Below are 144,179 nucleotides of genomic sequence, written 5' to 3'. Positions count from 1 at the left end.
CTGGGATTGATTTGCACTTCTCGCACCAACGTACGTTCATCTCTAGGAGACAGAACGCATCTCCTTCCTGAGTGGTATGACGACTGCGTGGTCCCATGGTGTTTATACATGCGTACTATTGTTTGTACAGAAGAACGTGGTACCTTCAGGCGTTTGGAAATTGCTCCCAAGGATGAACCAGACATGTGGAGGTCTACAATTTTTTTTCTGAGGTCTTGGCTGATTTCTTTTGATTTTCCCATGATGTCAAGCAAAGAGGCACTGAGTTTGAAGGTAGGCCTTGAAATACATCCACAGGTACACCTCCAATTGACTCAAATTATGTCAATTAGCCTATCAGAAGCTTCTAAAGCCATGACATCATTTTCTGGAACTTTCCAAGCTGTTTAAAGGCACAGTCAACTTAGTGTATGTAAACTTCTGACCCACTGGAATTGTGATACAGTGAATTATAAGTGAAATAATCTGTCTGTAAACAATTCTTGGAAAAATTACTTGTGTCATGCACAAAGTAGATGTCCTAACCGACTTGCCAAAACTATAGTTTGTTAACAAGAAATGTGTGGAGTGGTTGAAAAACGAGTTTTAATGACTCCAACCTAAGTGTATGTAAACTTCCGACTTCAACTGTAAATGTAAAATATGGCAGGAAACTATTTCTGCCCCTTTCCCACAGTGAAATATGAAATGCTGTGCCATTTAGAGTCTGACTGATCAATCGGTTCACAGATATTATCTGATAAATATTTGTATCTGTCTTTGTTCCACAGATAAAGCGCCGATATTATATACATAGAATTAACAAATACGTCTGCTCATTTGCTGTAAAAAATAAAATAAAAATTGCAATGGTTGCCTGAAGACGGCGCTCTACGAGCTGCTCATTGAACATCATTCAGCCCTAAGGCACGACGTGAGAGAGTAGACATGTTGGTTTGACGGGAGAGAATATACGGACACGCCTGGTGCACAAATTGATGACGTATGTCGCGGCAGCTGAGAGTCGAGTGTGGAGACGAATGGATTCGGTTCAGTCAGTCATCCTGATGAGCCCTTCCCACCTAGCTAGTTTATGCTGGCAACAATAGAAGCATGGCGCAAGGGAGAAATAAATACATGTAATATTGGTAGTAACATTCGTATCATTCCATTAGGCCTACATCATTTGATTTTGTCTACTTTCATGTGTTTCCTCTGTAAACGCTGTCATGTCCTTGTGGTTGTTGCTGAGGGTCATATAATAGTGGATACTATTTAATGAAGGCCAAATACAAATTGTAGTAAAAATAAATTGTGACATTTAGGCTTATTAAATCATTATGGAGCGCAAACCGTTAGTTTGAACATGACACACACACACACATACCCACACACACCAGTGAATGCACACACTCTTGAACAGTGATGTGCACCAAAAAAAATTAGACACACAAAACACAAAAATACACACAGTTTCTCTCACACGTACACCAGACACTCCCACATATACACCACTAGCATATTGTTCGGGTGTGCTGTTGCCACTTGACGCCTACCTGAAGAGCATAAATAGCACAAAATCTCCTAAAAATGCCTGAGAGCCCCCTCTCCCTCTCTTTTCTCTCTCACACTAATGCATGCTTATAGGAGCCACAGAGACAGACAACTACTGCAGTCTGATATTGACAAGGAACACAGTCTGATAAAGCAGATAGAGGAACAGATTGCAGTCATTCTCTCCCTCTTTCTCTCTCTCTCTCTCGCCCTCTCTCTTCCTCTCTCTCTCTCACACACACACACTAAAGGCTGGACTTCAGTCAAAGAAACACACAGCTATGGAGGAACACATTTATCTCAGTCCATCTCTCTCTCTCTCTCTCCCTCTCTCCCTCTCTCCCTCTCTCCCTCTCTCTCTCTCTCTCTCCCTCTCTCCCTCTCTCCCTCCCTCCCTCCCTCCCTCCCTCCATCTGTCCCCATCTATAGATATCCCTATGAGGTGCTCCAGGCTACATCTGTCAATCACACGGTGACATGAGTGGGAAAAACTGGTGCATGAAGCAATTATTATTCAGATCGGATCCACTTTTAGTTAATGTGTAGATGGGGCAGATCGAGCAGGGAAGGAGGGAGGGAGGGAAAAGGGGATGGAGAGGGAAAGGGGCAGTGGAGATATTATTTGAGATGAGTATAGACAGGTTGAGGAATAGAGGGGCAGAGTGATCAAGGAAGGAGTGAAGGGGGAGATTATAGGGAAGATGAGTTGGGGAGAGGAAAGTGGGGGAAATCGGTTGGGGAGAGTGACAAGATGGTGGAAAATGAGAGGAGGATAGAGACAGTGGAAGGAAAGGAGGAGAGAAGGAGAGTAGGCCTCTCTGCAGTGATTTAGCTGTGCCTACACTACCTACTTGGAAATAATAATCAATAAAGTCAACTAGTCCATCATTTTATAAATCTGTGAAAAGGTGCATGGTTTTGACACAGTGTCATAAGGCAGATAGATACCTGAGGATATTTGAAGATGGGGTGACGTAATCTACAGTAGAGACCTGACCTGGCACACACCTTTCACGCTCCGCTCCAGAGCGCGCAGGCCTCAAAATAGCGCCCTAAACCGTGGATGGTCACGACCGAGTGCGTTATCGATAAACGAACGGCAGCCTTTAAATCCAATTAGCCACTATAACTGTTCCTTGAGATCAACATTTCACACTGGAATACAAACCATGAATCACTGTCACACGCGCACGCACGCACATACACACACACACACACACACAATGTCGGTGCCCGGCTTTTGAAATGGATGTTTGTCTTGAATCGATTTTCTCGCTGCCACATATTTTCACAGGCAGCGCAGCAGCCCAGTCACAGCAATTATGCGGAGAAAAAAGCAACACCAGACTCTCTGGGAATCTAATGTTCTTTGAATGACATTTAAAAAATCTGACAGTCACTTAAAAATCCAACAAGTCTACAGAAAAGGCACTGCTCATTGACTGTGTCTCGGGATTTCAAATGTATGGCGCATATCGCCACGTGATTTGCACTCATAACTTTTACATGAGCATGACGGGTTAGGGATTATCCCACTAAGAACTCACCAAAGTTTGCTGGTACTGGAGCGACCGATTCTCGGCCTTGTCCTTTGCCGGCATCGTCGCAATATCCTCATCCATATGACCTATCAAAGGTCCGCATTCATTTGTCACTCACCCGGTGAATTTCCTGGGCTTTAGACAGCTATAGCCATCTATCCATGTGTAGTGTAGCAAGTTATTATCATAGCCTAAACCCTCGCTGCTACTGAAGAACTAGTGCGATCTATTCCAGATGAGTAGCCACATATGCGGGTTTTTCAACGCAGCCTCCCTCCTCCACGCGTTGGTACAGTCGGTCCCAGCGGAGTTCGCAGAGAGCGGAGTTGATGTTTTGTGTTTTGCGGGGGTGGTGCAGGGTCCAAGCACAATGAGCTTACAATTATGTATTGTATTCGTTCCAATAGCTCTTATCTGTTTCTCCTTGAATCTATCCGTCGGCGCACCGGTGTTCTTTAGCCTGCAAGTGAGAACTGATGAGTCACCATTTGGTAATAGTAGTCTACCTACACGTGTTTAAAGTAAAATAAACTAAAGCAGCTTAGGCTACAGTTTATAAGGGCCAGTTTCACACAACTCATGAGTGCTCTGGGTGCAGAATTATCTATGGCACAGATCCAGGATAATCTTAACCAAAAACTATAACCATACATCATGTGCTGAAGAAAAACAGTAAACTGATCTTAAATCATAGTCAAAAAGCAATATCGTCCTACCTCAGGTCAAGAGAGTAGCTATGCCTAATTTTGGCTCAGTTAATTAAGATGTAATTGATTTCATGATCATCAATTAACCATGTATTAGGGACTCCTGGAATATATGTAACTGTGACTTTCTGGATAAAGATTAGTCCAATATCTTACAGCATTAGACATGTCCATTAAAACCAAATTATTATTAGCCATGATAGAGCAAATTAATCTAGAATAACCGTAATCATGCAGGGACAATCAAACTGGCTGATGGAACTACTAACTACAGTATTTGGGAAAAGCAGCAAAGACATCTAAACTGGCCTGCGGGAATACATTTTTGTGCCCTTCACTCTTAGAAAAAAGGTTCTGGATATAACCAAAAAGGGTTATATTGCTTGCTTCATATATGGCACCCCTACAGGTTTTGTAGGGTTATTTGATCAGAACCCCAGGGGTTCTTCTTCACTGAACCAAAATTGGTGCCATATAAGGTTCTATATGGAACCAATGTCGGTTATATACAGAACCTTAAGGGGCACCATATATGAAGCAAGCATTTAACCCTTTTTGATTCTATCCAGAACACATTTTTCTAAGAGTGTAATACAGCACAGACATTCAGCACCATGGACAGCACCGTGGTCAGTGCGTTACCGATTTCAGCACCACAGCCACTGAACAGCGCCCAGCACAAAGCTCACAGCTCATGATGAAGATTCAAGACAACTGAGGCAAGTTTTGTGGGGCTGTGTGGAAGGCTGACTGAATAGACATGTTATTGTTCCCATGCCCCTTTCCCTTGAACTTAGATAGGCAATAAAATGTAAGATAATTGCAATACTGCTCTCAAGACTATAACACCTACAGACAGTGCAGTGCCCCTGGAGCAGATTAAAGGTGAGTGCCTTGCTCAAGGGCACAATGGAAGAAGATAACACCAAAGATGCTGATGCCAGCAACCCTCTGGTTGCCAACACTCCCCACCACATTTTCCCCGTTGCTAGCCCGCCTCTCTAACCTCTAGGCTACCTCCAGTGGAAGAGCTCTCACAGCAGAAAACTTGAACCATTTATCTCTCTGGAGAACGGCAGAAAGAATGGAACATGCTCTCTCTTCTGGACAGTTGTCCTCGCTGAGAGCGGTTTCCACACATACAGTGCCTTCGGAAAGTATTCAGACACCTTGACTTCTTCCACATTATGTTATTTTACAGCCTTATTCTAAAATTGATTACATTGTTTTTTCCCCTCATCAATCTACACACAATGCCCCATAATGACAAAGCAAAAACAGGTTTTTAGACATTTTTGCAAATATATGAAAAGTAAAAAACTGAAATATGACATTTACATATGTATTCAGACCCTTTACTCAGTACTTTGTTGAAGCACCTTTGGCAGCGATTACAGCCTCTAGTCTTCTTGGGTATGACAAGCTTGGCACACCTGTATTTGGGGAGTTTATCCCATTCTTCTCTGCAGATCCTCCCAAGCTCTGTCAGGTTGGATGGGGAGCGTCGCTGCACAGCTATTTTCAGGTTTCTCCAGAGATGTTCGATCAAGTCCGGGCTCTGGCTGGGCCACTCAAGGACATTCAGAGACTGTCCCGAAGCCACTCCTGCGTTGTCTTGGCTGTGTGCTTACGGTCATTGTCCTGTTGGAGAGTGAACCTTCGCCCCAATCTGAGGTCCTGAGCGTTCTGGAGAAGGTTTTCATCAAGGATCTTCCTGTACTTTGCTCTGTTAATCTTTCCCTCGATCCTGACTAGTCTCCAAGTCCCTACCGCTGTAAAACATCCCCACAGCATGATCCCACCACCACCATGCTTCACTGTAGGGATGGTGCCAGGTTTCCGCCAGACATGACGCATGGAATTCAGGCCAAAGAGTTCAATCTTGGTTTCATCCGACCAGAGAAACTTTCTCCTGGTCTGAGAGTCCTTTAGGGGCCTTTTGGCAAACTCCAAGCGAGCTGTCATGTGCCTTTTACTGAGGAGTGGCTTCCGTTTGGCCACTCTACCATAAAGGCCTGATTGGTGGAGTGCTGCAGAGATGCTTGTCCTTCTGGAAGGTTCTCCCATCTCCACAGAGGAACTCTGGATCTCTGTCAGAGTGACCATTGGGTTCTTGGTCACCTCTCTGACCAAGGCCCTTTCCCCCGATTGCTCAGTTTGGCCGGGCAGCCAGCTCTAGGAAGAATCTTGGCAGTTCCAAACTTCTTCCATTTAAGAATGATGGAAGCCACTGTGTTCTTGGGGACGTTCAATGCTGCAGACATTTTTTGGTACCCTTCTCCAGATCTGTGCCTCGAGACAATCCTGTCTCGGAGCTCTACGGACATTTCCTTCGACCTCATGGCTTGGTTTTTGCTCTGACATGCACTGTCAACAGTGGGACCTTATATAGACAGGTGTGTGCCTTTCCAAATTATATCCAATCAATTAAATTTACCACAGGTGGACTCCAATCAAGTTGTAGAAACATCTCAAGGATGATCAATGGAAACAGGATGCACCTGAGCTCAATTTTGAGTCTCATATCAAAAGGTCTGAATACTTATGTAAATATGGTATTTCTGTTTTATTTATTTAATTTTTAACCTGTTTTCGCTTTGTCATTATGGGGTATTGTGTGTAGATTGATGAGTTAAAAAATAATTTAATCAATTTTAGAATAAGGCTGTAAAGTAACAAAATGTGGAAAAAGGTAAGGGATCTGAATACTTCCCGAATGCACTCATTACTCACTGTAAGCCTATGATATACACCGGAGGCTGCATAGCCGCATTCAATTGACATGCATAGCCCATGGCTTCCCCTGATATTTAAAGCTAGACTTTACCCGGTACACACTGCATGTGTGGTATACATTTTATCTCACCTCAGATGAGCGATGTTCGGGTCTCAGTGGACTGACTAACCATGGCCTATAAACAAGAGCATCTCTCAGATGTATAGCAGCCATACAGATCACACGGCTTTTAACACATTGAGTGATCAGCGAAAAGAAGACAGTGCAATCCTAATAACAGCATATAGAAGCAGTGTCTTTACACAGTGGATTACTGGGGTGTCACGACTTCCACCGAGGCTGCCTCCCCTCCTTGTTCGGGCAGGCTTCGGCGTTCGTCGTCACCGGCTTACTAGCCACTGCCGCTCCATATATCATCATTCCATTTGTCTTGTCTTGTCAATTACACACACCTGGTTCATATCCCCTCATTAGTCAGTGTATAAGTGTTCCTTCTGCCCCCTTGTCCTTGTGGGTGATTGTTTTATGTGAGTGGAGTGTAGCTCGGTGGAGCTACTCGTACCTTGTATTGCCGGGGTAGATTATTCCCCTGTGCCTGTATTTTGTTGGCGCTACCCGTACCTTGTATTGCCGGGGTAGATTGTTCCCCTGTGCCTGTATTTTGTGGTCGCTATCCAGCGCAACTGTGTACGACGGAATAAACTCTGTATTCGGTAATTTACCCTCCTGCACCTGACTCCTTCTAATCACACTCATCACATTGGGAATAGGGATAGATAAATTACCTGGCTACCCAGACTCCTTGCTACGCCACGCCCACGGACAATAGTTTCTTATCCTCAATGATTCTGTAACTGAGTACCTCCCTGACCCTTCAACGAATGTGAACACATTCAGGGCCGTCTGACTGGTCCAGAAACTGATAGGTTGGGCCGGAGCCAGAACACACGTGGGTAAAGCGACGGTTTTAAAATTCGTAATTGGCTTTGATACTCTGATTGGTTCGAGATGATCCAATTGCTGATGACATTGTTTTGTACAACACCCCTCTTTCCCTCGTCACCACAAACAACTTACATGATGGCAGTCTCAGACTAAAGTATGTAGTGAACAACAGAGCAGCGGAATAATTTAGTGTGAGTCGTCAGGCTAATAGATAACTGCTTGGGGGACCAGGGGTGGAACAAGAGCCCTCAGCTCTGTTACACTTAATAAAGGCACTGTAATTAAAATGGATTGTAGACTAGATCTGCAATGCTGGTTGCTATGCAGGGACATAAAGTACTAGCCCATTGAGTCCATACAGTGTTTTGAATCACTGAGTAAAGCTACAGCATCGATTTACAGTATGGCTTTGCCTAAGTCGTCATCAGATCAGAGGAAAAAGAGACTGCAAGACAGATCATCAAAAGGCACTTGATGACATGAGGACATTTTGAAGAGAAATTGATCATTTAGTGCCATGTTTCAAGACATTCAACAACGCTCATAGGAGTTTTCCTTATTCAATCATCTTCTGAGGCCAGCTCTGCCCCAAGGGCAGAAATGTAACGTGATTAGTTAAGTTTAAGCAAGACATGCAATTGGTTAAGGTTAGGGTTAGGGGTTGGGTTATGTTTAGGGAAGAAATGTGAGGAGGGGGCAGGGGTACTAAGCTAACATATGGAATTGTATCAAGATGGTCATACCATGGATCATTTAGCTATTTGATTTATAATTTTAGGACCCCTTTAGGTATAAGAATATATATTTAAAAAATATTTGATAAAATATTGAATTTGGCCTTTAGTACTAAAGCCCATATGTTTTCGTGAGAAAGCTGATTTTCGGATGTCTCATGTTCTGACAAACACCGCTGTAGCTCGACCACCTTCCACCGTAGATGCGGAAGGCCGACATAGGTGGATGCAGTGGATTGAGACGCAGCCCATGATATCTCTAGTTTAAACTGATTAATTTTGATGGGGATTATTTGTATTATGTTACTTAGATTGACGCACAGGTGTGTCAATAAGCTCTTAAGGATTTCAGACCTGGGATCCAATACATGTGTATTTGAGTATCTGATACACAGCCCAAAACAAATACTTTTATTTGAGTTTTTGAATGGTTAAATAGTCTACCTAATTGTATTTGAGAGTATTTTCTAATACTTATTTCAAATACTATTTTCAAATACCTGGGTTAAATGCATGGGAGTGTATTTGAGTCAGTGTATTTTAGTATTTCCAAATATATAAAAATATTCAACTACTTGTCTTTTCAAATAAAATATATCTGAATGCTTACTTTAAATGTACTGTATGTGAAAGTCATTGAGATATTTGAAATAATATTTGAACCCTGGTCTGTGCTAAAGTTTAAGCATGAAATGTGATTGGTTAAGTTTAGGCAAGTAATTCCAAATAGTTAAGTTTAGGGTAAGGGTAAGAGTTGGGGTGGAATTCGAATAAGCAACCTTGTGTATGGCAACCTACGTGTTATGCCCTGCACCACATCCACCACCAACATTCCACCTATGAGCTCTGCCCTCTGACTGTTGAGCTTTCAACCAAGCACATTCGTTTTGCCCTGGAGGCAGAACTGCCCTTAGAACAAGATAGAATAAAGAAAACTCCAATCTGCTTCACGCATACCCCATAATCAAAACCGACTTTGGAAACCTTTGAAGATACTCAACATTGACCTTTCCCTCACCCACTGTAGCCTACAAAACTGGGCAATCGATCACTGCATTTGTTTCCTTATGAATATTACATGTTGTGGTTTATGTGTTGTGCTGTGCTAATTTGCCATTTCGCTCCAGGCCTTAAGGGCCTTGGAGTATCAGTGGCTCTCATCATACACAGGATGAAAAGACTGAATTCCCCTGAGAGAAAGAGCCTCTGATTGGCTGACAGAAGAATTCCACTGCAGTGATGAGGCTGTTGATAGGCTGTTGGCATGGTAATGGAACAACAAAATCATAGGCCAACACACACACACACATTCACAAATATGCAGAAAGATGCACACATAATCCAAGCCATATTTATTTCGACATAGGCCCAAACCGTGGAGACACAAAGATATAATTTTCTTATCAGTGAGAAAGAAGAGTTATTACATGTGTTTTGTCTATCTCTGTAGTATCTATTGTTGTAGGTGTGTTTCTCCTTCGAATGTCCTGCAGGGTACTACTGTGGCTGTCTTTGAGCAGCTGTATTGTCTGCCCTACAGTGGTGAAACTAGGTGCTCCGCCACCCAAGCACCAACCCACTGACCCAGTTCAACCTTCAGTCTCAACAGGAACAATCCAGAATAAATACACACATGTGGAGTTTGTTTTGGCACCCCACTATGGGAACAAATTATTCATAAATGGTATGACCTACAGAGGTGAATCTGAGAGTAGAGAGAGAGAGAGAGAGAGAGTGTGTGTGTGCATCAGGTGTGTGTGTGTGTGTGTGTAAACACATGTACATGCACATGGAGGAGGAGGGCGGTCAAGTACCTATCAGGGAACTGAAGAGAGTCATTTTAGGATTTCCAAGTGGGTCAAACCATTTAAAGAAACCTAAATAAGATCTGCAGACTGGATCATACTCTGTCGATGACGTCATCCCAATTTTTTTCAGAGACTGCATGTCAATGAATGGATTCAATGTCAAAATATGACATACAGGTCTTAGAAGTAGTAACACTTTTATTCTTATTGAACGTTACAGGAACTACATAAAGGAAAGTCATCTGAGTGGATAAAATAGCCGTTCACGTGCGCGTAAATTTCAAGATGAACCGCAGCAACGAGGGACCTTATAAGGACCTTGAGCCCTGACGACGACTTGATGCGGAAAGTGGAATAGGATACATAACCACCTGTACCTCTTCTCCTAACAAGTTTCTGTGTCTAGATAAAGGATGCCAATAGATATATAGCCCAATCTCACTACATTGAAAATCATTTAATCTTTGTGATAAAAACATGTTTTAGCCTATAGCCTACAGACAATTCAATGTGACTGATTCAGTAACCGATTTATTTGCCCTTGAGCATGAACACATGACCGAAGTTAAATTGATACTCTATTGATAGGCTACCTGATGAAAACAAGAGGGGAATCATGACAAAATGATTTGACCCATTGTTGTCGTCTTCACCGGGGAAAGACAGGTTACCGGCGGCGGTTTGGGTGCATGATGAACTTGAGGTTGCCGAGGACTCATTCATACTCACATTTTCCTCCTCCAGCAGTTCAGTTCCTTCCGTGTGTTTATCCTCTTCGAGGCTACGGTCCCTAACCGTCAGCTGCGCCCCTCCATCCTTCGTGTAACAGAGTGAATAAAAATGAAGAATATCTCTGCGCGTTCCGTGCATAAACTCCAACTTCCAAGCTTACTTTACCCCTTGGTCAGTGGTCCATCCACAAGGAGAGGCGCTCCACTCCAGTCTCCAGTCTCATTCACTCTTCTGCAACTCCGGTAAATGTGATAACTGGTGGCCTGTTGCTGGTGCCTTGATTGGTTGTGCGCACACAGCACATCAAACTTCTGAACACCACTGCGTTTATCCGCGTCGATGCGCATACATTCAGACAGCAGCTGGCCCCGGAGCGACAGCAGAGCTACCGGATCGAGTGTGAGTGTGTGACTGTGACCGTCATTTTTTGCCAAAATGTTTATTATATAAATAAAGCTGCAATAGGCTTCCCCGTGGGGCTCAAGCTGTATCGACAGCGGCGTAGGCTACCGGTTGTTCGTGATGCAATGCGGGTTCTGTCAGTGCCACGTTTCCCCCTTATCTCCTTGTGAAGAAAGTCCAGACGTGGTTGTCATTACCCGGAGCTGGTGGCGCATTCGTCTTAATTAGCGAGCGCCGTTCGAGGTGTCTGCAGATAGATATAAGGCATGGAGGGAGTATCACTATCACTGTCTGTCTGTGGCCGTGTGCAACCTGCGACGGGTGTGCACTCAACACACTCTCAACACTTCACACAAAGCCGGCCCGCCGGCCAGCCTACACACACGCACGCGCACACACAGTGCACACTGGTTTTCTCTCTCTCTCTCTCTCTCTCTCTCTCTCTCTCTCTCTCTCTCTCGTTCTCTCTCTCTCTCTCTCTCTCTCTCTCTCTCTCTCTTTCTCTATCTTTCTCTATCTTTCTCTTTCTCGCAAACACACACATACACACACACTTGCTTTCAGTTAATATACACAACAACAAAAAATGTATGCACGCATGACTGTAAGGCGCTTTGGATAAAAGCGTCTGCTAAGTGGCATATTATTATTATATAATATGGGGTGCAATACATCTCGAAGTATCATTCTACTAGCTGGCTTGATTGTCCACAAATATGGGGATCAATGTCCACACTGAGATTTTGCTATTCCCTCCTATCGAATTATATCATCACTGCCTCTCACAGCTGCGACCCGTGGGCATTGGAGTAGCACCCGGTGGAAGATTGAATCCGAGGTGATGACTAACACTTGTTGTTCTCTTCTCTTCCTGAAATATAAATACACAGAGTAGGCCTAACGGTTGGCTACTGAGCTATACAAGGATCAGCAGGACGGCTGGTGTGCTTTGCAGTGACATCCAAATTCAAGTATTGATAATTCATGAAATCCTGCATTCACCTTGGCATGAAAAACACTGGAACAGTTAGGTTCGAGTATTCCTGGGAAAAGACTAACCATTATTCTAATGATAATCGAGATATTTAGCACTACACACTTTTCAAACATATATAACCTAGTGTGATTAATATTGATCACATTTTTATTAGTTGCTTATTATTTATGATAGCCCTTGCGGGTAAAAATTCTCATTTTACATAAGGGAATTGCACCAGTAGCCTATAAATGTAATCCTGTCAGTCCCGTTGATGACCCACCAGATGGCACGCTATCTAAACAGCTCCCACTGTGTGATACCTTTGCAGCTCAGCTCAGGACTATAAATGAAATACATTTTTAATTAGGCTACTCAAAGCAATTTCCTCTACTGGCGAATTGCACAGTAGCCGGGCCTCTGTGTCTATTCAGTTGGGCTAGGGCTGCAGTGATTATGATGACGGTGTAATCCAGAGGCTAACAATGGGAATCAATCGGTGTACATTTATGTTTCAATGTTTGTCTTCTGGGGCGGGCAGGACCGGAAGAGTTTGGCCTGACTGACTGATTGACTGACAGGGTGGTAAACAAACTTGAACTTGACCGCCTGAGGGGTATACTACAAAGCAAGATCAATGATTTAGCCAGCTAAATTGCCCAAATATTCTGTAATATTTTTTATTTTTAAAGATAAGCTTGAAATGGGATGGTTTAATTGACTCAGCAATCAAAAACACATAGCCTATCTAAGTTTAGATTTCTTAATGAACCAAAAAAGAAACAATAGTTATTTCTGTTTTTTTTAAATCAAAGTTAGAGAGAGTTAGAGAGAGAGAGAGAGCGAGAGAGAGAGAGAGAGAGAATATGAGCGTGGGAGGGAAATTATTTGAAAGTGAAAGTGCTTTACATGGTTCGCATACTTTAATGACTGTGTAAATTGTAGATTATAATATTATTTTGTCAGTGATAAAAAATATCTACATTTGGTACAATATAATAATTCAGCTTCAGGCCTACCATTGCCCCTATAGCCTATGCCTAAAGCCTATACGTGCTAACAGCTATGGAATAATTCCAATCGCTTGATCAGCTGTGCACACCAAATAAGTAGATGTAATTATTTCACAATAATAAACCCTTAACTGGTGGATGTAGGCTAGGTAGCCTATTAACATATTCTCCTCTGAATGTTGGATGATATTTCTGTTGATGAGTCATTGTCATTGAGAGAGAGAGGGAGCGAGAGAAATATAGAGATAGAGAGAAGGAGAGAGAAAGAGAGAGAGAGAGAGAAAGAACAGGGGACAGATGTAAGAACAGGAGTTCCGTGATATTCATTCTCTTGACCCTTTGGTGTATGGAAATGACGCGCAACAGGAAAGTTGAGCGCGCTCTGGGACTTGATAACGCGAGCCCTTCCCGCTATAAAAACGTTAGAAAGGCGCGAGGACGATAGAGGGGACACAACGCACTTCAGACTTGCAGAAGGTAATTCGGAGTGGCATGGATTTATTGCCGACTGAAGACAGTAAACCTGATCGTTTTTAAATGGACCACATGAATGGACATGAGACGCAACCGAGAGGGGTATGGCGTTAAGCAGTGAGTATTCAGAGAATGACCATTTACAGGGGTTTCATAATTAACTGAACTAATGGGTAAAATCGATTCATTTGGCGGTTAATTCAGTGGCTGACTGTATATAATAGCACCTTGGGGACAAGTACAAGTTGACTGAATTGAATTGCCCAGCCAGGGCCACTGACAGATATAGCAAAGATTTTCTTAAATGGGTTTAATATGTTATGTATGTGTCTAGGACTGCTGCTGCTGTGCATGGTAGCCTCTGAGGTGTGGGATGCTGAGACCAGGCCCATAGACTTTGTGTGTGACAGAGAGTCCAGGAGGGACATAAACACTGTGGTAGAGATGGAGGCTGCATTGGTGAGGCTAAACCTGTATGTTTTAAACAATCTGCCATTTACATTACCTTTAACACACAGAGTAGCTGTGTCGGTCTGTCCATCTGTCAGTCCGTCTTGCCTATCTCCTTTAATGTTTGTATGCTTCTCTCCTCTCTTCAGGCAGATTGTGATGCCTTGAAGACCCTGCCGTCCCCCATTCAGCTCCCCTGCATCAAGGTTCACAAGGCTTCCTGGGAGAGGAAATCGGTACGCTATCAGACACTTCAACTTCTGCTTCTCAAGGCAGATTATTTGTTTTCCTCGGTTCAGTAGCATCCAATTGTGGCAATAATTTGATGTTTGTATCTCTCTCTCTCTGTATGTGTGTGTGTCGGTGTGTGTGTTTATGTGTTACCTATGTGTGTGTGTTTTTACCACAGGCCCAGGAGAAGAGGGGGGACATAGCTGTGTCTCTGGGTGCTCTGACTGGGAGTGTGAGGGTGGTTAGGACTCTGAGCCAGCCTGGCTGTGCCTCAACTCTGCTGGAGAGACTGGAGCGCACTGTCAACAACTACCTACACATAGTCACACACCTGGACATCAGGGTAAGAGATAATAATAAATACACAATATACACTTATACACACACACATTATGAAATATTATTCATTATGCAAACAAACACATCCATTTCACCGCCCACACGTAGTTAGCTTGCTGGCGACTTGTTGATGTGCAGTGAGTGTAGGCCTATCAGTGTTGCTAAGTCACTATCGTTTCCATATGAAAAGGGGAGTATCCTGTCTTTTTCCAGTAATCTCTCATTGACTCCCTCTCATTTCATACATAGCTGTGACCCCGGTGACCCCTGCTCTTCCTTCCCCAGGAAGAAAAGCAGATAGCAGGGCATACCGTCCCCATGACAGAGACACAGCCACGTAGGCCAAGCATTAAGAGCTTATTCAAGGGACAGGCCACATTCATTAGCAACATTTGTCGTTATAAGACTCGCTAGAAATGAGCAAAACAGAACAGTGAAATTGCAGTAGTTTCTTTCCAATTGGCATTCCCAGTGTGTCTCCTGAGTGTCTCACTCTCATCACACAATATCAACAAAGGGCTTTTGTGTGTATGATCAAATTACCAGACTCCAGCTCTAAATCAACAAATGCTTAGGTAAAGTTAATAGTGTTTGTAATGGAAACCGTTGGGAATGTATAGGTGCCATATTTGGTCATGTGCCAGTATGAAAAATACAAAAATAATGTATGCACTCACTAACTGTAAGTCGCTCTGGATAAGAGCGTCTGCTAAATGACTAAAATGTAAATGTAAATGATATGGGTGATTCCTCACGAAACTAGAACATAAAAATACCATGATTTTTGGGATTTTCACGAAATGTAAATCCATAGAAGGGTCCTTTGGAGGAAGGATTGTTGAGGCTATATGTGACATTTGTATCTTGAAGCATAATTGAGAAATAATATACACTGAACAAAAATATAAACGCAACATGTAAAGTGTTGGTCCCATATTTTTCATATGCACAAAAAGCTTATTTCTCTCAAATTTTGTGCACAAATTTGTTTACATCCCTGTAAGTGAGCATTTTGCTCCTTTGCCAAGATAATCTATCCACCTGACAGCTGTGGCATATCAAGAAGCTGATTAAACAGCATGATCGTTACACAGGTGCACCTTGTGCTGGGGACAATAAAAGGCCAGGCTAAACTGTGCAGTTTTGTCACACAACACAATTCCACAGATGTCTCAAGTTTTGAGGAAGCATGCAATTGGCATGCTGACTGCAGGAATGGCCAACAAAGCTGTTGCCAGAGAATTGAATGTTAATTTCTCTACCATAAGCCGCCTCCAAAGTCGAGATCCTGAGGCCCATTGTCGTGCCATTCATCCGCCGACATCACCCCACAGGCCACAATCAACAGCCTGATCAACTCTATGCGAAGGAGATGTGTCGTGCTGCATGAGGCAAATGGTGGTCACACCAGATACTGACTGGTTTTCTGATCCTTACCTTTTTTAAGGTATACGTGACCAACAGATGCATATCTGTATTCCCAGTCATGTGAAATTCATAGATTAGGGCCTAATGAGTTTATTTCAATTGACTGATTTCCTTATATGAACTCTAACTCAGTAACATCTTTGGAATTGTTGCATGTTGCGTTTATATTTTTGTTCATTGTATATTTGTGACATTTTGGCTTTACCCAGGCCACCTTTAAGACTCCATAATGTTTAATGTGTAGGTGCTACAAAGTAAAGATTGATGTCGTATGAAGCTTTACCGCTTGCTCTGTAAAATAAGTAGTATTTTGATTTCAATAGCACATTTCTTACATACATTTATGAATATAGAAAATTTTGATTTGGCAATTTTATTTGATATATTGTTGAACATAATATACTTTATGTGCATATCAAAGTTCCAGAGTGGGATCTTTGCTATCTCTAAAGTTATGGCCCATTTTATGAAGAGAAATTGGCATAGTAGGCAATGTGACCAATCACAGCCCTCCTGTTACTTGTATCATTGCACATCCTGAAAATCACTAACAGAGGGTGACCATTTTGAATCCATTTTCACATTCACTCTGTTGGTAATGCTTACAGATTGGATCATAACTCTAAAAGTAGCAGAGATCCCAGTCTGGAACTTTGATATGGCCATAGAGTATATTATGTTCAACAATATACAAAAATGTATGTAAGAATTTATTATTGAAATCAAAATACAATTGTATGTCATTTAGCAGATGCTCTTAACCAGAGCGACTTACATGAGCAATTAGGGTTAAGTGCTTTGCTCAAGGGCACATCGACAGATTTTTCACCTAGTCGGCTCGTGGATTAGAACCAGCAACCATTTGGTTACTGGCACAACGCTCTTAACCACTAAGCTACCTGCCGCCCGACAATTCATTACAGTGCAAGTAGTAAAACTTCATATGACACCAACCTTTGCTTTGTAGCACCTACAGATGAAACATTGTCACAAATATTACAACTTCAATTAATAATTTCTCAATTATGCTTTAAAATACAAATGTCAAGTATATGTCAACAATCATTCCTCTGAAGAAGTGAAAGGACCCTTCTATGGATTACATTTCGTGAAAATGTAAAACATCATGGTATTTTTGGTTGTAGTTTCGTGAGGAATCACCCATGTGTGTTATATTTTTGTTATACTGACTATTTCTCTCTCTCTCCCTCCATCAACCCCCCCCCCCCCCCCCCGTCCGTCCCGTCCCCCGTCCCGTCTCTCTCACATGCTCTTTCCATCCTACCTATACCCCACCAGGGGTCTGTGGAGAGCCCAGTGTTGTCCTGTACCCCTCAGAGTACCCACAGCCTGAGCACTGTTCTGTGGACTTTCAGCAGACTGCTCACTGGCAAGCTGGAGTGGCTTATGGCTGATCTGACCCACGGGTGCCCCTGAAGATGATGGAGAGGAGATGAGGAGAGGAAGCTGCTTCAGGATAATGAGATGCAGCCACATAGAGAGAGCTACTTTAGAGTATTGAGACAGGCCCAGAGAGCAAAGTTGACGAAAAGAGGAAGCTGCTTTAGAGTATTGCGATGCACCCAGAGAGGATAGGAGACGAGGAGAGGGGAGCTGCTCACAGAGGAGAGTACAAATAAACAACCCCCTGCCTGCTGCCACACACCAAGCAGCCTTTTGTCTGGCTGATAATGAAAACATGTTTAATGAAACATGGAGATACGTTACCCTCTGCTGGTCATTATTTGGAACTACAGCTCACTGTTTCAGGCATTCTATGTTTCTGCAGTACTACTACTACTACTACAATGACAAAAGGAATATGAATAATGTACGTGTTATGAGAGACAGTTGACACAATGTCATTATGATTCATGAAATTAAGGACTATTTGATGTCTTGCAATTTATGGCACCTACCAACAGAGCATTTGGAACAAGTGTGAAGCAATTGGAGTCATTATTTGGTTGCGATCATATACTGGTCCACTTTTAGTATTTCTATTTATTGTTCACTGTACATTACATTCGTTTTATAACTGTATTTTCATTAATTAATTAACCAGGCTATATAAATATTTGTTTATATTTGTATGAAATTATTCAAATTAAACCCACAAAGGAAATTGTAGCCTGCCTACACTCAAAAAAGCCTGTCTCATAATATGTCAAATTTACACATCATGTTTTAATTAAACTTTAGTGAAAGTAATACAAATATTTGCTGAAACCAACCAGCTGTTGTACAATTTTGGGGTCACGAGGTCAAGGAGGGACCATCACTAAATGGCGCTCGGTCAATAAAATATTGACAGATAGGAAGAGGTTTTGCAGGGATAGCGGCGAGTAGTGTGGACGAAATGGAAGAAATGGAGGGAAGGTTGGAGAAGCAACAGCTGTGCTGGAGTGCCATCAATATGGGTGATCGTTCTGATGATATTGAGCGGAAGGATGAGGTTCAAGGATCTGAATGGTCTGTAGTTGAAAGACATAGGAAGAAGAGAGATCATGACACTAAAGCAGTAGAGCATCTAGTAAAGAAAGCATAAAGCAAGAGTAATAATGTGTAGAGTGGAAAGTTGTGATGGCGTTTGTTGAGACCATAAGCCTCATTTACACCCTATCCGACTAACTAATGCCGTAGAGAAAGAGAGGTGAAGTTAAACTATCCCGGTTAATTGGAAATGGTAGATTGCTAATATTTTGTGGTAGCCAGGCTCAGCAAGGGAAGATTCTGTAAATGGAAAACCTTAATGGGAAAAATATGAAAAGCCATGTACCTGGTGCTTATGCCATGTTGAGGGGAGTCATCACTATCAAGTTTTAGCGAAGACCCAGATGCAGACAGTGTCGAAGTAACAAAAGTTTATTACCAGAACATGGGGTAAGCAAAACGACAGGTCTAGGGCAGGCAGAGGTCAACAATCCAGTGGGTGGGAAAAGGTACAGGACGGCAGGCAGAATGGTCAAAACCAGGAATTTTAGAAAAGACAGACGCAAGGGGAAAACCGCTGGTAAGCTTGATGAACAAAATGAACTGGCAACAGCCAAACAGAGAACACAGGTATAAATACACTGGGGATAATGGGGAAGATGGGTGACACCTGGAGGGGGGTGGAGACAATCACAAAGACAGGTGAAACAGATCAGGGTGTGACAATCACTATGTCCACAGATTATATTAAAGAAAATGTGAAGAGAGACAGAGTGATTGAGGCCAAAAGGTTGATCAGTAGGAAAGAGTGTCAAAGAAGTGAAAGCTTATCAGTGATGCTAAGGTTTGAGAAAGTCTTGCCGGGAAAAGTACAGATAGGATTCCTTAGTTTCAATGTTAGAGAATTTTTCCCATATGCACTGACGTGTTTTAAATGCCAAAGAATGGGACATGTACTGTAGCTGTTCAGTGTAAAGGAAGAAAAGATGTGCCAAGTGTGGAGGGGAATATGATTGCGGTGAATGTGGAAGAAATGTGAAGGTTAAGTGCTGTAATTGTGGGGGAGAACACAATGCAGCATTTGGTGGATGCCAGATACAAAGAGAGGCTAGAGAGGCTCAGAGATATAGGATCAGTCATAATGTATAATATGCAGAGGCTGTAAAACAGATTGGTAGAACTACAGTGCGGACTGATGGAGCTTACATGGATGTACCTGTAGTAAGTGGACCTACTGTCAGGGCTGGTGCTTCTGATGGTCCTGGCATGGTTTTGAGGCCTGTTCAGAAATCTTGTGCTCATGAATGTGGAAAGGACACTTTAATAATGAATGAAGTTGACTTCATAGCTTTTATTGGTAAGGTTATCAACACGACTCGGGTTCTGGAAAGCAGAAATGCCAGATTGAAGGTTATTGTGGAGATGGCAAAAGAGATATTGGGGGTAACAGATGTTGAAATGATTGTTGACATGCTGAACAATCCTAAAGGTGGAGTGTTTCAGCATGATATAGATAACGTTTTTAATGGGGTTGGGGAGGGTTTTTGGGGGAGGGGGCAGGGTGTGGTAGAAGTTAGGGATTTATTTGGTTTTGAATTTTATTTTCATGATAGTACAGATTTGGGCAGATCATGATTGATCATACAATCTAGCACAGTAGGTGGCGGCATGCACTTTAAACGTTTGTTTGCGGACTGCCATGATGTCATAGAAGAAGAGCTTTTGCTGCAGTTGACAATCTAAGTGATTAATGTAAAAGACGTAAGGAAGAAAAGATAAGAATGCATGAAGATGTATACCGTCAGAAGTGTGATTCTGGAGAATCACTGGATGCTGAATTCACCATGTTTGAAATAACGAGGGCATTGGAGAGGTGTGGTTGCACTGCTCCAGGTGAGGATCGATTATGCTATATTATGTTTAAACATCTGCCTACAGAAGTTTTGGAAAATCGGAGTTTATTTAACAAAATATGGAGGACAGGAGTGCTACCATCACGATGGAAACGTGCTGTGGTTTTGCCTTTTGTGAAGCCTGGTAAAGATCCATCCAGTCCTACTAGTTATAGACCTATTGCACATACATCAAATCTCTGTACATTTATGGAAAAGTTTATTGTAGGCAGATTGATGTATTATCTTGAACATAGGGGTCTAATAAGTCCATACCATAGTGGATTCAGAAAAGGAAGGACTACCCTTGATGCATTAGTTAAAGTTAGTACTGAGGTGCCAAAGCTTTGGCAATGAAGGAAGTGATGTCAATAGTATATTTTGATATTGAAAAAGCATATGATGCAATGTGGCGGGAAGGGCTACTGATTAAATTGAATGGAATGGGTATTAGTGGGAGAATGTATAACTGGATTATGGATTTCTTGTTTGACCGAACCTTCCAGGTCAGGGTGGGATTGGAGTTATCAAGAGAATATGAGGTGGAAAATGGAACTCAACAGGTTAGTGCTATTTGTCCTATCTTATTGATGTTGATGAATGGGGATATTGGACAGGGTACAGGGGCGGCATTATATGCAGATGATTGTGTCATTTGGAAAAGGGGAAGGAATATTCCTTATGTATTCAAGAAAATGCAAGGTGCTGTTGTAGGAGTAGAGGAATGGTTCTTATCATGGGGTTTCAAGTTATCTTTATCAAAATCTTGCCATATGTTTTTAGCTAACAGAAAGATTGTCAGTATTCAATTATATGGAGAACGAATGGAAAGGGTAAGAGAATTTAAGTATTTGGTTTGATGAAAAGCTGGAGACATCATATTACATGTATTGAGACAAAATGTAAGAAAGTATTAGTATTACATCTTATGAGGACAATAGTTGGGCATGATTGGGGGGCAGATAGGCAATCTTTACTGAATATTTATCGTACTTTGATGAGATCGTCCATAGATTATGGGTGCTTTGTAGATGGTTCTGTGGCTTTTACATCACTGTTGTGCCATGATAGGATGCAAGCTAGGGCACTCAGGATGTGCGATGGTGCATTGAAAACTACACTGGTTGAGGTTTTACAAGTAGATACTGGGAAAATACCACTATCCCTTAGAAGAGTTAAGCAAGCCCTGGCATACTGGGCAAGACTGAAGGGTAGTACAGTAGATCATCCTACACTGACAGTATTGGAAGACTGCTGGGAATATGAATAATAATACTAATATGCCATTTAGCAGACGCTTTTATCCAAAACGACTTACAGTCATGCGTGCATAAATTTTTGTGTATGGGTGGTCCCGGGGATCGAACCCACTACCTTGGCATTACAAGCGCCGTGCTCTACCAGCTGAGCTACAGAGGACCACAATATCAAAAGAGGGGTTTTGGCCCAGAGATTGGAAAAAGGGTTGATGAATATGGATATTGTTATAGGGCCATCTGTGGCAATAGGAAATGTGCCATTGTGGTTTTATACAAGACCACATGTAGATCTTAGCCTGATAGAAGAAAAGAAACAGTGTTATGTAGAAGAAAATGTAGGAATAATGGATCAATATATTAGTAATCGGTTTTATTCTTATCTAGCAGTGTATACAGATGGTTCCAAGGATCCCATGAACTGGAAGACAGGAGCAGGTGGATTTATTCCTGAGTTCGATGTTAATCTGTGCAACAGACTAACAAATGATTTATCTGTATATTCAACAGAAATGGTTGCGATAATTGTTGGATTGCAATGGACAGAGGAGGTGCAACCAAGAAGAGTAGTAATGTTTCGGACTCTGCATCAGTTTTGTGTAGTTAAAGATCTGGAAAGTCAGAACGTGAGGATTTATGGTTGCAAATAATGACGCTGTTGTTGGGGTTACAAAGAAATGGTATTGAAATTCAGTTCTGTTGGATTCCGGCTCATCAAATTGGGGTCAATGCAAACAGTCCGGGTGGCCATTTTTTGTATTACATTTTTTTTGAAACTTTTTTTTTAGGGGGTAGATCAGCTTAATATTGCAGATAGATTGTAACTTCCATCAATGTAATTGTCTGCATCACGTCCAATCCCCCATGTTTATATATATACAGTGGGGGGGAAAAGTATTTAGTCAGCCACCAATTGTGCAAGTTCTCCCACTTAAAAAGATGAGAGAGGCCTGTAATTTCCATCATAGGTACACCGGTACAATTGAGGAAAAAAAATCCAGAAAATCACATTGTAGGACTTTTAATGAATTTATTTGCAAATTATGGTGGAAAATAAGTATTTGGTCAATAACAAAAGTTTCTCAATATTTTGTTATATACCCTTTGTTGGCAATGACACAGGTCAAACGTTTTCTGTAAGTCTTCACAAGGTTTTCACACACTGTTGCTGGTATTTTGGCCCATTCCTCCATGCAGATCTCCTCTAGAGCAGTGATGTTTTGGGGCTGTCACTGGGCAACACGGACTTTCAACTCCCTCCAAAGATTTTCTATGGGGTTGAGATCTGGAGACTGGCTAGGCCACTCCAGGACCTTGAAATACTTCTTACGAAGCCACTCCTTCGTTGCCCGGGCGGTGTGTTTGGGATCATTGTCATGCTGAAAGACCCAGCCACGTTTCATCTTCAATGCCCTTGCTGATGGAAGGAGGTTTTCACTCAAAATCTCACGATACATGACCCCATTCATTCTTTCCTTTACACGGATCAGTCGTCCTGGTCCCTTTGCAGAAAAACAGCCCCAAAGCATGATGTTTCCACCCCCATGCTTCACAGTAGGTATGGTGTTCTTTGGATGCAACTCAGCATTCTTTGTCCTCCAAACACGACGAGTTGAGTTTTTACCAAAAAGTGATATTTTGGTTTCATCTGACCATATGACATTCTCCCAATCCTCTTCTGGATCATCCAAATGCACTCTAGCAAACTTCAGACGGGCCTGGACATGTACTGGCTTAAGCAGGGGGACACGTCTGGCACTGCAGGATTTGAGTCCCTGGCGGCGTAGTGTGTTACTGATGGTAGGCTTTGTTACTTTGGTCCCAGCTCTCTGCAGGTCATTCACTAGGTCCCCCCGTGTGGTTCTGGGATTTTTGCTCACCGTTCTTGTGATCATTTTGACCCCACGGGGTGAGATCTTGCGTGGAGCCCCAGATCGAGGGAGATTATCAGTGGTCTTGTATGTCTTCCATTTCCTAATAATTGCTCCCACAGTTGATTTCTTCAAACCAAGCTGCTTACCTATTGCAGATTCAGTCTTCCCAGCCTGGTGCAGGTCTACAATTTTGTTTCTGGTGTCCTTTGACAGCTCTTTGGTCTTGGCCATAGTGGAGTTTGGAGTGTGACTGTTTGAGGTTGTGGACAGGTGTCTTTTATACTGATAACAAGTTCAAACAGGTGCCATTAATACAGGTAACGAGTGGAGGACAGAGGAGCCTCTTAAAGAAGAAGTTACAGGTCTGTGAGAGCCAGAAATCTTGCTTGTTTGTAAGTGACCAAATACTTATTTTCCACCATAATTTGCAAATAAATTCATTAAAAATCCTACAATGTGATTTTCTTGCACAATTGGTGGCTGACTAAATACTTTTTTCCATACACACTTGGCCCCAGTGATGTACTGGGCCGTACGCACTACCCTCTGTAGCGCCTTACGGTAGGATGCTGAGCAGTTGTCATAACAGGCGGTGATGCAACCGGTCAGGATGCTCTCGATGGTGCAGCTGTAGAACCTTTTGAGGATCTGGGGACCCATGCCAATCTTTTCAGTCTCCTGAGGGGGAATAGGCGTTGTCGTGCCTTCTTCACGACTGTCTTGGTGTATTTGGACCATGATAGTTTATTGGTGATGTGGACACCGAGGAACTTGAAGCTCTCGACCTGCTCCACTACAGCCCTGACTATGTGAATGGGGGCGTGTTCGGCCCTCCTTTTCCTGTAGTCCATGATCAGCTCTTTTGTCTTGCTCACGTTGAGGGAGAGGTTGTTGTCCTGGCACCACACTGCCAGGTCTCTGACCTCCTCCCTATAGGCTGTCTCGTCGTTGTCGGTGCTCAGGCCTACCACCGTTGTGTCGACAGCAAACTTAATGATGGTGTTGGAGTCGTGCTTGGCCACGCAGTCATGGATAAACAGGGAATACAGGAGGGGACTAAGCACACACCCCTGAGGGGCCCCCAAGTTGAGGATCATACAGGTGTTTATAGAAATGATATAGTAGATATAATAACATAAAGAGCAGTGAAAAATAATATTGTGGATATACAGGTGCAGTTGGGTAGAGGGGAAATTAAAACATTGATTTTGAAAAATTGGTTAGTTTGCTGGCAGAGACAATGGGATGAAAGTAGTACGGGCAGACATTTTTATAGGACATCTGTACGGGAGATAGTGTCATATAATGGGAACAGAAGGGAGGAGGTTATGTTGTGTAGGATGAGATTAGAGCATACAGGATTGAATTCATCTTTGAAATTGATAGGGAAACATGGTACTGGAATGTGTACTGGCTGTATGGTAGAGATAACGCTTGACCATGCATTATTATTTTGTGAAATGTATTATGTAGAAAGGGGGAGGTTGTTTGACAGGGTCAGAGAGGTTGGATGGGAATGGGGAGTGGGTGGTATTTTGGGTGGGGGTGATGGAAGTAGTGAGGTTTGTAGGGAATTATTTGATTTGATTAGAAATGCAGGGTTAGTTAAAAGAATATATAGTGGTATACAGTAGGTTGTGACTGGCCTCACACTCCAGTACAGTAGGTGGTGGTGTATGCACCTGTCAGTTGGTTGTGATTCGCCAATAAAACTTGGAGGAAAGATTGACGTATACAATGTAGTGACGCTCCAATTGACCTAAAATACAGGTAGAGGTTGAGTGGCGCAGTGGTCTAAGGCACTGCATCACAGTGCAAACTGTGCCACTAGAGATCCTGGTTCGAATCCAGGCTCTGTCGCAGCCGGCCGCGACCGGGAGACTCATGGGCGGCGCACAATTGGCCCAGCGTCGTCCAGGGTAGGGGAGGGAATGGCCGGCAGGGATGTAGCTCAGTTGATAGAGCATGGCGTTTGCAACGCCAGGGTTGTGGGTTCGATTCCCACGGTGGGCCAGTATAAAAAAAAAAATGTATTCACTAACTGTAAGTTGCTCTGGATAAGAGCGTCTGCTAAATGACTTAAATGTAAATGTTAACTACTCAGAAATAAATCTCAAACTTATGACTTGGTCTACACATTAAAAATAGCTCAAACTTGAGTTTAGTTTCTAGGGCTTTGATTTAAAAGCCAACTACTCGGCTTTCGGCGAGGGGTGATGAGATGAAAGAGTGGAGCTCATGAGTGAAAAAGCAACCTTTCTAACAAGGGGAGTTGTTATTACCCAACGATAGCCATGTCGTTGCACTACTGACTCTCCGCCAACGATGATTCGCAGAATGCCTCCAGCCTCTCCGGGGTCATGGTGGAGAATTTGCCAGTGGTATGTCGATGTAGGAAGGCCACACCGCACAAGAAGTTGTCGACTTTTTTTGGCGTGGTAATTCCAACATTACTGTCAATGTTTGGCGTTGTTGACTACCTCCAAATTGGTGAATATGGGGGACTTTACACGCAGGCATACACACACACACCTATTTGACTATTTTCTCCGGCCTGTTTGTGTAGCGTTCATGGTGGGCCAGTGTGGGCTGTACCAGTCCATAGCCATGTTCATAGTGGCATACCTCATCAGTATGACTGTTCTGTCTGTCAGTGCCATCACCAGCAGGGTTCTGGTGGGACACTTCCTAGGGATGCATAATACCCTATTTCCTATATAAGGTAATACATTTTGTTTGCAAACTATGCATGATGACATCTACATATACTGTCATTTCAGATTGGCGCCCACATCTATGCCAAGCCCACCTTCCTCATTTTCATCATCATCATGGTGGTCCTGGCCACCATCTTCCTCAGTTTCTTTGCTGTGGGCCTGCGGGACGTCACGCTGCCCAACGCTCCTGGTGCCAACTCTAACGCCACCACCGGCCTGGGCACTGCCAACTTCACTGGCCGTCGCCTGGCAACCCTGAGGGGCAACCTGTAGGGTGGGTATAATATGTTTTGTTGGTGTGTGGTGGCATGTCAGGGGTTGGGCTTTGTAGAGGTCTGGTGGACATCTTTTGATCATCCATCAAAACTCCTGAGTGGCGCAGTGGTCTAAGGCACTGCATCGCAGTGCTAACTGTGCCACTAGAGATCCTGGTTCGAATCCAGGCTCTGTCGCAGCCGGCCGCGACCGGGAGACTCATGGGCGGCGCACAATTGGCCCAGCGTCGTCCAGGGTAGGGGAGGGAATGGCCGGCAGGGATGTAGCTCAGTTGATAGAGCATGGCGTTTGGAACGCCAGGGTTGTGGGTTCAATTCCCACGGGGGGCCAGTATAAAAAAATAAAAAAATATGTATTCACTAACTGTAAGTCGCTCTGGATAAGAGCGTCTGCTAAATGACTAAAATGTAAATGTAAAATGTACCTAAATGCCATTTTCACTAGGGCTGAATCCCAAAACCACCCCTTCCCCTCGGCCCTCCGCCATAAGCACACGTTACCCAAATTATCGAGGGTGTAGGAGCTAATTAGACCCTCTGATAGCCACTTCGAACAAGCCAGCAAGGCTGCAGGCTCCAGAGCGAAGTGCTATCCCAACACGCATTGCAATATGTTTGGAGTTTGTGCAATTTCATACAAAATAATTGAGAGGTGTAGCTCAATTGGTAGAGCATGGCGCTTGTAACGCCAGGGTAGTGGGTTCGATCCCCGGGACCACCCATATGTAAAAATGTATGCACACATGACTGTAAGTCGCTTTGGATAAAAGCGTCTGCTAAATGGCATATTATATTATTTATATTTAACAAATTAAATACCTCCCAAATAATGTTTAACTGTTAATGAGGTTTATATCTTGTAAAATGACAGCGGGAAATTGTTAATTTGAATTAGAATTGTATTATTAAAATGTCGAACATGAATTGCATCATTCAAGTCACAAGTGTGTCCCGGGGTTTGTTGATCCCCTCGCCACTCGTGACAACACGTGACAACGGAGGGCCCTCCAAATGAGTTGGCAGGGGCTGGTTTGGTATTCACCGTAGTCCTGTAGTCCTATATTCTTCGTTTACACAGGCAGCCCTGTTCTGATCTTTTGCCCAATTATTGGCAAATGGGTTGATCTGATTGGTCAAGAGTTGATATGATTAGTCAAAAGACCAATTATTGGAAAACGATCAGGGCAATGTTCAGTTGCCAATCATTCTTGAACATTGCAGATAGAAATGGCATGAATAGAGCTGACGTGATTCCTTATTCTACATATGAGGCATGTTTGATCTACATAGCCTATTTCTATCTGAATGTTCCAAATTGTTCAACCCTGCTGAAAGTTCCCCCGAATTGGGCTGCCTGTGTAAACACAGCAATAATAGTTCAGAAATCCAAATCAGCAATATCTTTGCTTTGGAGGTTGTCTTGATAAATACTAATATATTCTATGATCTTATATCTTCTCCTCTCCCAGCTGACTACACCACAGGCACCATGATGACCTTTTCTACTGTGTTTGCTGTCATGTTCAATGGCTGTACAGGCATCATGGCTAGCCCCAACCTGTCAGGTGAGACTGAGAGGGCAGACATTGGCACAAGTTCAGCATACATGATGTGTGTGTTTGTGAGTGTTTTAGCAGACCTGAGTTCAAATACTATTTGGGGTATTTCAATTACTTTCAAAGACATTTGGAAGTAGGTATTTAGATATGTTTTTTATTTGAGAAGACAAGTAGTTGAGTATATGAATGTATTTGGAAATGCACTTGGAAAGTATTTGAAAATACTCAAATACACTGACTCAAATACTCATTTGCATTTAACCTAGGTATTTGAAAATAGTATTTGAAATAAGTATTTGAAATAAGTATTTGAAAATAGTTTAAAATAGTAGGCTATTTATAGGAAATTATTTTGTAGAAGTAGTTGATTCGGCTGGCCCGGGCCACATTATTTGAAAATACTCAAATACAGAGAAAATAAGTATTTAAATAACAAATACTCAAATACACTTAGACTGACCAGGAGAATCCAGGTGAAAGATATGATCCTTTATTGCTGTCACTTGTTAAATCCACTTCAATCAATGTAGATGAAGGGGAGGAGACAGGTTAAAGAAGGATTTTTAAGCCTTGAGACATGGAATGTGTATGTGTGCCATTCAGAGGGTGAATGGGCAAGACAAAATATTTAGTGTATGGTAGTAGGTGCCTGGCGCAACAGTTTGTGGCAAGAACTGCAACGCTGCTGGGTTTCTCACGCTCAACAGTTTCCCGTTTGTATCAAGAAGGGTCCACCACCCAAAGGACATCCAGTCAACTTGACACAACTGTGGGCCAGCATCCCTGTGGAACGCTTTCGAATCCTTGTAGAGTCCATGCCCAACGAATTGAGGCTGTTCTGAGGGCAAAAGGGGTGCAACTCAATATTAGAAAGGGGTTCCTAATGTTTTGTGCACTCAATGTGTGTGTATATACAGCTCTGGGAAAAATTAAGAGACCACTGCAAAAATATACGTTTCTCTGGTTTTACTATTTATAGGTATGTGTTTGGGTGAAATTAAATTTTTTGTTTTATTCTATAAACTACTGACAACATTTCTCCCAAATTCCAAATAAAAATATTGTCATTTAGAGCATTTATTTGCAGAAAATGACAACTGTTCAAAATAACAAAAAAGATGCAGTGTTGTTAGACCTCGAATAATGCAAAGAAAATAAGTTCATGTTCATTTTTAAACAACACAATACTAATGTTTTAACTAAGGAAGAGTTCAGAAATCAATATTTGGTGGAATAACCCTGATTTTCAATCACAGCTTTCATGCGTCTTGGCATGCTCTCCACCAGTCTTTCACATTGATGTTGGGTGACTTTATGCCACTCCTGGCGCAAAACTTCAAGCAGCTCGGCTTTGTTTGATGGCTTGTCTGGGGAATTCGTTTTGCATGGCCCGGTGTGCTGGGTGGGCGGAGTTTACTCATTTTCAGCCATTCCATTGGTCCTCCTAAGGAGAGGTCTCCACCTGCCTGGGGCACCAGACCATGCAAAGCGAACTCGCCCAGTCTTTTCCCAGAAAACACGGGACCACCACCACCAAGAAAGATCTGGGTGAGAAATAACTCTGTACAAGTCAAGAGAAACTTTGATCAACTTCAGTCCAGCTCCAAGATCTATTTGCAGCCTTTGAGCAGAGCTGCCATCCATCAAACACTTTGAGTCGTCACGGCTGGGGGAAAGTGAGTGGCCATAAGAACAGAACTGTGGACAAAGTGGAATAAAAAGGCCAAAGCTCTATGGGAACATAAAACAAGAAGGCCATTAACCTACTGTCATTTTCACACACTCGGTCCACTAAAGGAAACAGGGAGGAAATAAGAGTGGTGCCCTGACATTTTAAAACAGACACTTTACTGACCAGGATTCCATTTCAAAGGCTACTTGGCTTTGCAAAAAAGGAATGGTTTGTTGACTGAAATGATAGAGGTTTTCTAGAGAAGCCCTTGTGTTATTTGTGAAATCAGTGTTTAATTGAGCTAAGGACTGGCTTTGTTCCATTCTGCTTTATTTGTATCTTCTTTATCAATTTTGTCACAAGGACATGCTCAGGGTATTCTGCAGCCCCAATGTCATCCATTTATTCCTTTAAGTACTTGATTGGTTCAATGCTCTTATTTTTACGTGTGTCATTTAGAAGACACTCCTATTCAGAGCAACTTACAGGAGCAATTAAGGTTAAGTGCTTTGCTCAAGGGCACCGACAGATTTTTGACCACGTCGGCTCAGGAATTCAAATCAGCAACCTTTCGGTTACTAGCCCAACGCTCTTAACCACTAGGCTACCACTGCACAGCACAATAAGATGCGGAAAACTGCACCCGCTGATTTGGCCTCGTGTTTTGGCTTGCTTCTCAAGAAATGCTGGGGCCAAATGACAGAAGCCAAATGTGAGTTGGCTTGGGGGTGTGGTTTGATGTGGGTTTCTTGGGCGTGTCCTTGCAACCACCAAGACACACCCATCTGTCAGAACCTTCCCCGCAGCTGTTTCCCCCCACTCAATCACAACGAACAAACCTCCTGCAGGTTGAGTTCAATAACTACAGGCAGATAATGTGAATGTAGTGCTATGTATATTTAATTGTTATGGCGCAAGTCAAATTAATGCAGAGTGCCAGGTGTGTTTCCACCAAACTGACTTGTTGCAGATAAAAATCTGTGTGTGATGACGTAGTGCACACAAAGTACTTTTTTGCTTAAGTGTTCATGTACCGAGTAAAAAATGGTATGTTCAATGTGTTTCCATTGCATTTTCAACTCTACCGATAGTCACAAAAACTGTTGTATTAAATAGCAAATGTGCCTAGTCTGGTCTTGGCCCGTCCACTCTAGCCAACAACTCGCAGATACATTGTGGCAGTCAAACGGCAGTCAAGCATCGATCATTGTGCCATTAAACTCCTGATGTTGCCGGTAATACGGTCCACCAGCGGTCGGCAACCTTTTCCATTTGGAGTGCCAAGTTATTGTACCATTTCTACGGATCTGTATGCCAGTTATGATTTTCATATGCAAATTTTCTTGGAACAGATTAATTTAATTTATAATAGTCTTCATATCTCAAAATCAAATGTGGTTTATCAAAATTCTATCTAAATGAAAATTATCCATCTAAAAGTAACTTCCATTGCCAAAATATAAAAATAGCCTACATAAAGCCAACAAATAAAAACATTGCAGCCCGCAGGTAGAAAATATCCTGATAAATATGCGTGGCCGGTCTGCAAGGAACTTGAAACATTGTATCAACTAACTTGGGTCTGGCCTGAAGCTTGCACTAGCAAACTTGAAACATTGTATAAACATTGTATAAAATATTCTGGGCCCTCAGAGTTTCCCACCAGTGAGCTCCAGACAGACAGACACAGATGTAGGCTATTTGCGCAAGGGATAAGAAGTAATCAGGTAGGCCTTTTTTATGATCAGAGCATGACATTCTTTCTCCTTTCATGCTGAGTGGTTATGGAAAGGGAGAGCGCTGGAAATATTTTTTAAATAGGCTACGTGGAGATCTATTGTCATTCTCAATAGATGTAAAAACAGACTTCGTTTACTGGCTTTTTGAGGCAAATAAAAAATTACTTTGAGAAGCTCCACGGTGATATGGTGAGTTAAGACAATCAGAAATAGTATCAGATCCCAAAATGGGCACATTTATAAGCCTACATTTGCGCGCAGGCCAGGTAGCCTAGGTCTAGCTCCATGCATAATCCGGTGCGTGTCCTTACTCAAGATTGACAGGAGCGCTTCAAATAAAATACAATAAATTGACAACTCGTAAATGGAATGAAATTAACCAAAACTTTTCCCTCACAAGTGTAGCCTAGGTTGTGCGCTCTGCAAACAACGTGTCCTATCCTACAATGACAGCGGTAAGACTGTAATAATATATTGAATGCATTAACAGAAAGTACCGTAACCAAACAAACATTGTAGATTTTAAATGATGGTAATAATCAGTAAATGTACTAGTGGTGATACTGGTGTGCCTCCACAATGGATTAGTCCACTCAGACAGGCGTGAATCTGGTGTCTCGTGTGCCATACATTTTTAAAAATATATTTGCCACTACTCGACATCTCTGTCGACCAACAGCCTATCGACCAAACCAGTTGACTAAATGGGGTCAGCCCTAGACCTCACACCATGTCATCGCATGAATCCAAGTTTTACTTCGATATGATGGTTGTTATATCAATATTTGCGCATAAACGAGTTTCCACTGCCATTTCTCGCATAATTAATTTTACAGACACAAAAAGATCCCACCATGTCGAACGAACAAATTGTCGGCATTTTCCATCACAGCTGTCGTGATTTTTTTTTTTCTTCATACGGTATTACTTTACTCACAAACACATTTGTGCTGTGCTGTATTAAAGTAATCAACTCATTGTGGATGTGTTGAGTGCCAGGTCTCTGTATCTCATGCATCTGTGAACACATACAGTCACTGTTCTATTACCAATGTCAGTTAGGGATAGGTGATATGACACAAACATAAACACTATATATACAAAAGCATGTGGACACCCCTTCAAATTAGTGGATTTGGCTATTTCAGCCACACCTGTTGCTGACAGGTGTATAAAGTCGAGCACACAGCCATGCAATCTTCATAGACAAACATTGGCAGTAGAATGGCCTTACTGAAGAGCTCCATGACTTTCAATGTGACACCGTCATAGGATGCCACCTTCCCAACAGCTCAGTTCGTAAAATGTCTGCCCTGCTAGAGCTGCCCCGGTCAACTGTAAGTGCTGTTATTGTGAAGTGGAAACTTCTAGGAGCAACAACGGCTAAGCCGCGAAGTGGTGGGCCACATAAGCTCACAGAATGGAACCACCAAGTACTGAAGTGCGTAAAAATCGTCTGTCCTCGGATGCAACACTCACTACCGCGTTCCAAACTGCCTCTGGAAGCAACGTTAGCACATAAACTGTTCGTCAGGAGCTTAATGAAATTGGTTTTCATGGCCGAGCAGCCGCACACAAGCCTAAGATCACCAATGCGCGATGCCTTGCATTGGCTGGACTGGTGTAAAGCTCGCTGCCATTGGACTCTGGAGCAGTGGAAACACGTTCTCTGGAGTGATGAATATAATATGCCATTTAGCAGACGCTTTTATCCAAAGCGACTTAGTCATGCATGCATACATTTTTTTGTGTATGGGTGGTCCCGGGGATCGAACCCACTACCTTGGCGTTACAAGCGCCGTGCTCTACCAGCTGAGCTACAGAGGACCACATGAATATGAATCACGCTTCCGATGGACGAAACTCAGTTTGGCGGATGATAGGAGAACGCTACCTGTCCCAATGCATAGTGCAACTATAACGTTTGGTGGAGGAGGAATGATGGTCTGGGGCTGTTTTTCATGGTTCAGGCTCCTTAGTTCCAGTGAAGGGAAATCTTAATGCTACAGCATACAATGACATTCTAGACGATTCTGTGCTTCCAACTTTGTGGCAACAGTTTGGGGAAGGCCCTTTCCTGTTCCAGCAATACGATGCCCCCGTGCACAAAGCGAAGTCTGTACAGAAATGGTTTGTCGAGATCGGTGTGGAAGAACTTGACTGGCCTGCACAGAGCCCTGACCTCAACCCCATCGAACACCATTGGGATGAATTGGAACGCCGACTGCGACCAGGCCTAATCGCCCAACATCAGTGCCCAACCTTACTAATGCTCTTGTAGCTGAATGGAAGCAAGTCCCTGCAGCAATGTTCCAACATCTAGTGGAAAGCCTTCCCAGAAGAGTGGAGGCTGTTGTAGCAGCAAAGGGGAGGACTAACTCCATATTAATGCTCATGATTTTGGAAAGAGATTTTCGACGAGCAGGTCAGTTTAAACAGGTCAGACTAAACATACTGAATTCTGTTCTCCCCATCGACGACCGTTGGTAAGCAGGCAAAAGGTAAGGCTGGAGGTGACGTCTTTGCCAGTGCCCCATTTATGGGCATAGTATCAAAGATACTGGTCACACACAAACACACAGAGCATTGATTACATTATCTATGGTGGTTTTGATTTGCCCGGTGGAATCAACCTGATCGCTGCATTTTACCTTTTTTCTATTTCACTTCAGTGAAAAATGTGAAGTAGAATAGAATGGTGAACACAGCGATCAGGCTGGTTCCACCAGACTACAGTAGGTTATGCCCTGGACATTATATGCATCTAAGAAGTAGAAAATGAGGAACATGTGAGTTTACATAAATTATGTTTCACAATTGTCTTATCAAATGTATCAAAGTAATGAAGTGGGTTACCTTCTGTATTTGCACAAATGATGAGCCTGTGAAAGCTGTTGCCGCTGACAAGTTACGGTTGCTGGCCGGATACTTGTCAACATGTGGCAGTCTCACTGCGAGGGCATGTCTGCATGATGCTGATGAAGGCCCACTTGCTGGTTTTCTCTATGCTGCATGTTTGGCTGCAAACTGACATCTCTTCAACAACTGCAGCAGGCAATGTTACAAGGTGGTGTTGACTGGAAGGGCCTGTCACAGGGTAATATAATAGACAGACAAGTGGTCAATTGCATTTTGTTCTAAAGAAAGGACACAGCTTTTTGCTAATGCACTTCATAACCAAAATGACTATATCATCCAGAAGGCGAAGTCAGTACAGGTGCATCAAAGCTGAGACAGAGAGACTGAAAAACAGCTTCTATCTCAAGGCCATCAGTCTGTTAAATAGCCATCACTAGCCGGCCTCCACCCAGTACCCTGCCCTGAACTTAGTCATTGTAACTAGCCGGCTACCACCCGGTTACTCAACCCTGCACCTTAGAGGCTGCTGGCCTATGTACATAGACATGGAATCACTGCTCACTTTAATAATGTTTACATACTGTTTTACTCATTTCGTATGTATATACTGTATTCTATTGTATTCTAGTCAATGCCACTCTGACATTGCTCGTCCTAATATTTATATATTTCTTAAATCTTTTACTTTGAGATTTGTGTCTATTGTTGTGAATTGTTAGATACTACTGTGCTGTTGGAGCTAGGAACACAAGCATTTCACTACACCCGCAATAACATTTGCTAAATATGTGTATGTGACCAATAACATTTGATTTGATAGTTGTATCTGCTTGGCTGGGGAATTAGCCTACTAATGTATCGAGCCGGGTATTTTTTAATACAACCTTTCACATAACACACATTGTCTGTGTCATCAGAGAAGTAACTCGTGTCACGATCAGATGCCTCATGATGGCATTTCCTTTTCATAGGAGTCAAGGGAGACTGGCAACAACGGAGGAGGTTTCACGAGGGTACTTGTGTCGCATGACACACTTTTATTCTGAGGTCTTGCCTGACAAGCTGTGAAAATAGCAAGTGAACAGTTAATGAAATTATTTTTGGAGGTCGCTAAACCATTGCAATCACATTGCTGGACGTGTTATGATACCCACCTTTGCTCCTTCTGGTAGGTCCAGGCATCCGTTCATGACCAGGGAATCAGTCTAGCAATCAACTGTGCGCTTTGTCCAACAGAAAAACAGGGTCAACGATTGTTATCATCCCGCAATTATAAACATATCTCGAGAAATAACGTGATCTCGTTTGGAAGCTTCTTTACAGATGTAAACTGACTGGCTCCAGATTGGATTAGATTCAGGCTGGTAACGCCGTTACACTATGCAACCAACTGTGACATGTTTTGCTATGGCCCTGGGTTGGTTTGAGTTTGTTGCTGCTAGTTTTACAACGGGTGGTTTGGATTTCCCATTGTTAGAGCATACACATGGTCAGCACATTCATGAAGTGCTATCGTTACCAAGCAAAGCACTACTAATAATTTTACAAATCAACTCTCACCACCTTCCGGAGACACTTGAAACACCACCTCTTTAAGGAATACCTGGGATAGGATAAAATAATCCTTCTACCCCCCCTTACCCCACCCCCCAAAAATAAAAAAATAAATTATTGTAAAGTGGTTGTCCCACTGGCTATCATAAGGTGAATGCACCCATTTGTAAGTCGCTATGGATAAGAGCGTCTGCTAAATGACGTAAATGTAAATCTGCCCAGCAAACTTGATCTCCACTGTAAAAAGCATCTAGACGTTATCTCCGACATTTGCAACATTAATATTGAAATTCGATCTCCACTATGTCCCATACTAACGAACATGTTGGGACGGGACCAGACAGGCAGCTTTTCTCAGTCAGTCGAAATTATGAATCAACATAATTTTTATGGATCTGTATGTCCACAGAAATATAAACACAACATGTAAAGTGTTGGGCCCATGTTTCATGAGCTGAAATAAAAGAATACACAAAAAAGCTTTTTTTGCTCAAAGTTTGTGCAAAAATTAGTTTACATCCCTGTTAGTGAGCATTTCTCATTTGCAAAGATAATCCATCCACCTGATAGGTGTGGAATAGCAAGAAGCTGATTAAACAGCATGATCATTACACAGGTGCACCTTGTGCTGGGGACAATAAAAGGCCACTCTAAAATGTGTAGTTTTGTCATACAACACAATGCCACAGATGTCTCAAGTATTGAGGGAGCATGCAATTGTCATACTGACTTCAGGAATATCTACCAGAGCTACTGCCAGAGAATTGAATGTTCTGAAACAAAGCTGAAAATGTCCCAGTTCTTCCATGGCCTGCATACTCACCAGACATGGGATGCTCTGGATTGACATGTACGACAGCCTGTTCCAGTTCCCAACATTATCCAGCAACTTCGCACAGCCATTGAAGAGGAGTGGGACAACATTTCACAGGCAGCAATCAACAGCCTGATCAACTCTATGCGAAGGAGATGATTCATGCTGCATGAGGCAAATGGTGGTCACACCAGATACTGACTGGTTTTGTGATCTACACCTCTACCTTTTTTTAAGGTAACTGTGACCAACCGATGCATATCTATTCCCAGTCATGTGAAATCCATAGATTTGGGATTAATGAATTTATTTAAATTGACTGATTTCCTTTATATGAGCTGTAACTCAGTAAAATCATAGAAACTGTTGCATGTTGCGTTTTATATTTTTGTTTCCGTATATGTGTGTGTATATGTGTATGTATGTATGTATGTATGTATGTATGTATGTATGTATGTATGTATGTATGTATGTATGTATGTGTGTGTGTGTGTGTGTGTGTGTGTGTGTGTGTGTGTGTGTGTGTGTGTGTGTGTGTGTGTGTGTGTATGTATGTGTATGTATGTATGTGTATGTATGTATGTGTGTGTATATATATATATATATATATATATATATATATATATATATATATATATATATATATATATATATACAGTACCAGTCAAAAGTTTGGACACACCTACTCATTCCAGGGTTTTTCTTTATTTTTACAATTTTCTACATTGTAGAATAATAGTGAAGACATCAACATTTTGAAATAACACGTATGGAATCATGTAGTAACCAAAAAACTGTTAAACAAATCTAAATAAATTCTATATTTGAGATTCTTCAAAGTAGCCACCCTTTGCCTTGATGACAGGTTTGCACACTCTTGGCATTCTCTCAACCAGCTTCACCTGGAATGCTTTTCCAACAGTCTTGAAGGAGTTCCCACATATGCTGAGCACTTGTTGGCTGCTTTTCCTTCCCTCTGCCGTCCGACTCATCCCAAACCATCTCAATTGGGTTGAGGTCGGGGGATTGAGGAGGCCAGGTCATCGAATGCAGCATTCCATCTCTCTCCTTCTTGGTAAAATAGCCCTTACACAGCCTGGAGGTGTGTTGGGTCATTGTCCTGTTGAAAAACAAATGATAGTCCCACTAAGCCCAAACTAGATGGGATGGCGTATCGCTGCAGAATGCTGTGGTAGCTATGCTGGTTAAGTGTGCCTTGAATTCTAAATAAATCACAGACAGTGTCACCAGCAAAGCACCCCCACACCATAACACATCCTCCTCCATGCTTTACGGTGGGAACTACACATGCAGAGATAATCTGTTCACCCACAACGCGTCTCACAAAGACACAGCGGTTTGAACCAAAAATCTCCAATTTGGACTCCAGACCAAAGGACAAATTTCCACCAGTCTAATGTCCATTGCTCGTGTTTCTTGGCCCAAGCAAGTCTCTTCTTCTTATTGGTTTACTTTAGTAGTGGTTTCTTTGCAGCAACTTGACCATGAAGGCCTGATTCACACAGTCTCCTCTGAACAGTTGATGTTGAGATGTGTCTGTGACTTGAACTCTGTGAAGCATTTATTTGGGCTGCAATTTCTGAGGCTGGTAACTCTAATGAACTTATCCTCTGCAGCAGAGGTAACTCTGGGTCTTCAATTCCTGTGGTGGTCCTCATGAGAGCCAGTTTCATCATAGTGTTTGATGGTTTTTGCGACTGCACTTGAAGAAATGTTCAAAGTTCTTGAAATGTTCCGTATTGACTGACCTTCATGTTTTAAAGTAATGATGGACTGTCGTTTCTCTTTGCTTATTTGAGCTGTTCTTGCCATAATATGGACTTGGTCTTTTACCAAATAGGGCTATCTCTGTATATCCCCCCTACTTTGTTAAAACACAACTGATTGGCTCAAACACATTAAGAAGGAAATAAATTCAAAAATTAACTTTTAAGAAGGCACACCTGTTAATTGAAATGCATTCCAGGTGATTACCTCATGAAGCTGGTTGAGAGAATGCCAAGAGTGTACAAAGCTGTCATCAAGGCAAAGGGTGGCTATTTGAAGAATCTCAAATATAAAATATATTTTGATTTGTTTAACACATTTTTGGTTACTACATGAGTCCATATGTGTTATTTCATAGTTTTGATGTCTTCACTATTATTCTACAATGTAAAAATAAAGAAAAACCCTTGAATGAGTAGGTGTGTCCAAACCTTTGACTGGTAGTGTACATACAGTTGAAGTCGGAAGTTTACATACACTTAGGTTGGAGTCATTAAAACTTGTTTTTCAACCACTCCACAAATTTCTTGATTAACAAACTATCGTTTTGGCAAGTCGGTTAGGACATCTACTTTGTGCATGACACAAGTAATTTTTCCAACAATTGTTTACAGACAGATAATTTCACTTAGAATTCACTGTATCACAATTCCAGTGGGTCAGAAGTTTACATACACTAAGTTGACTGTGCCTTTAAACAGCTTGGAAAATTCCAGAAATGATGTCATGGCTTTAGAAGGTTCTGACATAATTTGCCTGTGGATGTATTTAAAGGTCTACCTTCAAACTCAGTGCCTCTTTGCTTGACATCATGGGAAAATCAAAAGAAATCAGCCAAGACCTCAGAAAAAAAATGTGTAGACCTCCACAAGTCTGGTTCATCCTTGGGAGCAATTTCCAAACTCCTGAAGGTACCACGTTCATCTGTACAAACAATAGTACGCAAGTATAAACACCATGGGACCACACAACTGTCATACCGCTTAGGAAGGAGACGCGTTCTGTCTCCTAGAGATGAACATACTTTGGTGCGGAAAGTGCCAATCAATCCCAGAACAACAGCAAAGGATCTTGTGAAGATGCTGGAGGAAACAGGTACAAAAGTATCTATATCCACACTAAAACGAGTCCTATATCGACATAACCTGAAAGGCCGCTCAGCAAGGAAGAAGCCACTGCTCCAAAGCCGCCATTAAAAAAGACAGACTATGGTTTGCAACTGCACATAGGGACAAAGATCGTACTTTTTGGAGAAATGTCCTCTGGTCTGATGAAACAAAAATAGAACTGTTTGGCCATAATGACCATCGTTATGTTTGGAGGAAAAAGGTGGACGCTTGCAAGCCGAAGAACACCATTCCAACCGTGAAGCACGGGGGTGGCAGCATCATGCTGTAGGGGTGCTTTGCTGCAGGAGGGACTGGTGCACTTAACAAAATAGATGGCATCATGAGGAAGGAAAATTATGTGGATATATTGAAGCAACATCTCAAGACATCAGTCAGGAAGTTGAAGCTTGGTCACAAATGGGTCTTCCAAATGGACAATGACCCCAAGCATACTTCCAAAGTTGTGGCAAAATGTCTTAAGGACAACAAAGTCAAGGTATTGGAGTGGCCATCACAACGCCCTGACCTCAATCCTATAGAACATTTGTGGGCAGAACTGAAAAGGCGTGTGCGAGCAAGGAGGCCTACAAACCTGACTCAGTTACACCAGCTCTGTCAGGAGGAATGGGCCAAAATTCACCGAACTTATTGTGGGAAGCTGGTGGAAGGCTACCAGAAACGTTTGACCCAAGTTAAACAATTTAATGGCAATGCTACCAAATACTAATATGTAAACTTGTATGTAAACTTCTGACCCAGTGTATGTAAACTTCTGACCCACTGGGAATGTGATGAAATAAATAAAAGCTGAAATAAATCATTCTCTCTACTATTATTCTGACATTTCACATTCTTAAAATGTAGTGGTGATCCTAACTGACCTAAGACAGGGAATCTTTACTAGGATTAAATGTCAGGAATTGTGAAAAACTGAGTTTAAATGTATTTGGCTAAGGTGTATGTAAACTTACGACTTCAACTGTACATACTTTTGGTAATGTAGTGTATGTGGACACTTGCTCGTCGAACATCTCGTTCCAAAATCATGGGCATTAATATGAAGTTGGTCCTCCCTTTGCCGCTATAACCACTCTTCTGGGAAGGCTTTCCACTAGATGTTGGAACATTGCTGCGGGGACTTCCATTCAGCCACGAGCATTAGTGAGGTTGGGCACTGATGTTGGGCGATTAGGCCTGGCTCGCAGTCGGCGTTCCAGTTCATCCCAAAGGTGTTTGAAGGGGTTGAGGTCAGGGCTCTATGTAGGTCAGTCAAGTTCTTCCACACTGATCTCGACAAACAATTTCTGTATGAACCTCGCTTTTTGCACGGGGGCATTGTCATGCTGAAACAGGAAAGGGCCTTCTCCAAACTGTTGCCACAAAGTTGGAAGCACAGAATCGTCTAAAATGTCATTGTATGCTGTAGCGTTAAGTTTTCCTTTCACTGGAACTAAGGGGCCTAGCCCGAACCATGAAAAACAGCCCCAGACCATTATTCCTCCTCCACCAAACCCATATTCGTCCGTCAGACTGCCAGATGGTGAAGCGTGATTCATCACTCTAGAGAACGCGTTTCCACTGCTCCAGAGTCCATTGGCAGCGAGCTTTACACAACTACAGCCGACGCTTGACATTGCACATGGTTATCTTAGGCTTGTGTTTGGCTGCTTGGTCGTGGAAACACATTTCATGAAGCTCCCGGTTGGAAGTACTGCCAAATTCTCTAAAACGACATTGGTAGAGAAATGAACATTCAATAGCTCTGGTAGACATTCCTGCAGTCAGCATGCCAGTTGCGCGCTCCCTCAATACTTGAGACATCTGTGGCATTGTGTTGTGTGACAAAACTGCACATTTTAGAGTGGCCTTTTATTGTCCCCAGCACAAGGTGCACCTGTGTAATGATCATGCTGTTTAATCAGCTTCTTGATATGCCACACCTGTCAGGTGGATGGATGGATTATCTTGGCAAAGGAAAAATGCTCACTAACAGGGATGTAAACAAATTTGTGCACAAAGTCTGAGAGAAATACGCTTTTTGTGCTTATGGAAAATGTTGGGGATTTTTTATTTCAGCTCATGAAACATGGGACCAACAATTTAAATGTTGTTGTTTATATTTTTCTTCAGTATAGATGAAAGTAAAAGTGATGAGCCATTCAGACCAGTCTTTCTGATTGAACTTTCGTAAACTACATAACTACATTTTTATAACAGACATACTCTCCATCTTCACAGCAACTTTGTTAATATGACTTGATCATGATAATTGACCATCCAATGTTATACCTAGGAGTTTAGCTTCCTCCACTTGCTCAATGGTCACACCCTTTATACACAACTCCAGTTGAGGTTTAGGTCTTAGACTGTTTTGAACCAAATACAATGCTTTTAGTTTATTATTAATCACCCATTCTGATACTGACTGTAACTCCTTATTTAGAATTTCACTGAGCTCACTGGCTTTGGGTGCTGATATATAGAGTGTGGAATCATCCTCATACATAGTGATTCTAGCTTTGTGTAAGACCAGCGGTAAATCATTTGTAAAAAGAAAGAATAGTAACTCCCCTGAGGGTCACATTACCTTACATATCTGATGTTAGAGTAGCTTCCATTGAAGAACACACTGGGTTCTATTGGATAAATAACTCTCCAACCATGTAATGGCAGGTGATTTAAAGCCATAGCAAGTGAGTTTCTTCAATATCATTCTATGATCAATAACATCAAAGGCTGCACTGAAATGTAACAATACAGCTCCAACTATCATCTTATTATCCATTTATTTTAACCGATCATCAGTCATCTGAGTCAGTGCAGTACAAGTTGAGTGCCCTTCTCTATATGCATGCTGAAAGTCAGTAGTTAACTTGTTCTCTGAAAAATAGCATTATATTTGGTCAAACACAATTATTTCCATCAGTTTACTAAGAGCAGGCAGCAAACTGATTGGGCGCCTGTTAGAGCCAGCAAAGGGTGCTTTACTATTTTTAGGCAGTGGAATTACTTTAGCTTCCTTCCACACCTGTGGACACACACTCCTTTAGGCTTTGGTTAAATATATAGCAAATAGGTGTGGCAATACAGTCTGCTAACATTCTCAGTAGTTTCCCATCAAGGTTAGGGGAATATGGGCCTTTCATCAGTAAAATTTGCTCACCTGCATCCTCTCTTTTCAGTTCTCAACAGCTGATTCAAAGGAGGTGTGGCAGATATCAAGACACTTCCGTGGTAGGATACACTTGTGCTTCCTCGCCAAAAGGAGGCAATCGAGGAAGTGAGGACCAACGAAGTACCACACTCCTTAACCACTTATTGTTTTCCCGGTCACGGAGGAGAGAGGATGGAGGACGTACTTTTGCCCAAAGGAGAAAACCCCATGGTTTGAGCCTGAGGATTAGATCTGAAAAAGTGGCCTCTGTCCTGGGTAGAACTGCGCGCGGAGGGAGGGGACTGGGGTTTAGTACTTGAATTTGTGTAGATAGGGTTTGGGGCCTAGGGCCTGAAGAGTGGGTTGTGTTCATCTGCACGTGTGTTAAACTTTTCTGTTTGTGCCTGTTCCCCTAGATGTGTTGCCCTCTGACCCCCTACAAAGTCTTTATGACTTGTGGCTGTCTTTGGTGGACCACCTGAACATCAAGGCATTCGTCAACCTCACCCTGGCAGACTCTGTACGACACGGAGCCCAGCACCTGCTCTTCATCTCATGCCTCGGTAAGTCCCATCTGCTAGTCAGTCTAATTCTACTCTTTTAAAATGACACCCTATTCCCTATATAGTGCACTACTTATGGCCAGAATAAAGAATTTGAACTGTATTTTTACTGCATCTCCCTTATTCCCCAATGCCCACCTTTTTCTTTTTTGGAATGAATACTCATGACATAGGAATAAGTTTAAGATTAGTCGATTCCCTCTTATTTTCTGTAATTGCGTCTTTTGTGATTAACACTTCTAATCATCCAGGTGGAATGAGACCAAACACTCTGGTTTCTATGACTACTGTACCCCTGAGGACAATTTCCTCCAATCTTCCATCCTCTTGACAGGCAGCAGCCTGGCCAACCCAAGCTCCTCCAAGGACCCCAGGGAACATCGCCAGGGCCCTCAGTTCCACTTCTCCTCACTACGAGGTGACAGCGAGCCCAGAGACTTCCGGCCGGAGGAATATGTCGTCGTCATCGCAGACACCGTCAAGATGCTGAAAAATTAGACTTTAGTTCGTAACTTCTGCCACTTCGACTGGGAGGGACCAGGGTTAAAGGTCACAGGGGCTGCTCGGGGGCCTTCTATACGGTGGCCCCTGAATCTCCTCCATCTGGACAGTTGCGGCTACGTGGACACCTGCTCGCTCTTCCTGCTGCAGCTGGTGTGCGTACTGCACGAGTCTCAAGCCTGGCGCTATACGAGGCTCCGCCTCTTCCTGTGCACAGAGCATGGGAGGTGGAGCCTGCGGCAGGAAGCGAAGCTGCTTCTGATGCTGACGGCGTTGAGGATCTCGGCGGAGGGGCAGATGGTGGCCTGGGACCATGTGGTGACGCTACACTGGCAGAGACGGAAGAATGGAGGGAACGAGAGGGGACAGGAGGAGAGAAGGAATGAAGATGAGGAACAGATGGAGAAGGAGCTGAAGCAGGGGGAGGAAGAGGAGGAATAAATTCAGAAGTTCCGCAGTAACGCTGCTCAGCTGACGGACGACTACCTCTGTGCTGCCCCTTGCCGTGCGTTTCCTGTATTTGCCCCGCGCACCGGCAGACATGCAGTGATACGCCTACCTGCATCAGCTGCTCAGTAGAGAACTTGGCCCCACCCTGCTCATTCATGGGGTAATGCCAGTTGTCACCACTGACCTCTAACCCCTAAGCCTTCACTTGTATCCCCGCTCACCTTATCCCTCACCTGGCTCTGACCCCATCACCAGCTGGACCTGCCCAGTAGAGACCTGGGCCCAACCCTACCCAGCCATGGGGGTACACCTGTTACAGAGAGGATGTGCGAAGTGTCTGCGTGAGATAAGCCTTTTTTTGTATTGAGGTCTATGAGAGTGTCGCATTATTATGTGAGGCTTATTTGATCTAATAGAAGTTTCGTAATGTTGAGGCTGTTACAAATGTACTCATAAGTGGATGCACGTGGCATTCCGGCAACTTTGAGAAAAACAACTTAATTGTGCCTATTGGTCACACACGTATCTGCCCTCTCATTGGCTAGAATGGTCGCAACTGATCTCCTCCTCCTGCCTGCCTTCCATAGTTGAAGACATGTATTTCCATTTAGAGCAGTCACTCAAATATCTTGTCAATATAATAGATCATCTTTGCATCTTTAACCCCTTACCCCTCACCTGTATCCCCTGACCCCTGACCCTTTCCCATATCTAGTGGGTTATGTTCCTATGAACATTCTTTGTGAATGACACCAGTCACTTTTATAGGGGCAAGAGGATGTGTGTATGTTTGTCTTATTTGTATTGATCTTGGTTGACTGAAGCACTCCTGCTGTTCTGTTGTGGATGTTCTAATCACTACACACTGGGTTTTATTAGAGGTGTGGGGCTGATTTTAACACAATAGTCCATGAGGTCACAGTTTATTCTCTTCACTTATTTATGAAATATTGGCACAATTCTAGTTTTTTGTATGTAGCAGTAAAGAAAAAATAAATGTATAAATGGTATTTTCAATCAAATGCATGCAGGTGTGAACTATTTCCAGACCAGAAGAGGGCGATATATGCTTAGCAACTTCACCAGAGCTACAGTAAGACAATTACACTGTAGTGATTGAATGGGAACAGCAGAGGCAGGGCTTGAACCAGTCCTTTACAGTTACAGCGCATGTGTACTACATCATGCCATATGTGTCCTGACCTAGCATCCACACTGAAGAAGGCTGTAAAGCAGAAACGTCTGTGTACGCTATCCCTGATGCAGTAAAACATTTAAAACATTAAATAATGAAGTAAGCTTTATGCTACATATTTTTTAGTGCGAACCCATAACACCTTTTGTTTGTCTGAATTTGCCGGTTTTACGCACCAGCCAAGCTTCTGGGAGAGCGCGCGATGGTTATCTTTTGATTAGCCACAAATGTCACAATATATTTTTTGTTCTCACCATCTATTGGGATATTTTCGACCATAAATAGCTTTGTCTCCAGTAGAGTGATTAACAGGAGAGTCTCTAGTCTACAAACTCATCATCCAGTGTGTTATGCCGTATGGGAGGTGTCATGACTTCCCTCATCGGTTGAGGATCAAACATTCCTGCTAGGCAAAGGTTTGAACACCCCCTGGAGGGCCTCGGGCGCACCTGCGCAATGCTCAAGCCTCATCATCCAGTGTGTTATGCCGTATGGGAGGTGTCATGACTTCCCTCATCGGTTGAGGATCAAACATTCCTGCTAGGCAAAGGTTTGAACACCCCCTGTCCTGGGGGCCAGTATTATGACTTAACAGCCGGTCATAAATAGTTTGCAGAAAAGGACTCCTTTTGGTCTCTAGTATGGGGGAGAAAGAATTTCCCTGTGAGACAAAGGAAGTCTTCCCGCCAAGACTCCAACATCCAAAAGTGGATAATGAAACAATATTCCTACTTAAAATAATGTGGGAAATGGTCAGTGGGGATCTGAAGAATAATCATGTCATATTGTTTATTATTTTGTGATGTCATTAAGGATGGTATCAAGTAATAACTGTAACTCGGAAAGTGTACATATTCTATCTATCAAGTTTACATCTAAATGTTGTATAAAATATATGATTAAGTATGAGAGTATTTTGGTGAAGATAGGAATGTGATTTTAGTCTTCTAATGAGATAATAGTTTTCCTATAAACTATGCACAGTGACTAGCCACGCCCCAAGTGACATCAGAGATTGTGTAAACATGATGGAACGCCCCTTTTACCCCAAGTGCATAAAAAGCCTTTTGACGAAATTCACCTCAGACCAGCAGACGTGAAGCATGAGCTAAACGTTGCAATTGGTTGAAACTCTACAGACCAAGAAATGTGAAGTGTGAGCTAAACGTTACAAAATGGTTTAAAACTACAACTCCATTACCAAAGGAAGACCAGCAGACGTGAAGCGTGAGCTAAACGTTGCAAATGGTTGAATTTCTACCCAGACCAGCAAGCCCACGGCTTAAAATGGTTGAAACTCTACAGACCAGCAGACGTGAAGCGTGAGCTAAACGTTGTAAAATAGTTGAATTTCTATAAGACCAGAAAGTCCAGAAAATGTGAGACGTTAGTCCACACGTATGAAATGGAGAAACTCTGAAACTCTCAACCTCTACACGAGGTGAAGAAGAAGACAATGCACTGGACCTTATCATCTCAGTCTGCAGCTGGCATATATAGTGAGGGAAAAAAGTATTTGATCCTCTGCTGATTTTGTACGTTTGCCCACTGACAAAGACATGATCAGTCTATAATTTTAATGGTAGGTTTATTTGAACAGTGAGAGACAGAATAACAACAACAAAAATCCAGAAAAACGCATGTCAAAAATGTTATAAATTGATTTGCATTTTAATAAGGGAAATAAGTATTTGACCCCTCTGCAAAACATGACTTAGTACTTGGTGGCAAAACCATTGTTGGCAATCACAGAGGTCAGACGTTTCTTGTAGTTGGCCACCAGGTTTGCAAACATCTCAGGAGGGATTTTGTTCCACTCCTCTTTGCAGATCTTCTCCAAGTCATTAAGGTTTCGAGGCTGACGTTTGGCAACTCAAACCTTCAGCTCCCTCCACAGATTTTCTATGGGATTAAGGTCTGGAGACTGGCTAGGCCACTCCAGGACCTTAATGTGCTTCTTCTTGAGCCACTCCTTTGTTGCTTTGGCCGTGTTGCCTTGCCTTGGGTCATTGTCATGCTGGAATACCCATCCACAACCCATTTTCAATGCCCTGGCTGAGGGAAGGAGGTTCTTACCCAAGATTTGACGGTACATGGCCCCGTCCATTGTCCCTTTGATGCAGTGAATTTGTCCTGTCCCCTTAGCAGAAAAAAACCCCCAAAGCATAATGTTTCCACCTCCATGTTTGACGGTGGGGATGGTGTTCTTGGGGTCATAGGCAGCATTCCTCCTCCTCCAAACACGGCGAGTTGAGTTGATGCCAAAGTGCTCGATTTTGGTCTCATCTGACCACAACACTTTCACCAGTTCTCCTCTGAATCATTCAGATGTTCATTGGCAAACTTCAGACGGCCCTATATATGAGCTTTCTTGAGCAGGAGGACCTTGCGGGCGCTGCAGGATTTCAGTCCTTCACAGCGTAGTGTGTTACCAATTGTTTTCTTGATGACTATGGTCCCAGCTGCCTTGAGATCATTGACAAGAACCTCCCGTATAGTTCTGGGCTGATTCCTCACCGTTCTCATGATCATTGCAACTCCACGAGGTGAGATCTTGCATGGAGCCCCAGGCCAAGGGAGATTGACAGTTCTTTTGTGTTTCTTCCATTTGCGAATAATCACACCAACTGTTGTCACCTTCTCACCAAGCTGCTTGGCGATGGTCTTGTAGCCCATTCCAGCCTTGTGTAGGTCTACAATATTGTCCCTGACATCCTTGGAAAGCTCTTTGGTCTTGGCCATGGTGGAGAGTTTGGAATCTGATTGATTGATTGCTTCTGTGGACAGGTGTCTTTTATACAGGTAATAAACTGAGATTAGGAGCACTCCCTTTAAGAGTGTGCTCCTAATCTCAGCTCGTTACCTGTATAAAAGACACCTGGGAGCCAGAAATCTTTCTGATTGAGAGGGGGTCAAATACTTATTTCCCTAATTAAAATGCGAATCAATTTATAACATTTTTGACATGCGTTTTTCTGGATAGTTTTGTTGTTATTCTGTCTCTCACTGTTCAAATAAACCTACCATTAAAATTATAGACTGATCATTTCTTTGTCAGTGGGAAAACGTACAAAATCAGCAGGGGATCAAATACTTTTTTCCCTCACTGTATATTCGTCTAGAGAACTTTCACTAAAGACACGAAGTGGGAAGGACAATCCCTCTGAAGTATCTATTCTAACCAGCAACTCTACCAAGGACATTGGGATCTCTGGTGGGCAAACCAGAGTCCTACATCATCAACTCAACTATTAAGGACAGCTACACATAAATACATACATACATTTCTAATCTGAATAAGCGTTATTAGGGTGCATAAGTATTATGATTACTGTGAGCATAGTCTCCAAAGGAACCACGATAGTTTGAATCTCTGTCTCTCCCTTCCACTCTGACCCTCCTTTTACCCAAGCAGTCATGCGATGGTTAGTCCAGTCCACTAGGGACCTGTTTTCATTGTATTACGTTAGTAATCAATAACCTTTGTGTGTTTGCATTGTATTATTATTTAGTAAATTAGTAAATAAATAATTAAGCCAATTTGTGTATTGCTGATTCAAGGATTATGCGACGTTCAGAATGAGACTGATAAGAGGTAATTATTTGGTATATATTAAGTGACTGTTATCGATATATAACATATCTTCTAAGAGTTTAATTCAGGAGATGGTAAGTCGTTAAACAACTTATTCCGTGGTGCCCCAAATTCCTAATGAGTTAATTGTTACATTATTAATTTAATCGAGTGACAATTAAACATAGTTAGGTGATTCAATAAATAACAGTCACACATTAAAGTAAGTCACGTCACGACAGAGGTCCCTGTAAAACAGTTGGTATTCCACAGACTGACTCAACCAGCACTTCTGTGAAGTTAACCATAAGTGGGATCCAACCATAGTAATTCAACCGTAGGTAATACGGTACTCAATGTATCACCTTCACAAAAGATTCACTACAACATCTCATCTGATGTTTCCATTGGTTTACATACCACAGTCATTGTACACAACATGATGGTGAGACTCAGATATACCCAGTCGATCCACGTCACTGGTTAACACATGGTGGGTGACTAGGCAGTGGGCATCGACACCTCCAGCAGGCAGTAATGGGACCAGGCCTGGCTGCCAGTGAGACGTGAGACCCAACTGCGTCACGTTTGCCACAGAAAATCTCCATGAATTCACATAACTGGGTGTTCACACCCACCACTGATGATAACAATGGGGTATGTGGGCGCAGACATAACCAAGCCAATGGAGATGTACAGTAAAATTATTCAATTTCTATGGCTTCCGTTTTACAGGACATGAATACCACACAGTGCAGTTGGTTTCTCAGTCATTGGTGGTGATAACGATGTAAAAATACTGAACTTGATGATAAACGTTTCCATTAATATAATCTGTGTATCCTTGGGATCGTAAATACATTAAACTGTTCCAATTTAGTTCTATGCCTGGGATAACCTGTTTTTGAGAATTAAATGGACAGATTCCCATTGTATCAAAGGATTACATTCTCTCAGGGGTTATATCAGCTAGGGTTATGAGAATTCAATATGAATATGTATACAGTATTCAATGCAATTGGAATTTGAGGCATTTTTCTTTCATCACCTCGTCTTAAGGCCTCACGCAAACCTTATGTAGCCATGGAAGTCACTGGCAGAGGGAGAGAGAGCGCACTTAAACTTGTCCTGATGAGTTTACCCACCTAAACCGACAAGAAGTTCTGCTAATGTTTGAGGGTGATCCCTCCATCCCTCTATCGCTCCATCGCGGAGGAGGAGAGAACTGTGTGAGTCACTTCCGACAAAGGTCATTGCATCGTAGGAGGGTGTGGAAGCATTAGTGTGGAAATATACAGTAAAACAATCTGCACCAATTTAAGGAAAACACTTTCTTCCTCTTTCTCTTCAATCGCTCTACTTCTTTCTGTCAGGTTGGGGGCACTCAGACTTAGTGGTACACTGGGGAGGTATTTTCCATAATGGAAAAGAAGAGGAAGAGAAAGTCAGTAGGTCTACTCTTGGACCATGTCTGAAATGGAAAAGAGCGTGTTTTTTAGTAGTGCAGACCACCTCTTTTTGTAGGATTATTTCAGATTCACCTACCACCACTCATTACTATAAAGCAACCTTTAGAGGTATTTTTTGTTGAACAGCGTAATCCTTCATAGAAAACATTGGCAGTATTTTTGTACTGTATATACTGTATAATACATTATAATATATTTTCACGTGATATTGAAATAGTGAAGTTCCATAGGGAATAATAGTTATTCTATGCTGTTATTTAATTCACTCTTAGTTATCAAACCATCCATCCTCTATACAACCACCCTGCATCAGTTAGAGGGAGACACGTCAAATAAAATAAAAGACGGGAAAGTATGTTTGTAAGCCTGCTCTGTTTGTACTGCATATTAAACCATTATAATAAGGATACATTATTACATGGTTATGAAATTAGAGGAAATTCTTACATAAAGAGATGCTGAAGTTATTCTATTCTGTGCTGTTACTTAATTCGTTATCAAACCCTCTATTCTTGTCCCTGTGCTCTGTCATCTAAGACCTAGCACCGGGACATCACAGAAGGTCAAGACACATGAAAGCAAAACATTAGGGAGTCCAGTAGGGCAGCAGTGATAGTGAGTCCATTTATAGCCAGAAGGAAGGTGGAGGGATCGCAGGGTAGCACAGCAGGGTGGATGGGCTTTGTAGTCTGTACGGGACTGAATGGGGAGCCAGTTGAGTGAGGCAAGAATTGGGATAATGTGACTTTTTGGTTCCTGTTAGGACTCTGGAAGCAACATTTTCTACAAATTGGAGATTTTTCAGATTGGAGGTACAGCCTGATAAAAGGGTGTTACAGTAATCTAGACTGGATGTAATGAAGCAATGGACACTTTTTTTCTGCATCAGCAAATGAAAGTGGATTTCTGATTGTAGCTATGTTCCCAATCTGAAGTTCCATTGGCAAGAATTTGTTTAATCTACTGTGGTGTCCAAAACAAACTTTGCTGATAATGCCGTGATGATAAGAAGTCCGCCGACACTGTACTTTGTTTATAAAGGTTTATTATAACAAAGAGTTTCAGCGTCAGATTTACAGATACCTGCAGATATCTGAAGAACAGCAGGAGCCAATTCTGTAATTCGCTATTCTTTTCCCCCCTGCTCAAGACATGGTATTTATATCCTATATGACATAGTATGGCGTGATTTTAATACCCAATCCCTGGCTTTCCTACATATCTTCCCATATCATTTTTTCCAGGAATTTAGTAATGCTTTCCAGATGTTTCAGCAAAGCAGAGTAAAGTTCATCTGTTACACCATTTGCAAATGTCAGCACAATCACAGACTCTAAGACACTACACTACTCTTTCTTTACACAGGTTATCAAACCAGCCATCCTCCTTCCAACAATCAACCAATCACTTGATCAATGGATTGATAAATCAAAATAAATCTGTGGAGAGGTCAGCGGACATCCACAGGACCAGGTCATGTTCATGACTCATCACCTTTGACCCCAAGCCCACCACAGAGACAAGGGGTGAGTGACTCTGATTGGACAATTTCCATGTACATTACAAGGAAGTTGTTTTTCTCAGGTTTGGACATTGAGAATAATTACATTTACATTTACGTCATTTAGCAGACGCTCTTATCCAGAGCGACTTACAAATTGGTGCATTCACCCTATAGCCAGTGGGATAACCACTTTACAATTTTTAGGGGGGGGGGGGGGGGGGGGTAGAAGGATTACTTTATCCTATCCCAGGTATTCCTTAAAGAGGTGGGGTTTCAAATGTCTCCGGAAGGTGGTGAGTGACTCCGCTGTCCTGGCGTCGTGAGGGAGATTGTTCCACCATTGGGGTGCCAGAGCAGCGAACAGTTTTGACTGGGCTGAGCGGGAACTATGCTTCCGCAGAGGAAGGGGAGCCAGCAGGCCAGAGGTGGATGAACGGGGTCAGGTTAGGTGTTCTGGATTCAAGGGACCGTTTTGACTGTTCTTCTTGGCTTGTGGGCACAGGAGTTCAATTTAGTAAATCCAATAATTTACTTTACAGGTCATTCAACTAACAATCCCATATCACAAATTCACAGGTATAACTCTATTATCACCAGTGGTGTAAAGTACATAAGTAAAAATACTTTAAAGTACTACTTAAGTAGTTCTTTTGGGTGTCTATACCTTACTTTACTATTCATATTTTGGGCAACTTTTACTTTTACTCCACTACATTCCTAAAGAAAATAATGTACTTTCTACTCCATACATTTTCCCTGACACCCAAAAGTACTTGTTATGTTTTTAATGCTTAGCGGGACATTCACCCACTGAAAGAGAAAATCCCTGGTCGTCCCTACTGCATCTGATCTGGCGGACTCACTAAACACAAATGCTTTGTTTGTAAATTATGTCTGAGTGTTGGAGTATGCCCCTGGCTTTCCTTAAATAAATAAAAAACAAGACAAACGTGCCATCTGGTTTGCTTATTATATGGAACTTTTACTTTTGATACTTAAGTATATTTTAGCAATTACATTTACTTTTGATACTCAAGTATATTTTAAACCAAATACTTTTAATCAAGTAGGATTTTACTGGGTGACTTTCACTTGAGTCATTTTCTATTAAGGTATCTTTACTTTTACTCAAGTATGACAATTGAGTACTTTTTCCACCACTGATTATCACATAATTCTCTGTAAAGCTCAGTTTAGATCCTATTGCTGTAAATACAATATATGCTGAGCTTGACTTGTTTTTCCCTCTTTTGTGAGCATTGTTGTTTTTCCACCAGCATCACTCACATAACTCAATTATGTAGGCCTACTGAGCTTACTATTTCCATTAATTTTGTCCTTTTCTTGTGAGCGTGTGGGAGTTATTATTTTCAACAGCGAGCTCAATTGCCATTGTCTTGGACAGGAAGTCCCCTGTAGCTCAGTTGGTAGAGCATGGCGCTTGCAACGCCAGGGTTATGGGTTCTTTTCCCACGGGGGGCCAGTATGAAAAAAATGTTATGCACTCACTAACTGTAAATCGCTCTGGATAAGAGCGTCTGCTAAATGACTAAAATGTAAATGTTCTTTTCCCACGGGGGGCCAGTATGAAAAAAAATGTATGCACTCACTAACTGTAAATCGCTCTGGATAAGAGTGTCTGCTAAATGACTAAAATGTAAATGTAAGTCCACCGGAAGTGGCTCTCGGCTGCCTAAATTAGCATGAGAAAGTAGCACCAGCTACTCGCTCCATATGACATATTAACCAGTGCTTCATTTGTAAATTGGGAGGTGCTGGAATAAGAGGGGGGTGACCTGGGGAGCTCTGAGGTAACGGAAAGCATGAGAAGAAAATCACCTTTATAATAAAGCATTGCATGCATATCATCGCATTTGTGTAGTGGCATAGAGCAGTAAAGTAGAGGCACTTACAGAAGTTGCACACATGGGGAACATTTTAGTAGCCTAGGGTCCGGGAAAACTGTGGCCTTTTATAAAAGCATTTCATGCAATTCTACATAATTTTGACATGACTGGAGACTTTGGCAGAATCTTTTTTTTAATACCGCACAAATGATCGAAATGACAGGCTACTTTGACACTGACAAACTGAGAATCTGAGATCAATAAAAACGACCTTGAATCCATCAATAGTCTAGGCCTAGGTGTGTGGAGACTCATATTGTAGGCTACAATATCAGGAGGAAATGATAGTCCTAAACATGCTTTCCAGTTTCACTGACTAACCCAATGATGCGTAGCTCACTCGCCGGGGATGGCAGATGCGTTTGTGCCAAAAGCCTATATCTCGCTCTTGTTTTACTTTGTAAAATAATATTTTGAAGTTTATCAAATATTTTGTTAGCCTAGAGTTAGAGTCTTCTCTTTTCAAATCAAATCAAATCAAATTTTATTGGCCACATGCGCCGAATACAACAGGTGCAGACATTACAGTGAAATGCTTACTTACAGCCCTTAACCAACAGTGCATTTATTTTTAATAAAAAAGTAAAATAAAACAACAACAAAAAAGTGTTGAGAAAAAAGAGCAAAATGGGGGTGCAAATAGTCTGGGTAGCCATGATTAGCTGTTCAGGAGTCTTATGGCTTGGGGGTAGAAGCTGTTGAGAAGTCTTTTGGACCTAGACTTGGCACTCCGGTACCGCTTGCCATGCGGTAGCAGAGAGAACAGTCTATGACTAGGGTGGCTGGAGTCTTTGACAATTTTGAGGGCCTTCCTCTGACACCACCTGGTATAGAGGTCCTGGATGGCAGGAAGCTTTGCCCCAGTGATGTACTGGGCCGTACGCACTACCCTCTGTAGTGCCTTGCGGTCGGAGGCCAAGCAGTTGCCATACCAGGCGGTGATGCAACCAGTCAGGATGCTCTCGATGGTGCAGCTGTAGAATTTTTTGAAGATCTGAGGACCCATGCCAAATCCTTTCAGTCTCCTGAGGAGGAATAGGCTTTGTCGTGCCCTCTTCACGACTGTCTTGGTGTGTTTGGACCATGATAGTTCGTTGGTGATGTGGACACCAAGGAACTTGAAGCTCTCAACCTGTTCCACTACAGCCCCGTCGATGAGAATGGGGGCGTGCTCAGTCCTCTTTTTTTTCCTGTAGTCCACAATCATCTCCTTTGTCTTGGTCACGTTGAGGGAGAGGTTGTTATCCTGGCACCACACGGCCAGGTCTCTGACCTCCTCCCTATAGGCTGTCTCATCGTTGTCGGTGATCAGGCCTACCACTGTTGTGTCGTCGGAAAACTTAATGATGGTGTTGGAGTCGTGCCTGGCCATGCAGTCATGGGTGAACAGGGAGTACAGGAGGGGACTGAGCACGCACCCCTGAGGGGCCCTCGTGTTGAGGATCAGTGTGGCAGATGTGTTGTTACCTACCCTTACCACCTGGGGGCGGCCCGTCAGGAAGTCCAGGATCCAGTTGCAGAGGGAGGTGTTTAGTCCCAGGATCCTTAGCTTAGTGATGAGCTTTGAAGGCACTATGGTGTTGAATGCTGAGCTGTAGTCAATGAATAGCATTCTCACGTAGGTGTTCCTCTTGTCCAGGTGGGAAAGGGCAGTGTGGAGTGCAATAGAGATTCCATCATCTGTGGATCTGTTGGAGCGGTATGCAAATTGGAGTGGGTCTAGGGTTTCTGGGATAATGGTGTTGATGTGAGCCATGACCAGCCTTTCAAAGCACTTCATGGCTACAGACGTCAGTGCTACGGGTCGGTAGTCATTTAGGCAGGTTATCTTAGTGTCCTTGGGCACAGAGACTATGGTGGTCTGCTTGAAACATGTTGGTATTACAGACTCAGTCAGGGACATGTTGAAAATGTCAGTAAAGACACTTGCCAGTTGGTCAGCACATGCTCGGAGTACACGTCCTGGTAATCCGTCTGGCCCTGCGGCCTTGTGAATGTTGACCTGCTTAAAAGTCTTACTCACATCGGCTACGGAGAGCGTGATCACATAGTCATCAGGAACAGCTGGTGCTCTCATGCATGCTTCAGTGTTGCTTGCCTCGAAGCGAGCATAGAAGTGGTTTAGCTCATCTGGTAGGCTTGTGTCACTGGGAAGCTCGCGGCTGTGCTTCCCTTTGTAGTCTGTAATAGTTTTCAAGCCCTGCCACATCCGACGAGCGTCAGAGCCGGTGTAGTACGATTCAATCTTAGTCCTGTATTGACTCTTTGCCTGTTTGATGGTTCGTCGGAGGGCATAGCGGGATTTCTTATAAGCGTCCGGGTTAGAGTCCCGCTCCTTGAAAGCGGCAGCTCTACCCTTTAGCTCAGTGCAGATGTTTCCTGTAATCCATGGCTTCTGGTTGGGGTATGTACGTACGGTCACTGTGGGGACGACATCATCGATGCACTTATTGATGAAGCCAGTGACTGATGTGGTGTACTCCTCAATGCTATCTGAAGATACCCGGAACATGTTCCAGTCTGTGCTAGCAAAACAGTCCTGTAGCTTAGCATCTGCGTCATCTGACCACTTTTTTATTAACCGAGTCACTGGTGCTTCCTGCTTTAGTTTTTGCTCATAAGCAGGAATCAGGAGGATAGAGTTATGGTCAGATTTGCCAAATGGAGGGCGAGGGAGAGCTTTGTATGCGTCTCTGTGTGTGGAGTAAAGGTGGTCTATAGTTTTTTTTCCTCTGGTTGCACATTTAACATGCTGGTAGAAATTAGGTAGAACGGATTTAAGTTTCCCTGCATTAAAGTCCCCGGCCACTAGGAGCGCTGCCTCTGGATGAGCGTTTTCCTGTTGACTTATGGCCTTATACAGCTCATTCAGTGCAATCTTAATGCCAGCATTGGTTTGTGGTGGTAAATAGACAGCTATGAAAAATATAGATGAAAACTCTCTTGGTAAATAGTGTGGTCTACAGCTTATCATAAGATACTCTACCTCAGGCGAGCAAAACCTAGAGACTTCCTTAGTATTTGATTTTGTGCACCAGCTGTTGTTTACAAATATACACAGACCGCCACCCCTTGTCTTACCGGAGTCAGCCGTTCTATCCTGCCGATGTAGCGTATAGCCCGCTAGCTGTATGTTATCCATGTCGTCGTTCAGCCACGACTCGGTGAAACATAAGATATTACAGTTTTTAATGTCCCAGTACAATTGGTTAGAGGGCTGTAAAACGGCAGCCATCTTCTCCGGAGCCATTTTTTGTTTGTTTGTTTTTAGTCATTTAGCAGACGCTCTTATCCAGAGTGACTTACAGTTAGTGAGTGCATACATGTTTTCATACTGTTTCCAACCTGAGTTTTCCCGTGATTGCATTTAAAATATTGCAAAAGGCCTGTTTTGTCTGCATCCTTCAGACACTTATGAGTACAATTAATGAATGAAAGAAACCGCAGCAATCAGTGGTGTGAAGATGCAACGGCTGTCTGGCTGTCTAGTTGACATCCACTACCACACCCATACTGAATACTGATGAGAGACCAGTTAGAGCCTCTGACTTCCTTATTCCACCAACAGCTACCTGGTACACATGTGGGCAGAGGGGAGATGTAGCCTGATCCCAGATCTGTTGCTATGTGATTTAGCCAACTCCTAAGTCAGACCTGTTCAGTGACTAAATCAAATCAAAGTTTATTTGTCACGACACGTACACAGTTACAGCAAGTATAAACGTTGCAGCGAAATGCTTACTTACAAGCTCCCTCAACACTGCAGTTCAAATATCAATATCAATAACAATCAAAAGTCAATAAAAAAAGAACAAGTAGAAGAAAGTAGTATGTACTTAATAAAACTGATATGTACGCAATAGGATATACAGTATAAATTATGAATGTGCAATGTCAAGTACAGTATGACTGTATTTACAAATATAAAGTGGATAGTGTCTTGGTCTCACAGTTGAGTAAATAGTATATAATATAACAGCAGTGTTGTGTGTGTGTGCTTGTGTGTGTGTGTGTGTGTGTGTGTGTGTGTGTGTGTGTGTGTGTGTGTGTGTGTGTGTGTGTGTGTGTGTGTGTGTGTGTGTGTGTGTGTGTGTGTGTGTGTGTGTGTGTGTGTGTGTGTGTGTGTGTGTGTGTGTGTGTGTGTGTGTGTGTGTGTGTGCTTGTATGTAAGGGTTGGATGTGTGCGGAGAGTTAATGCAAATAATCTCTAAGGTGCAGGTAGATAGCTAGATTACCTCCTTGGTCAGAGGAGTTGGTTAAACCACAAATAGATGTTTTACCAGGATATAATGAATGTGATTGGAAGAAGTGACGTGGACATAGCCAGAATGTTGCTCTTCAATCAACACCCTTATTTGGGTTTCCGCAATGCAATACTCTCCGGGTGCCATGAGAATTCATATTTAGATTCATGTAATCATTGAAGCTGTGTTGACGTTGGGGAACCAGAAGAAGCTCAATTACAGCATATAATGGTTGAAACATGATGGAAAAACAGGACATCTGTTCATGCCAGTCACCTTCTCACCCCTTTTTTTCACACACTTTCTTTCCGTACGCACGCACACAAACACACACAAAACACAGGCCAGACGTACAAACATACACTTCCAACAATTCCCATGAATCGTAGATGCGTTTCTAGATACTTCTTAACTTCCATCCATCATTCTACACCTCTCTTCTCATATGGATAGGGATTCAGTGGAGCCTTGTTTCAAACCTGTCCCTGACTTGCAGTGCTCTAGAAGGCCCATAGATGGCAACATACTCCAAGCGGCTCCCAACTTACATAAACACTCTACAACAAACAAGGTTTCCCAAACTCTGTCCCGGGGACCCCAAGGGGTGCACGTTTTGGTTTTTGCCCTAGTACTACATAGCTGATTCAAATAATCAAAGCTTGATGATGAGTTTTTTATTTGAATCAGCTGTGTAGTGCTAGGGCAAAAAACAAAACATGCACCCGGGGGGGGCCCCAGGACCGAGTTTGGGAAACCCTGCCTACAGCATTGGTCAGTCACCAGCCCTAGTCCTGGAGAACTACAGGTTGTGAGGATCAGGGCTGTCTGTCACTGAGGGGAACATGTAGTAGCCTGGGTGACAGCCTGAGATTTCTTTTTTGAAAGCTAACAGTAGTGAGTTATGGCCTGTTCCCTATGGGGGTTCTATGTTCGATCTAGGCCTAGGTTAGGTTTGATATGACTGATTTCTCAGAGGTTTCCAAGCACAGCTTTGGTCTCACAGAGAACTGGATTAATCATTTGACTGTTCAAAACATGCTGTGGCTTTTGTTATTTAGTATAGCTCTGTCTGGCTGTTGATGGTATAAGCCTCATCAGTAGGCATGGCCACATATTTACAACGCCTCGTTGTTTTTTTCACACCCACTATTAGTGTTATTGAAGACTTGCTATCTGCTACCAGTAGGAGAGTTACACAGACAAGAGAACAAGACAGAGTGTGTGTGGGTGCACAACCCACAAATACTTGCTCACGCAAATAAAAGCCAATTTATGCTTGATTCGAAAATGTGGTCGGAGGCTCCATATGGAGGGTGTGACGCAATTGCGGAGCTTCCAGCGGCATGCAGAGGCCAAATTGAGCTCCGTACTGCATTGCTGTGTGCATCCCAAATGTTGTACATTGCGAAGGGCTCCATATAGCTCCGCATTGACATGATTGTTTGACGGTAGGTGAGAGCGGGAGGTCTTGTATAAACACAAACTCACTTCCTTGACAACTTCCTTGACAACAGCTCTGCGCTGCTCCGCGAAGCGCAAGAAGTATGAATGCCCTGATTTATGCAGAGGATGTATCACCGTAAATGCTGCACGACCAATGCAGACGTCGGATTGACCATGCAGCGCCTTTAGGTATCCACACACACAAACACTTACACTAAAAGAGATTGAAGGGACTAAAACTCAAGGTGAGGATTGGGGATGGATCTTTGACTCTCACTGTTGCGGTCCTCTTGTTAGTGAAGGTTTTCATTTTATGTGTTCTTTTGAAATCTAAGAGATTACATTGAAATGGATAACAAACACACCATTTAGCACAGACTATTACAAATTGTTGGACTCCTTATGGATCATATGACCGTTCTTTTCTAAAGTCAAGTGTACTGTCACTTCTTTCTGTCAAGGGTTTTACAGGCATAGATAAGGTTGGGAATTGTGTATTTATTATTGGAGTCTGTCTAAAAATAAAATTTTACTCAGACTTAAAACAAACTGTTAGGTTCAGGATCACTTTATGACAGTTCATGGAGGGAGTCTATTTCCATTTTAAAACAAACCTACTAGAACCATCCATCATTATCCAAATAGTAGCTTTCTTCCCACATTATGATATAAGGGAAAGAGAGTAGGGAGTGGGCAGAGAGGCAACTTTACAACGGAAGTCTCCCAGCAGGCGGCAAACATTCCATCCTGGAATTCCGCAGTGCTGTAGGATTGGCTAATGTCTGACTGCGGCTGCAAAACGCCCTGCGTATGACGTAACAATGGAAGAAGTCTATGGCGCTTGAAATGTGACGTATAGCAACCCTCTGTAACTAAGGAAATGGTCACATCCATGCCAATGGAGGTATGAAGTCTGAGGGAGGGGAAATGAGTGTCCCGCCTAAAACAGCAACCAAACAGACCAGTGAATATTATGGGGTTGTGATGTAAGATTATTGGAGGTCTGAGTGTGAGAGAATTAACAGTTGAGTCATGTCTGGCCCCTACTTTATTTTGAAGTACTTTCATTTGAAGAGTATAGTCATTATAGGAAATAGCAGTCTTCCTAGACCAAGGTGCATGTGTGTTCAGCAGATTTGATCAAGCCACTCCCTGGGTCCACTCCTATTACGGTGTCATCTGCTGAATATGTGATACTTATTTATACATTGATACCCTTCTGAGTGTCATCTGCTGCACAGAGAGAGGGCTAACCATAAAGCCTCTGAGCCAGAGCATCAGGCCGACCTGCGTAATTCTCACACTTCCATAGACAGACAGACAAGGGAGACAATAATAAACACTTCATCGTCATCATGATATTGCCCTACATACAGAGATAGACACCATCAGCCGAGCACCAAAAACTTTTGTTGGGGAGACTGGTGCAATTTGGGTTGGTGAGTCACTAGGACTTCTGCGTCATTGAATGTGCCGATTCAAAGCTGCTTCCACTAGACCATGTAGATCGGGGATCTTTCCCAAAACTCCCACGTTCCAAACACTTCCAGAATGTTCTATTTGGAAAGAGATTAGCTAGTAGTTTTAATTGTCCATTAGTAACTTTGGTCCAACTGTTTCAATGAGGTCAAACTTAATGGTAAACCTTTCAAGGAAAAGACGAGTGAGACCCATTTTGGAAGCCAATCATTTGTGTGCATGTGTGTCTCTCTCGCTCTGTGCCTGTGTAGATGCATGCTCTTGACATCAGACTGGGCTACTCTCTCACCTTTGTCTGCATGGATGGGACTGATGCATAGCAACCGCCAGTGATAGGCTACCGGTTAAGACTGGCTAGTCTTGACTACCAGCTGCTGTTATTCTGTTGATTTGGTGAAAATGTGTTTGTGGCCATACTCCAGACTATCCCATCTGCCGCCTTAGATATCAAGCTGAGCCATAAAGGAGACTAGTGGTCATCTACCACACCACTATCAGATTAAGGGGGGCAATGTATGCTTTTTTTATCCCCATACTTTTGATCTGAAATCACCATCACCCACTTGTCATTTTTCCATATTAAAAGTGTTTAAGCTAGTAATGTACCAATATTTATCGTTAAAAAAATTAGACATGACATAGCCAATGAATACATAGCACAACTTAGAATTTCACCCCGTCTCAAAATGGAATGCTTTTGACCGTTTTGAAGTTTTTATGGAGTGAGCTTCTCCTCCCATTTCAACCATGCAGTGCCGCTTCCCTCGCAAAAGTGATTGCTGTCCCCATTATGAAATTGTAAACTTTACCCTGTATATCTAAAAATGACCATATATATACACTGTTTAAAACAAAACTACCTAAACTATTGCTGATGGTGAAACTGAACAATCTAAATAAAATATATGGTAAGCCCCATTCAGCAGGTACAGTAGGTTATAGCCAGATGAGTTGTCTCAGGTAGCTTACATTTATTCCAGTAAAACACAATTTTCAACAGTGCATTTGATAACGATAACCTATCACATTACATTGGTTGTCACTCAATTAATAAAGCTTAATATTGCGCAAGCCATTTTACAAGCATTTGAATGCGGAATGTGCCGCACAGATATACAAAATTAGGAATGGGCCGACTTCCTCTCGTTGGTCAGCGCGCAAAGCAGCGCACAGTGTGCAGTTTGACTAGGCTACTGATATTGCCTGTGGTTGTTCGGTATGCAAAATTAGTTGTAGATCAATGACTGACAACACAGGTATATGCTTAGTTCGACACTGTAGGAGAGGACACATCAGTTGTCACAAAAGATGAGAGGTATTTTAGGAAGGTAGAAAGAAAGTAATGTGAGCAAGAATAGTTATGAGTAAATCGGTCCATCGGTTCACTATCGTAAACATTTAAATCGGGGACCTATGCCTGTCGGTGAATCGCTACATCCTTACTGAAATATGCATGATGAAACCTATACATTTTCTCTGCCATGTTTTGGATGAAGAAAACAAAATTTAAACCGTATCATTCTGTTAATAATTGCATTCATTTACAATGAGTTGACAATGATGTATCATAACGACCAAACTGTAACAACAGCATTAGTGTTGTAGTTGAGTTACTAACATGTTCTATTTCAAAATCAAGTACTTGTTTCTCTTTGTCTGCAAATTAGATTTTTATAAATGTCTATTATACTATATTCATTGGGTTTACAGTAGGCCCTAAATTAGGGCCCCTAATGACTATAGTAGTTACTAAGTTATTACACATCTCTTGGCCCACATCAAGGCCAACGTGCCAGACACACTGGAGCCCACTCCAATTTCATTACCGCTCCAACTGGTCCACTCAAGACGCCCTCTCCATCGCAATCCACACGGCTCTGTCACACCTGGACAAGAGGAATACCTATGTGAGAATGCTGTTAGTTTGCTACAGCTTAACAGTCAACACCATTGTTCCCTCCAAGCTCGTCACTAAGCTCAAGGCCCTGGGTCAGGCCACCTCCCTCTGCAACTAGATCCTGGACTTTCTGACGGGCAGACCACAGGCTGTGAGGATTGGCTACAACAACTCCACCACAACGACTCTCAACACGGGGGTTCTGCAGGGATGCGTGCTCAGCCCACTGCTGTACTCCCCATTCACCTACGACTGCGTGGCCAAGCACAACGCCAACTCCATCAAGTTTGCTGATGAGACCACGGTTGTAGGCCTGATCATTAACAATGACGAGTCAGCCTACAGGGAGGTCAGAGACCTGGCAGTGTGGTGCCAGGAAAACAACCTCTCCCTAAACACCAGCAAAAATAAGGAGTTGATTGTCGACTTCAGGAAGCAGGGAGGAGGACACGCCCCGATCCACATCGACAGGACTGCAGTGGAGAGAGTCAAGAGGTTAATGTTCTTCAGCTTCCACATTACAGAGAACCTGACATGGATCCATAACACCACCACTCTACTCATGAAAGCGCAACAGCGCCTCTACTAACTCAGGCTGCTGAAGAAATTGTCCCAGAGGACACTCCATGCCTACCTTGTATTTATATTCCCGCTAAATGTATTCTATTTTATTCCATTGAGATTTAATTTGTATTTGTATTAGACCACTCCCAGACAGTCCTAGCAGAATTCTTACTTGAGAAATTGGTCTTTGCTAAGAAGCATATTTTTTCTTTTTAAATATTTTTATTGAAAACAATCACGGTAAGATACTTAATTGTTACGCCGAATTGATTTGATATTGAGATAAAAACGGCTGATTTGGACCTTTAAAGAGCTTGATGATTTCTGATTCCCATGTCTCATCTAAAGCAGATGGAGAGACAACCTGTGATTGTGGCTTTGCATGTTTTAACATAGGTAAATCTGTAGTGTCAATAGCATCCAAATGACCTGCTAGAATATTGGTGAGAAGTATGGAGACAGATGAGACGCTGAGGGCCGGAAAAGGGTTTTAATTTTAGCCCCGATGAGACAGGGAAATACACTTGATACATGTGTGAAATGTTCTAATAGCAAGTCTCTTTCCAATTCATGTGAGCATTGTGGAATATTTTCATTGCATGCAGTGGGCTATCCAATCCTTAAGTTTATCTTGACTTTCCTCTGGGTCAAACTGGTGACTGAGTAACCAGGCACATGACAGGAGCTGCCAAGTGCCAAATCACTCTCTCCCCTTTCTTTCTTGCATCATGTCAGTGCAGGGAGATTGAGTTACTGACCTACCATAGTAGAGGGAGGAATGAATGCATGCAGTAAATGTGACGTCTTTCGTGATCTATATTCCATAGAATATGGAATTCCAATACGCCATATTCCATATTCCTTGAGCTTTAGAATAACTAACATTATGGTGTGTTTCTTATTATCTTCACATTCCCAAACAAATTATGCAATGGAAATGGTCATGCTATCCTAATGCTGATGGCTAGACTTCTATAACCACAGTGGGTACTGTACAGCTCATAGTGATCCATGCCTCCCCCTGCTGGCTCAGGGTTGCACTGCAGCAACAGCTGACTAGCCTTCCAGGATGGCAGGCTTTTACATATGATGAGATTGAAACACTGCATTATGTACACAACACCTGCTCCTTAATCAATGCCAAGTCTACTATGTTTTCCCCTAAGCTTGTGCTGACAACTGTGCACAGGAAAATATTAATTGATCATGTATAATGGCGAATACGGTCCTTCTTACTGACAAAGAGCACGATTGTCTGCAGTTTATTCAACAGTAATAGGCCCATATTCCAGAGACAATTTTCATCATCGCATGATAAATGTACCAACAACTTTCTAGGAACGTTTTGCTTGCTCTGCGTCTGATGGATAAATGCTCACTGTTTCAACAGCCTAAAAAAGACATTAAGAGATTTATTTGAAATTCCAACATGTTTTTTTTATAATTTTTGTAGCATTGTTTTTACCCTATGCTGAAATAGGGTAAAATAACGAATTATTACGCATTAACACCCGTGCGTAATTGCAACGTAATGTCTAAAACACCGTATTTTCTGATAATGTTTATGAAAATGTATCTTTCAAAACGTAGGCTATCCATTTTCTAACAAACAGGATATTTCATACAGCAAAACACAAGTCTAATGTTAGAAAACACCTATGCCTATCACCATGCATGGATATGGTTAAGTAATTCACCCACATTGACAATACACACACTTGTATAACCGTTTAGATAACAGCCAGCCGTTTGAGCCTCTGTGAACCAACCATCGACGCCGCTCCATTCATATACTACTGTCTCTCGTAATGATTCGACCACTCTCCTTCTACACTGGTTGTGGCCATGCCCATTGAATTCCACGTGCGGGGCGATGACGTCCTTATATAAAGAGACTGACCTCGTTTTTCACCAATGGTCGTGGGTCTCGGCATGTTTCCGTATTCTTGCCATGGAAACACAATTATCTAAGCCAATGAACGCAGGGTAAAGGGTGGGGCTAACTGGTGCTAAGGTCGGAGCTCAAATGAGGTTACTGCAAAGCGCTCGGGATACTATGAGGAAACATGACTAGAGAGGCGTGTTAAACCAAAGCCTGCTGGCATAGCGCACTGCTCCTACAAGATACAATTATTCCTTTTGAAACCCAACATAAGTCTTTGGAATCACAGAAAAGAGACGAGGATCTACTTTAACTGACTGGTTGGTGAATTTGTGATGTTTTTGTTGACTCCTACATAGTTTGGTGTTTGTGGGTGCCTTATGGAACGATGTTCTATAACGCATTTGATCCTATTCAATGTAATGTGACTTGGACTGATCTTGATTTTCCACTGTATAGCAAAAGCCTAAATCTTCGAAACTGTGGTGGGAGCATATATACATCTTTATTATAACATGGTTTGGTGGGTTTTACAGAGCTTTGGTTTAAAAGAAGTTTGAAAGTTGCATTGCATAACTGTGTCAGTGTGCGGTTCATAGTCGGTCAGTAGACTACGGTCAGCCCAGCCCACATGACAGCAGTGTTTGTATAACAATCCTATGCGGTCATGTCTAGATTGATTCCAGCTTGTCCAATTGACGTCAAAAGTTGAATTTTAGAAAACCATTTTCCTGATATGCTATGTTAATTATCCGAACCTGCTGCATAAGTTCTCATAACCTGTTACGAAAAGTCAATTTTGACAAAAGCTGTGTTCTTATCCTTAGACATAGAAACAACGATGCAAATCAACCAATCACTCTTTGTTTTTGCCCACTCTATACGATCAAGCTTGAGTGATGATGATCATTGCATTTGTCTGAGATCTGTCAAAAACTGCTGAACGCATTTTAAGATCAGTATATTGCGGTGTTGACTGTCAGTGAAACATTGGTAGAAAAGATGATGAACTGATCAGGCGGCTGTTTTCATTGTATCAAGTCAGACAGTGTCTGGGTGCCTTGCGGTGCTGTTTTATAACACATTCGTTACATAAAAAAGCGCCACCACGTGGATCCGGTGTTGTTTCCTCCAATAGTAATGTTATAACAGGGCTGTTATGCCTTTCTCTTGTGATGCTTAGGTTAAGTTGATTTGCCTTGCTTGACTATTTCCATGAAGACTTTGCCATCCATTTGGTCATGTGCAATAGGCTATGTAGCAGTGGGCTATGGTAGGTTTGATTAAAAATCCATCCTCAAAGATCCATTGTCGTGTTTCAATTTATTGCATTGACTTGTTGGAAAATGTAGCATCACTTGCCCTTCTGCCAGGTTGTTAGTACATTGTTATTGTTATAGTAATAACAATGAATGTAATTATTCAGCTGCAGGCATGAAACAATGATTGAAAATACAACTTTTATTTTCGTTTTTGCCATTCATTATACTGTCTGTCAAATACGCAAACTAGATTATGACATAATCAAGCTGCATCAGGCATGACATGACACTCCTATCTTCAATCTGATAAAGTATGCATCTGTAAAGAGAGGCATCCATCCATTTATATACCATGACAGGTCACTTGCTCCTGTTAACTCTTAATTAACCACAGGTTGCATTAGAATACATCACATGTAACCTGATAACCATTGCTAGTTCTCAGAGAGAGAGAGATGAGCTGGGTGGAGCTTCCTTCACATTGTGCTGTGCAGTCTTGTGGCGGCATCTTTGAAAACACATGCTTCGGCCAGGAGTTTTTCCATGTGACATGACCGGGGGGAAAACTCTGAGTTGTTCTTGCATGGTCAGGTCATGTGGTCAGAAAATAAAACTCCTAGCCCTAGCTATTAGCCTACTACTGTTTATCTGACCTAGTCCTATATGGGCTGTTCCAAATACCTTCATCTGATTTAATGCATGTAGAGCTCAATGCTGCTGTGTGTACATTTGGAAATGTCACTGTAGCCCTCAGCTCACCTGTTTATTTATATTAGTTATAATATCATGTATACATAATTTATACAAATAAACCTCTTTCTAATCTCAGATGTATGTGAAAGGCATGCAGTAAACCCACATTAGGCCACAATAGGTCACACGTGCACAGTGAGTCCTACCGGCTAGTTTCCCCTACCTCAGCACTTCTGCTTCACGATACTCAGTATTCTATGTGATTGTTCTCCAAGAAGAAAATTCTAACTTGAGTATTCAGTGGCAACACTTAACATTGCATAAGTATAATTTCTTTGTTACTACATGGTTATAATACTTACCAGTGTTCTGTTCTGTTTGCCATGAATACTCAAATGAGTGAGTGCACCAGTGGAAAGGACTGCATAAGTACATGTGTTAATTACTACCTTATAACAGGGTTATTACACTGTTACTCTAGTAAAATAAATGGAACTTGTCTTGAAATGCAAGATTTTCGTTAGCAGCACCACAAGACCAAGGTAGAGGTGATGTCACATCCACATAATAACAAGCTGCCCAGTAAACTTTCTAGGGGTTAAACATGGAATTCTTTCACTCATCACCACTTGTTTACTGGTTGCTCCCGAGTGGCACAGTGGTCTAAGGCACTGCATCACAGTGCTAGCTGTGCCACTAGAGATCCTGGTTCGAATCCAGTATCTGTCGTAGCCGCACAATTGGCCCAGCGTCGTCCAGGGTAGGGGAGGGAATGGCCGGCAGGGATGTAGCTCAGTTGGTAGAGGTTGTGGGTTCGATTCCCAGCCAGTATAAAAAAATAACAAATAAAAAATATAATGTATGCACTCACTAACTGTAAGTCGCTCTGGATAAGAGCGTCTGCTAAATGACTAAAATGTAAATGTAAAATGGAAGACTGCAGTTGTGGTCTGAAGTGGCCAAGCTAGCCATTCCCTCAAGACTGCAAGCCCTCCTTTCTGTAATGGTGTAGTCCGGTAACACCACAGACAGTAGATCTTTTTATAATGTCAAGTGTTGCAATACAGTGTAATATTACACAGACTCACTGTATAATTACCCTCCCTTTACGGTCTGTCCGTCCTAGTCTCCCTTCTTCCCCATACAGAGTTTCCCTTTAACCATTTGATGTCAGAGCTCATCCTAACATTTTGTAACTCCTTATGTAAATTTAGTAGGTACTACTAGCATAGCATCGTAACGCTGCAGCTTAAATATACTGAATAAAAATATAAACGCAACATGTAAAGTGTTGGTCCCATGTTTCATGAGATGAAATAAAAGATCCCGAAAATTTTCATATTCACAAAAAGCTTATTTCTCTCAAATGTTGTGCACAAATTTGTTTACATCCCTGTTAGTGAGCATTTCTCCTTTGCCAAGATAATCCATCCACCTGACAGGTGTGGCATATCAAGAAGCTGATTAAACAGCATGATCATTACACAAGTGCACCTTGTGTTGGGGACAATTAAAGGCCACTCTAAAATGTGCGGTTTTGTCACACAACACCATGCCACAGATGTCTCAAGTTTTGAGGGAGCGTGCAATTGACATGCTGACTTCAGGAATGTCCACCAGAGCTGTTGCCAGAGAGAAATTAACATTCATTTAGAGAATTTGGCAGTACGTCCAATCGGCCGCACAACCACAGACCACGTGTAACCACGCCAGCCCAGGACCTCCACATCCAGCTTCATCACCTGTGGGATCGTCACCCGGACAGCTGATGAAACTGGGTTTGCACAACCGAAGAATTTCTGCACAAACGGACAGAAACCGTCTCAGGGAAGCTCATCTGCGTGCTTGTCGTCCTCACCAGGGTCTTGACCTGACAACATTACGGCGACGTAACCGACTCCGGCAAATGCTCACCTTCAATGGCCACCTGTGAACCACGTTGTGTTTATACTTTTGTTCAGTGTAGATAGCAGAATCCCATGTCACTGTTAGTCTTGCAAAGAGGGCCTGTGGGAAGGACCATTATCACTAGGATGTCATTGAGGAGAACACTGGAAACCCATAATGTAACTCTTTCCTTCCTGTTCAAGTTCCACTTGATAATATTGTCACAATGTTGTCACTCGACACAATGTCCCACACCAAAGGCGCAGGACAGAGTTGAGTTTTTTAGAGAAGGGAAGTAGCTAAGAAAGATGCTCAAGGCTGTGATACAGTAATAGATATTGTGGAGAAAATGGGTCAGCGTTGGGTAGCAAACGTACAACCTTGTTCTATAACAATTGTCCTATGATGACAACAGCACTTGTCCTGTTCCCAGCACCGAGTGTTTTTTATATTTTATTTATATTTGTAAAAATTTTATTTTTTTGAATCCAGTATGTTTAATTGACCTCTAATCCAATACCATAAAGTTATGCTGAGGTGTATTTGAGTATTCAAATTGGCCCTCTGACAAAGTTGCAAATTGGATATTGAGTCAGGACTAGCCGCTGTGGAATGCTTTCTGTTACATAATTAATAGCCAGTTAAAGTCAGTCATTCAATTACTTGACACCTCATAGACTCCTGGCTGGCAATGTGCCCATTCCTCCACTAAGCAGGAGCAGCTGCTTCGCCTACTGCCTGTTTGAACCGGTCTATGCAATAACAGACAGACGGTCCATAGTGAATTCATGCCAGTCTCTCTCTGGGTCACTAGGTTATTCTGTCTCTCTGCCAGGGAGCACACACACTCAGACGTAATTCAATAAGTCAATTAGAGCTAGGGAAGTGTGTTGCGTGAAGGTATGTGGACTTAGTGCAGCGAATAGGTACTTTTCCATCATGGCCGTGCCAACAGCCAAGGACCAGGTCAGGTGGTGTGACAGATGAGATGATAGGCCAGTTAGCTCTTTTAGGTTTACTGCATGGTGCCCTTGATGTCTCCTTAACATGTTTCTTAACAGGGGAAAGAAATGCAATTGATACAAAATAAGAAGTACACAAGAAAATGAATATACAAGGAACATGCTAAATAGTCAGGCCCTGATTTTTATAGTTGCTCAGGTTATACAGGGCAGTCACTCTCAACATCCAGTCCATGCCGGTTCTTTCTAATAGTTTGCTGACTTAGATTTAGTTCTCAAGTGCTTGTGGGAAGGGCTGTTGTAGCTACTGCTTTTGGATACGAAAACTGAAATACACTTCTATTGCACACCCAGTGCGGCAGAAGGGCAAACACTGGCTAGACAGTATGCTGTTTACAGCACACATTGGCTGGGGTTGGCACTTTCATGTCTGCCAGGGACTGGGACACCCTTTGGGATGGTGGAGTAGACATACACTGAGCTGGCCTGACTCTAGCCCTGTCAAGACAAGTTACAGCTTCAACCATTGAAGGGGACTGAGCCACCCAGAGAGGGGAGAAAGGGCAGGCGGCGACCCCAGTAGGGATCACTGTTGGGTGGATCCACTTTGATGGACCATCCCCTGGCCTGGTCCTCACCTGGGTGGATTTTAGAGGTCATGTACTACAGCTTTGATGTCTAGCTAGCCCTTTTGTGTGAAGGGCAGCAGACAGGGGAAGGTGTCACCTTTTGGGGGGTCTTGTCTACGTGTTTTTTTTTCTGATAGCTTCAAAGAGAGTTCTACTGTATCTAATAATATTTTTGTTCCTGTGATTTATTTTATTTTACATGGTTTTCCTAAAGGGTTTTATTATTGTATGAAATAGTTGCAACTATGTTGTGTAACTGACCCTCTTTTTCCACTCTACATTTACAGAAAACTCTCGGCGGCTAATCCATCCATTCTCTACTCAGCACATCTCTGGTTTCAAACACTCAACACACCACACCTCCCTAATGTCAGAGGATTCAGACCCAGGGTGCAGCTCCATGCCCAGGGGGGCCTCAGGGTGCAGCTCCATGCCCAGGGGGGCCTCAGGGTGCAGCTCCATGGCCCAGCTCCATCGTATGAGCAGCTACGGCCAGGGTGGTCCAGACCTGGGCCTTGCCTCAGAGGGCAGTGACAGCATTGGGCGTAAGAAAGTCCGCTCACGTTCCCGCCGCGACGACGTGGAGATGAAGAGCAGTGGATCCAGCGGGAGCGGGACCGAGTCACACGGCAACAAGAGCCACGGAAGCCATGGAAACGAGAGCCACGGCAACGAGAGTCATGGCAACGAGTCGACAGGTAGCTCCAATGGCAACAGCAAGGATTCCGCCCTCCTGGAGTCATCTGGGAGTAACAAGAGGTCAGTGAGGGGGTGTGGTTTAAGTGGTTTGTGGGTGGGGTTAGAGTAGATCACATTGTTTTATGGGTACCTCGTTTTACCAGTCGTAGGTCCTATTTCCTAAATTGACTGCAGCCCAGCAGAATATATAGTCGACGGCGTTAGTTGATTCGCCGCCACACGTTATCACATATCCCACATATTTGAAGTCCAAGGCTACATGAGGATGTGTGTCCAAAACCATGTGTCCTCTGTTGTTGTGAGTTTGTCCCCATTCTCTCCTTAGGACGTACAGTAGATTGACATCAATATGACTCACTCACTAGCAGCACATTCTGAAGCTCTCGAGACCCATCCCTCTTTCTTCCACTCTGTTGACACATGCTGGCCCATATCCCCACTCTAAACCTCCACTTGTCCCGGCCTTAGAGAGTTGACATGCCCTAGATACTGTATGTGACGCACAGCAGCGCCCTGTCTCTCACCTACCTCTCACCTCTTTTCCGGTGGTGCCCATGCAGCCTGCTCCACAGACAGTCAATAATGATGGCCCACATAGTGAAGTGAGGCCTTCACAGAGAGCACTGAAAACCCCATAGAAAGTAGTGATGGACCCCATTGAAAACCTATAGAAGCTACCAATGGAGTGGCTCCAATTAGGACCCTGAATGGCGGCACTTCACCCTGATGACACTCTGTCCCCTCCTTTCTCTCCTTGTTCCTCAGTAACTGGACTGAAATCACCTTGAACACTCTTTGCAGAGAAAGACACTGGAGCACATCTTGATTGTGTAAAATTCTTGTTGAATGCAAAGAGTTATCAAGGTCATTTTACGCTGAGACGTCTCAGTTCTTATCTGCCATATGTGGTGAAGTTGACCCCCGCTTCCTCCTTCCTGTCTGCTTCCCACTCTGTGACAATACAGTATGTGCCTGTTGGCTCCACTTTAACAGTGAGGAGGCCTACTCTTACTAACATTCTCCAATTAGCTTATATTATTAACCAATCTCTATAATTTGCCACTAACTTGCCACTCTAATGCCAAACCAATCTGTTGATGCCAATAGCAGATGCCGTTGATACTATTATATAATTAAACTTTTAGATATAATTGAATCTCTATTGGTGCTTAGAGAGGCTATTTCTGAATCTACTTTATATTCTGAGCTACTTAAGCTTGTTAGTTAGACACACCTGAGTTATATACGAAGAGTTGTCTGTCTTAGGCAGCTGTTTATAGCCTTTGGATGTGGTAGCGCTCTCACTAAGCCTGTAGGCTAATGCTCGTGGCCCAAAAACACACATTGGCTCCTACTTACTGCAAATTCTCACAAATACACACACGTGGTATAGCCCAGTCTGTTCTCCAAAGACACAATATGGCACCTTGTTTTGGAGAACACCGACAGTATTGAAAGAACAGAAAAAAGCAAGGAGGGAGAGCAAGAGAGAGCAAATAGTGGATTTGAGTTTTGTAATTGGGTACTTCAAAGACAGAGGAAAGTCACCTCACCTCTGTGGAGAGGATGGGGAAAACTAAAAGACAAATTGATTTGTGAATAGGTGCTCTGGTGTCCATGTATCATTGTAGCTGTCACGGACGTTGAAGGACGGGTCAGACCAAGGCGCAGCGTGAAATGCATACATGTTTATTTCAACGATAAACACACGAACAAAACAACGTATCATGAAGTCCTCAGGCTAAACACAAGCCAAGCCAAGCCAAGCCAAGCCAAGCCAAGCCAAGCCAAGCCAAGCCAAGCCAAGCCTCTACACGGAACAAGATCCCACAACTAATGATTGCAAACAGGCTGCCTAAGTATGATCCCCAATCAGAGACAACGAGCGACAGCTGCCTCTGATTGGGAATCACACCCGGCCAAACATAGAAACACACAACATAGAATGCAAAACATAGAAATAACAACATAGATCTCCACACCCTGACTCAACATACTAGAGTCCCATAAGTCAGGGCGTGAAAGTAGCAATGTACTCTCCTGAACCCAATAAGAGTAGCGAGAGCTCCAAGCCACTGTAGCAGCTGGGCAAAGAAATTAATTAATTAACTCAAGGACTTTGTTTTGACATTTCATTACAGTGTTCAATGGATGTATTTCAATCTGATATTGTGAAAGAGAAACTTTTAGCCTGCAATTAACTCAAATCACCTGTTGTTGTCCAAGATTGAGGAATATGATTTTACTGAATGGTTGCAGTGTAGTTCGAAAACAAAAACTATGTGATTGAAAGTAGACCTTTTCATGTTAACCTCGACTGCAAGGCCTCAGTCAAGGCTACCTTTCTAGAACAAGACATTGTAGCTGAAACATCAACAATAACAAGCCTACCTTCAATCCTTTTAGATTTTGTTTTTCAAAAGTATACCGCTAGCAGCTGGGGATAAGACTTGTTACAGTGTAGCTTCGGCTTGTAACAATTGAATTCTAGTGGTGTGAAACAATTCTCTATTAGAAACATGTTATTAATAATCTCTCTCTCTCTTGCTTGTCGCCCCAGCTCTAACGCCCACAGCCCCTCTCCTCCCAGTAGTTCCAATGCCTTCAGCCTGCTGAGTTCTGAGCAGGACAACCCCTCCACCAGTGGCTGCAGTAGTGAGGAGTCAGCTAAGGCCAAGACCCAGAAGGAGCTGCTCAGGACCCTCAAGCAGCTCAGACATCTCCTGCCTGCTGACAAGAGAAACAAGGGCAACAAGTCCAGCTCCCTCAACACCCTGAAATACGCACTGCGCTGCGTCAAACAGGTGGAAGGTAAGAGACAACCGAACCGCACAGCATTCTGGGTAGTAGGCCTGAACATATAATGAGTTGATTATGATTTTAGCATCATTACATTATAGTTCATTATTGTATTAGTAATGTGTCTTAAAAGTCCAATAAGGAAACCAATGTGTGTTTGTGTTGTTGTGTTTCAGCCAATGAGGAGTACTACCAGCTGCTGTTGACCAATGACAGTCAGCCATCAGGCCTGGATGTGTCCTCTTACACCATCGAGGAGATAGACAGCATCACCTCAGAGTACACCCTCAAAAACAATGTAAATTCATTAGTAGTACAGTAATACTTCTGAATACACACAAAAAACATGAAAAATGGCAGATTTCCTTGAATACATCCTCAAAAACAAATGGTACCGAACAGTAATGCTTAGTTAACACTATAACAGCCAGGATGTTATACCTACCACATCCATGCCATCCATCCCGATTTGACAGTCTGACCAACAACAGATCAGATATCCCAGTGATTATGAGTAATCCCCACTTGCAGCTGTGTGTGTACAGTATATGCCAGTTTTTCTCACACATGTCCCTCTGTGTCCCTCCAGGACATCTTTGCTGTAGCTGTATCTCTGATCACGGGGAAGATCGTCTACATCTCGGACCAGGCCGCCTCCATCCTCAACTGTAAACGGGGCGTCTTCAAGGATGCTACGTTTGTGGAGTTCTTGACTCCCCAGGACGTCAGTGTTTTCTACAGCTTCACCACGCCCTACCGCCTGCCCTCCTGGAGGATGTGCACCGGAGCAGGTAATGACCCCTTTACGAGTGCTTATAACCACTTATAGACAATCTAAACACTTATAAACATGCCATACCGCCTGCGCTCCTGGAGCAGGTAGCGAAAACCCCTCATTAACTTATAACCTCTTATAGACAGTCTATGAACAGTTTTAGACAGGAGAACAACAGAGCTACATCAAACATGCACAAAAAGTGCACAAAAGTCAAAGGGTAGGATGGAAATAGAGAACATGCTTGTTTACCCATTACACCTGGCTTTAAGAGTGATCCCCCTATCCCAATGATGTTGAATAATTCATTTTAAATGTATAGCGCTTCTCGAGACACTCTTCAGTCAAATCCCATGTAGTTATAATGATTGGAAAACGCATCCATTTCAAACAGCACAAGCTAAGCCGTTGCTAGGAAAACATGAATGTACCTGGATTTGAGCCTAGTCGTCCCCACCCTAGTCAAATCAATTACAGATTCCTACAAAACTAGTTAATACAGGGGGTTAACCAGAGCTTGGAAAACATATAGAGTATGCGTGGAAACATTGAGACAAGGGTACCAAAAAAGGTGCCTATCTTCTCTCCTACTGTAAATTGAGCGTATCTTTGTTTATATTCGTCTTGTTCTTTTCTCTGAATAGGTGTGTTGTTGATGTAGTTGAAAGCAGGTGCGACTCATGAAATAGTATCTCAGTTGAATGAAGAGGGTTGGCATTGAGCCAATAAAGTAGAGACTTCTTTTGAATTAAAACATTTTAATTTTCCCCTTCCGCCTCCTCTCCTTTCAGAGTCATCCCCGTCGGACTGCATGCAGGAAAAATCGTTCTTCTGTCGGATCAGGTGTGTGTGTGTGTGTGTGGCTACGGCCGTGAGTCAGCTGCTCTTCATGTTTCTATACATTCCCTCTTTCCACTTTGGGTCAATTTAAATTAGTTTGATTCTTGGCTGGTTTCATAAACAGGAAGCTCTCGCTCTTTTCTCTGACACACACATGTACACATATACATGCATGCACACACATTATTCACAGTTGACGTTAAAGTCAAACTACGGCTCAACTCTGCCCCCAAGAGGCAGAAAAACACCCACGCAGCATAATAGAACTCAATCTGTGAAATAGATGCTAATGAACTGAGTCACCAACACAACTGACAATCATAAGGACACTATATTTTCATGGTTTTGTTGCTGCTTTAGTGACATGCTGACTTTGTCCTCTCTCTCCTGTGTTCTGTAGTGGTGGTAAGGAGTGTGAGGGGGACCTGCAGTACTACCCATTCCGTATGATCCCCTACCTAATGAAGGTACAGGACAAGGTCCATTCTGAGGACCAGTTCTGCTGCCTCCTACTGGCTGAGAGGGTGCACTCTGGATACGAGGGTAAGGACCAATGTTGTTACAATGCCCGAGTTGTGCCTGTTTGAATACTTTTGAAACTGCATCCTCAGTAGTGTATAATAGTGGACGGTATGTTAAATATAGTGTGTGGGAACAGTAGTGTTAACAGTGTTTTCATTTTGCCTACAGCTCCCAGAATCCCTAGTGATAAGCGCATCTTCACCACCACACACACTCCTAGCTGTGTATTCCAGGATGTGGATGAGAGGTGAGACTTTTTTTCATATACTTTTTTTTATCCGACAGAAGAGTACAGTGCTTTTATGACACCTATAGGCTGACTCACAATGTTATTGTTTTTGCCTTTCAGAGCTGTTCCACTTCTTGGGTACTTCCCCCAGGATCTGATTGGCACCCCAGTACTTCTTCTCATGCACCCCGATGACAGGCCTGTCATGTTGGCCATTCACAAGAAGAGTAAGTGAAACTAGAACAACATACCTACTAACATACTACTTAATTAACTTAGGACTATTCTATCACTGGACTGCATACAAACACTGGATGGCCCTTTAATAATATAATATATGCCATTTAGCTTTACTGACATCTATGTTCTCACCCCTACCCATAGTCCTTCAGTACGCTGGCCAGCCGTTCGACCACTCCTCCATCAGGTTCTGCACGCGGAACGGAGAGTACGTCACCATCGACACCAGCTGGTCCAGCTTCGTCAACCCCTGGAGCCGCAAGGTCTCCTTCGTTATCGGGAGGCACAAAGTCCGCATGTGAGTGTCTTCCCTGCACAATGTTTTTCTATCTTGGCTCTTTTTAAGTATCTTGACACTAATCTCTGCCCAGCACTATTTTGTGTTATCTTGGCACTATTTTTTTAAATAGCCAGAAAAAAGCTTTAGTTTAAAAATCCTTTATAATGCTGTATCTGTTATAGAAATAACTGAAATACAGTTTGGACACAAGGACCTTCCTGATAATAATGATAATATGGTTGTTCCCACTACCAGGGGTCCGGTGAATGAGGATGTGTTTGTGGCGCCACTCCCTGCCCTCATGGAGACCATGGACTCTGAAGTCCAGGAGATCACTGAGCAGATCCACAAATTGCTACTACAGCCGGTGCACAACTCTACCTCCAGTGGCTACAGCAGCGTGGGAAGCAACGACCACCTTGCAGCATCCCAGGTGATGACCAGCGAGGGCAACACACGTTCATCCAGCGACAACAACTTCAACAGCAATAGGAGCAGCTTAAGCAGGACACGCATCGAGGAAGAGGGGGAGAGCGGCTGGGCCAAACCTGTAAGTACCCTCTCTGTTTCTCTCTTTTCCCTGTCTATCGCTCTCTCTCACTCTTTCACCTATCTCTCTCTCGCTCCATGATAGTGAACATGTCTCTTAACTCCTCCCCCGCAGAGGTCATTCCAGGAGATCTGTAAAGGTATCCACCTCCAGAAGAGTCAAGAACAGCAGATCTACCAAGCCTCCTCCTCAGCCAAGCCTGAGACCAAGAAGAGCCCTGGCAGTAAGTCACACAAGCAAATCAACAAATAAATATTTACAATCTGCAGGAAACTTCGAGATATACTTGTGTGTGCATTGGATAATGTGAAATGGGGAGTGTACATGTGTGTGGATGTACAGATATGAATGAAGTTATGTGTGTTGGAAGAGATGTATAAAACACATGCATATCCATGGGTGTAATTTATGGGTGTAGTTCATGAGTGTAGTTCGGCGTATACAGAACGTACAAATCCATGCCCATCCCAGCCTTAACACACTCCCTTTTCCCCAGCAGAGTTCCTCCAGAAGAGTCCAGCAGTGGTGCGTCCCAAGGAATCTGCAGCCCCTGTGGCCCCTCTGAATTGGAGGGACAGTGGGGTCAGTGCTGAGGTCCGTGGGCTGAGCCTGGAGGACAGCAGCAGCAGGTTAGCAGTACAGGAGGAAGAGCTGGCCTTCAACGACCAGACGGTCTACTCCTACCACCAGATCAGCTGTCTGGACAGTGTCATCAGGTCAGCACAACTACTAACTAGTCACTTATTCATCTTGCTAATCATTTATCTGTACATCTCTCTGGTCATCTAGCCTATCTATAGTCTCTGGTCATTTGTCTATTTTTTCTGTTATGGGGCAAAATACTTATAGGTATTGTTTCTGGGTAGATATATGGAAAGGAGAGTGTTACTTATTCCTTATGTACTTACTGCTACCCAATTACATGGTAGTTACATCATGGGCTATTGTTTAAGATACAAAGTAAAGCAGTCTTTCATCCTTCAGCGTGCATCTCTCTCCCTCTCCTGACAGATATCTAGAGGGCTGTAACATTCCCATCACTATGAAGAGGAAGTGCCACTCTTCTGACAACACCACTTCCTCAGACGAGGACAAACAGAAAGGAGGGGACAATCCCATGCAATTATCTGAAGGTACGTTCTACTACCGGTCTTAACCTATCTTTACTTTATCATTCCTTTAATAAAAGATGTTCAACTCTTGACTTCAGTATTATTGCTACAGTATGATGTTGCATGTAGCCTATATTGCAAGTGAACTCTCCTACACCACTATTATTTTTTACCAGTCGGTGAATGCACCATGAATTGAATTGCCCGTTATCACTAAAGCCCAAATCAAAGGAAAATGTGTTTTTTATGTGTATGAACGAGCGTGCACACGTTGGAATTAGAATGCACGGTAGTGAATGAGAGAAAACAGACGGACCACACGTTAAATTAGAAAGTAAGTCGATTTTTCTCACGTCTACGCGAAGTAATGCTGGTCAAAATAGCTGATAAATTGCCAGAAAATAGACTTGTTTGTGCATTGTTACATCTGGAATTGTGACATGTATAATTAAGTGTCTATTTAGTGTTGATAATAATAATACTGCCAGTGCCAATAATACATATTTGAAAACAATAACGTTATGCCTACCTGTGTTGATTTCGATCACAGGCATATAGCCTAGGCAGGCTACGGCTGGGAAACTCGAGGAACTCCGATTTCAAGAGAGAATAATGTTATGTAGAAAGAACGAGACTAGCTAAATTCTTTATAAAGTGTTCGGGTGTATTAGCTACACCTGTCCTCACATTCGTGAGCTACTGTAACATAATAACTGTTTAAAGCAGGCATGTACGGTGGCTCCCGTAGGACATATAATGTGAGTAAAAAGGAACACACAACAATAATTCACAAGGGCTACATAGCGAACATAACAAATACAACTGTTTATTATGGATTATTGTTACAATTAAATTGGCATACACTACGCAGTGTATGGGAATTTACGCTCTCTACTCTCGCACGCATATTTTGCCACGGTTGACGCGTTCTACTCTCTCACACAAATTGTGGCGCGGTTGGCTCTGGTGTGATTTGGGTTTAAATTAGATGTCTCAATCTAGACGAAATCTGCACAGGTTGAATTTTCTTAATTTCCTAATTCAAATTAGAGATGCCTGTATGGAGGACTAAAAGTGCCACAATTAAATAAATAAATACACCATTAAATAATTACTTAAATGTGTCATTAATTAATTCAAATTAGAATTAAATACATAAATGTGTAATTAAATGTATCATTAATTAATTCAAATACCGATTCATTTTATGTAAAATACATATATAATTATTTCACTATTTACATTTACATTTCATGATCCTGCATTGCAGTGATTCATGAATTACTTAAAACTGTCAAACTGACCCATCAAAGTCAGTGGGCGGGGCTAACGCGAATCTAGTCTGATCCATTGCTTTGGTCTGAAGTAGAGTAGGCCAACCTAGATAGAGACAATGGAGGATCTCCGTGAACTTTCCAGGGAGTTGGTTAGAGACATTTTAAACTTAGCAGAGGATGTAGAAGCAGGACCTGCTGACATTATCCGGAATTGATTTGTCTTGGCTTGATGCAGAGGGTAACCAATCAGGCGTTAGGTTCCGCCTACCAACTTTTGATGGGTCAGTTTGACAGTTTTAAGTAATTCAGGAAGCACTCCAACGCAGGACCATGAAATGTAAATGTAAATAGTGAAATTATTATATATGTATTTTACATAAAATGAATCGGTATTTGAATTAATTAATGACACATTTAATAACACATTTATGTATTTAATTCTAATTTTAATTAATTAATGACACATTTAAGTAATTATTTAATGGTGTATTTATTTATTTAATTGTGGCACTTTTAGTCCTCCATATGCCTGTGGGATGAATTCAATTCAAACCAAATAATACTGCTAGATTAATAGTCATAAATAACTTGATTAGTTATGGTGTGACAACGTTGATAATGCGTTGGTTGGAAAACATCCCTGCAGATTCTGTCTGGCTCCACATATCAACACATACCAATTTATCAAAATATCGATATTTATATTTAAACTCATTTATACTGAACAAAAATATAAACGCAACATGTAAAGTGTTGCTCCCATGTTTCATGAGCTGAAATAAAAGATCCCAGAAATTTTCCATATTCACAAAAAGCTTATTTCTCTCAGATGTTGTGAACAAAAATTTTCACATCCCTGTTAGTGAGCATTTCTCATTTGCCAAGATACTCCATCCACCTGACAGGTGTGGCATATCAAGTAGCTGATTAAACAGCATAATAATTACACAGGTGCACCTTGCGCTGGGGACAGTAAAAGGCCACTCTAAAATGTTCTGTTTTGTCACACAACACAATGCCACAGACGTCTCAAGTTTTGAGGGAGTGGGCAATTGGCATGCTGACTTCAGGAATGTCCACCAGAGCTGTTGCCAGAGAATTGTATGTTTATTTCTCTACCATAAGCCGCCGTTTTAGAGAATTTGGCAGTATGTCCAACCAGCCTCACAACTGCAGACCACGTGTATGGCGTTGTGTGGGCGAGTGGTTTGCTGTTGTGAACACAATGCCCCATGGTGGCGGTGGGGTTATGGTATGGGCAGGCATAAGCTATGGACAACAAACACAATTGCATTTTATCTATGGCAATTTGAATGCACAGAGATACCGTGACAAGATCCTGAGGCCCATTGTCGTGTCATTCATCCTCTGCCATCACCTCATGTTTCAATATGATAATGCACAGCCCCATGTCGCAAGGATCTGTACACAATTCCTCGAAGCTGAAAATGTCCCAGTTCTTCCATGGCCTGCATACTCACCAGACATGTCACCCATTGAGCATGTTTGGGATGCTCTGGATTGACGTGTACGACAGCATGTACCCGTTCTTGCCAATATCCAGCAACTTCGCACAGCCATTGAAGAAGAGTGGGACAACATTCCACAGGCCACAATCAACAGCATGATCAACTATATGCATGAGGCAAATGGTGGTCACTCCAGATACTGACTGGTTTTCTTATCCACGCCCCTACCTTTAAAAAAAAGGTATATGTGACCAACAGATAAAATCCATAGATTCAGATAAAATCCATAGATTCCAGTCATGTGAAATCCATAGATTCAGGCCTAATGAATTTATTTCAATTGACTGATATCCTTATATGAACTGTAACTCAGTAAAATATTTTAAATTGTTGCATGTTGCGTTTATATTTTTGTTCAGTGTAGTTTAAAGACTAATTTAGTTTAAAAACTAATTTAGTTTATAGACTAATTTAGTTCAAAGACTTTCAGTCTCACCAAAGCTCTGTTGGACAGGTCACCAACTGAATCAGACAAACTCTCTCTTTGTCTGTCTCTCTATAATCCACATTTATGGGACTTTATATGTGACTCTCCTAGTCCCCCTCTCTCGGTCTCTCCCTATCACCCTGGCAGACCCTGCACTGGTTAAGGCTCAGCCTGGTATAACACCTGTGGATGACATCATCGCAGACAAAAAGACAGACGCTACGACCTCAGCCTCAGGGGTAGTGGGCTCCTCCCTGGTGGCCCTCGCCGTGCCACCGTGCAGAAAAGCAGAGAGCGTGGTGTCAATAACAAGCCAGTGTAGCTACAGCAGCACCATCGTGCATGTAGGAGACAAGAAACCGCAGCCCGAGTCAGGTATACACTACATGGACATTGACATGTCTCATTCTACTATTCTATTCTACTCTTTTTGGTCTTTAGTTTGTGGTGGTGGGCTGTGTTTGGGAGTGGGGACTGTGTGGGTCTGTGCATGCGTAGGTACGTGGGTATGTGTGTTGTATGGATGTAACTGGATGTTGTGTAATGTATGCAGTATCGTGTGTGTACTCTGAGGTCATGCATGTTCCATAATCTCACACGCCAGACTTATATTACAATATTCAGAGATTCACAATCGTCTGGTTCCATAAGTTATACCAAAGCCATGAGTCTAAATGCGCCGTGCATGATACCATCCTCTCTGCATCTCTGCTTCTCTGTAATGAATATCAATGTATATACAGTGGGGAGAACAAGTATTTGATACACTGCCGATTTTGCAGGTTCTCCTACTTACAAAGCATGTAGAGGTCTGTAATTTTTATCATAGGTACACTTCAACTGTGAGAGACGGAATCTAAAACAAAAATCCAGAAAATCACATTGTATGATTTTTAAGTAATTAATTTGCATTTTATTGCATGACATAAGTATTTGATCACCTACCAACCAGTACGAATTACGGCTCTCACAGACCTGTTAGTTTTTCTTTAAGAAGCCCTCCTGTTCTCCACTCATTACCTGTATTAACTGCACCTGTTTGAACTCGTTACCTGTATAAAAGACACCTGTCCACACACTCAATCAAACAGACTCCAACCTCTCCACAATGGCCAAGACCAGAGAGCTGTGTAAGGACATCAGGGATAAAATTGTAGACCTGCACAAGGCTGGGATGGGCTACAGGACAATAGGCAAGCAGCTTGGTGAGAAGGCAACAACTGTTGGCGCAATTATTAGAAAATGGAAGAAGTTCAAGATGACGGTCAATTACCCTCGGTCTGGGGCTCCATGCAAGATCTCACCTCGTGGGGCATCAATTATCATAATATGCCATTTAGCAGACGCTTTTATCCAAAGCGACTTACAGTCATGCGTGCATACATTTTTGTGTATGGGTGGTCCCGGGGATCGAACCCATTACCTTGGCGTTACAAGCGCTGTGCTCTACCAGCTGAGCTACAGAGGACCACATCATGAGGAAGGTGAGGGATCAGCCCAGAACTACACGGCAGGACCTGGTCAATGACCTGAAGAGAGCTGGGACCACAGTCTCAAAGAAAACCATTAGTAACACACTACGCCGTCATGGATTAAAATCCTGCAGCGCACGCAAGGTCCCCCTGCTCAAGCCAGCGCATGTCCAGGCCCATCTGAAGTTTGCCAATGACCATCTGGATGATCCAGAGGAGGAATGGGAGAAGGTCATGTGGTCTGATGAGACAAAAATAGAGCTTTTTGGTCTAAACTCCACTCGCCGTGTTTGGAGGAAGAAGAAGGATGAGTACAACCCCAAGAACACCATCCCAACCGTGAAGCATGGAGGTGGAAACATCATTCTTTGGGGATGCTTTTCTGCAAAGGGGACAGGACGACTGCACCGTATTGAGGGGAGGATGGATGGGGCCATGTATCATGAGATCTTGGCCAACAACCTCCTTCCCTCAGTAAGAGCATTGAAGATGGGTCGTGGCTGGGTCTTCCAGCATGACAACGACCCGAAACACACAGCCAGGGCAACTAAGGAGTGGCTCCGTAAGAAGCATCTCAAGGTCCTGGAGTGGCCTAGCCAGTCTCCAGACCTGAACCCAATAGAAAATCTTTGGACGGAGCTGAAAGTCCGTATTGCCCAGCGACAGCCCCGAAACCTGAAGGATTTGGAGAAGGTCTGTATGGAGGAGTGGGCCAAAATCCCTGCTGCAGTGTGTGCAAACCTGGTCAAGACCTACAGGAAATGTATGATCTCTGTAATTGCAAACAAAGGTTTCTGTACCAAATATTAAGTTCTGCTTTTCTGATGTATCAAATACTTATTTCATGCAATAAAATGCAAATTAATTACTTAAATCATACAATGTGATTTTCTGGATTTTTTTTTACAGACCTCTACATGCTTTGTAAGTAGGAAAACCTGCAAAATCTGCAGTGTATCAAATACTTGTTCTCCCCACTGTATGTATATGTCACGCCCTGGCTCTAGGGACTCTTTTAAGTTGAGCCAGGGTGTGTAGAGTTTATGTTTTGTACTCATTGTGTCTAGTTTTTGTATATCTATGTTGGCCAGAGTGGTTCTCAATCAGAGGCAACGAGTATCAGCTGTTGCTGGTTGTCTCTGATTGGGAACCATATTTAGTCAGGTGGTTTTCCCACAGTGTTTGTGGGATCTTGTTCCGTGTTGGTTTGTGTTTTGCGGTTTGCACCTGTGGACGTCACGTATCGATTTGTTGTTTTGTTCGTGTATCATTTAATAAATAAGTATGTTCACCTTCCACGCTGCGCCTTGGTCCTCTATATCCGACGATCGTGACAGTATATCAATGTTGCTGAGGGTATCACAGCTTCTCATCTCTGTATATCCTGAGCGGTTGGGGGTTTTATGTACACTACCGGTCAAAAGTTTTAGAACACCTACTCATTCAAGGGTTTTTCTTTATTTGTTTTACTATTTTCTATATTGTAGAATAATAGTGAAGACATCAAAACTATGAAATAACACATATGGAATCATGTAGTAACCAATTTTTTTTTAAACAGATCAAAATATATTTCATTTTTGCGATTCTTCAAATAGCCACCCTTTGCCTTGATGTCAGCTTTGCACACTCTTGGCATTCTCTCAACCAGCTTCATGAGTTAGTCACCTGGAATGCATTTCAATTAACAGGTGTGCCTTCTTAAAAGTTAATTTTTTGAATTTCTTTCCTTCTTAATGTGTTTGAGGCAATCAGGTGTTTTGTGACAAGGTATGGGGGGTATACAGAAGATAGCCCTATTTGGTAAAAGACCAAGTCCATATTATGGCAAGAACAGCTCATATAAGCAAAGACAAACGACAGTCCATCATTACTTTAAGACATGAAGGTCAGTCAATACGGAACATTTCAAGAACTTTGAAGGTTTCTTCAAGTGCAGTCGCAAAAAACATCAAGCACTATGATGAAACTGGCTCTCATGAGGACAGCCACAGGAATGGATGACCCAGAGTTACCTCTGCTGCAGAGGATAAGTTCATTAGAGTTACCAGCCTCAGAAATTGCAGCCCAAATAAATGCTTCACAGAGTTCAAGTAACAAACACATCTCAACATCAACTGTTCAGAGGAGACTGTGAATCAGGCCTTCATGGTCGGATTGCTGCAAAGAAACCACTACTAAAGGACACCAATAAGAAGAAGAGACTTGCTTGGTCCAAGAAACACGAACAATGGACATTAGACCGGTGGAAATATGTCCTTTGGTCTGGAGTCCAAATTTGAGATTTTTGGTTCCAACCGCTGTGTCTTTGTGAGACGCTGTGTGGGGGAACGGATGATCTCTGCATGTGTATTTCCCACCGTAAAGCATGGAGGAGGAGGTGTTATGGTGTGGGGGTGCTTTGCTGGTGACACTGTCTGTGATTTATTTAGAATTCAAGGCACACTTAAACAACATTGCTACCACCGCATTCTGCAGTGTTACGCCATCCCATCTGGTTTGGGCTTAGTGGGACTATCATTTGTTTTTCAACAGGACAATGACCCAACACACGTCCAGGCTGTGTAAGGGCTATTTTACCAAGAAGGAGAATGATGGAGTGCTGCATCAGAATACCTGGCCTCCACAATCCCCTGACCTCAACCAAATTGAGATGGTTTGGAATGAGTCGGACGGCAGAGTGAAGGAAAAGCAGCCAACAAGTGATCAGCATATGTGGGAACTCCTTCAAGACTGTTGGAAAAGCATTCCAGGTGAAGCTGGTTGAGAGAATGCCAAGAGTGTGCAAAGCTGTCATCAAGGCAAAGGGTGGCTATTTGAAGAATCTCAAATATAAAATATATTTTGATTTGTTTAACACTTTTTTGGTTACTACGATTCCATATGTGTTATTTCATAGTTTTGATGTCTTCACTATTATTCTACAATATAGAAAATAGTAAAACAAATAAAGAAAAACCCTTGAATGAGTAGGTGTTCTAAAACTTTTGACCAGTAGTGTATATATTGAATGTAACTCATACGTCCATAGCTGACTGCTGTTTCTCTATATGTTTTTCTCCATACAGAGATCATCGTAGATGTATCTGTGGCTGGGAAGGCGGTGGAGGGGGGCAGCCAGACTCCTGGGCCTCCCCCTAGTGCTGTTTCACCTCCCAGCCTGGAGAGGGAGCCCTATAAGAAGCTGGGTCTGACCAAGCAGGTCCTAGTGGCCCACACCCAGAACGAGGAGCAGACCTTCCTGTGTCGCTTCAGGGAGATGAAGGGAGTCCAGGCCTTCCAGGCCAACTGTTCCCAATACCTGGAGCGCCAGAACGGACAGGGCGGCGCTGATGGTACAGTAGCAAACATGTTCTACACACATTACAATACAAAACAAACTCGGTATAGGTCGTTAGACTTGGGCTAGTACAATTACACACAGACACACAGAGTACCTTAATGTTCTCATACACTCAACCTCTCACAGTCAAATACATAATGTAATTCCTCCCTCTCTGTCCCCCTCTCTAGCTGTGCCCGCTGTGCGCCCATGCAAGCAGGCTGAGCCCGCCCCCTGGCGAAGCGGGCGCAACAAGAAGACCAAGTCCAAGCGGGTGAAACAGAACGAGTCGTCCGACAGTTCCGTGTCTCATAGGAGGAGACAGCCGCAGCCCCGACCCCACCTCCTCAACCAGGGCCTCAACCAGACCTCCTGGTCCCCCTCCAACACCTCCCAGTCCACCTTCCCGCCCCTGGCCTACCCCACCGTGGTGCCAGCCTACCCCCTCCAAGTCTACCCCGGGGCAGGTACCATGGCTGGCACCATGCCTACCCGCCCAGACAACTCAGTGGCGGGCTTCGGTGACAGCCAGTGCAACCAGGATCGCCAGTGCCTGCCACCAAACATCCAGCCCTCGCCCTTCTCTACTCCCATGGTGACCCCCGTGGTGGCTCTGGTTCTCCCCAACTGCATGTTCCCTCAAATGGGAAGCGGGGCTCCAGGACAGCAGCCTTTCTACCAGGCCGAGACGGCCGGCTACCCCTCCCAGCCGCAGCCCTTCCCCCTACAGACGTCTCTTTCCTACCCAGGCCAGGCATCCTTCACCATCCCTGCCCAGGCGTCCTTCACCATCCAGGCCCAGTTTCCGGGCCAGAACCCCTTCGCGCCCCAGACGGCCTTCCCAATCCCCGCCCAGCCTTTCTCATTCTCCATGCCCATGGAGGCTCCCAAGCCACCTGGGGAAACCACCCAGTCTCGCTGCTCCACACCTGGGTCCATGGGCGGCAGGGACCAAGTGTCCTCCCCTCCACTGTTCCAGTCGCGGTGCAGCTCGCCCCTGCAGCTCAACCTACTGCAGCTGGAGGAGACGCGGTGCTCCCTGGAGAGACAGGACAGCATGGTGGTGGCGCCCTCCGTTGGCACTCAAGGGAATAACACCGTCAGCGAGAAGGGAGGGAGCGTGGTCGGCCAAGCCATAGAGAAGGTCAAGGAGCTTCAGCAGGTATGATACAAGTTTCAAGTCGTACGGGATACACATGGTATACACCATCCAACAAAATTCTTACTTGCAGGTTCCTTCTTCACAATGCAACAATAATAAATAATAAAAGATAAGAATACGAACATAAAGTAAATGGCTCAGTAGAATAGAATAAACATTTTAGCATAAGTATAATACAGGAAGGCACAATTTATAGTATTGGGAAAGTGGGGATTGGGGGGCATATGTTTAAATTGTTCAATATTTAGCAATAATAATAAGAGCGGTAGCAGCAGGTGTGTGTGAGTGTATATCTGTGTTGGTGTATGAGTGTATATCTGTGTGGGTGTATGAGTGTATATCTGGTGGGTGTATGAGTGTATATCTGTGTGGGTGTGTGAGTGTATATCTGTGTTGGTGTATGAGTGTATATCTGTGTGGATGTGTGCTAAAGTGCAGAGAGTCAGTGCAGGTGGTCAGTCCAGTTCAACTGTTCAGCAGTGTGATGTCTTGTAGATAGAAACTGTCTCTGAGCCTTTTGGTATCAAACCTCATGAGTTTGACCTTGTTCCCTCTTTCCCCTTCTGTATCCTCTTTTTCCACAGCCTCCTCAACTCTCCCAGAAACAGCGTTAGTGTAAGGTTGTGGCATCAATATTGAGTTTCCCGAAAATCGCAGCAGAACTACAAAAGTGTTGTTTTTAGACTGGAGGTGTTAGGCTAGGGTTAGGATGTATAAAAGGCGACTTAATCGCTAAGGCATTTACAAATCCATCCTATATTGTCTTCAGCTGGCAGCCAACTGGCACATAGGCTATAGATTTGTAATTTTTCTGAATATTTTAAGAATGCTTTTACTAGGTTACAATGTTATAGTTTCACCAATTTCTCTAGTCTATGCAAATTGTATTGAATCATTTAAAATGTTTAAAATTCTGACATCCTGTGTGAAGTAACTGTGCTGCCATGTCGAAGTACAATAATCCAAAAGGCTCCTTATGTCTAAAACTGTAAACCCATTGTGTCCCTTTAAACCCTTTAGCCCACATTCAGTCTGACCGGTCCAATGGGACCCTTGTATTCCAACACACTCCTTGTCTGCACACTATTGTCATGGGATATAGTGTGCTCTAGGCTGAGGTGTTGCAGTGACGAGGTAGGATAACATCGCAATCGCAACTCTCCACAAAATATAACTTACCGTAGTTACTGGAATACAGACCTCTGTCTATCCATCTCTCACAGTGGGACAATATGACTGAGTCGCCTCTTAGACCTTGAGGGGGAAGTAAAGTAGCAGAGTAGCAAAAAATAAAGGATAGGACTGATGACAGAAAAAAGGGAGCACTAAAACTTGAGAGTGGAACTTCTGTTTGTTGACCTTATCCTTTGACCTCTTGTCTTGCAGGTGGGCCCGCCGGGTGACGGTAACCATAGCGATGTCAACTCGTTGTCGAGTGACCTGCTGGACATCCTGCTCCGTTCAGACTCTCGTTCAGGCACCAGCTCAGCCACTTCAGGGTCCATGGGTTCCAGCTCTAATGGCTGTGGAACCTCAGCTAGAACGTCTAACAGCGGAATGTCTAATAACAGTGGAATGTTGGGATGTAGAACGTCAGCTAGCGGAACGTCAGCTAGCGGAGTATCTGGCCGTGGCACAGGTCTGTACACACACCTACCCTACCCTTTTGTACGTTTGTTCCAATTTTTTTCCTATTCTATACCAGTCACTTCCTCTGTACCAAACTTCACTTCTGTAACTGTCTTGGGGGTTTACATATTTGATCAACAAGACTGGCAGAGCAAGAACAAACACAAGATAGAAGTACATTAACATGGCAGCAAGACATTACGTTCAACAGTTTGTTGCTTCATGTATGAAGCACTTGAGACCAGAGCTCTGGTGCTTCTGAAGTAAGATATCCTAACTCTGTATTGTGCATTCATTCACCCCCCAGTAAGCAGCAGCCACACGAGCAACAACAGCAGCAACTACTTTGGCAGCATGGACTCCTCCCAGAACAGCTGCCAGAAGGTCAAAGTGCACTCCAGCGGCAGCAGGAGTGGTGGTAGCGTTAGCCAGGGGCGGCCAATGGAGGTGGAGCAAAGCCAATATGACAAATATGTACTGCAGGATCTGCCGTGGTTAGTCACCGCCAACGCTGACGACAAGGTCATGCTGACCTATCAGATGCCCTCGCGGTGAGTGGGAGGAGACAATAGGGAGGCGGCACGCAATGTGCTTGGAGTAGGAGAAAGATTGGGATTTTATAGGGGGGGGGGGGGGGGGGCTTAGGGGAAGGGTAAACTGATCCTAGATCTGTGACTTCAGACAACTTCTACCCAGGGCATAAGTCCTAGTGTAATGTTTCCCAAAATGATGAGTGGCCAAAAATGCTGGGGTTAGACATATTTGTTGGTTTTTATTTGGTAGATCATAAAAAATGTTTTAGATGGAACACAGTACTCTAAATCATTGGGAAATAATGTCCTAGTACATTGCACCCTAGTTACTACCCACTCCCTTCCTGTATTTACCTATGCATGCTGGATTAGTGTCCTAATTGGATCCCTCAAATCTATGTATGTTTGTGTGATGAATCCCTTTTTCTCCCCAATTTCATGATATCCAATTGCAAACTTGTCTCATCGTTGCAACTCCCCAATGGGCTCGGGAGAGGCGAAGGTTGAGTCATGCATCCTCCGAAACATGACCCGCCAAACCGCACTACTTAACGCCCGCTTAACCCGGAAGCCAGCTGCACCAATGTGTCAGAGGAAACACCGTTCAACTGATGACCGAAGTCAAGCCTACAGGCGCCCGGCCCGACACAAGGAGTGGCTAGAGTGCGATGAGCCAAGTAAAGTCCCCCCGGCCAAACCCTCCCCTTACCCGGACGACGCTGGGCCAATCGTGTGCCGCCCTATGGGACTCCTGGTCACAGCCTGTTGTGACACAGCCTGGGATCGAACCCGGGTCTGTAGTGACGCCTCAAGCACTGCGATGCAGTGATGCAGTGCCTTAGACCGCTACGCCACTCAGGAAGCTGTGTGATACATCTTATGATGATGAAAACGTATGAGGTCCTTAGTTGCTGGCTTGCAGTTATAATGTATGCCTATAAGATGGGGCTCTTGCACAAGTTGGGGTCTTGTTTACAGTTGTCAGGCAACGTGGGTTGAGAGATACGCATGTCTTCCCAATACGAAATACCCCATTTTTAAAACCACTATACCAGATGTACTCTTTTCCTGACACCCTAATACCCAATAGCACTCTCTGTGTCACATGTATGTCCAATAGCATTCTGACTGTTTGTGTCTTTCCCCTGGTCATATAGGTCACATAGTATACTGAGTGTGTATGTCCCTTGGTCTACACAGGGGCATCGAGAGTGTGCTTAGCGAAGACCGAGAGAAGCTAAGTGTGATGCAGAAGAGTCAGCCGTGCTTCACCGGGGAGCAGCAGAGAGAACTGGTGGAGGTCCACCCCTGGATGAGGAGAGGAGGGCTGCCCAAGGTCATGGATGTCGAGGTGAGCTCTCTTTCTCTATCTCTTTCCTCCCTCTCTCATTCTCACAATCACTGTCTCTTTCTCTCTCTCTTACACTACAGGCAGTCATTCACATTTGTCAAAAGCAAGTCTGAAAGTAACTAACAGAAATGTGTGTGTGTGTTGTTTTTTTTGTTAAGGCCTGTGTGGGCTGTGAGGAGGACGCTCCAGAGGCGGTGTTGTCTGAGGAGCTGCCTGGCCTGGATATGTGAGATACAGAGACTGAGACAGGCGTGGTCAGCCCCTCCAGGAACCCAGTGAGGAGCCCTTTAACATGGACACCTGCCCAAGCCCCTGCCCCTGCCCCTGCCCCTCTTCTGGCCTTGGATCATCATAGCCACAACCACCCCCTGAATCCACCCCTGTTAATTGTAGCAGCATCACCTCCGCCAAAGACTCGTTCTCAAGCGACATCAATCATTCACCAAGACCCACCCTCAGGCCAACAGCTGTCCCTGACCAGAGCAAGACCATATTGGACTGCCTAGTACTGCTTACATCCTGCGGGTACAAACCTTTTCTACAACAAGCTAAACTGTATGGAAACTCTGCTACAGCCTGAGAGACCAGGGAACATACAGACTGTTACAGCCCACCTGGTCAATTCATTTTCAATGTGTGTGGATGTGTGAGAGAGAGAAAAAGAAGAGCGAGTTCCAGTGTGTCCACAACACAGTTCCTGTTCTATCAATAGTTTTTTCACTTATTGAAATTAATAGTTTTTCTTCACTTATTTAAATGTTTTCATTGAAAAAGTTTGACTGTAGTAGTCTTGTATTTGTGTTGATGGTAGCCCCAGGGCTCTAAATTAAAAATGTTCATTGGTAGCACTGGTGCTCCCAACTTAAAGAAGTTAGGAGCACCACATGAAATTTAGGAGCACCAAATTGTTTTATTGAAATACAGCCTATATTGGGCCTATACGAATTCTAGGTACTTTTGAAGGACATGATGTGCCCTAGAAACTAATATGTAACATGTAATATGTAAGATATGAATTTATTGTAAAAGCTAAAATGTTGATAGGAATACCTGTCATTGAAATGACAAAGTAATTTGTGGAATATTAGGTTTCTACATTGTGTAAAAGCACTGTTTTCCTATTGAGATGCATTACATTGAAAATTGTACACTGTCTCTTTAAAAACAGCAGGTTTGTGATGAAGACAGGCAAGAGATCTGTCATTCATTCATCACTAGGATCATTGATTTCCTGATGAAGCTATCCCTTTTCCTTTCTTTCTATGACCCCAAATGTTTGGATATACTGGTAATGTTACCAGATTGTTAGCTAGCTAGCCAATGAGGTAACATGACTGAATTGTAAACAAATGGTTAACGACATGGTTTATGAATGTAAAATGCAGTCCAAGTGAACCGCTATAGGAAGATAAAAATGTAGCGCCGGTAATATGGGTCAGATCTTTTGACCTGGGCCCAGTTTTCCAAAAGCATCTTAAGACTAAGTTCATTGTTAGCACCATTGAGCTCAATGGTTCTAACGATGAATTTAGCCTTAAGATTATTTTGGGAAATGGGGCCCTGATTGGGATGGAAGCAAGCCGCTTTCGCTGTAGTAATGGTGCAACCATGACTCTAACTAATCTGCAGTCGCTTATTTCTCTAGGGCACTCGGAAACAACGTTACAGCGAAGCCTTATTACACCAATTATTATCTGGGAGATTTTATTTCCTAGGCGCACAGTGCTCCCAAAATAAAACTCCTGGTCGCACAGCAAAATATTTTGTTGCATATGCAACCAAATCGGTTGCGCTTTAGAGCCCTGGGTAGCCCAGAATATTTGGTGGACTTGCTGTTTTTCAACTGCCTTTAAATATGAGAAACAAGAAACAATCCATTGGAGTGTAAGAATTTGTATCACCCATAAGTGGTTGGTGAATTTTTTATTTATTTTTATCCTCAATTGTTCTACAAAAGATATTAATGTATACTATATGTATTTATTTTTATACAGAGAATAATAACTGCTGGAAAAGCAGATGAATAGTATGTGTTTCTATGTTCTGAGCTTCTGACAATGTATTCCTTTCTACTGAATATAGGAAGAAACCAGCATTAGAGAAATCTAGGTCCAATATATAACATGATGATGTTGATATCAGTTTGTTGTTGAAAACACATACAGGGTTTCTAGTGTATTGCCTAGGCTATGTTGAATGGGCACAGATGCAAGCGACTTGGCTGCAGTAAGAAAGCCATCACCATCTGTGCCCATTCAATGATGTTTTGATTCTTGATGAACAGTCGCTAAGATTATATTTGGTTGTGATCTTTGCAAAATAACTATTTTGAGTAAGGCAGTTGTTAGCTAGAATGCTAACGCTCATTGACATAGGCTGTAGCAAAAGCTAGCCAAAGAGCCATTTTACTGGTTGAAGTTGAAGTGTTTTTTACGTATAATGCAGTTGATTTGCGATGATGACGCAAACATTATATTAAGCAGGACATTCATACGAGCCTTAAAATCCAAAAGTAGTGTGAAATGCACTCGTAAGCAACATGAAAATAGAGGCTTTTTTTTTGCTGCCGTTCTATAAGAACTCCCCCGTGTTCTGCCATAAACTTGCGCACATCGCATTCGTGCAGCAATGTTTGCAAACACAGAAAGGGGTCTATTGGGAGGACCTTCATGTGTTTGGCTAAGCTTTGAGGAAAGAGTGTCCTAGGATCAGCTTTCCCAAACACAATACTAAGCATTTTCCCAGTCGTTATTAGATAGAACATCGCGGCCCTGCCCGCCTTTGGGGAAAACAACCTGTGGTTACCTAGGTTCTAGGTTACCCTATTGACTCACAGCAAAAACTTGGCCTTTTTCAAATGCAATTTTCTTGTTTTCTACTTGTTTTAGACAATTACAAAACTACATTTAAGAAAGTACATGTCTATTACTTTTCAACATTGCCTGCTCCCGAGCATTCTCACTACTTAGAAAGATGTAAAATTGTAGGGCTTCCCTCATGACCGCAGTGGAGAAGGTGGAAAGCTTCAAGTTCCTTGGCGTACACATCACTAACAAACTTAAATGGTCCAACCACACATACAGTGTGGTGAACAAGGCGCAACAGAGCCTCTTCAACCTCAGGAGGCTGAAGAAATTTGGCTTGGCACCTAAAACCCTCACAAACTTTTACAGATGCACAATTGAGTGCATCCTGTCGGGCTGTATCACCGCCTGGTACGGCAACTGCACCACCCGCAACCGCAGGGCTCTCCAGAGGGTGGTGCGGTCTGTCGAACGCATTACCGTGGGCAAACTACCCGCTCTCCAGGACACCTACAGCACCCAATGTCACAGGAAGGCCAAAAAGATTAAGGACATCAACCACCCGAGCCACTGCCTGTTCACCCCGCTATCATCCAGAAGGCGAGGTCAGTACAGGTGCATCAAAGCTGGGACCGAAATAATTAAAAACAGCTTCTCTCTTAAGGCCATCAGACTGTTAAATAGCCATCACTAGCACACTAGAGGCTGCTGCTGCATATTGAAATCAATGGCCACTTTAAGAAATGGAACACTAGTGACTTTAATAATGTTTACATATCTTGCATTACTCATCTCATATGTATATACTGTATTCTATAATATTTTACTGTATATTAGTCCATGCCGCTCTGTCATTGCTATATATGTACAGTTGCGTCGGAAGTTTACATACACTTAGGTTGGAGTCATTAAAACTTGTTTTTCAACCACTCCACACATTTCTTGTTAACAAGAATAGTGTTGGCAAGTCGGTTAGGACATATACTTTGTGAATGACACAAGTAATTTTTCCAAAAATTGTTTAGAGACAGATTATTTCACTGTATCACAATTCCAGTGGGTCAGAAGTTTACATGCACTAAGTTGACTGTGCCTTTAAACAGCTTGGAAAATTCCTGAAAATGATGTCATGGCTTTAGAAACTTCTGATAGGCTAATTGACATAATTTGAGTCAATTGGAGGTGTACCTGTGGATGTATTTCAAGGCCTACCTTCAAACTCTGTGCCTCTTTGCTTGACATCATAGGAAAATCAAAAGAAATTAGCCAAGACCTCAGAAAAAAATGGTAGACCTCCACAAGTCTGGTTCATCCTTGGGAGCAATTTCCAAACGCCTGAAGGTATCACGTTCATCTGTACAAACAATAGTACGCAAGTATAAACACCATGGGACCACGCAGCCATCATACCGCTCAGGAAGGAGACGCGTTCTGATTAACGTACTTTGGTGCGAAAAGTGCAAATCAATCCCAGAACAACAGCAAAGGACCTTGTGAAGTTGCTGGAGAAAACAGGTACAAAAGTATCTATATCCACAGTAAAACGAGTCCTATATCGACATAACCTGAAAGGCCGCTCAGCAAGGAAGAAACCACTGCTCCAAAACCGCCATAAAAAAGACAGACTACGGTTTGCAACTGCACATGGGGACAAAGATCGTACTTTTTGAAGAAATGTCCTCTGGTCTGATGAAACAAAAATAGAACCGTTTGGCCATAATTACCATCGTTATGTTTGGAAGAAAAAGGGGGTTGCTTGCAAGTCGAAGAACACCATCCCAACCGTGAAGCACGGGGGTGGCAGCATCAGTGGGGTGCTTTGTTGCAGGAGGGACTGGTGCACTTCACAAAATAGATGGCATCATGAGGAAGGAAAATAATGTGGATATATTGAAGCAACATCTCAAGACATCAGTCAGGAAGTTAAAGCTTGGTCGCAAATGGGTCTTCCAAATGGACAATGACCCCAAGCATACTTCCAAAGTTGTGGCAAAATGGCTTAAGGACAACAAAGTCAAGGTATTGGAGTGGCCATCACAAAGCCCTGATCTCAATCCTATAGAAAATGTGTGGGCAGAACTGAAAAACGTGTGCGAGCAAGGAGGCCTACAAACCTGACTCAGTTACACCAGCTCTGTCAGGAGGAATGGGCCAAAATTCACCCAAGTTATTGTGGAAAGCTTGTGGAAGGCTACCTGAAACGTTTGACCCAAGTTAAACAATTTAAAGGCAATGCTACCAAATACTAATTGAGTGTATGTAAACTTCTGACCCATTTGGAATGTGATGAAAGAAATAAAAGCTGAAATAAATAATTCTCTCTACCATTATTCTGACATTTCACATTCTTAAAATAAAGTTGTGATCCTAATTGACCTAAGACAGGGAATTTTTACTAGGATTAAATGTCAGTAATTATGAAAAACTGAGTTTAAATGTAATAAGCCATTTAGCAGACGCTTTTATCCAAAGCGACTTACAGTCATGCGTGCATACATTTTTGTGTATGGGTGGTCCCGGGGATCGAACCCACTACCTTGGCGTTACAAGCGCCGTGCTCTACCAGCTGAGATACAGAGGACCACATGTATTTGGCTAAGGTGTATGTAAACTACCGACTTCAACTGTATATGTTCTTGAATTCCATTCCTTACTTAGATGTGTGTGTATTTGGTATATGTTGTGAAATTGTTAGATATTACTTGTTAGATATTACTGCACTGTCGCAGCTAGAAGCACAAGCGTTTTGCTACACCCGCAATAACATATGCTAAACACGTGTATGTGACAAATAAAATGTGATTTGATTTGACTCTTTTACAATGGGGGTCAATATGAAAGAATGTTGGTTTTCCCCAGTTTGTTGGCGTGGTCGAGGGTAATTCCTTATTATTACGTGAATACCGACTGGGACTATAGCGTTATCAGGCATGCTGGCCTTGGAACTGTATAGCGATCAAAGCACTTACTACCTTGTAGTAGGGCTGGGATAGTTGACCAATAGTTTATTGCACAGGCATAAAGCATTTGGAACAGATGTCGGAGGCATTTGTCAGGACTTCTGTCTATTCTTCAAAGATAAAGCATAACATTAAAAAAATTTGTGAACACTCTAAACACACAAATTGTCAACCTGAACTTTTCCTAAATTATTTCTGTACAGTTTGTCTTGTATTTCTCTGTATTTCTGTATTTATTGTGTTGTTGGATAGTGACTTTAAAATGTGTAAACTTTTGAAGTTTTTAGAAAATTGAACTTATTAGCTATTCTGTGTTGATAATGTTTCAAAATAAAAGAGAAAGATTTCAATATATTTACACTTTTCTAGCCTACTCTTTATGAAAACACAAAAATTTGACACAAATGTAATAAAATCAATTGGGGTTAATTGACATGTATTTATTTCATGCCATATGTTAGGAGACCTTTTTCGTGTTTATGTGTATTCAGGGAGCAGGCCATTGTGGATATTAGGCCTAGTGGTTATTACATTTCAGTGGAAATAGCCTAGGACATCCTCTCCCAAATGCTTCTTTTGATGTTCACAACCTGCTATACCTTTAAACCAAAAGGCCCATTTCATGGGTTTCCTATCACTTCACTGCAACTCTTTCAACGTGGTTTTAGTTATTTATTAATTTGGTTAATTTAGGTAGATGATGTAGTGGACCATTAATGGCACGTTCTTAATTTGAGAGTTGAGAGGATCTAATAATAAGTAGGCCTACTTTGTGTGAATGACTTGAGCAGTTACAGAAATTGATCTTTGGTGAGATGATTGGCCATTGAACCAGTATCTGTGCGTTAGAGACCTCTCGAACACCCAGAAAGCTCCGATTCAAACTCTCATTCAGCAGCTCTGCAAGCGTTATGTCAAAATACGTTCCTTGATCACCAAATATGGAGTTTCACTATCTTCATTTACTCCCGTTACGACCGGTATGTACTTCCGAAAAAGGTATAAATACAAATTGACAAGCAACCTAAAAAATGCCTATTCGGCACCTCCAAACTCCAAATGCACAGGTCGGAAGTCTAAAACCGCTCCGGAAGACGCATTTTTTCGGGTGTATGTACATTTTTCTTTGAACCTTTTTTGAAAGTACATGCAGGCCGTAACGGGAGTAAATGAAGATAGTTGCTCAGCGAAACTCAATATTTGGTGATCAAGGAACGTATTTTGACATTATAACTCTTGCAGAGCTGCTGAATGGGAGTTTGAATCGGAGCTTTCTGGGTTTAGAGAGGTCTCTAACGCACAGATAGGCTACTGGTTGAATTGGCCATATGCTCACATCAATTGCCTAGGCCTACCCGTTCGAAATGAGTGGCAGTGTGGCAATTCAAAATAGGCCTATCAACCACTATAGGCTATTTTAGTAATTCCATTTTCCCCTGCAGTATAGAAAGAACATTTCAATCAGATTACTTAATATTTGCCTAAAAATGCAAGAGGAGAGGATCACATAAAATCCTCATGCTCGCAACCAAAAACCAATAGCATGGCTAGATTATCAATGGAAACTGGACAGGAAGGCAGACAGGCAGACAGACGGTGGTTAAGATTCTCCCACGGCTTTTAGCAGCTTGGATCAAAGCGGACACGGTCATTCACATCCCTCGCTGTTCGCACCTCTCCCAATTTGAGGATCAGGTGTGAATCTGGACAACTGCCCTCCTGCTGTGACGGCCACCTCTTGGGTTCCGCTAATCCGGAGTCGGCTCCATCACAAACTGACAACAGTCTGTGAATGTCTCCTAATAATGTGGATTTCAGGTACAGAATTAAAATACCCCTTTATCGAGCCACCTTGGCTAGGCTATGTTACAGAGTAGGCCTATTTATTGAGTTGTCACAAACTCAAACGGACGCTGAACGTTGGGTATGGGCTAGTGATATGGAATTAAACAAACTATCTCTTTAATTAATTAATTAATATTAATATGCCATTTAGCAGACGCTTTTATCCAAAGCGACTTACAGTCATGCGTGCATACATTTTTTTTTGTGTATGGGTGGTCCCGGGGATCGAACCCACTACCTTGGCGTTACAAGCGCCGTGCTCTACCAGCTGAGCTACAGAGGACCACATCATTAATAAATATCTGTTCAATAATATAATGAGGAGAATAATTATTATTGAAAAACGGAATAGCCTTTAATAAAACAACTTTTTTATTTTTATTGTATGTGGTTTGAAAGAGTGAGAGAGGTTTCCTGAATAACAGGATATTAACATTATCCTGTTGATGGAAGTCGAGACCTTAGAAAATATGGATGTGTCAGAAGTGACACTTGGGGACATCAGAGCAACATCCAAGGTGCCACTTTACAGATCGGCTACTGAGCCGAGGAGAGGCGCTTTGATATTCATTGTAGGTACCTTTGATGTGGAGGTCTGTGGCTATGTGTGGATATCATTCATGTTAAAACGGTCTACTTCTTAAAAGAGTACCCCACATGGGCTTGCCACTTTTTTCTGAAAGGGATAGAAGAAAAGCTGTGAGCAGAGAGAAATGTTATTTTGGTGTCCATCTACCTGTTCGGCATGAAGCACATAATAATTATGCTTAATTCTATATGAAAAATATGCATATTCTTCTGCATATCTAAGCATACCTCTTGAGCTGGCTGTATCCTCCTGACTGGTGGTTATTTTATTAAAGAAACTCAATATGCTTCTTTGCATCTCTGCTAAAATCTGGGTAAAAGATGGAAAGAAATCAGAGTCTTATTCAGTACGTTTAGTTATTGCTTGCTTTTCTAAAGTCAAGCAACCTTGCCAACAGGCATGCCAGCTGAGATAGTTAGACAAGCTAGGTGCTCTAACTTGATTGACAGCCTGAAATGGCTTCTTGGTAGCTAGTTATGTGGTTGGGAGATTGGGAACCTATCTGGGTTATCTAAAGCCAACTTCATAAAATTGCTAAGTGGCTAGTAGTATTACTGCTTGGCATATTTCAAGGAGGAATTTAACGCTGTCAGAATACCAATGAAGGCCATCAAATGAACCATGTGCCAGATCTCACACTGCATTGTAGAGAAGAAGTTGCCTGACGACTCAAAATGAATTCTTCCACTGTGCTATGTTCCCTACATACTTCAGTCTAGACTGCCATCAGAAGTCGTTTGTGACGTCAAAATTAGGGGTGTTGTACAAAGTCATCAGCGATTGAATCATTTCTAACCAATCAGAGTATCAAAGCCAATGGGGAATTTTCAAAACGTTGCTTTACCCACGTGTTCTGGCTCTGTCCCAGCCCCATCGGTTTCTGGGACCAATCAGAATGGTTCGAATGTGTGCGTTATAGAAATCTAACCTAACATAGCAGGCGTTAAAAGAAAATGCCTGAGAGGAGTTCGAAAACGCCTAAACGGAGTTCCTATGTCCGTTTTTTTTAGCAGAAAAGGAAGCTAGTTTGAATTAGCTGTATCCCAGAAAACGGATACATCTGGTTGTTGGCAACTCCACTAAGGGTGTAGAAATCATTGGGGAGGAACTCAGATCCACTCATTGAGGAGAAGAAACTAACGTCCGTGGTTGTGACGTAGCGTTTGACCAGAGCAAGGAGTTTGGTTAGCCTGTCAAGATAAGACCAAAGCCAGACATTCTCACCTGATAAAGGTCCACTGGTCCAGCTGTGCTGAAGTAGTCTTCAAAGCCTACCTTCACACACACAAATGGCACACAGTGCTTATATGATTAATAACTAGAAAACAATGCTACCAGTGTATTGCTGAAATGTGATTACTGTGGAATGACTGTTTGATGCTAGTTTAGCAGGCATGAATTTAAACCATTTCTGGTCCCTGTGGAATGACTGTTTGATGCTAGTTTAGCAGGCAAGAATTAAACAATTTCTGGTCCCTGTTTTAGAAGTGTGCTAGAGCAATAGACTTCTCTGAAACAATGGACCGATTGTCCATTACTTCATGTAAACATTTTCACAGCTAAGTAAATAGGATAAACTGAGTCCATTATGATGAGAAAGTACATTTAATTAAGTGAACTAAGTCAGTGTATAACAATTTATGTCTGAAATTAGATATTGACATGATCAGCCACAAACCATTTGTTATTACAATGTTACAGATGACATACAATATTTATTTTATTAAACCTACACAAATAAAATAATTTACACACAACACTGCATTACTAAGTGTGGTTTACTGGGACATAGTACTTTCTATACAGCCATACTATCAACAAATACATATTTACATTTGTACCCCCCCCCCCCCCCCCCCCCCCCCCTTCACTGAAGGTAAATAAACAACCTATATCTGGCTAAAAGACATCTCAGATCTATAACAATGTGGACTTATTCAAAGTTGATTTAAACATTACAGTTCATTCATTAAATAGTATTTGATATGTATTATTATTTATTCAAATGCATTAATAGAATGGTTCTGATACAAAAAAAAGCTTTTTTAAATGATGCCACCTCTAGCCTACTTGCAACCGGACTTTGCATTACAAAGTATAGTCATTGTAGTGATAGTGTCCCACTTCTCATGCTATTCCTATATCTGTCATCCAACAGTCTAACAACATTACAAGGAATTTAATCTTCAAATATACTGAACAAAACCCAATATACAATAACTTTTGTAGGCTATTCCTCTAGTAATGGACAGTTGTGGGCTTCCAGTAATTTGGCTCTACCAAGGTCTCCACATGGACTTGGAATAGGCCACTGTGGGCATGTTCAGAACATCCTGGCTCTCAGCGTCCACAGAGATGTGGCTCTGCTCAGAGTCAGTCTCGTCCAGATCCGAGCACAGGTCATCACTGGAGGAGGTGGAGGGCGCCGGGGAGAGGGCTGAGGAGCTTCCGCTGGAGATGCTCCTTCCTCCAGCGGAGACCAGTGCTGCGTAAATGCCCTCAGAACTGGGCCAAGTGCTGCTGCTGTTAGTGGAGCAGTCTGTCATGATATCCTGGAGCATCACCTGGAGTCTGTCCTCATCGTTCAGGGGCATACATTCCAGGAGGTGGTTCAAGAGCTCCGCCGCGAGAGTTGCGTCGATTCCCGGGCAGTTGGACACAAAGGTGTGCACCTCATGCATGCATTGGATGTAGCCAGCAGCAAACCTTTCACTTGCCTCATGGTTCACTGTGTCTACCTCTGACAAAGCACAGACAGAAGCCCCGTTTATACCTGGTTCTAACATGCATTCGTTGTCCTGATCCTGTCCACATTCTGATGTTGCCCACATTTTTAGACAGGTGTAGACGACTAAAAGACGCATTGTGATCTGATTGTGATCAGATCCTATAAGTGTAAACAGACAAGATCAGGTCAAGATCAGGATGAAGGACACATGTTAGAGGCAGGTATAAATGAAGCTAAAGAGATACAGTAATGAGACTCACAGGACATAGGCCAACACATAGAACATTCTACCAGTTGGATGAAAATGTCCATGTGCATAATAACATTGCGTGAATAATCATATACCTTACCATGTGCTTGGTTTTGAAGGATACTCTCCACTCGTTTTACAGTCATTTCCAGCACTTCTGCATTCTCCATCTTTGATTGTAACTGTGAATGACAGATTGATAGGCTACAATGTAAATAACTGGTTTACAATGCAACGACAATAGGCTACACAAAGAGAGGGGACATGTGATATAAAGTCACATAAAATGTGCATAAACGTACATCTGTGTCTGCGAGAAGAACTCTGAGTTCCTGCAAACTTTCATTGATGCGAGCCCGTCTCTTTTTCTCAACCAACGGCTTTCTGGTCTGGAAAAAAAAACACAATTCACCGCCACGTTAATAAATTAGGCTACATTTAGTCAAACCAAAGACCACTCAATACACGACAATTTGGCCTACCTTTCTGTCCACTTTAATGCCGTAGTATTCATCTTCGTCTCTACTCAGTCCTTTTTTGTTATTGTGAGTGGGGGCCATGTTGTAGAAGTTTAACCCAGACACTGCCCGAGGTTTGGTAAATCCACACGACCGTTACACTCCGTGAATGGGACAGATGGCCGCCGGTCCCTGCTGCAAACAAAGCCGAGCTGTACTTTTGCGCAGACTGGTACTAGATTTGTTATGCAGCCTCAAGCGCAACGATAGTGCCAGTAGTAGGTATTTATAACGCCTCATTTAAATGTGAATAGAGGGGCTGAATGCGAAGTGCTGACTGCGTGAGCAAGAGATTGTTAAACGCACTTGCGAATCAGCCAATCGCTGGTCTAGACTTTTGTCCTCTGCGCACCATAGAAATTGTCTGCAGAGAGAGAGGACTTAGCTAGACCACAAGAGGGATATTCTTTAGTTTCTGTCCCAGGCCGAAATAAATTGGTATTTTATAACCCACAATTCTAGTCTGCTCCTGACACCAATATGCTTTGTAAGATAGATGGAAATGAAATGATGACAAGAAACAGCAAAGAGACAATTAATCATAACTTAACACATAAAACAGATATTTATTGAATTAGGAAATATAAAACAATAAGTAAACAATATGCCCAAAGGATCATTATGAATGTGCCCTATAAATGTTAGATTTTGTACTCATCGTCATAACTTCCGACTCAAACAAACACTTAACCAATTCCCAAATCCATTAGCAAATTCCATTAGCCCATTGAATCGTGCAACATTAACAGACAATTCTCACGTTGTGTAATTAGTCACCTTTACGTGTATTTCAAGTTTAATTGTGGGCCATTGCACTTAATACATGTCCTGTCCAAGGTTGAGGCCAATTCCAACCCAATTCAAGACAATTAACAGAATGGGACATTGGGCCAAATTTGAATAGGAAAATGTGTCACATTATCGTCCAGTCCTTAGTATTGAATAGGCTAAATACACTTCTTCTCTACACCATGTGGCTCAGTTCGTAGAGCGTTGAACTTGCAATGCCAGGGTTGTGGGTTCGATTCCCACTGGAGACCAGTACAAATAAAAAATGCATGCACTCACGACTGTAAGTCGCTCTGGACAAGAGCGTCTGCTAAAATGACAACAAATGTAGGCCAACTCAACCTTTGGCATATGGGCTCCAACCATGCTTATCTTTATTGAGAGTTGTGAAATGAATTGAAGATAATATATTTTTTTCTCCATTTGTGCTCTATTGCTCCGATCGGACAGACAGACAGACAGACAGCTAATACATTGCTATAGGGGTTGTTTCCTCATATGAATAGTTTATTCATGCTTAGGCCTACTAGGAAGATGAACATATAGTATGGCCTTTAGAATAATGAAACACAAAATTAATTTTCCACTGTGTAAAGTCAGACTCTGTAGTGATTATAAATATGTGCTTAACATTCACATAGTTTACTCTCACATATCCAATTTCACGTCATTAAAGAGATTATTTCAGTTTCACTCCTGTATAGGCGTATCATTATAGACTTCCGGATGATCAGAGTTTATTCAGGAAAATCAGCAGAGAAAAAGCGCTAAAAATAAGATAAGGAAGGTATACCCATATCTGGTGCAAACCTTCAGAATAAAAGTCCCTTAACGACTCTCGCAAATAAACCCCATATTCTGAATCTAATTCATGCAATGAAAAACGTCCATTTATGTGCAAACTTGTATAAGTCCAGCAATATCTATACAAACTCAATTATTATAAAACACAATAACATAAACAACAGGCTAATAAAAGCAACATTTTAATCAAACTCATATGGATGTCGACTATTATTTTGAAAAGTGATAGTGGTATGATTTTTTTCGAGTCAGACATAGGATTGTTCGTCACAGCTACGCTTATCTGAGGTCAGAGAGGAGCTTGATAGGACGGGGGCGAAAGAACAGTACAACTATATAATCAACCAGCATCGAATGAGGAAGTCAGTGTGTTGAAAAAAATAAACAAAGATGGTGAAGATTACTTTCCAGTCGGTCTCGGCGCAGAAAGCAGAGAAGGAGCTCGATGGAGACAAAGCCGAGATTCTCATGCCCTATGAACACGTGAGTTCAGCATCTCCTTTCTATATTCCATGTATTGACATAGCGTTGTGGAGAAAGAGGGATTTTTTGCTGACCAAGATGCAATAATTAGATTATATCAGGGCTATTTTTCCAAAACAAACCATAACATCAGCAGTAGGCCATTCTGAATATAGTACCACTAAATCATTTATTGTTACAATATTCTGTGTTGGTACTATTGTTACCAGCAATGATACACTGTTGCAGTGAAAGCGCTGGAAACACGGATATAAAGTAACCGTTTAAAAGCGATACAAGCCAGGCAGCACAGCAGGAGGATGTTGACATTACGTCACCTTCTTAGGCTTAGGCTAGGTGTGTGGGTTGGGGGGGGGGAGACACTGCAGGGGTGTATTCATTCCGCTGATTTTGTTGCAAAACTTTTCTTAAACGGAACGAAACGGGGCGGGACCTACCTTAAATAGTCCAATAGAAACTCTCGTTTTGCTGTTTGCTTCCGTTTGGTTCTTAAACAGTTTCTGTAATGAATATACCACAGATGTAGCCACGAATTGTAGACTATACTAGACAATTTTTGTCGAATAATAGCTATGTTTATCGAAAGCTTTCAATACAAAACGTTTATGTTTTGATATTGGGAAGTTGTATCACGTCAATAATTACGATGTAAATTGTGCATAAAAATGGAAACGTTATGGCTGCGCTATGGTTACCGAAGTGGTTTCCCCCGCCAATCCAGCAGGAAGCGCGTGAGAGCCACCTGCGCAGTGGGGCTGTTTATTTATTTATTTTTTAAATGAGGGCGCAATGCATTAATTTAAATAGTGTAATGTGATTTATTTTCCTTGTGTCATGATCACCCTAATCTATGCCGTCTGCACTGATCTGAAAATACTTCACAGGTGCAATATGGTAGACATAGGCCTACTTCGGGTGGCTTTCATCTGTTCTGTTCATTCAAACCAGATTAAGGAAAGGAGATGAGGAAAGAAATGAAGTCACACTGTAGAGAGTCATAAGAAATATGCTTTGGTTACATAACTGTCAGGGAGCTGCTAAAAGGGTGGCCATACTGGATTTGCATAAAAAGCAAAAAAAGACGGTAGGGAGGTGGGAGACGGGATTCTTGCAAAGGTGTCATAGGAGACGTATATATACCAAATCTGTATAAGGACTATTAATATCAACTCCGGCTTGAGATTCCTTTTCCACGCAATCGCTCTGATCTCCCTCCCACTGGAGGTGTGTGATGTAACAGCTGTCACAGCTACAAATAAGGCATTTGGAAGTAGAGGCCTATGAATAGAGCTACCAGACAACCGCGCCAGCCTCCTTCGCCGTCACTCGGCACACACAACGCAACCTGTCTCATCCCTTTTGATCCTCCGTAGTCCCTAGCAACCGTGTGTGGGTACCGTCTCTAGCTAGCGACTAGCGTATCGCTAATAGCGAACAGATTGACGGTAGGGCTGAGAGACTGTGGGTGGGCTGTTGGGATGAGGAGGCATTTCTAGCCTTAAGCCTACAGTACGTCTTAGAGATGTCCTCTCTGACTAACCGCTTGGCAAGGACAGAGTGGTCTCATCAGACTAAGCAAGAAAATATGGCTTGTAGAACAGGAAAGCGTGGCTGTGTGAGAGGTTCACTCTAAGATATTATATGACTGATTATTTCTGCTCGGATGAATTTGATTATATCATAGTCATGAGTTTTTTTAGGTGAAGATAACTGCTTAGCTACTACCACCAACATAGAGTGAAACGGAAACTGCTGTTTCATAGCGGGAGCATCCTGCTGATAATTCTTATTGAACTTATCAGACATTGGCCTGTAGGTCTGACCTGTGTATTGTTTCTTCCACCAGGAGCTGGTTCTTCCTCTGAGGCCCAAGAAGTCTCATCTGAATGGACTCTGTTGTCTCACCTTTGGCCTGGTGGTGTTCATGTCAGGACTGGTGCTGGCCTCCATATACGTCTATCGCTATTACTTCATACCACAGGTACTATACTACTGTACTTCACTATACAACACTACATAACTACCACTAGTAACTTATTTTTCATACTACAGGTCAGATATTATATTACTTTTACATACTACCTCACACAACTTACTACACTATACTACTATAATATAACTATACTACACTACACAACTACCACTAGTAACTTATGTTTCATACTACAGGTCAGATATTATATTACTTTTACATACTACCTCACACACCTTACTACACTATACTACTGCACAACTACCAGTAGTAGCTACTACTACCTGCTACATCATACCTCACATATTCAATCATACAGACAGATTGGTTCTGATTGAAGCAATGATGATTCATATACAGTACCAGTCAAAAGTGTTTCTTTATTTTTTTTACTATTTTCTACATTGTAGAATAATAGTGAAGACATCAAAACTATGAAATAACACATATGGAATCATGTAGTAACCAAAAAAGTGTTAAACAAAAGTAGCCATCCTTTGCCTTGATGACAGCTTTGCACACTCTTGGCATTCTCTCAACCAGCTTCATAAGGTAGTCACCTGGAAGGCATTTCTATTAACAGGTGTGCCTTGTTAAAAGTTAATTTGTGGAATTTCTTTCCTTCTTAATGCGTTTGAGCCAATTTGTTGTGTTGTGACAAGGTAGGGGTGGTATACAGAAGAAAAGAAAGCCCTATTTGGTAAAAGACGAAGTCCATATTATGACAAGAACAGCTCAAATAAGCAAAGAGAAACGACAGTCCATCATTACTTTAAGACATGAAGGTCAGACAATCTGGAAAATCTCAAGAACTGAAAGTTTCTTCAAGGGCAGTCGCAAAAACCATCAAGCGCTATGATGAAACTGGCTCTCATGAGGACAGCCACAGGAAAAGAAGGCCCAGAGTTACCTCTGCTGCAGAGGATAAGTTCATTAGAGTTACCAGCCTCAGAAATTGCAGCCCAAATAAATGCTTCACAGAGTTCAAGTAACAGACACATCTCAACATCAACTGTTCAGAGGAGACTGCATGAATCATGCCTTCATGGTCGAATTGCTGCAAAGATACCACTACTACAGGACACCAATAAGAAGAAGAGACTTGCTTGGGCCAAGAAACACGAGCAATGGACATTAGACCGGTGGAAATCTGTCCTTTGGTCTGGAGTCCAAATTACCAAGAAGGAGTGTGATGGAGTGCTGCATCAGATGACCTGGCCTCCACAATCAACCGACCTCTATCCAATTGAGATGGTTTGGGATGAGTTGGACCTCAGAGTGAAGGCAAAGCAGCCAACAAATGCTCAGCATATGTGGGAACTCCTTCAAGACTGTTGGAAAAGCATTCCAGGTGAAGCTGGTTGAGGGAATGCCAAGAGTGTGCAAAGCTGTCATCAAGGCAAAGGGTGGCTACTTTGAAGAATCTAAACTCTAAAATATATTTGGATTTTTTAAAACACTTTTATGGTTACTACATGATTCCATATGTGTTATTTCATAGTTTCGATGTCTTCGCTAGGTAGAAAATAGTAAAAATTAAGAAAAACCCTTGAATAAATAGGTGTGTCAAACATTTGACTGGTACTGTAGATATACCACATATAGATATCCCCCTGACTATCCTAACCCTGTTCTGATCTGTTCTCTCTCTGTGTTCTAGATTCCTGAGGACAGTCTGTTCCACTGCAGGGTGCTGTATGAGGACTCTGTGTACGCCCCCATGCACGGCAGACAGGAGCTGGAGGAGAACGTGGGCATCTACCTAGAAGACAACTACGAGCAGATCAGCGTGCCCGTACCCCATTTCGGAGGGAGTGACCCCGCAGACATCATCCACGACTTCCACAGGGTAAGAACCAAGGGACCCTCAGTCATCCCTATGCCAATACACACAGCCAATGTGGAGTCTGATACAAGGCAGCCATTTTGTGCCAGAATTCTCACCCGTTGCCAACTGGTATACATATGAGCATATGATTCTGGAGAATGTGTCTTTAAGGGTCTGTGTTCTACAAGGCAATGAAAGCTTTATGTGACCTTCTCTGTTATTAAGTGTCAGACTGGAGTACATCTGTGGGTTTGTGTCACGAGAATTCTGTTATCTCAATGGTTGAAGTCAACTACTTCTTAAATCTTTGAATAATTCCCAGAGGTGTAAATCTCTAGTTTAAATAATGAATTAAACAAAGACCCCTTTCTGCAATGGTCAGCCTTTATTCATGAGAGCGCTCTGCCACGAAATGGACGTACAATATTTTTATACACACACGTCAGAGGAAAAATCCCACCCTGCTTTAGGCGGGCTGTATTTTTCCACTGTACACATCTTGTAAACTCACACCTGGGTTTAGCTCATGTGGTTATCCTCTGCTCTCCTGACCATCAGGTCACACATACACACACACATATGTTCTTATCATAGTCTACTCCTTGCTCGGGCAGGCTGCATTTTTTCTCTATTCCCATACATAGTTATTGCTGTTCTCACAATATCCTGCAAGCCTTTCACTCCCCTTCCCTGTGTGTTTTTGGAACCAGTCTCCTGTTATTGGTTTCAATCGTTTTGCACTTCTGCTTGCCTAATTACAAGACACAAATACTCTGTTGCTGGGCAAATATGCATCTTATATAAACACATTTGATTAACTCTCTAAGCCAGGGGTGTCAAACGTCCGGCCCGCGGGCCGGATCAGGCCCGCAAACGGGTTTAATCCGGCCCGCGAGATGATTTTAAAAAAAAATAAAATAAATTAATAATAATAATTTTGTAAAGTATAAAAATGCGCTGCAATTTTTCAATAAAATAAACTGCTGTTCCAATTGCGTCCACCGGATGGCGCAATAGCAATTGTGTTAAGCAAGCAAACTGTTTATACCGAGAGCAAGTAGGTCAAGCACGTGCAGCCAATGAGCTACTTTGTTTTGCCCGCGATATTTATTACGGCTTCTACTTTTAACATTATGTGCTTTGGCACCCTCATTGCCCCAATATGTCTCTGTCAAAAAAGAGAAAAGTGGACGCAGAGTGTTCCAAGAAAAATGGTCATCCTATTTATTCACGGAATTGAATGGGAAAGCTGTATGTTTGGTGTGTTCAGAGCATGTTGCAGTGCTGAAAGAATATAACCTTTGTCGCCACTATGTGAGTCTTCATGCCGACAAATATGACAACTTTCAAGGACAGCGGAGATGAGAGAAGGTGAATGAACTGTTGGCGGGTCTGAAGAAACAGCAGTCTGTGTTTACTCACAGCCGAGACATCAGTGACGCTGCAGTGAAAGCTAGCTACCTCATTGCTAATGAAATCGCAGTGGCTTCAAAACCATTTAGTGAGGGTGAATTTGTAAAAACATGCATGATGAAGGCAGTGGAGATTGTGTGCCCTGAAAAGCGGCAGGCTTTTGCAAATATCAGCCTGACAAGAAACACAGTTGCAGACAGGATTTCCGATCTTTCAGTGGATTTGGACAGCCAGTTGAAGCAAAAAGTAGTCATTTATTGCGTTTTCGGTTGCAATTGATGAAAGCACGGACATTACAGATGTTGCACAACTGGCCATTTTCATCCGCGGAGTTGATGACACATTGACCGTCACCGAGGAGTTCGTGGAGTTGGTGCCGATGACATACAACGACAGCAGCTGATATTTTTACCGCACTCGTCGGCGCGCTGGACAGGGTCGGAGTGGACTGGTCCCGCGCTGTCAGCCTGGCTACAGATGGTGCGCCCTCAATGATCGGGAAAAAAGCAGGCGTTGTGACAAAGTTCAGAGAGAAAGTGCAATCTGCAAATGGAGGACGTGATTTTTTGACTTTTCACTGTATTTTGCACCAGGAGGCTTTGTGTTGCAAGTTATTAAAGATGGATAACGTCATGAAGGTGGTCATCCAAACTGTTAATTTCATCCGATCCAGAAGCCTGAATCACCGTCAGTTTGACAGCCTTCTCAGAGAGAAAGACCACATCTATGGCCTGCCATACCACACTGAGGTAAGATGGTTAAGCCGAGGTGCTGTGCTGAGGCGTTTCTTTGATTTACGAGAAGAAATTGAACAGTTCATGGAAGAAAAGGGCAAACCAGTGTTAGAATTTCATTCCGCAGAATGGATGCAGGACCTTGCATTTATGGTGGATGTTACAGAGCACCTGAATAACTTGAACAAACAGCTGCAAGGGCGCAACAAAGTTGTCACGCAGTATTATGACAGCATACGTTCTTTCAGGTTGAAGCTGTCATTGTGGGAGACGCAACTTGCCGGTGGTGATGCAGCTCACTTCCCCTGTCTGAAAAATGTGTGCGCGACCCAACATGTGGCAGACATGAAGCGGTTCAAAGATAAAATAACGGGACTGTTACGGGAGTTTGAGCAACGCTTTCAGATTTATGTTTATATGTTTTTATGTTGATGTGCTATTGTTTTTAATTGATTTTATTTTATTTGTATATTTAACCTATTCTTGACTCTGTGGTTCTTGCACTTGTTTGGGGAACAGGATTTCATTATTTTTATCTACATTTCTGCCTGAGAAATGACACCCTGATATAGTTCTGTGATCTGTGATATACACTGCTCAAAAAAATAAAGGGAACACTAAAATAACACATCCTAGATCTGAATGAATGAAATAATCTTATTAAATACTTTTTTCTTTACATAGTTGAATGTGCTGACAACAAAATCGCACAAACATGATCAATGGAAATCAAATGTATCAACCCATGGAGGTCTGGATTTGGAGTCACCCTCAAAATTAAAGTGGAAAACCACACTACAGGCTGATCCAACTTTGATGTAATGTCCTTAAAACAAGTCAAAATGAGGCTCAGTAGTGTGTGTGGCCTCCACGTGCCTGTATGACCTCCCTACAACGCCTGGGCATGCTCCTGATGAGGTGGCGGATGGTCTCCTGAGGGATCTCCTCCCAGACCTGGACTAAAGCATCCGCCAACTCCTGGACAGTCTGTGGTGCAACGTGGCGTTGGTGGATGGAGCGAGACATGATGTCCCAGATGTGCTCAATTGGATTCAGGTCTGGGGAACGGGCGGGCCAGTCCATAGCATCAATGCCTTCCTCTTGCAGGAACTGCTGACACACTCCAGCCACATGAGGTCTAGCATTGTCTTGCATTAGGAGGAACCCAGGGCCAACCGCACCAGCATATGGTCTCACAAGGGGTCTGAGGATCTCATCTCAGTACCTAATGGCAGTCAGGCTACCTCTGGCGAGCACATGGAGGGCTGTGCGGCCCCCCAAAGAAATGCCACCCCACACCATGACTGACCCACCGCCAAACCGGTCATGCTGGAGGATGTTGCAGGCAGCAGAACGTTCTCCACAGCGTCTCCAGACTCTGTCACGTATGTCACATGTGCTCAGTTTGAACCTGCTTTCATCTGTGAAGAGCACAGGGTGCCAGTGGCGAATTTGCCAATCTTGGTGTTCTCTGGCAAATGCCAAACGTCCTGCACGGTGTTGGGCTGTAAGCACAACCCCCACCTGTGGACGTCGGGCCCTCATACCACCCTCATGGAGTCTGTTTCTGACCGTTTGAGCAGACACATGCACATTTGTGGCCTGCTGGAGGTCATTTTGCAGGGCTCTGGCAGTGCTCCTCCTGCTCCTCCTTGCACAAAGGTGGAGGTAGCAGTCCTGCTGCTGGGTTGTTGCCCTCCTACGGCCTCCTCCACGTCTCCTGATGTACTGGCCTGTCTCCTGTTAGCGCCTCCATGCTCTGGACACTTCGCTGACAGACACAGCAAACCTTCTTGCCACAGCTCGCATTGATGTGCCATCCTGGATGAGCTGCACTACCTGAGCCACTTGTGTGGGTTGTAGACTCCGTCTCATGCTAGCACTAGAGTGAAAGCACCGCCAGCATTCAAAAGTGACCAAAACATCAGCCAGGAAGCATAGGAACTGAGAAGTGGTCTGTGGTCACCACCTGCAAAACCAGTCCTTTATTGGGGGTGTCTTGCTAATTGCCTATAATTTCCACCTGTTGTCTATTCCATTTGCACAACAGCATGTGAAATGTATTGTCAATCAGTGTTGCTTCCTAAGTGGACAGTTTGATTTCACAGAAGTGTGATTGACTTGGAGTTACATTGTGTTGTTTAAGTGTTCCCTTTATTTTTTTGAGCAGTGTACTTCTGTGAATCACTGAGGCATTGTGTGTTTGTGTGTTCTTTGTCCTCAGAACTTTCAAATAACTTGAGGTGTTTTATGATTAATAGTGATGTTGTGCTTTTGGACACTGTCCTCAGGCTCCAGCTTTATGTTTATATGTTTTTATGTTGATGTGCTATTGTTTTTAATTGTTTTTATTTTATTTGTATATTTAACCTATTCTTGACTCTGTGGTTCTTGCACTTGTTTGGGGAACAGGATTTCATTATTTTTATCTACATTTCTGCCTGAGAAATGACACCCTGATATAGTTCTGTGATCTGTGAAACAGTTCTGTTAATCACTGCGGCATTGTGTGTTTGTGTGTTCTTTTTCTTTAGAATTTTCAAATAAACTTGACGTGTTTTATGATTAATAGTGATGTTGTGCTTGTACTATTTTGGACACACTGTCCTCAGGCTCCAGCTTTATGTTGTATGTTGATCGTATTAAAACAAAAACAATCTGAAGTTGTTGTTTTTAAGTTATATATATACCATGATTTTTCCGGTCCGGCCCACTTGGGAATAGATTTTCCTCCATGTGGCCCCTGAGCTAAAATGAGTTTGACACCCCTGCTCTAAGCTCTAGTCTACTAATAGTCATACATTATTAGTTTAACTGAGGGTGTGACATTTTAGTCATATCTTACTCACACATTTCTTTATCAGTTTGGTAAATGCTGACGTTTCCTTCCTCCTTCAACTCTGCTGCAAGACGTGGAGCAAAGACCTTTCTGCTACTCAAAGGTAAAGAGTTATTCAATACCTCGGAATTGATGATACATTTTTTGTTGTCATTTCTAATTCCAGGGTCTGACTGCGTACCACGACATTGCCCTGGACAAGTGTTACGTGATTGAGCTCAACACCACCCTGGTCATGCCACCAAGGAACCTGTGGGAGCTGCTGGTCAACGTCAAGGTATGCTATTGTGTTATGTCTATCTATTTGACTTAATCTGTGTACGCCCTGTGAAGGACAGTTATATAAAGTGTGTTTGTCTCTCTCTCCAACAGAAGGGGACGTACCTGCCCCAGACCTACATCATCCAGGAGGAGATGGTGGTGACGGGGAGGGTGAGGAACATGAGACAGCTGGGGCCCTTCATCCACCGGCTCTGCTACGGAAAAGACACCTACCGCCTCAAACGCCAACGCGACGCACGTCGACGTAAGTAACACACACACACACTCAGATATATTATCTCACGCGTCGGCATACATTTTCACACTCACACACACACTCGCAATCACACACAGATGTCCTTGTCAACATGAGATGAATGTAAGTGCTATGTCATCAGTTAGACTCTTGCTGTCCTGTACAGAGCAGAGGAGAGGAGAACAGAAGACTGTGTGTTTCATAGTAGTCACTGAGTCAAGAGAGAATCCGTGGGTTGGCTGACTGTGTGGTGGGAGAAACGCTGACTGTCAGAGGCCTCCATATGAAATCCATCATCACAAAGGAAATGGAGATGGCCATGTCGATATCAGAGCTTCCTGTGTGGGCTCAGACAGGGTGTGTGTGTGTGTGAGAGCATGCACGTATATGTGTGTGGGCTCCGCCAGGCGCTAGCCTCCCACAATATGAGTTGTTGGCAAACTTCCACACACATATCCCTGTATGATTACCATGTCAGAGCCATCACGTGTGTGTATGTGAGTCATTACTCCAACACACCATCAGGCAGCATGCGTGAGGGAGGAAGTGACGCGTAGTAGGGATTTGCTCTGTGATTGGCCAGTTATAGAACCAGAGCATTGATGTAACATGCTTCCTTGCCACTGAGCACATATGGACTGATAGGCAACTCCATTGATCCAAGATGAGGCTAGTACTGGTAGTCATGGTAACAGTGAATGAGGTAGGCAGCTCCCTCAACTGTTGTATTTCTGAATAAAGCTAACTAGTCTTATGAGAATGCATGTACATAGACTATCATAATGGTTAATAGGCGGCCAATATGTGGACATATGAACACAAATGGGGAGTGGCCAGTACCTCTGTAACCCAGCACAGCAATAGCACAATAGATATCCCAATCCCTATCATATCATATCAAAAGTATGTTATAGGTATAACATAATGGAACATGACACATAACCCTGGATGTAAGCTTACCTATCTTCTCTTCTTCTCCATCCCTCTCTCTAGGCATTGACAAGCGCGAGGCGAGGAACTGCCACAGCATCCGTCACTTTGAGAACACCTTTGTTGTCGAGACGGTGATCTGCGACAGGGTCTAACTTTCCGAGGGAGAAGATGGCGAGATGGCCACCCTACACCACCAAGCCAACTCTGAAACCATACCTTGCACATCCCTTAGGCTTTATATTGCACTTTAAAAATATTGTGTTTGTCCAATAGTTATTGATTTGAATGTTTATTGTATTCCTTTTTTTTGTCCCAAGTTGAATTGTTGTTTACTGCTCTGGTGTTGATTCTATTTGTTATTGTATTCCAATGGTCTGTATATTTTGATAATGCCAGTAATGCAATGAATCCGTAGCTTTTTTGTTCCTTGGGTTTTAATGTCATGTTGTTGCACAGATGTTTTTTTCATTTGATATGTCTTCATTTGAGGTCGACGCCAGCATAATCAGATGAGTTGTGTTGTGTTTTTACTTAAATCGATTCCGATTGAGTTGGCATGTTCATCCTTTCTGTATTTGACTTTTCTTCTATTTGTAACCCTGTGCAGTGTGTGTAACAGTGAAGAGAATTGGGCATAATGCTGCTTCATGCGCTGTGCAGACAGACATGTTTTTATTGGTCTCTCGGTTCAACCAAAGTGAACCCATGATGATGTCCTGTTTTGGTTGTCCCGAATTGCCCAAAACATACCTCATATTTTAGATGTTTTGTTCACCTGTAATTTAAATCATGAATTGTGTATATGTATTTAGCATCATTCCTATAAGCAATATATACTGTATATGGATTTTCCTTGGATTTCAAATTCGAACGTACATAGATTTTTATCTAAACTTGTTTTGTGATTGAATGGTCATTTCTCTATGGTTTGTTCCTCTTCGTGGTATCTTCCACTCATTGACTCTGTCTGGCTCTCACGTGGCTTAGACTGAAGTAGCAGTGCTTTCAATGGGCCAACGGAACCAAATATATAGTCATTAACGCTATGTTGAATCATGAGGGTGTTACTTAGGCATATTTTGGGACGGATCTCAGGAGAATTGGGACATGGCCGTCCTCTTCCTTCTGTTTAGTGGGATCAGCCTCTTGTCTGCAGTTGAATCTTTGTAGCCAGTTTCCATCCCTACTATCCTGATCTCTCCATTGCTTGCCTGTCTCACGCTCTTAACCTTTTTTTACTATACTATATGATATGGAAGAATTCTGTTGCTGTTGTAAAGGGACCTACTGTATGATATATATATTTTCATGAGATGTCCCCTTCTCTTCTGACTCGCCATGCTGTACTGTCATTTGGCTTGTAATAGCTTATCTTACTACCTAATGAATAAACAATTAAACTATACTTCTTAGTTCATTATCTTTGCATTTTCATTGTCCTGTGTGTGACTTAGAGAAACAGAATGACACATGGCTACCAAAATCTACAACGTTGAACATATTTCTTATAGAAAAATAGAAAGTCAGACCAATTACCAATAATCTGAGAAAATAACATTGCTACATTTCAACTACATCTCCCTTCAGAAGAAGACATTCAACAGGTCTATAAAACAGCTTTATAAAATATTAAAATATAGGACGAAGCTACAATTTAACTGTCATATACAACATTTGGTACATTATGTATCTAGGATACTTCAGAGCTATTAGTGACATCTCTCTCCCCTGCCACACAAACACACAATCATGCACACACACAAACACAAACGCACACACCACAACTGACATTTTATTCCCCATCACACTCATAATAGACAGAAGAAATACGTCTTCAAAGGAAGTGAGACTAAGCGATACAGGACAAATGAGGGTGGTTTTTAAGTCAACACCCTAACCAATATAATTTCATTCCGTTTGCCATTTGATTTCTCAGCAGCGTCCTGTGTCTCATTTGCATACACAAATAGAGTACAAAATGTGTAAGAACAACTTAACGTCCACCATTAACTTGTTCAAGACCATCTCTAGCATTCTCACCTCTACTAATGCCAGTCCTCCACCACAAGGCAGAATTAGGCAGAACCGTGACATTAGCCTCTGTGGTTCCTGTAGTCCCTCTCCCTCTCTTGAGGATCTTGGAGCTGAAGTAGTAGATGAGAGGATCCAGGCAGCTGTTCACACTAGCCAAGCAGATAGTCCCAATATGGAAGCCAAAGAAGGGGAACTGGGATTGCAGGTAGTATAGCTTGTAGAGCCCATATGACCATGGCAACATGAAAGGGGATGTAACACACTGTGTAGATCGAAAGGTTGGTCACAAGCAGCCACACCATCTGGCTCTTATCCACAGAGGAAGAGGAGAAGGATGAGGAAGAGGTGGCCTTCTGTACTCTCAGCTTTGGCACCCCCGCCACTGTACAGCCTACGATGACGGCAAATAGAACAACATTCCCCAGGACAGTGGAAACACAGGCGATATAGAACCCAAAGCGCCACTTTTCCTGAGTGTAGCCCTCGAAGCAACGCCACATGCTGCACCTCTCGTCCAGGTCAGCATGGTGATTCAGCGCCACGGGCACCGCCATGGCACCACCCATATGGCCACGCCTGGTGTCCTCAGAGGGTGCGAGCGCAGCGGATAGACCACAGCCAGGAACCGGTCCACGCTAATAAACATGATGAAGTAGGAGCTGGAGTAGAGGTTGATGGAAAACAGAGTCCCAGAGACCATGCAGGCCAGGTGTCCGTAGGGCCGGTGGCCCCTGACGAAGGACAGGATCTGGAGGGGCATGGAGAGGGTGAAGAGGAGGTCTGAGAGGGCCAGGTTGGCCATGTAGATCACGGGCATTGAGCGGAGCCCCAAGCGGCATAACAGGAGCCCCAGGGAGAGGGTGTTGAGTGGAAGACCCAGGGCCAGAGGGGGTATTTGTTGTGGGTGATGTTGCAGGTGACGTTAGTCATCTCTGAAGGAATAACATGAACTGACTTAGAGACAAATTAACTGATTGAAAAAGTGACTGATTAACTGACTGACACTGAACTGCTGCAGCTGTCAGAGCTGGAGAATGAAAGATAAAGACGTTTCCTCTTTTAGAAGTTCATGTCTGTGGTTTCCTCAGATGCAAGTTTTGTGGTCAAGCTAGCTTTTTACCCTTGGGTTTCTCTCTACTGTTGACATGTAAGTGACCCTTACAAAAAAAGAATGCAGTTTTGAAACTGCAGTAAAAGTGCAGTAACTGCAGTCGATTGTGGTATTTTGGACGCAGTAATTGCAGCATACTGCAGTTAAACTGCACTCTGACTGCAATCTTTTTTCGGAAGGGGAGTAGGGGAGAGCCGGGATGAAAGTAACACGGGTGAAAGTAACAAGCCCATTTTCACAGATAACACAGAACCAAAATGACGTAGCGAAGTCAGCACGTTCCTAATATGGAGGACGACCTCCCTGGAAAAAAACAGCCCAGTCTGAACATGTTTTGCCGAGTTATCAACAAAAAAATGGTTTTGAATGATGTAATTACAAAAACGGACCCGGAAGCGTTTTTCGGTTGTAGAGTTTTGTTTAGTTGTTTAAAGTTCCAAACATATGGCATTTTTTAACCCATCTAGTGACTAAATGCCAGCATAGGTTTCAAGTATCACGCTAGCTAGTTTTGGGTGTTAGCCTGGGAGAAGTTACAGGAGAGACACAGGTAACACAATGTAAACTGATAACCTGGAATAAAATAAAATAAAGTTTAAGCACAGGCCATTGTCTCCTCTAGTTCATATTGCTTTTATAATGTTAGCAAAATACAGTGGGGAAAAAAAGTATTTAGTCAGCCACCAATTGTGCAAGTTCTTCCACTTAAAAAGATGAGAGAGGCCTGTAATTTTCATCATAGGTACACGTCAACTATGACAGACAAATTGAGATTTTTTTTATCCAGAAAATCACATTGTAGGATTTTTTATGAATTTATTTGCAAATTATGGTGGAAAATAAGTATTTGGTCACCTACAAACAAGCAAGATTTCTGGCTCTCACAGACCTGTAACTTCTTCTTTAAGAGGCTCCTCTGTCCTCCACTCGTTACCTGTATTAATGGCACCTGTTTGAACTTGTTATCAGTATAAAAGACACCTGTCCACAACCTCAAACAGTCACACTCCAAACTCCACTATGGCCAAGACCAAAGAGCTGTCAAAGGACACCAGAAACAAAATTGTAGACCTGCACCAGGCTGGGAAGACTGAATCTGCAATAGGTAAGCAGCTTGTTTTGAAGAAATCAACTGTGAGAGCAATTATTAGGAAATGGAAGACATACAAGACTACTGATAATCTCCCTCGATCTGGGGCTCCACGCAAGATCTCACCCCGTGGGGTCAAAATGATCACAAGAACGGTGAGCAAAAATCCCAGAACCACACGGGGGACCTAGTGAATGACCTGCAGAGAGCTGGGACCAAAGTACCAAAGCCTACCATCAGTAACACACTACGCCGCCAGGGACTCAAATCCTGCAGTGCCAGATGTGTCCCCCTGCTTAAGCCAGTACATGTCCAGGCCCGTCTGAAGTTTGCTAGAGTGCATTTGGATGATCCAGAAGAGGATTGGGAGAATGGTCAGATGAAACCAAAATAGAACTTTTTGGTAAAAACTCAACTCGTCGTGTTTGGAGGAGTTGCATCCAAAGAACACCATACCTACTGTGAAGCATGGGGGTGGAAACATCATGCTTTGGGGCTGTTTTTCTGCAAAGGGACCAGGACGACTGATCCGTGTAAAGGAAAGAATGAATGGGGCCATGTATCGTGAGATTTTGAGTGAAAACCTCCTTTCATCAGCAAGGGCATTGAAGATGAAACGTGGCTGGGTCTTTCAGCATGATAGTGATCCCAAACACACCGCCCGGGCAACGAAGGAGTGGCTTCGTAAGAAGCATTTCAAGGTCCTGGAGTGGCCTAGCCAGTCTCCTGATCTCAACCCCATAGAAAATCTTTGGAGGGAGTTGGAAGTCCGTGTTGCCCAGCGACAGCCCCAAAACATCACTGCTCTAGAGGAGATCTGAATGGAGGAATGGGCCAAAATACCAGCAACAGTGTGTGAAAACTTTGTGAAGACTTACAGAAAACGTTTGACATGTGTCATTGCCAACAAAGGGTATATGACAAAGTATTGAGAAAATGTTGTTATTGACCAAATACTTATTTTCCACCATAATTTGCAAATAAATTCATAAAAAATCCTACAATGTGATTTTCTGGATTTTTTTTCTCATTTTGTCTGTCATATGATGAAAATTACATGCCTCTCTCATCTTTTTAAGTGGGAGAACTTGCACAATTGGTGGCTGACTAAATACTTTTTTTCCCCACTGTATCAACAAGTGACAATGTTTGAAAATTATATATTACATTAGAATTATGCCTTAATCAATTGACTTGATGGATCAGCTACTCACATAAGCTTTTAACGACAGGTAAGTGGTTAAAAAATATATCTTTATGATTCTGGGGGTCAATTACCTTATGTTAAGCCATGGAAATGTGAAGAGAATAAAGACGTTTATTCTATCAAGACACGAGGAGAGTCCATGACAAGGACAGCTGGAGCTGCTGGAGCGCACCTGATTGTTAGGGCTAAGGATTAAGTCATTGAAAATGGTGAAAAACACCTCCTACTACATTCCCAGTGAGTGAGATGAGAAAATTATAGTTAATATGGATCCGTTTATGTTTAGAAAATATATTTTTCACCATTTTGAACCTATAGTATTAATTATTCAGATCGACACAAACATGAAATTATGGCTGATAGTACATTTGTTGAAAGTAACAAGTATTACAAACAAGAAACATGGAGATAAGACAGATATTGTGCACTTCTTGCCAGCTGTCCCAAGGCTGAGTTACTCCACTCCCGCCTCGCCGGCAGGTGACCTTGCAGTTAGAACATTGAGTCAGTAACCGGAAGGTCGGTGGTTCAAATACCCGAGCCGACAAGGTGAAAAATCTGTCGCTGTGTCCTTGAGCAAGGCACTTAACCCTAATTTGCTCCAGGGGTGCCATACTCTTATGGCTGACCCTGTAAAACAGGGGTGTCAAACTCAAACTCATTCCATGGAGGGCCTAGTGTCTGCTGGTTTTTGGTTTTTCCTTTCAATTAATACATAGACAAACATGTAAGGGGAGTTCCTTACTGATTAGTGACCTTCATTCATCAATCAAGTACAAGTGAGGAGCAAAAACCCGCAGACACTCAGCCGTCAGTGGAATGAGTTTGACACGTGCTGTAAAATAAACATATTTCACTGCACCTATCTGGTGTATGTGAAAATAAAACATACTTTTTCCCCTTCTTTTTCTTTATTGTTACAAAAGTAACGTTGCTATAGTTCTGTTCTTGGTCTATTTAACTGAAACTCATCTACACTCAAAATGAAATTAGTTGCTAATGGTAGAGGACATACAGTATATAAGTTGTTTTTAATCTAATATGGTGTCTCTAGCTCTATCGATCTTTGAGTAATTAGAAGAAAAAAACGTGTTTATTTCGTCCCGGTACTCCCCTAAAGCCAATGGGGAACCTGTGTGTGACAAGCCAGCAGCTTCTAGGAGGAAGTCGTAGACCTAGGTTTGAGCAGTCACTATGAATGTCGAAGATTGTGCAAGAGCTGCTATCGCATGTGCACCTAGCAGCAACAACCTACAGTCCTCTCATTCTAAAATGATATGACAAGGTGCCTTCTCGCAGATGAATAGCTGGAGTTATACGGGACGGTTGAGCTAACGTGCGTTAATGTGATAAGCATAACTGTTGTCAGTAACAGCAAACTTTCCAGGACATAGACATGTCTTACATGGGCAGAAAGCTTAAATTCTTGTTAATCTAACTGCACTGTCCAATTCATAGTAGCTATTACCATGCTATTGTTTGAGGAGAGTGCACAACAACAAAAAAACTTATCATGGCAACTGGTTTGATACATTCACCTCTGAAGGTAAATAATGTACTTACAATCAGTAATCTTGCTCGGATTTGTCATTCTGAGGGTCCCAGAGATAAAATGTATCAAATCAAATCAAATCAAATTTTATTTGCCACATGCTCCGAATACAACAGGTGTGGACCTTACAGTGAAATGCTTTCTTACAAGCCCTTAACCAACAATGCAGCTAAGTAAAAAAGAAAAAATAGCTAATAATTAAAGAGCAGCAGTAAAATAAAATGAAAGTAGGGAGGCTATATACAGGGGGTACCGGTACAGAGTCAATGTGCGGGGGCACCGGTTAGTCGAGGTAATTGAGGTAATATGTACATGTGGGTAGAGTTAAAGTGACTATGCATAAATAATAAACAGAGTAGCAGCAGCGTAAAAGAGGGGGTTGGGGTGGGGTGGGGTGCGGTGGGGTGGGGGGGCAATGCAAATAGTCAGGGTAGTCATGATTAGCTGTTCAAGAGTTATGGCTTTGGGGTAGAAGCTGTTAAGAAGCATTTTGGACCTAGACTTGGCACTCCGGTAACACTTGCCGTGCGGTAGCAGAGAGAACAGTCTATGACTAGGATGGCTGGAGTCTTTGACAATTTTTAGGGCCTTCCTCTGACACCGCCTGGTATAGAGGATCCTGGATGGCAGGAAAATTGTACTGGGCCGTACGCACTACCCTCTGTAGTGCCTTGCGGTCGGAAGCCGAGCAGTTGCCATACCAGGTGGTGATGCAACCAGTCAGGATGCTCTCGATGGTGCAGCTGTATAACTTTTTGAGGATCTGAGGACCCATGCCAAATCTTTTCAGTCTCCTGGGGGGGAATAAGCTTTGTCGTGCCCTCTTCACGACTGTCTTGGTGTGTTTGGACCATGATAATTTGTTTGTGATGTGGAACTTGAAGCTTGAAGCTCTCAACCTGTTCTACTACAGCCCCGTCGATGAGAATGGGGGCGTGCTCAGTCCTCTTTTTTTCCCCTGTAGTCCACAATCATCTCCTTTGTCTTGATCACGTTGAGGGAGAGGCTGTTATCCTGGCACCACACTGCCAGGTCTCTGACCTCCTCCCTATAGGCTGTCTCATCGTTGTCAGTGATCAGGCCTACCACTGTTGTGTCATCGGCAAACTTAATGATGGTGTTGGAGTCGTGCCTGGCCATGCAGTCATGGGTGAACAGGGAGTACAGGAGGGGCCCCCGTGTTGAGGATCAGCGTGGCAGATGTGTTGTTACCTACCGTTACCACCTGGGGGCGGTCCGTCAGGAAGTCCAGGATCCAGTTGCAGAGGGAGATGTTTAGTACCAGGGTCCTTAGCTTAGTGATGAGCTTTTAGGGCACTATGGTGTTGAACGCTGAGCTGTAGTCAATGAATAGCATTCTCACATAGGTGTTCCTCTTGTCCAGGTGAGAAAGGGCAGTGTGGAGTGCAATAGAGATTGCATCATCTGTGGATCTGTTGGGGCGGTATGCAAATTGGAGTGGGTCTAGGGTTTCTGGGATAAGCATAGTTTTGTTTGATAAAATCAATTTTTATATTCAAATGTAGGAACTGGGTTCTACAGTTTGAACCCTTGCTGTCTCTGGCTACACACCCACCCTGCCATCTAGATGTGTGAAAGTTAGTGTATAAGCTAATGATCCATCATGTATAACATTCCTGGGAGTGTGTAAACTTACATTTTGTATTACCATATCATGTTAGTATGTTCTCTATAGTTATGTACTTGAAAATGTATCAATTGACCAATTCGGCACATTTGGGCAGACTTGATACAAAATAGTCCAGTATTGCAATGCTTCACTGGATTCACAGAAACTTTGCACACACACTGCTTCCATCTAGTGGCCAAAATCTAAATTGCACCTAAACTGCAATATTATATTGTGGCCTTTCTCTTGAATTTGAAAGATGATGAAACAAAAAAATAAATAGAAAACACATGTTTTTTTGTTTGTATTATCTTTTACCAAATCTAATGCGTTATATTCTCCTACATAAATTTCACATTTCCACAAACTTCAAAGTGTTTCCTTTCAAATGGTATCAAGAATATGCATATCCTTGCTTCAGGTCCTGAGCTACAGGCAGTTAGATTTGGGTATGTCATTTTAGGCGAAAATGGAAAAAAAGGGTCTGATCTTTAAGAGGTTAATGCTGCTGATTTCATTACCATCTTTGATGTCTATTTTTAATTGTGCCAGTCTCAAAGGGGGCTTACAGCTTTATCCTGTCTGGCATCCCTATGTTCTACATTGTAGAATAATAATGAAGACATCAAAACTATGAAATAATACATAGTTTTTTATGTCTTCATTATTATTCTACAATGTAGAAAATAGTAAAGATAAAGAAAAAGCCTTGAATGAGTAGGTGTGTCCAAACTTTTGACTGGTACTGTACAGTCGTGGTCAAAAGTTTTGAGAATGACACAAATATAAATTTTCACAAAGTCTGCTGCCTCAGTTTTTATGATGGCAATTTGCATATACTCCAGAATGTCATGAAGAGTGATCAGATGAATTGCAAAGTTCCTCTTTGCCATGAAAATGAACTTAATCCCCAAAAAACATTTCCACTGCATTTCAGCCCTGCCACAAAAGGACCAGCTGACATCATGTCAGTGATTCTCTCGTTAACACAGGTGAGAGTGTTGACGAGGACAAGGCTGGAGATCACTCTGTCATGCTGATTGAGTTAGAATAACAGACTGGAAGCTTTAAAAGGAGGGTGGTGCTTGAAATCATTGTTCTTCCTCTGTTAACCGTGGTTACCTGCAAGGAAACATGTGCCGTCATAATTGATTTGCACAAAAAGGGCTTCACAGACAAGGATATTGCTGCTAGTAAGATTGCACCTAAATCAACCATTTATCGGATCATCAAGAACTTAAAGGACAGAGGTTCAATTGTTGTGAAGAAGTCTTCAGGGCGCCCAAGAAAGTCCAGCAAGCGCCAGGACCGTCTCCTAAAGTTGATTCAGCTGCGGGATTGGGGCACCACCAGTGCAGAGCTTGCTCAGGAATGGCAGCAGGCAGGTGTGAGTGCATCTGCATGCACAGTGAGGCGAAGACTTTTGGAGGATGGCCTGGTGTCAAGAAGGGCAGCGAGGAAACCACTTCTCTCCAAGAAAAACATCAGGGACAGACTGATATTCTGCAAAAGGTACAGGGATTGGACTGCTGAGGACTGGGGTAAAGTCATTTTCTCTGATGAATCACCTTTCCGATTGTTTGGGGCATTCGGAAAAAAGCTTGTCCGGAGAAGACAAGGTGAGCACTACCATCAGTCCTGTGTCATGCCAACAGTAAAGCATCCTGAGACCATTCATGTGTGGGGTTGCTTCACAGCCAAGGGAGTGGGCTCACTCACAATTTTGCCCAAGAACACAGCCATGAATAAAGAATGGTACCAACACATCCTCTGAGAGCAACTTCTCCCAACCATCCAAGAACAGTTTGGTGATGAACAATGCCTTTTCCAGCATGATGGAGCAGCTTGCCAAAAGGCAAAAGTGATAACTAAGTGGCTCGGGGAACAAAACATCAACATTTTGGGTCCATGGCCAGGAAACTCCCCAGACCTTAATTCCATTGAGAACTTGTGGTCAATCCTCAAGAAGCGGGTGGACAAACAAAAACCCACAAATTCTGACAAACTCCAAGCATTGATTATGCAAGAATGGGCTGCCTTCAGTCAGGATGTGGCCCAGAAGTTAATTGACAGCATGCCAGGGCGGATTGCAGAGGTCTTGAAAAAGAAGGGTCAACACTGCAAATATTGACTCTTTGCATAAACTTAATGTAATTGTCAATAAAAGCCTTTAACACTTATGGAATGCTTGTAATTATACTTCAGTATACCATAGTAACATCTGACAAAAATATCTAAAAACACTGAAGCAGCAAACTTTGTGAAGAACAATACGTGTGTCATTCTCAAAACTTTTGACCACAACTGTAGATGATGAGAAATCCCAGGAGTGGTCAGTGCACGTTGCATGACCCGTATGGTAAATGGAAGGAAGGAGAAGAGCCTGTTGATATTATTGTTGTTTGAGGAGACTCTACTTGAATATTTGAAGCTTGGATATTTGAGGTATGCGGTGAGAGCATTTGTGTCCAAACCATTACAGTGTGGGAATTGTAAAGGATATGGTCACGTGTAAAATGTTTGCAGATGGGTACAATATTGAAGAATCTGTGAATGTAAAATGTTGCAATGTAGTGGTGATCATACTCCGGACTTCCTTGAGTGCCCTGTTAGGGTGAAGGAGGTCGATATCCTATGTGGAGGCGGTGAAGAGAGTTGAAGTGGCAAGAGGCAACAGTGTTGAAGACATTGCGATATTGTTAGTGTTTTAAGTCAATCGAGTGATCTGGATACACTCATCGTGAAGAAGGTGGATTTTGTGGCATTTATAGCCACAGTGATTCATTGCACAGCACACATGTCTAAGAAGTCCAACAAGCTGGATATCATTGTATCTGCAGCCGAGAAGTTGTTGGGGCTCCAAGACTTCACGGCAGAAGCACTACAAGGACTGATGTCGCTTGGAAATGTCCCGCACTCACAGGACGCTACTGAGCCTGTGTTGGGACCTGATTAGAATTAGGTTTTTACAGAACAGCAGGTTGATTTTGTTTAGTTAATTTCTATTTTGGTAGTTTGTATGATGTTTTATTTATTTTTACCCAAATGTTTTCCTTTTTGGGATCCTTATTATCCACCTGTACAGTAGGTGGCGGAATGCACATCTAATTGTTGCGAACGCCATTATACCATAGAAGAAGAAGAAGAAGAAGAAGAAGAAGAAGAAGAAGTGCATGTCAGAGCAAAAACCAATCCATGAGGTCGAAGGAATTGTCCTAGAGGGCCGAGACAGGATTGTGTCGAGGCACAGATCTGGGAAAGGATACTAAAACATTTCTGCTGCATTGAAGGTCCCCAAGAACACAGTGCCCTCCATCATTCTTAAATGGAAGAAGTTTGGAACCACCAAGACTCTTCCTAGAGCTGGCCGCCCGGGCAAACTGAGTGATCAGGGGAGAAGGGCCTTGGTCAGGGAGGTGACCAAGAACCCAATGGTCACTCTGACAGAGCTCCAGAGTTCCTATGTGGAGATAGGAGAACCTTCCAGAAGGACAACCATCTCTGCAGCACTCCACCAATCAGGCCTTTATGGTAGAATGGCCAGACGGAAGCCACACCTCAGTACATGACAGCCCGCTTGGAGTTTGCCAAAAGGCACCCAAAGGACTCTCAGACCACCATGAGAAACAAGATTCTCTGGTCTGATGAAACCAAGATTGAACTCTTTGGCCTGAATGCCAAGTGTCACATCTGGAGGAAACCTGGCACCATCCCTACAGTGAAGCATGGTGTTCACAGCATCATGCTGTGGGCACGTTTTTCAGCGGCAGGGACTGGTAGACTAATCAGGATCGAGGGAAAGTTGAATGGAGCAAAGTACAGAGAGATCCTTGATGAAAACCTGCTCTATAGCGCTCAGGACCTCAGACTGGGGAGTAGGTTCACCTTCTAACAGGAGAACGACCCTAAGCACACAGCCAAGACAACACAGGAGTGGCTTCGGGACAATTCTCTGAATGTCCTTGAGTCGCCCAGCCAGAGCCCGGACTTGAACTCGATCAAACATCTCTGGAGAGACCTGAAAATAGCTGCTCTCAGAGCTTGAGAGGGTCTGAAGAGAAGAATGGGAGAAACTCCCCAAATACAGGTGTGCCAAGTTTGTAGCAGCATACCCAAGAAGGCTGTAATCGCTGCCAAAGGTGCTTTAACAAAGTACTGAGTAAAAGGTCTGAATACAATTTTGACTATTTTGTATATGTCCATTACATGACATCCAAATAAAAATCCATTTAAAATACAGGTTGTAATGCAACAAAATATGAAAAACGCCAAGGGGGATGAATACTTTTGCAAGGCTCTGTACATTCTCCTTTATCTTTGGATTTTCATTTTCATTGTCCTGTGTGTGTGTGTGTTATTAGAGAAACAGAATTAAACTTATGATAATACAAAGGCTATCATTGGTTCCAAAATCTACAACGTGTAATATATTTATTATATAAAAATAAACCCAAGCACAGAAGTCAGACCAATGACCAATAATCAGACAAAATAACATTGCTACATTTCCTGTCAAAGGAAGACATTAAACAGGTTTATAAAACAGCTTTATGAAACATAAAAATGTATTTAGGATGAAGCAATTTAACTGTCATAGACAACATTTGGTACATTATGTATCTAGGAAACTTTAATACTATTTGAGACATCTCTCTCCCCTGCCACACACAAACAGTGCCCCATTACATTCAAAATAGGCAGAAGAAAGATTTCAGGAAGTGAGACTTTAAGCGATACAGGACAAAGGAGGGTGCTTCTTAAGTCAACAGCCTAAACAATGTTGTTTCCCAGACTGGTCTCATAGACTAGATGTAACATAGTACATTTAAATCCTGGACACTCAAATTAAAAGATGTAACTTTGGTATTGTTAAATAAGATAGAAGGTCACTTAAGGCAAAAATAAAAAGAGGATTGTTGGTCGGGGTGGATGTATGAATGTATAATGTGAATTTCTAGCAACCCAAAGGTTGCTTGTTTGAATCTCATCAGGGACAACTTAAGCATTTTATCTCATTAGCAACTTTGCAACTACTTACTACTTTGCAACTACTTAGTATGTTAGCTAACCCTTCCCCCAACCTTAACCTTTTTAGCTAACCCTTCCCAAACCGTAATATTAACCCTTTAACTTAACTCCTAACCTTAACCCCTAACCCCTAGAGCTAGCTAATGTTAGCCACCTAGCTAACGTTTGCCACAACAAATTGGATTTCGTAACATATCATACTTTTTGCAGATTTGTAAAATATTGTATGTTTTGCAATTCGTAACATATTTTACGAATTGCAATTCATAACATATCATTCTAATTCTCATTTGTAGCATATCATACAAAATGGATGATGGATTAAATGTGCAATATGTAGAAGTCACTTTGCCATTTCCTGGTTGCTAATATTCAGTTTGAGACAAAACAAGCAGTCATTGTCTAAACAATCATTGTATCATCGAAACCGCTGTGAAATGTATTTTCCATAACTACCAATATTGTATTTTCAGCTGTTTAAAGCTGATGTACAAAACCTAAGGTAAAAGATGCTAAAAACAAAACTTAAGAACGGGAAGCATAGAAATAGCGCACATAGAACATATATACCACTTCGTAGACCTGCTTTCAATGAGAAAGACAAATCTATAACTCACATTTCTTGTGATAATGGCTGGAGTGAAATGGTATCAAATATATCAAACACATGGTTTCCATGTGTTTGATGCCATTCCATTCGCTCTGTTCCAGCAACTATTATAAAGCTGTTCTCCCGTCAGCAGCTTCCTGTGTCTCATTCGCATACACAAATAGAGTACAGAATGTGTAAGAACAACTTAACGTCCACCATTAACTTGTTCAAGACCATCTCTAGCATTCTCACCTCTACTAATGCCAGTCCTCCACCACAAGGCAGAATTAGGCAGAACCGTTACATTAGCCTCTGTGGTTCCTGTAGTCCCTCTCCCTCTCTTGAGGATCTTGGAGCTGAAGTAGTAGATGAGAGGATCCAGGCAGCTGTTCACACTAGCCAAGCAGATAGTCCCAATATGGAAGCCAAAGAAGGGGAACTGGGATTGCAGGTAGTGTAGCTTGTGGAGCCCATATAAGACCATGGCAACATGAAAGGGGATGAAACACACTGTGTAGATCGAAAGGTTGGTCACAAGCAGCCACACCATCCGGCTCTTATCCACAGAGGAAGAGGAGAAAGATGAGGAAGAGGTGGCCTTCTGTACTCTCAGCTTTCGCACCCCCGCCACTGTACAGCCTACGATGACGGCAAACGGCACTACATTCCCCAGGACAGCAGCCACGTAGAAGATATAAAGCCCAAAGCGCCACTCTTCCTGAGTGTAGCCCTCAAAACAACGCCACACAACGCACATCTGGTGATAGTTGGCACGGTGATTCAGTGCCACGGGCACCGCCATGGCACCAATCACCACCCATACGGCCGCACATGCTGTCCAGGCCATGCCTGGCGTCCTCAACGGGCGTGAGCGCAGCGGATAGACCACAGCCAAGAACCGGTCCACGCTAATTAACATGATGAAGTAGGAGCTGGAGTAGAGGTTGATGGAAAACAGAGTCCCAGAGACCATGCAGGCCAGGTGTCCGTAGGGCCAGTGGCCCCTGGCGTAGTACAGGATCCGGAGGGGCATGGAGAGGGTGAAGAGGAGGTCTGAGAGGGCCAGGTTGGCCATGTAGATCACAGGCATTGAGCGGAGCCCCAAGCGGCATAACAGGAGCCCCAGGGAGAGGGTGTTGAGGGGAAGACCCAGGGCCAACACGCCACTGTAGGTGGCCGTGAAGAGAGGGTACCTGTAGTGGGTGATGTTGCAGGTGGTGTTAGTCATCTCTGGAGGACTAACATGGACAATGACACTGAACTGCTACAGCTGTCAAAGCTGGAGATTGAAAGATAAAGACGGTTCCTTTTTTAGCAGTTTATGTCTGTGGTTTCTACAAATGCAAGTTGCTGAACAGGAAATGTTGGGAGATCCACCCACGCTAGAGTTTCACCCTTGGGTTTCTCGATTCTTTTTTTATAAGATTGTATTTTATAGACAATACAAAACATACACATACAATTGACTACATCATACAAACATCACACCTGCCCAGACCCACTATCCAGCACCCCGATCTCCAGCACCCTTATCACTTTCTGTCACATGGCCTCAAACTGCACGATTTTGTTACTCTCCTTCGCCCACACTCTTTCCATTTTTAGATCAAGCATTTGACCTTTCCATTTAGCATGAACGACGGAGGATTGGCTGATTTCCAGTTTTTGAGTATACGTTTTTTAAAGATAATTGATAAGAGGAATATTGTCTAAACCATCAGGTATCTCACTGCACACACATGTCATGTCTTGATTGTTCCATAAGGTTGTGTTTCTAGGGAGTGATATTGGTTCTTGTAAAATAAGTTTCATTTTCTTCCATATCATTAGAGTGTTCTTAACTATGAAGTTAATGTTCTTAGCTTTGAAAATAGACACATCAAATATTCTGGGAATGAGCATGCACATCATCAATATGTACCCATTGTTCCTCTTTGTCGCAAGTAAAAGCCTTGGGTAGCGAGTTGATACAATTCCAAGTCTGGAAGGTTAAAACCACCCTCAGACATAGGAAGATGTAAAACCTTCATTTTTATTCGATATGTTTTTTTTAAAGAATGTCTTCGGTGGGGTAATTGGTAATACAGAAAATGAATAGAAAACCTTTCGATTGGAATGGCTTCCAAAGAGGTTTATTCTACCTGTAAGATTTATGGGAAGATGATTCCATTTAATTAGATCTGCGTTCATACTGCTGAGTAATGGAATAAAGTAATATTTCTAGATGTATTGTTTGTTGTCATTTATTAAGCATCCTACAGAGCCTTGCAAAAGTATTCATCCCCCTTGGCGTTTTTCCTATTTTGTTACATTACAACCTGTAATTTAAATGGATTTTTATTTGGATTTCATGTAATGGACATACACAAAATAGTCAAAATTGGTGAAGTGAAATGAAAAAAATAACTTGTTTCAAAAAATTCTAAAAAAGAAATGACAGAAAAGTGGTGCTTGCATATGTCTTCACCCCCTTTGCTATGAAGCCCCTAAATAAGATCTGGTGCAACCAATTTGTGACGAGTACTGATATACGAAGAGGCAGGACGCAGACGCAGGAATTAACAAGGTCAAGGTTGACTTAATAATGAGAAAGAGAATAACAAAGAGAGAGGACACGACGCTTAACAATTACACACAATACAATACAGAACAGTCCAGGGCTAAATAGGGTTGGTGATGAGATGAGGTGCAGGTGCGCTGGACGTGGTTAGGGTTCGTTGGGTTTCCATTCCGGTGTTGCCGAGGTGGTGCGATCAGACCGGCGAATCAGAGCGCCGGAGGGGAGCAACAGGAGGAGACGTGACAGTCCCCCTCCCCCCCCGGCCGCTGCCGGCCAGGAGGACGACCCCGAGGACGAGGAGCGGGCTAGTCAGGGCGGCAACGGTGGAAGTCCCGAATTAGGTTGGGGTCCAGAACGTCCCCAGCCGCAACCCAGCTCCTCTCCTCAGGACCATACCCCTCCCAGTCCACCAGGTAACAGAGCCGTCCCCCACGGAAGCTGGAGTCCAGCAGGTCCCTCACCGTATACGCCGGACTCCCGTCAATGTCCAGGGGCAGAGGAGGCGTACCCCGGAGGACGGCATCCGCCAGAGGACCAGGAACCACCGGCCTGAGGAGAAACACATGAAAAGTGGGTGAGACACGGTAGTGAGGGGGAAGGAGCAGCTGGTATGATACCTAATTTATCTGCCAGAGGACTTTAAATGGCCCCACAAACCAGGAGCTCAGTTTCTTGCAGGGCAGGCGGAGAGGGAGGTTTTTTGTGGACAGCCAGACACGATCACCAGGCTGGAATACAGGGGCCTCACTGCGGTGGCGGTCGGCTTGGTCCTTCTGCCGACGAATGGCCCTCTGGAGATGGACATAGGCGGCGTCCCAGACCTGTCCGGCCCTGTGGAACCACTCGTCACTTGGGTGTCCAAGGGGCCAGGGCCGGCTGGTACCCCAGGACGCACTGGAAGGGAGTGAGCCCCGTGGAGGAGTGAACAAGGGAGTTCTGGGCATATTCTGCCCAGGGAAGAAACCTCGACCACTCACCCTGCCGGTCTGGACAGTGGCAACGATGAAACCTCCCCAGCTCCTGGTTCATGCGCTCCAACTGCCCATTCGACTGAGGCCTATACTCGGAAGTGAGGCTGGCCGTGGCCCCAATCTTCTCCAAGAAAGCCTTCCACACTCAATAGTTCCTCTCTGCGGGGGTAAGCTTTTTAGAGAAAAAGGCACAGGGATATATTTTCTCTGGCTTACCGTGCCGCTGGGAGAGGACCGTACCCACGCCCTCCTCCGATGCGTCTACCTCCAGGATGAAAGGAAGAGATGGATCTGGGTGTTTTAGGATGGGTGCTGTGGTGAACCTCTCCTTCAGCCTCTTGAAGGCAGCATCAGCCTCAAGGTTCCAGGCCAGCTTCTGAGGCCCACCCTTAAGGAGAGAGGTGAGCGGGGCGGCTATGGAGCTGAAGGACCTCATGAAACGCTGGTAGAAATTGGCGAAGCCCAGGAAGCTCTGTAGGCCCTTGATGGTGGTGGGGACTGGCCATGATCTGATGGCGTCTGTCTTCACTCCTTCCATGAACACCCCATGAGGACTGATCCTGTATCCCAGGAAACAGATGGCCTGTTGGTGGAATTCGCATTTCTCCCCCTTCACCAACAAGCTGTGTTCCGGAGGCAGAGTAGGACAGCTCGGACGTCCTTGACGTGCTCCTCGAACGTAGCCGAGTAGATCAGGATATCGTCGATGTACACTACCACCTGTCTACTCAGCATGTCCCGGAACACGTAATTGAAGAAGGACTGGAACACAGAAGGTGCGTTGGCGAGGCCGTAGGGCATGACGCAGTATTCATAGTGGCCTGAGGTAGTGCTGAATGCCATCTTCCACTAGTCTCCTTGCCGGATTTGGGTCAGGTTGTAGGCACTCCTCAGGTCCAACTTGGTAAAGTACCGGGCCCCTCGTAGCTGCGCGATGGCCTACGGAACAAGAGGGAGGGGGTACCGGTACTTGGTGGTGACTGCGTTCAGCCCCCTGTAGTCAATGCATGGTCTCAGTCCTCCATCTTTTTTGGCCATGAACAAGAAGCTGGCGGAGGCAGGAGAGGTAGAGCGTCTAATGAACCCGTTTCAGGGTCTCCGCCACATACTTCTCCATTGTCTCCGCCATGGAAAGGGGGTAAATGCGACTCTTCGGGGGGTGTTGTCCCTCCAGCAGGTCAATGGTGCAGTCCCAGGGCGTGTGAGGAGGGAGACACGTAGCCTTTAATGAAGAGAAGACATCGGAGAGATCTGCGTACTCAGGTGGAATGTTGGGCTGGAGGGCAGACTCCGGACTCTCCACTGACGTGGAACAACAAACCACCGGCAGGCAGGTCTTCTGGCATGAGGTGGACCAGGCTGTGATACTCTTAGTGATCCAATTGATGGTGGGGTTGTGTATTCTGAGCCAGGGCAATCCCAAGACGATCCGGTGAAGGGGTGACGTGATGATGTGGAATGACAGCTCCTCGTGGTGCTCCGGTAGTGTAGGAATGGTGATGGTGATGGGGAGAGTGACGTGCGTAATGGTGCCTGATCCAAGGGGTTTATTGTCCAGTGAGGTGACGTGTAGCAGAGATGGCAGGTGGGGAACCCCCATTCAGAGACCAGCTCCCTATCTATAAGGTTCCCAGCTGATCCGGAATCTATCATTGCAGTAGAAATGGAAGAGAAGGAATAACCAGTCACCGTTATGGGAACTAAAAACAATGGTTTTGTGATAGGATATGACGTAACACTCACGGAGCGGCAACGGGAGTCATACCGCCTAGATAGGGAGCCGCCAGGAGATCTGTGGCCCGTGGTGGTGTAGGGGGTGCTGCCCATCTCCATGGGTGAGGACTCGGAAGCGGGGCAGCTTCCATAGCTCAGATGGGGTGAGCGTCGAGGCTCCGGGAGGTGTTGGGAATGCCGTCTCTCTCTCAACATGTCGTCAAGACGGATGGACGTGGTGATGAGGGTATCAAGGTCCATCTCGTCATCCTGACATGCGAGTTCCGTCTTAATGTCCTCCCGTAAGCCTCTCCTGAAGGCTGTGCGCAGAGCATGCTCATTCCAGCCGGAAGACACCGCCACCATGCAAAAGCTCAGAGCGTACTCGGACGTTGGCCCCTCTCTCTGTTGTAGATGGAGGAGACGCTCACCCCCGTCCTTTCCCACATGGGATGATCAAACACCGCCCTGAACCGAGTGAGGAAGGTGGCGTAGGGAAGCGCCACTGCCTCCTCACCTTCCATGAATGCCATGGCCCAAACCAGCGCCTTTCATTTAAGTAGCGAAATCACCAGCGCTATCCTGGCTTGGTCAGATGGATATGAAACCTGTAGCAGGAAGCCGCTATATTTAGTAGTTCCGGTAGGGCGAGGGTTCCTGCAGAAGTGGGTGGTAGCACGGGAACAGGTGGATTGGATGCACTCGCTGCTCCCTGAGGTGGACCCGGAGCGCTGGGCAGATTATACAGAGTTAGGAGCACTACCTGCATGGTGGCGTTCAACTGGGCAAGCTGCTGCTGGTACTGGTCGTGGCACTGGAAAAGTCCTGCTACATCCATTTTCGTGAGGTGTGTGATTCTGTGATGAGAACTGATATACGAAGAGGCAGGATTACTTAATAATGAGAAAGAGAATAACAAAGAGAGAGGACACGACGCTTAACAATTACACACAATACAATACAGAACAGTCCAGGGCTAAATAGGGTTGGTGATGAGATGATGAGGTGCAGGTGCGCTGGAGGTGATTAGGATGCGTTGGGTTTCCATTCCGGTGTTGCCGAAGTGGTGCGCTCAGACCGGTGGCTCAGTAGACCTGCAAATCAGAGCGCAGGAGGGGAGCAACGGGGGGAGACGTGACACAATTACCTTCAGAAGTCACATAATTGGTTAAATAAAGTCCACCTGTGTGCAATCTAAGTGTCACATGGTCTGTCACTTGATCTCACTATACAATGGGGAGAACAAGTATTTGATACACTGCCGATTTTGCAGGTTCTCCTACTTACAAAGCATGTAGAGGTCTGTAATTTTTATCATTTCTTCAACTTTGAGAGACGGAATCTAAAACAAAAATCCAGAAACTCACATTTTATGATTTTTAAGTAATTAATTTGCATTTTATTGCATGACATAAGTATTTGATCACCTACCAACCAGTAAGAATTCCGGCTCTCACAGACCTGTTAGTTTTTCTTTAAGAAGCCCTCCTGTTCTCCACTCATTACCTGTTTGAACTCGTTACCTGTATAAAAGACACCTGTCCACACACTCAATCAAACAGACTCCAACCTCTCCACAATGGCCAAGACCAGAGAGCTGTGTAAGGACATCAGGGATACAATTGTAGACCTGCACAAGGCTGGGATGGGCTACAGGACAATAGCCAAGCAGCTTGGTGAGAAGGCAACAACTGTTGGCGCAATTATTAGAAAATGGAAGAAGTTCAAGATGACGGTCAATCACCCTCGGTCTGGGGCTCCATGCAAGATCTCACCTTGTGGGGCATCAATGATCATGAGGAAGGTGAGGGATCAGCCCAGAACTACACGGCAGGACCTGGTCAATGACCTGAAGAGAGCTGGACCACAGTCTCAAAGAAAACCATTAGTAACACACTACGCCGTCATGGATTAAAATCCTACAGCGCACGCAAGGACCCCCTGCTCAAGCCAGCGCATGTCCAGGTCCGTCTGAAGTTTGCCAATGACCATCTGGATGATCCAGAGGAGGAATGGGAGAAGGTCACGTGGTCTGATGAGACAAAAATAGATATTTTTGGTCTAAACTCCACTCGCCGTATTTGGAGGAAGAAGAAGGATGAGTACAACCCCAAGAACACCATCCCAACCGTGAAGCATGGAGGTGGAAACATCATTCTTTGGGGATACTTATGTCATGCAATAAAATGCAAATTAATTACTTAAAAATCATAAAATGTGAGTTTCTGGATTTTTGTTTTAGATTCCGTCTCTCACAGTTGAAGTGTACCTATGATAAAAATTACAGACCTCTACATGCTTTGTAAGTAGGAAAACCTACAAAATCAGCAGTGTATCAAATACTTGTTCTCCCCACTGTATATACACCTGTTCTGAAAGGCCCCAGAGTCTGCAACACCACTAAGCAAGGGGCACCACCAAGCAAGCGGCACCATGAAGACCAAGGAGCTCTCCAAACAGGTCAGGGACAAAGTTGTGGAGAAGTACAGATCAGGGTTGGGTTATAAAAAAATATCTGAAACTTTTAACATCCCACGGAAAGAATATGGCACCACAACAAACCTGCCAAGAGAGGGCCGCCCATAAAAACTAATGGACCAGGAAAGGAGGGCATTAATCAGAGAGGCAACAAAGAGACCAAAGATAACCCTGAAGGAGCTGCAAAGCTCCACAGCGGAGATTGGAGTATCTGTCAATAGGACCACTTTAAGCTGTAAACTCCACAGAGCTGGGCTTTCCGGAAGAGTGGTCAGAAGAAAGCCATTGCTTAAAGAAGAAAATAAGCAAACACGTTTGGTGTTTGCCAAAAGGCATGTGGGAGACTCCCCAAACATATGGAAGAAAGTACTCCGGTCAGATGAGACTAAAATTGAGCTTTTTGGTCATCAAGGAAAAACGCTATATCTGGCACAAACCCAACACCTCTCATCACCCCGAGAACACCATCCCCACAATGAAGCATGGTGGTGGCAGCATCATGCTGTGGGGATGTTTATCATCAGCAGGGTCTGGGAAACTGGTCAGAATTGAAGGAATGATGGATGGCGCTAAATACAAGGAAATTCTTGAGGGAAACCTGTTTCAGTCTTCCAGAGATTTGAGACTGGGACGGAGGTTCACCTTCCAGCAGGACAATGACCCTAAGCAAACTGCTAAAGCAACACTTGAGTGGTTTAAGGGGAAACATTTAAATGTCTTGGAATTGCCTAGTCAAAGCCCAGACCTCAATCACATTTAGAATATGTGGTATGACTTAAAGATTGCTGTACACCAGTGGAACCCATCCAACATGAAGGAGCTGGAGCAGTTGTGCTTTGAACAATGGACAAAAATCCCAGTGGCTAGATGTGCCAAGTTAATAGAGACATACCCCAAGAGACTTGCAGCTATAATTGCTGCAAAAGGTGGCTCTACAAAGTATTGCCTTTGGGGGGGTGAATAGTTATGCACCCTCAAGGTTTTTGTTTTTTGGTCTTATTTCTTGTTTGTTTCACAATAGAAAATATTTTGCATCTTCAAAGTGGTAGGCATGTTGTGTAAATCAAATGATACAAACCCCCAAAAAATCAATTTTAATTCCACGTTGTAAGGCAACAAAATAGGAAAAATGCCAAGGGGGGTGAATACTTTCGCAAGCCACTGTAAGTATTTAATATTTTTTGTACTCCACTTAAAGGGGAATTTCACCCTGGCTCTGCATATTGCAGCACAATGGTGAGGCAAACAATAAAACAAGTTTTTTGTGCATGCCAGCAAAGCCACCACACAACACTAAACAATACATTAATTTCACTATAACAGAGAAAAACCGTGCCCACAAACTGTTAGAGCCTACATAAAGCTATCCCAACAGCAGAGTCGCAACAGCAGTCCCAACACCTTACCACTGCTACACCTGGCTATCAGCGGAGCCTTGTCTGGCAGCGAAACAGTTCACTCTGCCTCATTTACTGCCTAAAAAAAACATAGCTGATATGGCTGACTTGCTTAAACAAATGTGGTTTCTACTGACAATTGAGATGTACAAACTATGGCATAAGGGGATGACGAGCGGCTAAGAGGCAATCCGTAGTTTCGACTATGACATTAATGAGCGAGCTAGGACGGACGTTGTTCAGCACTTTTTAAATGTACAGTGACAGAATTCAGAACATGGGTCGTTCTTATAGTATTCTCCCTGTACACCAAGTCAGAACCGTAGGATAAATAAAGGGGGTATATAATTAGACAATGAAAGCTCTTACAATATTCAATGATCACATTTCTCTAAAACAGGCTATAGGCTACATGTGCACCACCAAGTCAGAACAGTAGGCTAAATTATGAGGGGAAAAGGGACCAAATGATTAGGGTGAGGCACATGGGCTACTAACAGCTTAGTACACAACATACACTTAGTTTTACTTTCTTAGCTACAGTATACATATCTCCCTGGCATATTAAATAATTTATGCAGCAGCATACAATACATTTTTTGACTCACCTTGTTGTGCTCACTTGAACAGGAAGGTGGCACAGCAGTCCTTCATGGGCAAACCTTGTTATCAAACTTTGTCATCAAAGTCTGGCATTCTCTGTATTTATGGTGCTTTCAAGACAACTGGGAACTCTGAAAAAAACAAGGTTGAATCATGATGATGTCATGGATCTTCAGGTCGGAGCTCTAGAAAGAGGCCCGTGTTCCCGACTTGCAATTCCGAGTTGGATGACCATAAAAAAAATATTTTCCCAGTCGGAGCTAGTTTTTTTCTGAATTCCCAGTTGTCTTGAACTCAGTGAAGTCTGAGAATTCCCAGTTCCGAGTTTCCAGTTGTTTTGAGCGCGGCAGAAATCATGCTGTATTGACAGCATGTCCAAATTTTGAATGTTTATCCTTTTAAGCTTGGAAAAGAGACCCTTAACCCAGACTTGGACCACACACCAACTCCACTGAATAGCAGGATAGTGATTGCTTTGCAATGCTTGCAGTTAGCCACTGATTACTTCCAAACCACTCATTGTTGAATTTGTGATTTCCAACTTGTTGTGTAATGTTTATGTCCAATGGCCGATGAGCACTTATACGTTTTATCTATAATTTCTCTTCATTATTTCTCTTTATATGACAAGGACTGAAAAGGATTTGCCAGTAGATTGTTGACTTGATTCATGATGATGATTGCTAGCTTGCTAGCTAAGATTTTGAAAGTATGATGTTGACATGATCAGTCCAATCAAAGCTCCTGTAGATAAAACGTCATTTTACGTCATTTTATCTGTGGCCAATGACCTTTAGCCTTCTTGGATGTGCACTTCTAATGTAACTCTATGGCAGCACCCAAAGGGCTTGAATTTTCGATCTCTACCAGTAGATTTTGCGGTGATGTAGTGTCCCCATGAGTGACAGAACACCGAGCCAATCAATGCACAACTAGAGAACATTACCAACCCCTACGCTCCGTATTTTTCTGCTGGCTGCCCCACCACCACAGAATGCACTGAGCTAGGCTGAAGCACCTGCATTTTGGAGCTGCCTTACACAAAAAAGCAAAAAAGAGACCAAGTTTGTATGCGGCTTTATTAACTCAATGTTTATAAAAAAAATGTACATTGTTTTCAAACTGATATGTGACACGTATTCATGTCAAAATAACATGCAAAACAGGCACCACATTTATTTATTTATATACAGTACAAGTCAAAGGTTTGGACACACCTACTCATTCAAGGGTTTTTCTATATTTTAAAAATGTTCTACATTATAGAAAAATAGTGAAGACATCAAAAATATGAAATAACACGTATGGAATTATGTAGTAACCAAAAAAGTGTTAAACAAATCAAAATATATTTTATATTTGAGATTCTTCAAAGTAGCCACCTTTTGCCTTGATCACAGCTTTGCACACTCTTGGCACTCTCTCAACCAGCTTCATGAGGTAGTCACCTGGAATGCATTTCAATTAACAGGTGTGCCTTGTTAAAAGTTAATTTGTGGAATTTCTTTCCTTCTTAATGCGTTTGAGCCAATCAGTTGTGTTGTGACAAGGTAGGGGTAGTATACAGAAGAAAGCCCTATTTGGTAAAAGCCCAGTACATATTATGGCAAAAACAGCTCAAATAAGCAAAGAGAAATGACAGTCCATCAGTACCTTAAGACATGAAGGTCAGTCAATCCGGAATATTTCAAGAAATGTTTAAGTTTCTTCAAGTGCAGTTGCAAAAACCATCAAGCGCTATGATGAAACTGGCTCTCATGAGGACCACCACAGGAAAGGAAGACCCAGAGTTACCTCAGCTGCAGAGGATAAGTTCATTAGAGTTACCAGCCTCAGAAATTGCAGCCCAAATAAATGCTTCACAGAGTTCAAGTAACAGACACATCTCAACATCAACTGTTCAGAGGAGACTAAGGAGACTACGTGAATCAGGTCGAATTGCTGCAAAGAAACCACTACTAAAGGACACCAATAAGAAGAAGAGACTTGCTTGGACCAAGAAACACAAGCAATGGACATTAGACCGGTGGAAATCTGTCCTTTGGTCTGATTAGTCAAAATTTGAGATTTTTGGTTCCAACCATTGTGTCTTAGTGAGACGCAGAGTAGGTGAATGGATGATTTCCGCATGTGTGGTTCCCACCGTGAAGCATGGAGGAGGAGGTGTGATGGTGTGAGGGTGCTTTGCTGGTGACACTGTCTGTGATTTATTTAGAATTCAAGGCACACTTAACCAGCATGGCTACCACAGCATTCTGCAGCGATATACCATCCCATCTAGTTTGGGCTTAGTGGGACTATCATTTGTTTTTCAACAGGACAATGACCCAACACACGTCCAGGCTGTGTAAGGGCTATTTGACCAAGAAGGAGAGTGATGGAGTGCTGCATCAGATGACCTGGCCTCCACAATCACCCGACCTCAACCCAATTGAGATAGTTTGGGATGAGTTGGACCGCAGAGTGAAGGAAAATCAGCCAACAAGTGCTCAATATATGTGGGTACTCCATCAAGACTGTTGGAAAAGCATTCCAGGTGAAGCTGGTTGAGAGAATGCCAAGAGTGTGCAAAGCTGTCATCAAGGCAAAGGGTGGCGACTTTGAAGAATCTCAAATATAAAATATATTTTGATTTGTTTCACACTTTTGTGGTTACTAAATTATTCCATATGTGTTATTTCATAGTTTTGATGTCTTCAATATTATTCTACAATGTAGAAAACAGTAAAAATAAAGAAAAACCATTGACTTTTAACTGGTACTGTTTACAATAGTGAAGACACCAAAACTATGAAATAACACATATAACACAGCTTCTCTAGGCATATACATTGTTCTTTAAAAGTCATTTCCTCTCAATCTTAAATAGACATGCCCCATTCAAAAAATACAGAACTAAGAACAGATATAGCCCCTGGTTCTCCTCAGACTTGACTGCCCTTGACCAGCACAAAAACATCCTGTGGCGTACTGCATTAGCATCAAATAGCCCCCGCGATATGCAACTTTTCAGGGAAGTTAGGAACCAATATACACAAGCAGTTAGGAAAGCAAAGGCTAACTTTTTCAAACAGAAATTTGCATCCTGTAGCACTAACTCCAAAAAGTTTTGGGACACTGTAAAGTCCATGGAAAATAAGAGCACTTCCTCCCAGCTGCCCACTGCAATGAGGCTAGGAAACACTATCACCACCGATAAATCTACAATAATCGAGAATTTCAACAAGCATTTTGCTACGGCTGGCCATGCTTTCCACCTGGCTACCACTACCCCGGCCACCAGCTCTGCACCCTCCGCTGCAACTTGCCCATGCCCCCCCCGCTTCTCCTTCACACAAATCCAGACAGCTGATGTTCTAAAAGAGCTGCAAAATCTGGACCCCTACAAATCATCTGGGCTAGACAATCTGGACCCTTTCTTTCTAAAACTAGCCGCCGAAATTGTCGCAACCCCTATTACTAGCCTGTTCAACCTCTCTTTCGTAATGTCTGAGATCCCCAGAGATTGGAAAGCTGCCGCGGTCATCCCCCTCTTCAAAGGGGGTGACACTCTAGATCCAAACTGTTACAGACCCATATCCATCCTGCCCTGCCTTTCAAAAGTTTTTGAAAGCCAAGTCAACAAACAGATCACCGACCATTTCGAATCCCACCGTACCTTCTCCGCTATGCAATCCGGTTTCCGAGCTGGTCATGGGTGCACTTCAGCCACGCTCAAGGTCCTAAACGATATTATAACCGCGATCGATAATAGACAGTACTGTGCAGCCGTTTTCATTGACCTGGCCAAGGCTTTCGACTCTGTCAACCACCGCATTCTTATTGGCAGACTAAATAGCCTTGGTTTCTCAAATGACTGCCTCGCCTGGTTCACCAACTACTTCTCAGATAGAGTTCAATGTGTCAAATCAGAGGGCCTGTTGTCTGGACCTATGGCAGTCTCTATGGGGGTGCCACAGGGTTCAATTCTTGGGCCGACTCTTTTCTCTGTGTATATCAATGACGTCGCTCTTGCTGCTGGTGACTCTCAGATCCACCTCTACGCAGATGACACCATTTTGTATACATCTGGCCCTTCATTGGACACTGTGTTAACAAACCTCCAAACGAGCTTCAATTCCATACAACACTCCTTCAGTAGCCTCCAACTGCTCTTAAACACTAGTAAAACTAAATGCATGCTCTTCAACCGAACGCTGCTTGCACCCGCCCACCCGACTAGAATCACTACTCTCGACGGGTCTGACCTAGAGTATGTGGACAACTACAAATATCTAGGTGTCTGGTTAGACTGTAAACTCTCCTTCCAGACTCACATTAAGAATCTCCAATCCAAAGTTAAATCTAGAATCGGTTTCCTATTTCGCAACAAAGCCTCCTTCACTCATGCTGCCAAACATGCCCTCGTAAAACTGACTATCCTACCGATCCTTGACTTCGGCGATGTCATTTACAAAATAGCCTCCAACACTCTACTCAGCAAATTGGATGTAGTCTATCACAGTGCCATCCGTTTTGTCTCCAAAGCCCCATATAATACCCACCACTGTGACCTGTACGCTCTTGTTGGCTGGTCCTCACTACATATTAGTCGCCAAACCCACTGGCT

The 144,179-nt window shown here is 43.1% G+C and overlaps 7 protein-coding genes across 9 annotated transcripts in view; 3 read left to right on the top strand and 4 right to left on the bottom strand.

The window, feature by feature from the left end:
* LOC311099075 (chloride channel protein 2-like) overlaps positions 1-10,875 on the bottom strand; it is a gene marked incomplete at both ends in the record, with an annotated part of 62,186 nt that extends 51,311 nt beyond the window's left edge. The window contains one exon of the mRNA XM_084139692.1: positions 10,735-10,875. Within this exon, the coding sequence (XP_083995818.1) occupies positions 10,735-10,875 (141 nt within the window). The remainder of the gene's footprint in view (positions 1-10,734) is intronic.
* A 2,715-nt stretch (positions 10,876-13,590) lies between these two features.
* Positions 13,591-18,091, top strand: thpo (thrombopoietin). The gene is made up of 5 exons (XM_084139696.1): positions 13,591-13,719; positions 13,937-14,061; positions 14,202-14,288; positions 14,462-14,626; positions 17,350-18,091. Exons 1-5 carry the CDS (start codon positions 13,707-13,709, stop codon positions 17,485-17,487), a joined length of 528 nt encoding a protein of 175 aa, XP_083995822.1. The 5' UTR covers positions 13,591-13,706; the 3' UTR covers positions 17,488-18,091.
* A 47,510-nt stretch (positions 18,092-65,601) lies between these two features.
* On the top strand, positions 65,602-93,616 carry per2 (period circadian clock 2). 3 transcript variants are annotated; one of them, XM_084139690.1, is made up of 20 exons: positions 65,602-65,737; positions 71,138-71,609; positions 74,110-74,360; positions 74,525-74,646; positions 74,938-75,139; positions 75,915-75,966; positions 76,364-76,506; positions 76,654-76,732; positions 76,835-76,941; positions 77,099-77,252; positions 77,490-77,784; positions 77,899-78,007; positions 78,281-78,500; positions 78,796-78,917; positions 86,670-86,936; positions 87,115-88,085; positions 89,472-89,724; positions 90,022-90,265; positions 91,448-91,598; positions 91,757-93,616. In XM_084139690.1, exons 2-20 carry the CDS (start codon positions 71,218-71,220, stop codon positions 91,826-91,828), a joined length of 4,206 nt encoding a protein of 1,401 aa, XP_083995816.1. In that variant the 5' UTR covers positions 65,602-65,737; positions 71,138-71,217; the 3' UTR covers positions 91,829-93,616. The 3 variants fall into 3 exon arrangements, 2 of the variants coding, with proteins under 2 accessions (XP_083995816.1, XP_083995817.1); XR_014609681.1 differs by lacking the exons at positions 90,022-90,265; positions 91,448-91,598; positions 91,757-93,616 and adding exons at positions 88,670-88,700; positions 89,106-89,219 and having other exon boundaries at positions 89,472-89,557; XM_084139691.1 differs by lacking the exons at positions 89,472-89,724; positions 90,022-90,265; positions 91,448-91,598; positions 91,757-93,616 and adding an exon at positions 88,670-89,455.
* An 8,087-nt stretch (positions 93,617-101,703) lies between these two features.
* On the bottom strand, positions 101,704-103,531 carry LOC311099078 (transcription cofactor HES-6-like). Its single transcript, XM_084139695.1, has 4 exons — positions 103,257-103,531; positions 103,077-103,163; positions 102,875-102,956; positions 101,704-102,536 (listed from the first exon to the last, which is right to left on the bottom strand). Exons 1-4 carry the CDS (start codon positions 103,332-103,334, stop codon positions 102,073-102,075), a joined length of 711 nt encoding a protein of 236 aa, XP_083995821.1. The 5' UTR covers positions 103,335-103,531; the 3' UTR covers positions 101,704-102,072.
* A 1,623-nt stretch (positions 103,532-105,154) lies between these two features.
* On the top strand, positions 105,155-117,009 carry LOC311099077 (integral membrane protein 2C-like). The gene is made up of 6 exons (XM_084139694.1): positions 105,155-105,368; positions 107,215-107,349; positions 109,001-109,189; positions 114,321-114,431; positions 114,527-114,680; positions 115,665-117,009. The coding sequence occupies exons 1-6, from the start codon at positions 105,276-105,278 to the stop codon at positions 115,754-115,756; spliced, it is 774 nt and encodes a 257-aa protein (XP_083995820.1). The 5' UTR covers positions 105,155-105,275; the 3' UTR covers positions 115,757-117,009.
* A 688-nt stretch (positions 117,010-117,697) lies between these two features.
* LOC311150474 (lysophosphatidic acid receptor 4-like) lies at positions 117,698-118,506 on the bottom strand (the record flags this gene model as incomplete). The annotated part of the gene is made up of 3 exons (XM_084187973.1): positions 117,698-117,748; positions 117,872-118,029; positions 118,215-118,506. Coding segments are annotated over 3 exons (501 nt in total), but the record flags the coding sequence as incomplete, so codon positions are not given.
* Positions 118,507-130,053: 11,547 nt separating this feature from the next.
* Positions 130,054-131,076, bottom strand: LOC311150473 (lysophosphatidic acid receptor 5-like; the record flags this gene model as incomplete). The annotated part of the gene is made up of 1 exon (XM_084187972.1): positions 130,054-131,076. The coding sequence occupies one exon, from the start codon at positions 131,074-131,076 to the stop codon at positions 130,054-130,056; it is 1,023 nt and encodes a 340-aa protein (XP_084044098.1).
* Positions 131,077-144,179: the final 13,103 nt, after the last annotated feature.

The sequence above is a fragment of the Coregonus lavaretus genome (assembly GCF_964263955.1).
Source record: "Coregonus lavaretus genome assembly, chromosome: 23".
Lineage (NCBI taxonomy): Eukaryota > Metazoa > Chordata > Actinopteri > Salmoniformes > Salmonidae > Coregonus > Coregonus lavaretus.
The sequence above is the reverse complement of the archived record's forward strand: the minus strand, read 5'-3'. Positions and strand labels throughout refer to the sequence as shown.

Coding starts and splice junctions, on each gene's coding strand:
- thpo (XM_084139696.1), top strand. Junction 14,062..14,201: donor TAGAGATGGAGGCTGCATTG/GTGAGGCTAAAC, acceptor TCCTCTCTTCAG/GCAGATTGTGATGCCTTGAA. Junction 14,627..17,349: donor TCACACACCTGGACATCAGG/GTAAGAGATAAT, acceptor ATACCCCACCAG/GGGTCTGTGGAGAGCCCAGT.
- per2 (XM_084139690.1), top strand. CDS start 71,218: ATGTCAGAGGATTCAGACCCAGGGTGCAGCTCCATGCCCAGGGGGGCC. Junction 75,967..76,363: donor TCGTTCTTCTGTCGGATCAG/GTGTGTGTGTGT, acceptor TGTGTTCTGTAG/TGGTGGTAAGGAGTGTGAGG. Junction 86,937..87,114: donor CGGACAGGGCGGCGCTGATG/GTACAGTAGCAA, acceptor CCCCCTCTCTAG/CTGTGCCCGCTGTGCGCCCA.
- LOC311099078 (XM_084139695.1), bottom strand. CDS start 103,334: ATGGCCCCCACTCACAATAACAAAAAAGGACTGAGTAGAGACGAAGAT. Junction 102,957..103,076: donor TTCTTCTCGCAGACACAGAT/GTACGTTTATGC, acceptor TGTCATTCACAG/TTACAATCAAAGATGGAGAA. Junction 102,537..102,874: donor CCTTCAAAACCAAGCACATG/GTAAGGTATATG, acceptor GTGCTTTGTCAG/AGGTAGACACAGTGAACCAT.
- LOC311099077 (XM_084139694.1), top strand. CDS start 105,276: ATGGTGAAGATTACTTTCCAGTCGGTCTCGGCGCAGAAAGCAGAGAAG. Junction 105,369..107,214: donor TTCTCATGCCCTATGAACAC/GTGAGTTCAGCA, acceptor TTCTTCCACCAG/GAGCTGGTTCTTCCTCTGAG. Junction 109,190..114,320: donor TCATCCACGACTTCCACAGG/GTAAGAACCAAG, acceptor TTCTAATTCCAG/GGTCTGACTGCGTACCACGA.